Below are 144,179 nucleotides of genomic sequence, written 5' to 3' on the forward strand. Positions count from 1 at the left end.
CTACTCACTCAGTCACTCAGCTAGCTAGCTACTCACTCAGTCACTCACTCACTCACTCAGTCACTCACTCAGTCACTCATCAACTCACTGAGTCTCTGAATCACTGAGTGACTAAGTGAGTGACTAAGTGAGTGACTAAGTGAGTGAGTGAGTGGAGTCATAGTCAACCTCACCTGCATCACAATCACAGCTCCCTCGTGCAGCAGATGGAGATGAACAGGAACTTTGCCCTGGTCAGTCACTCACTCAGTCACTCAGTCACTCACTCAGTCACTCATTCAGTCAGTCACTCGCCCAGTCACTCACTCAGCTAGCTAGCTACTCACTCAGTCACTCAGCTAGCTAGCTACTCACTCAGTCACTCAGCTAGCTAGCTACTCACTCAGTCACTCAGCTAGCTAGCTACTCACTCAGTCACTCAGCTAGCTAGCTACTCACTCAGTCACTCAGCTAGCTAGCTACTCACTCAGTCACTCAGCTAGCTAGCTACTCACTCAGTCACTCAGCTAGCTAGCTACTCACTCAGTCACTCAGCTAGCTAGCTACTCACTCAGTCACTCAGCTAGCTAGCTACTCACTCAGTCACTCAGCTAGCTAGCTACTCACTCAGTCACTCACTCACTCACTCAGTCACTCACTCAGTCACTCATCAACTCACTGAGTCTCTGAATCACTGAGTGACTAAGTGAGTGACTAAGTGAATGACTAAGTGAGTGACTAAGTGAGTGACTAAGTGAGTGAGTGAGTGGAGTCATAGTCAACCTCACCTGCATCACAATCACAGCTCCCTCGTGCAGCAGATGGAGATGAACAGGAACTTTGCCCTGGTCAGTCACTCACTCAGTCACTCACTCAGTCACTCGCTCAGTCACTCATTCAGTCACTCACTCACTCACTCAGTCACTCACTCAGTCACTCAGTCACTCGCTCACTCACTCACTCAGTCACTCAGCCACTCATCAACTCACTGAGTCTCTGAATCACTAAGTGAGTGAGTGAGTGACTGAGTGACTAAGTGAGTGACTAAGTGAGTGACTAAGTGAGTGACTAAGTGAGTGAGTGAGTGGAGTCATAGTCAACCTCACCTGCATCACAATCACAGCTCCCTCGTGCAGCAGATGGAGATGAACAGGAACTTTGCCCTGGTCAGTCACTCACTCAGTCACTCACTCAGTCACTCGCTCAGTCACTCATTCAGTCAGTCACTCGCCCAGTCACTCACTCAGCTAGCTAGCTACTCACTCAGTCACTCAGCTAGCTAGCTACTCACTCAGTCACTCACTCACTCAGCTAGCTAGCTACTCACTCACTCACTCAGCTAGCTAGCTACTCACTCAGTCACTCAGCTAGCTAGCTACTCACTCAGTCACTCACTCAGCTAGCTAGCTACTCACTCAGTCACTCAGCTAGCTAGCTACTCACTCACTCGCTCGCTCAGTCACTGAGTCTCTGAATCACTGAGTGAGTGAGTGACTAAGTGAGTGACTAAGTGAGTGACTAAGTGACTAAGTGAGTGAGTGAGTGGAGTCATAGTCAACCTCACCTGCATCACAATCACAGCTCCCTCGTGCAGCAGATGGAGATGAACAGGAACTTTGCCCTGGTCAGTCACCCACTCAGTCACTCACTCAGTCACTCAGTCACTCACTCAGTCACTCACTCAGTCACTCACTCAGTCACTCATTCAGTCAGTCACTCAGCTAGCTAGCTACTCACTCAGTCACTCAGCTAGCTAGCTACTCACTCAGTCACTCAGCTAGCTAGCTACTCACTCAGTCACTCAGCTAGCTAGCTACTCACTCATTCACTCAGTCACTCAGTCACCCACTCACTCACTCAGCCACTCATCAACTCACTGAGTCTCTGAATCACTGAGTGAGTGAGTGACTAAGTGAGTGAGTGACTAAGTGACTGAGTGAGTGACTAAGTGAGTGACTAAGTGAGTGAGTGAGTGGAGTCACAGACAGCCTCACCTGCATCACAATCACAGCTCCCTCGTGCAGCAGATGGAGATGAACAGGAACTTTGCCCTGGTCAGTCACCCACTCAGTCACTCACTCAGTCACTCACTCAGTCACTCATTCAGTCAGTCACTCGCCCAGTCACTCACTCAGCTAGCTAGCTACTCACTCACTCACTCAGCTAGCTAGCTACTCACTCAGTCACTCACTCAGTCACTCACTCAGTCACTCACTCAGTCACTCACTCAGTCACTCAGCTAGCTAGCTACTCACTCATTCACTCACTCACTCAGCCACTCATCAACTCACTGAGTCTCTGAATCACTGAGTGATTGACTAAGTGACTAAGTGAGTGACTAAGTGAGTGAGTGACTAAGTGAGTGAGTAAGTGAGTGACTAAGTGAGTGACTAAGTGAGTGAGTGACTAAGTGAGTGACTGAGTGAGTGACTAAGTGAGTGACTAAGTGAGTGAGTGAGTGGAGTCACAGACAACCTCACCTGCATCACAATCACAGCTCCCTCGTGCAGCAGATGGAGATGAACAGGAACTTTGCCCTGGTCAGTCACTCACTCAGTCACTCAGTCACTCACTCAGTCACTCACTCACTCGCTCAGCCACTCATCAACTCACTGAGTCTCTGAATCACTGAGTGAGTGAGTGACTAAGTGAGTGAGTGAGTGACTAAGTGAGTGACTAAGTGACTAAGTGAGTGAGTGAGTGAGTGACTAAGTGACTAAGTGAGTGAGTGAGTGACTAAGTGAGTGACTAAGTGAGTGAGTGACTAAGTGAGTGACTAAGTGAGTGACTAAGTGAGTGACTAAGTGAGTGACTAAGTGAGTGACTAAGTGAGTGAGTGACTAAGTGAGTGACTAAATGAGTGACTAAGTGAGTGACTAAGTGAGTGACTAAGTGAGTGAGTGAGTGACTAAGTGAGTGACTAAGTGAGTGACTAAGTGAGTGACTAAGTGAGTGACTAAGTGAGTGACTAAGTGAGTGAGTGAGTGGAGTCATAGTCAACCTCACCTGCATCACAATCACAGCTCCCTCGTGCAGCAGATGGAGATGAACAGGAACTTTGCCCTGGTCAGTCACCCACTCAGTCACTCACTCAGTCACTCACTCAGTCACTCATTCAGTCACTCACTTAGCTAGCTAACTACTCACTCAGTCACTCAGCTAGCTAGCTACTCACTCAGTCACTCACTCACTCAGCTAGCTAGCTACTCACTCAGTCACTCACTCAGTCACTCACTCAGTCACTCACTCAGTCACTCACTCACTCAGTCACTCAGCTAGCTAGCTACTCACTCAGTCACTCAGCTAGCTAGCTAGCTACTCACTCAGTCACTCAGCTAGCTAGCTACTCACTCAGTCACTCACTCACTCAGTCACTCACTCAGCCACTCAGCTAGCTAGCTAGCTACTCACTCACTCACTCAGTCACCCACTCAGTCACTCACTCAGCCACTCATCAACTCACTGAGTCTCTGAATCACTAAGTGAGTGAGTGAGTGACTAAGTGAGTGAGTGACTAAGTGACTGAGTGAGTGACTAAGTGAGTGACTAAGTGACTAAGTGACTAAGTGAGTGAGTGACTGAGTGACTAAGTGAGTGACTAAGTGACTAAGTGAGTGACTAAGTGAGTGACTAAGTGAGTGAGTGACTAAGTGAGTGACTAAGTGAGTGAGTGACTAAGTGAGTGACTAAGTGAGTGACTAAGTGAGTGACTAAGTGAGTGACTAAGTGAGTGACTAAGTGAGTGAGTGAGTGAGTGACTAAGTGAGTGACTAAGTGAGTGACTAAGTGAGTGACTAAGTGAGTGACTAAGTGAGTGAGTGAGTGGAGTCATAGTCAACCTCACCTGCATCACAATCACAGCTCCCTCGTGCAGCAGATGGAGATGAACAGGAACTTTGCCCTGGTCAGTCACTCACTCAGTCACTCAGTCACTCAGTCACTCACTCACTCAGTCATTCAGCCAGCTAACTACTCACTCACTCATTCAGTCACTCACTCGCTCACTCAGCCACTCAGCTAGCTAGCTACTCACTCACTCAGCTAGCTAACTACTCACTCAGTCACTCACTCACTCACTCAGCCACTCATCAACTCACTGAGTCTCTGAATCACTGAGTGAGTGAGTGACTAAGTGACTGACTAAGTGAGTGACTAAGTGAGTGAGTGACTAAGTGAGTGAGTGAGTGACTAAGTGAGTGAGTTACTAAGTGACTAAGTGAGTGAGTGAGTGAGTGACTAAATGAGTGACTAAGTGAGTGACTAAGTGAGTGACTAAGTGAGTGAGTGAGTGACTAAGTGAGTGACTAAGTGAGTGACTAAGTGAGTGACTAAGTGAGTGACTAAGTGAGTGACTAAGTGAGTGAGTGAGTGGAGTCACAGTCAACCTCACCTGCATCACAATCACAGCTCCCTCGTGCAGCAGATGGAGATGAACAGGAACTTTGCCCTGGTCAGTCACCCACTCAGTCACTCACTCAGTCACTCACTCAGTCAGTCACTCACTCAGTCACTCACTCAGCTAGCTAGCTACTCACTCATTCACTCAGTCACTCAGTCACCCACTCACTCGCTCAGCCACTCATCAACTCACTGAGTCTCTGAATCACTGAGTGAGTGACTAAGTGAGTGAGTGACTAAGTGAGTGACTAAGTGAGTGAGTGAGTGAGTGAGTGACTAAGTGAGTGACTAAGTGAGTGACTAAGTGAGTGAGTGAGTGACTAAGTGAGTGACTAAGTGAGTGACTAAGTGAGTGACTAAGTGAGTGACTAAGTGAGTGAGTGAGTGGAGTCATAGTCAACCTCACCTGCATCACAATCACAGCTCCCTCGTGCAGCAGATGGAGATGAACAGGAACTTTGCCCTGGTCAGTCACTCACTCAGTCACTCAGTCACTCACTCAGTCACTCACTCAGTCACTCAGCTAGCTAGCTACTCACTCACTCACTCAGTCAGTCACTCACTCAGTCACTCACTCAGTCAGTCACTCACTCAGCTAGCTAGCTACTCACTCAGTCACTCAGCTAGCTAGCTACTCACTCAGTCACTCACTCACTCACTCAGTCACTCAGCTAGCTAGCTACTCACTCAGTCACTCAGTCACTCACTCAGTCACTCACTCACTCACTCAGCCACTCACTCAGCTAGCTAGCTACTCACTCAGTCACTCAGTCACTCACTCAGTCACTCACTCACTCACTCAGCCACTCATCAACTCACTGAGTCTCTGAATCACTAAGTGAGTGAGTGAGTGACTAAGTGAGTGAGTTACTAAGTGAGTGAGTGAGTGACTAAGTGAGTTACTAAGTGACTGAGTGACTAAGTGAGTGACTAAGTGAGTGACTAAGTGAGTGACTAAGTGACTAAGTGAGTGACTAAGTGAGTGACTAAGTGACTAAGTGAGTGACTAAGTGAGTGACTAAGTGAGTGACTAAGTGACTGACTAAGTGAGTGAGTGAGTGACTAAGTGAGTGACTAAGTGAGTGAGTGACTAAGTGAGTGACTAAGTGAGTGACTAAGTGAGTGAGTGAGTGGAGTCATAGTCAACCTCACCTGCATCACAATCACAGCTCCCTCGTGCAGCAGATGGAGATGAACAGGAACTTTGCCCTGGTCAGTCACTCACTCAGTCACTCACTCAGTCACTCACTCAGTCACTCACTCAGTCACTCAGCTAGCTAGCTACTCACTCATTCACTCGCTCACTCAGTCACTCACTCACTCACTCAGTCACTCAGTCACTCAGCTAGCTAGCTACTCACTCAGTCACTCACTCACTCACTCAGCCACTCATCAACTCACTGAGTCTCTGAATCACTGAGTGAGTGACTAAGTGAGTAAGTGACTAAGTGAGTGACTAAGTGAGTGACTAAGTGAGTGACTAAGTGAGTGAGTGAGTGGAGTCACAGACAGCCTCACCTGCATCACAATCACAGCTCCCTCGTGCAGCAGATGGAGATGAACAGGAACTTTGCCCTGGTCAGTCACTCACTCAGTCACTCACTCATTCAGTCACTCACTTAGCTAGCTAGCTACTCACTCATTCACTCAGTCACTCAGTCACTCACTTAGCTAGCTAGCTAGCTACTCACTCAGTCACTCAGCTAGCTAGCTACTCACTCAGTCACTCAGTCAGGTACTCACTTAGCTAGCTAGCTACTCACTCAGTCACTCAGCTAGCTAGCTACTCACTCAGTCACTCAGTCACTCACTCAGTCACTCACTCACTCACTCAGCCACTCATCAACTCACTGAGTCTCTGAATCACTGAGTGATTGACTAAGTGACTAAGTGAGTGACTAAGTGAGTGACTAAGTGAGTGACTAAGTGAGTGAGTGAGTGGAGTCATAGTCAACCTCACCTGCATCACAATCACAGCTCCCTCGTGCAGCAGATGGAGATGAACAGGAACTTTGCCCTGGTCAGTCACTCACTCAGTCACTCACTCAGTCACTCACTCAGCTAGCTAACTACTCACTCAGTCACTCAGTCACTCAGTCACCCACTCACTCACTCAGCCACTCATCAACTCACTGAGTCTCTGAATCACTAAGTGAGTGAGTGAGTGACTAAGTGAGTGACTAAGTGACTAAGTGAGTGAGTGACTAAGTGAGTGAGTGAGTGGAGTCACAGACAGCCTCACCTGCATCACAATCACAGCTCCCTCGTGCAGCAGATGGAGATGAACAGGAACTTTGCCCTGGTCAGTCACTCACTCAGTCACTCACTCAGTCACTCACTCACTCACTCACTCGCTCACTCAGCCACTCAGCTAGCTAGCTACTCACTCAGTCACTCAGTCACTCAGCTAGCTAGCTAGCTACTCACTCAGTCACTCACTCACTCAGTCACTCAGCTAGCTAGCTACTCACTCAGTCACTCAGCTAGCTAGCTAGCTACTCACTCAGTCACTCACTCACTCACTCAGTCACTCAGCTAGCTAGCTACTCACTCAGTCACTCAGCTAGCTAGCTACTCACTCAGTCACTCAGTCACTCAGCTAGCTAGCTAGCTACTCACTCAGTCACTCACTCACTCACTCAGTCACTCAGCTAGCTAGCTACTCACTCACTCATTCAGTCGCTCACTCAGTCACTCACTCACTCACTCAGCCACTCATCAACTCACTGAGTCTCTGAATCACTAAGTGAGTGAGTGAGTGACTAAGTGAGTGAGTTACTAAGTGAGTGAGTGAGTGACTAAGTGAGTGACTAAGTGAGTGACTAAGTGAGTGACTAAGTGAGTGAGTGACTAAGTGAGTGACTAAGTGAGTGACTAAGTGAGTGACTAAGTGAGTGACTAAGTGAGTGAGTGAGTGGAGTCATAGTCAACATCACCTGCATCACAATCACAGCTCCCTCGTGCAGCAGATGGAGATGAACAGGAACTTTGCCCTGGTCAGTCACTCACTCAGTCACTCACTCAGTCACTCACTCAGTCACTCACTCAGCTAGCTAGCTACTCACTCAGTCACTCAGCTAGCTAGCTAGCTACTCACTCAGTCACCCACTCACTCACTCAGCCACTCATCAACTCACTGAGTCTCTGAATCACTAAGTGAGTGAGTGAGTGACTAAGTGAGTGACTAAGTGACTAAGTGAGTGAGTGACTAAGTGAGTGAGTGAGTGGAGTCACAGACAGCCTCACCTGCATCACAATCACAGCTCCCTCGTGCAGCAGATGGAGATGAACAGGAACTTTGCCCTGGTCAGTCACTCACTCAGTCACTCACTCAGTCACTCACTCAGTCACTCACTCAGCTAGCTAGCTACTCACTCAGTCACTCAGTCACTCAGCTAGCTAGCTAGCTACTCACTCAGTCACCCACTCACTCACTCAGCCACTCATCAACTCACTGAGTCTCTGAATCACTAAGTGAGTGAGTGAGTGACTAAGTGAGTGACTAAGTGACTAAGTGAGTGAGTGACTAAGTGAGTGAGTGAGTGGAGTCACAGACAGCCTCACCTGCATCACAATCACAGCTCCCTCGTGCAGCAGATGGAGATGAACAGGAACTTTGCCCTGGTCAGTCACTCACTCAGTCACTCACTCAGTCACTCACTCAGTCACTCACTCGCTCACTCAGCCACTCAGCTAGCTAGCTACTCACTCAGTCACTCAGTCACTCAGCTAGCTAGCTAGCTACTCACTCAGTCACTCACTCACTCACTCAGCTAGCTAGCTACTCACTCAGTCACTCAGCTAGCTAGCTAGCTACTCACTCAGTCACTCACTCACTCACTCAGTCACTCAGCTAGCTAGCTACTCACTCAGTCACTCAGCTAGCTAGCTACTCACTCAGTCACTCAGTCACTCAGCTAGCTAGCTAGCTACTCACTCAGTCACTCACTCACTCACTCAGTCACTCAGCTAGCTAGCTACTCACTCACTCATTCAGTCGCTCACTCAGTCACTCACTCACTCACTCAGCCACTCATCAACTGAGTCTCTGAATCACTAAGTGAGTGAGTGAGTGACTAAGTGAGTGAGTTACTAAGTGAGTGAGTGAGTGACTAAGTGAGTGACTAAGTGAGTGACTAAGTGAGTGACTAAGTGACTAAGTGACTGAGTGAGTGACTAAGTGAGTGACTAAGTGAGTGACTAAGTGAGTGACTAAGTGACTGACTAAGTGAGTGAGTGAGTGACTAAGTGAGTGACTAAGTGAGTGAGTGACTAAGTGAGTGACTAAGTGAGTGACTAAGTGAGTGAGTGAGTGGAGTCATAGTCAACCTCACCTGCATCACAATCACAGCTCCCTCGTGCAGCAGATGGAGATGAACAGGAACTTTGCCCTGGTCAGTCACCCACTCAGTCACTCACTCAGTCACCCACTCAGTCACTCAGCTAGCTAGCTACTCACTCATTCACTCAGTCACTCAGTCACCCACTCACTCGCTCAGCCACTCATCAACTCACTGAGTCTCTGAATCACTGAGTGAGTGAGTGACTAAGTGAGTGAGTGAGTGACTAAGTGAGTAAGTGACTAAGTGACTAAGTGAGTGAGTGAGTGAGTGACTAAGTGAGTGACTAAGTGAGTGACTAAGTGAGTGACTAAGTGAGTGAGTTACTAAGTGACTAAGTGAGTGACTAAGTGAGTGAGTGACTAAGTGAGTGACTAAGTGAGTGACTAAGTGAGTGAGTGAGTGACTAAGTGAGTGACTAAGTGAGTGACTAAGTGAGTGAGTGAATGACTAAGTGAGTGAGTGACTAAGTGAGTGACTAAGTGAGTGACTAAGTGAGTGACTAAGTGAGTGAGTGAGTGACTAAGTGAGTGAGTGAGTGACTAAGTGACTGAGTGACTAAGTGAGTGAGTGACTAAGTGAGTGAGTGACTAAGTGAGTGACTAAGTGAGTGACTAAGTGAGTGACTAAGTGAGTGAGTGACTAAGTGAGTGACTAAGTGAGTGACTAAGTGAGTGACTAAGTGAGTGAGTGACTAAGTGAGTGACTAAGTGAGTGACTAAGTGAGTGACTAAGTGAGTGAGTGACTAAGTGAGTGACTAAGTGAGTGACTAAGTGAGTGACTAAGTGAGTGAGTGACTAAGTGAGTGACTAAGTGAGTGACTAAGTGAGTGACTAAGTGAGTGACTGAGTGACTAAGTGAGTGACTAAGTGAGTGACTAAGTGAGTGAGTGACTAAGTGAGTGGGTGACTAAGTGAGTGAGTGACTAAGTGAGTGACTGAGTGACTAAGTGAGTGACTAAGTGAGTGACTAAGTGAGTGACTAAGTGACTAAGTGGGTGACTAAGTGAGTGAGTGAGTGGAGTCACAGACAGCCTCACCTGCATCACAATCACAGCTCCCTCGTGCAGCAGATGGAGATGAACAGGAACTTTGCCCTGGTCAGTCACTCACTCAGTCACTCACTCAGTCACTCACTCACTCACTCACTCAGTCACTCAGCTAGCTAGCTACTCACTCAGTCACTCACCCACTCAGTCACTCGCCCAGTCACTCACTCACTCACTCAGCCACTCATCAACTCACTGAGTCTCTGAATCACTGAGTGAGTGACTAAGTGAGTGACTAAGTGACTAAGTGAGTGAGTGACTAAGTGAGTGAGTGAGTGAGTGACTGAGTGAGTGACTAAGTGAGTGACTAAGTGAGTGAGTGACTAAGTGAGTGACTGAGTGAGTGACTAAGTGAGTGACTAAGTGAGTGAGTGAGTGGAGTCACAGACAGCCTCACCTGCATCACAATCACAGCTCCCTCGTGCAGCAGATGGAGATGAACAGGAACTTTGCCCTGGTCAGTCACTCACTCACTCACTCAGTCACTCAGTCACTCAGCTAGCTAGCTACTCACTCAGTCACTCAGCTAGCTAGCTACTCACTCAGTCACTCAGCTAGCTAGCTACTCACTCAGTCACTCAGCTAGCTAGCTACTCACTCAGTCACTCACTCACTCAGCTAGCTAGCTACTCACTCAGTCACTCAGTCACTCACTCACTCACTCAGCCACTCATCAACTCACTGAGTCTCTGAATCACTAAGTGAGTGAGTGAGTGACTAAGTGAGTGACTAAGTGACTAAGTGAGTGAGTGACTAAGTGAGTGAGTGAGTGGAGTCATAGTCAACCTCACCTGCATCACAATCACAGCTCCCTCGTGCAGCAGATGGAGATGAACAGGAACTTTGCCCTGGTTAGTCACTCACTCAGTCACTCACTCAGTCACTCAGTCACCCAGTCACTCACTCAGCTAGCTAGCTACTCACTCAGTCACTCACTCACTCGCTCAGCCACTCATCAACTCACTGAGTCTCTGAATCACTGAGTGAGTGAGTGACTAAGTGAGTGAGTGAGTGACTAAGTGAGTGAGTGAGTGACTAAGTGAGTGACTAAGTGAGTGACTAAGTGAGTGACTAAGTGAGTGACTAAGTGAGTGACTAAGTGAGTGACTAAGTGAGTGAGTGACTAAGTGAGTGACTAAGTGAGTGAGTGACTAAGTGAATGACTAAGTGAGTGACTAAGTGAGTGAGTGAGTGACTAAGTGAGTGAGTGAGTGACTAAGTGAGTGAGTGACTAAGTGAGTGACTAAGTGAGTGAGTGAGTGACTAAGTGAGTGAGTGACTAAGTGAGTGACTAAGTGAGTGAGTGACTAAGTGAGTGACTAAGTGAGTGACTAAGTGAGTGACTAAGTGAGTGACTAAGTGAGTGAGTAAGTGAGTGACTAAGTGAGTGAGTGAGTGACTAAGTGAGTGAGTGAGTGACTAAGTGAGTGAGTGAGTGACTAAGTGAGTGAGTGACTAAGTGAGTGAGTGAGTGACTAAGTGAGTGACTAAGTGAGTGAGTGACTAAGTGACTAAGTGAGTGACTGAGTGACTAAGTGAGTGACTAAGTGAGTGACTAAGTGAGTGACTAAGTGAGTGAGTGAGTGACTAAGTGAGTGAGTGAGTGACTAAGTGAGTGACTAAGTGAGTGACTAAGTGAGTGACTAAGTGAGTGACTAAGTGAGTGACTAAGTGAGTGACTAAGTGAGTGAGAGAGAGAGTGAGAGAGTGAGTGAGTGACTAAGTGAGTGAGTGACTAAGTCAGTGAGTGAGTGACTAAGTGAGTGAGTGAGTGACTAAGTGAGTGAGTGAGTTACTAAGTGAGTGAGTGACTAAGTGAGTGAGTGACTGAGTGACTAAGTGAGTGACTAAGTGAGTGACTAAGTAAGTGAGTGAGTGAGTGAGTGAGTGGAGTCACAGTCGCTCACTCACCCACCCACTCACCCACCCACTCACTCACCCACCCACTCACCCACCCACTCATTCACTCACTCACTCACTCAGTCACTCATTGAGTCACTCACTCACTCACTCACTCAGTCACTCATTGAGTCACTCACTCACTCACTCAGTCACTCACTCACTCACCCACCCACTCCCCCACTCACCCACTCACTCACCCACCCACCCACCCACTCACTCACCCACCCACTCACCCACCCACTCACCCACCCACCCACTCACCCACCCACTCACCCACCCACCCACCCACCCTCTCACCCACTCACCCACCCACTCCCCCACTCACCCACTCACTCACTCACCCACCCACTCACTCACTCACTCACCCACCCACTCACCCACTCACCCACTCACTCACTCACCCACTCACTCACCCACCCACTCACCCACCCACTCACCCACCCACCCACCCACTCACCCACCCACTCACCCACCCACTCACCCACTCACCCACCCACTCACCCACCCACTCACCCACCCACTCACCTCCTCACCCCGCTCACCCCCAGGCCCATGATCTGTGCGTCACCGCTATGCCGTCTCCCCTCACCACTCTGAATCACTGACTGAGTGAGTGACTAAGTGAGTGAGTGAGTGAGTGGGTGAGTGAGTGGGTGAGTGAGTGAGTGTGTGTGTGTGTGGGTGGGTGAGTGTGTGAGTGAGTGGGTGAGTGAGTGAGTGAGTGTGTGAGTGAGTGAGTGAGTGAGTGGGTGAGTGAGTGGGTGAGTGAGTGAGTGTGTGTGTGTGTGGGTGGGTGAGTGTGTGAGTGAGTGGGTGAGTGAGTGAGTGAGTGTGTGAGTGAGTGAGTGTGTGTGTGAGTGAGTGAGTGGGTGAGTGGGTGAGTGAGTGGGTGAGTGGGTGAGTGAGTGAGTGAGTGTGTGAGTGGGTGAGTGAGTGAGTGAGTGACTGAGTGACTAAGTGAGTGACTAAGTGAGTGACTAAGTGAGTGAGTGAGTCGAGTCACAGTCACTCACCCACCCACCCACTCACCCACCCACCCACCCACTCACCCACCCACCCCGCTCACCCCCAGGCCCATGATCTCCCCGTGCGTCACCGCTATGCCGTCTCCCCTCACCACTCTGAATCACTGACTGAGTGAGTGACTAAGTGAGTGAGTGAGTGACTAAGTGACTAAGTGAGTGACTAAGTGAGTGAGTGAGTTACTAAGTGACTGAGTGACTAAGTGAGTGAGTGAGTGACTAAGTGAGTGAGTGAGTGACTAAGTGAGTGAGTGAGTGGAGTCACAGTCGCTCACTCACTCACTCACCCACTCACTCACCCACTCACTCACCCACTCACTCACTCACCCACTCACCCACCCACTCACCCACCCACTCATTCACTCACTCACTCACTCAGTCACTCAATCAGTCACTCACTCACTCACTCAGTCACTCGCTCCGTCACTCACCCACTCACTCATTCACTCACTCACTCACTCACCCACCCACCCACTCACCCACTCACCCACTCACCCACCCACCCACTCACCCACCCACCCACTCACCCACCCACCCACTCACCCACCCACCCACCCACTCACCCACCCACCCACTCACCCACCCACCCACTCACCCACCCACTCACCTCCTCACCCCGCTCACCCCCAGGCCCATGATCTCCCCGTGCGTCACCGCTATGCCGTCTCCCCTCACCACTCTGAATCACTGACTGAGTGAGTGACTAAGTGAGTGAGTGAGTGGGTGAGTGAGTGGGTGAGTGAGTGAGTGTGTGTGTGGGTGGGTGAGTGTGTGAGTGAGTGGGTGAGTGAGTGAGTGAGTGTGTGAGTGAGTGTGTGAGTGGGTGAGTGAGTGGGTGAGTGGGTGAGTGAGTGTGTGTGTGAGTGAGTGAGTGGGTGAGTGGGTGAGTGTGTGAGTGAGTGAGTGAGTGTGTGAGTGAGTGTGTGAGTGGGTGAGAGAGTGTGTGAGTGGGTGAGTGAGTGTGTGTGTGAGTGAGTGAGTGGGTGAGTGGGTGAGTGTGTGAGTGAGTGTGTGTGTGGGTGTGTGAGTGGGTGAGTGAGTGGGTGAGTGAGTGAGTGAGTGACTAAGTGAGTGAGTGAGTGGAGTCATAGTCACTCACCCACCCACCCACCCACTCACCCACCCACCCACCCACTCACCTCCTCACCCCGCTCACCCCCAGGCCCATGATCTCCCCGTGCGTCACCGCTATGCCGTCTCTCCTCACCACTCCGGCGTCTTCCCCGTCCATGAGCCGCTGTACCGTGCCTGGCACGCCGTCTGGGCTATAGAGGTCTCCAGCACCGAGGAATATCCTCACCTAAGGCCAGCCCGTGCCAGACGGGGGTTCACTCACCTGGGTGTCAAGGTGAGTGGTGCTCGCTCAGTCGCTCACTCAGTTAGTCAGTCAGTTAGTCAGTTAGTCAGTCGCTCAGTCAGTCAGTTAGTCAGTCAGTCAGTCAGTTAGTCACTCACTCAGTCACTCAGCTAGCTAACCACTCACTCACTCAGTCGCTCAGTCAGTCAGTCAGTCAGTCGCTCAGTCAGTCAGGTAGTCAGTCAGTCAGTCAGTCAGTCGCTCAGTCAGTCAGTCGCTCAGTCAGTCGCTCAGTCAGTCAGTCGCTCAGTCACTCAGTCACTCAGTCAGTCGCTCAGTCGCTTAGTCAGTTGCTCGCTCAGTCAGTCGCTCAGTCAGTCAGTTAGTCAGTTAGTCAGTCGCTCAGTCAGTCGCTCAGTCAGTCAGTTAGTCAGTCGGTCAGTCAGTCGCTCAGTCAGTCATTCAGTCGGTCAGTTATTCAGGCAGTCAGTTAGTCAGTCGCTCAGTCAGTCAGTCACTCAGTCAGTCAGTCAGTCACTCAGTCAGTCAGTCAGTTATTCAGTTAGTCGCTCAGTCGCTCAGTCAGTCAGTCAGTTAGTCAGTTAGTCAGTCAGTTATTCAGTCAGTCAGTTAGTCGGTCAGTCAGTCGCTCATTCAGTCAGTCAGTCAGTTAGTCAGTTAGTCAGTCAGTTATTCAGTCAGTCAGTTAGTCGGTCAGTCAGTCGCTCATTCAGTCAGTCAGTCAGTTAGTCAGTTAGTTAGTCGGTCAGTCAGTCACTCAGTCAGTCAGTCAGTCGCTCAGTCAGTCAGTCAGTCACTCAGTCAGTCAGTTAATCGCTCAGTCAGTCAGTCACTCAGTCAGTCGCTCAGTCAGTCGGTCAGTCGCTCAGTCAGTCAGTCACTCAGTCAGTCAGTCGCTCAGTCAGTCAGGTAGTCAGTCAGTCGCTCAGTCAGTCGCTCAGTCAGTCAGGTAGTCAGTCAGTCGCTCAGTCAGTCAGCCAGTCACTCAGTCAGTCGCTCAGTCAGTCGCTCAGTCGCTTAGTCAGTCAGTCACTCAGTCAGTCAGTCAGTTGCTCAGTCAGTCGCTCAGTCAGTCAGGTAGTCAGTCAGTCGCTCAGTCAGTCAGCCAGTCACTCAGTCAGTCAGTCGCTCAGTCAGTCGCTCAGTCGCTTAGTCAGTCAGTCACTCAGTCAGTCAATCAGTTGCTCAGTCAGTCAGTCGCTCAGTCAGTCAGTCACTCAGTCAGTCACTCAGTCAGTCACTCAGTCAGTCAGTCGCTCAGTCAGTCAGTCAGTCACTCACTCAGTCAGTCAGTCAGTCGCTCAGTCAGTCAGTCGCTCAGTCACTCAGTCAGTCACTCAGTCAGTCACTCAGTCATTCACTCAGTCGCTCAGTCAGTCACTCAGTCACTCAGTCAGTCAGTCACTCAGTCAGTCGCTCAGTCAGTCGCTCAGTCAGTCGCTCAGTCAGTCAGTCGCTCAGTCAGTCACTCAGTCAGTCGCTCAGTCAGTCACTCAGTCAGTCAGTCACTCAGTCAGTCAGTCACTCACTCAGCCACTCAGTCACTCAGTCACTCAGTCAGTCACTCACTCAGTCAGTCACTCACTCAGCCACTCAATCACTCACTCAGTCACTCACTCAGCCACTCAGTCACTCAGTCACTCAGTCAGTCACTCAGTCACTCACTCAGCCACTCAGTCACTCACTCAGTCACTCGCTCAGTCACTCAGTCACTCACTCAGTCAGTCACTCACTCAGTCAGTCACTCACTCAGTCACTCACTCAGTCACTCAGTCACTCACTCACTCAGTCACTCAGTCACTCACTCAGTCAGTCACTCACTCAGTCACTCACTCAGTCACTCACTCAGTCACTCACTCAGTCACTCAGTCACTCACTCAGTCAGTCACTCAGTCAGTCACTCACTCAGTCACTCACTCAGTCAGTCACTCACTCAGTCACTCACTCAGTCACTCAGTCACTCACTCAGTCACTCACTCACTCAGCCACTCACACTCTGTCTCTCTGTCTCTCTCTGTGTCTCTGTGTGTGTGTCTATGTGTGTGTGTCTATGTGTGTGTCTATGTGTGTGTCTATCTATGTGTGTGTCTATGTGTGTGTGTCTATGTGTGTGTCTGTGTGTGTCTATGTGTGTGTCTATGTGTGTGTGTCTATGTGTGTTTGTCTATGTGTGTGTGTCTATGTGTGTGTATGTGTGTCTATGTGTGTGTCTGTGTGTGTCTATGTGTGTGTGTGTGTGTCTATGTGTGTGTGTATGTGTGTGTGTGTATGTGTCTGTGTGTTTGTCTATGTGTGTGTGTCTCTCTGTGTCTGTGTGTCTGTCTATGTGTGTGTGTGTCTATGTGTGTGTGTGTCTATATGTGTCTACGTGTGTGTGTGTGTCTATGTGTGTGTCTCTGTGTGTGTGTCTATGTGTCTATGTGTGTGTGTCTATGTGTGTGTCTATGTGTGTGTGTCTATGTCTATGTGTGTCTATGTGTGTGTGTCTATGTGTGTCTGTGTGTGTCTATGTGTGTGTGTCTATGTGTGTCTCTATGTGTCTGTGTGTGTCTAAGTGTGTGTCTCTGTGTCTATGTGTGTGTCTCTGTGTCTATGTGTGTGTCTAAGTGTGTGTGTCTATGTGTGTGTGTCTAAGTGTGTGTGTCTAGTGTGTGTCTGTGTGTGTGTCTATGTGTGTGTGTGTGTCTATGTGTGTGTGTGTCTGTGTGTGTGTCTAAGTGTGTGTGTCTATGTGTGTGTGTCTATGTGTGTGTCTATGTGTGTGTCTGTGTGTGTGTCTATGTGTGTGTCTATGTGTCTATGTGTGTCTATGTGTGTGTGTCTATGTGTCTATGTGTGTCTGTGTGTGTGTGTGTCTATGTGTGTCTATGTGTGTGTCTATGTGTGTGTCTATGTGTGGGTGTCTATGTGTGTGTCTATGTGTGTGTGTGTCTATGTGTGTGTGTATGTGTGTGTGTCTATGTGTGTCTATGTGTGTGTCTATGTGTGTGTGTCTATGTGTTTGTCTCTGTGTGTGTGTCTATGTGTGTCTATGTGTGTGTGTCTATGTGTGTGTATATGTGTGTCTATGTGTGTGTGTCTATGTGTGTGTCTATGTGTGTGTGTCTATGTGTGTGTCTATGTGTGTGTGTGTCTATGTGTGTGTCTATGTGTGTGTGTCTATTTGTGTGTGTCTATGTGTGTGTCTATCTGTGTGTGTCTATGTGTGTGTCTATGTGTGTGTGTCTATGTGTGTGTGTCTATGTGTGTGTGTCTATGTGTGTCTATGTGTGTGTGTCTATGTGTGTGTGTCTATGTGTGTCTATGTGTGTCTATGTGTGTGTGTCTATGTGTGTGTGTCTGTCTATGTGTGTGTCTATGTGTGTGTGTGTCTATGTGTGTGTCTATGTGTGTGTGTCTATGTGTGTGTGTCTATGTGTGTGTCTATCTGTGTGTGTCTATGTGTGTGTCTATGTGTGTGTGTGTCTATGTGTGTGTCTATGTGTGTGTGTGTCTATGTGTGTGTGTCTATGTGTGTGTGTCTATGTTTTTGTGTCTATGTGTGTGTCTATCTGTGTGTGTCTATGTGTGTGTCTATGTGTGTGTGTGTGTGTCTATGTGTGTGTGTCTATGTGTGTGTGTCTATGTGTGTGTGTGTCTATGTGTGTGTGTCTATGTGTGTCTATGTGTGTGTGTGTCTATGTGTGTGTGTGTATGTGTGTGTGTCTATGTGTGTGTGTGTGTGTGTATGTGTGTGTATGTGTCTGTGTGTGTGTCTATGTGTGTGTCTATGTGTGTGTGTCTGTGTGTGTGTCTATGTGTGTGTGTCTAAGTAGGTGTTACCCAGACAGACATGTAGACTTTTCACCCACACTATCATCCACTCACACTCTCTGTCTCTCTGTCTCTCTATGTGTGTGTCTATGTGTGTGTGTCTATGTGTGTGTCTATCTATGTGTGTCTATGTGTGTGTGTCTATGTGTGTGTGTGTGTCTATGTGTGTGTGTCTAAGTGTGTGTGTCTATGTGTGTGTGTGTCTGTGTGTGTGTCTATGTGTGTGTGTCTCTCTGTGTGTGTGTGTCTGTGTGTGTGTCTCTCTGTGTGTGTCTATGTGTGTGTCTATGTGTGTGTGTCTATGTGTGTGTCTATGTGTGTGTCTAAGTGTGTGTGTCTATGTGTGTGTCTATGTGTGTGTGTCTAAGTGTGTGTGTCTATGTGTGTGTGTCTATGTGTCTATGTGTGTGTCCATGTGTGTGTCTGTGTGTGTCTATGTGTCTATGTGTGTGTCTATGTGTGTGTCTATGTGTGTGTGTCTATGTGTGTGTGTGTCTATGTGTGTGTGTCTAAGTGTGTGTGTCTATGTGTGTGTGTGTCTGTGTGTGTGTCTATGTGTGTGTGTCTCTCTGTGTGTGTGTGTCTGTGTGTGTGTCTCTCTGTGTGTGTCTATGTGTGTGTCTATGTGTGTGTCTATGTGTGTGTCTATGTGTGTGTCTAAGTGTGTGTGTCTATGTGTGTGTCTATGTGTGTGTGTCTAAGTGTGTGTGTCTATGTGTGTGTGTCTATGTGTCTATGTGTGTGTCCATGTGTGTGTCTATGTGTGTCTATGTGTGTGTCTATGTGTGTGTCTATGTGTGTGTGTCTATTTGTGTGTGTCTATGTGTGTGTCTATGTGTGTGTGTCTCTGTGTGTGTGTGTGTCTATGTGTGTGTGTCTAAGTGTGTGTGTCTATGTGTGTGTGTGTCTGTGTGTGTGTCTATGTGTGTGTGTCTCTCTGTGTGTGTGTGTCTGTGTGTGTGTCTCTCTGTGTGTGTCTATGTGTGTGTCTATGTGTGTGTGTCTATGTGTGTGTCTATGTGTGTGTCTAAGTGTGTGTGTCTATGTGTGTGTCTATGTGTGTGTGTCTAAGTGTGTGTGTCTATGTGTGTGTGTCTATGTGTCTATGTGTGTGTCCATGTGTGTGTCTATGTGTGTCTATGTGTCTATGTGTGTGTCTATGTGTGTGTCTATGTGTGTGTGTCTATGTGTGTGTGTCTATGTGTGTGTCTATGTGTGTGTGTCTCTGTGTGTGTGTCTCTGTGTGTGTGTCTAAGTGTGTGTCTATGTGTGTGTGTCTATCTATGTGTGTTTATGTGTGTGTGTCTAAGTAGGTGTTACCCAGACAGACATGTGAACTTTTCACCCACACTATCATCCACTCACACTCTCTGTCTCTCTGTCTCTCTGTCTCTCTGTGTGTGTGTGTGTCTATGTGTGTGTGTGTCTATGTCTATGTGTGTGTGTCTAAGTAGGTGTTACCCAGACAGACATGTGGACTTTTCACCCACACGATCATCCACTCACACTCTCTGTCTCTCTGTCTCTGTGTGTGTGTCTAAGTGTGTGTCTATGTGTGTGTGTCTATGTGTGTCTGTGTGTGTGTCTAAGTAGGTGTTACCCAGACAGACATGTGGACTTTTCACCCACACGATCCGCTACGCTGAATTCCCGGGCGGTGCGATGGAACTGGAACGTAGCATCCACGGAGGGGAACTCTTCACTACGATACTTCTAACTCCTGTTAGTAACCAGCACTAACTATCACTAACTAGCACTAACTATCACTAACTAGCACTAACTATCACTAACTAACACTATCACTAACTATCACTAACTCTTCACTACGATACTTCTAACTCCTGTTAGTAACCAGCACTAACTACCACTAACCAGCACTAACTAGCACTAACTAGCACTATCACTAACCAGCACTAACTAGCACTAACTAGCACTATCACTAACTAACACTAACTCTTCCCTACGATACTTCTAACTCCTGTTAGTAACTAGCACTAACCAGCACTAACTAGCACTAACTAGCACTAACTATCACTATCTAGCACTATCACTAACTATCACTAACTCTTCACTATGATACTTCTAACTCCTGTTAGTAACCAGCACTAACTAGCACTAACCAGCACTAACTCTTCACTACGATACTACTAACTCCTGTTAGTAACCAGCACTAACTAGCACTAACCAGCACTAACTAGCACTAACTAGCACTATCACTAACTATCACTATCACTAACTCTTCACTACGATACTACTAACTCCTGTTAGTAACTACCACTAACTAGCACTAACTATCACTAACTAGCACTATCACTAACTAGCACTAACTAGCACCAACTAGCACTGACTAGCACTGACTAGCACTATCACTAACTATCACTAACTCTTCACTACGATACTTCTAACTCCTGTTAGTAACCAGCACTAACTATCACTAACTAGCACTAGCTAGCACTATCACTAACACTATCACTAACTATCACTAACTCTTCACTACGATACTACTAACTCCTGTTAGTAACCAGCACTAACTAGCACTAACTAACACTATCACTAACTATCACTAACTCTTCACTACGATACTTCTAACTCCTGTTAGTAACCAGCACTAACTAGCACTAACTAGCACTAACTATCACTAACTATCACTATCACTAACTATCACTAACTCTTCACTATGATACTACTAACTCCTGTTAGTAACCAGCACTAACTAGCACTAACTAGCACTAACTCTTCACTACGATACTTCTAACTCCTGTTAGTAACCAGCACTAACTAGCACTAACTAGCACTAGCTAGCACTATCACTAACTATCACTAACTCTTCACTACGATACTTCTAACGCCTGTTAGTAACCAGCACTAACTAGCACTATCACTAACTAGCACTAACTATCACTAACTAGCACTATCACTAACTATCACTAACTCTTCACTACGATACTACTAACTCCTGTTAGTAACCAGCACTAACTAGCACTAACCAGCACTAACTAGCACTAACTAGCACTATCACTAACTATCACTAACTCTTCACTACGATACTTCTAACTCCTGTTAGTAACCAGCACTAACTACCACTAACTAGCACTAACCAGCACTAACTAGCACTATCACTAACTATCACTAACTCTTCACTACGATACTACTAACTCCTGTTAGTAACCAGCACTAACTAGCACTAACTAGCACTAACTATCACTATCACTAACTCTTCACTACGATACTTCTAACTCCTGTTAGTAACCAGCACTAACTAGCACTAACTATCACTAACTATCACTAACTCTTCACTACGATACTTCTAACTCCTGTTAGTAACCAGCACTAACTATCACTAACCAGCACTAACTAGCACTAACTAGCACTATCACTAACTATCACTAACTCTTCACTACGATACTTCTAACTCCTGTTAGTAACCAGCACTAACTAGCACTAACTAGCACTAACTAGCACTATCTAGCACTATCACTAACTATCACTAACTATTCACTATGATACTTCTAACTCCTGTTAGTAACCAGCACTAACTATCACTAACTAGCACTAACTAGCACTAACTAGCACTATCACTAACTATCACTAACTCTTCACTACGATACTACTAACTCCTGTTAGTAACCAGCACTAACTAGCACTAACCAGCACTAACTAGCACTAACTAGCACTATCACTAACTATCACTAACTATCACTAACTCTTCACTACGATACTTCTAACTCCTGTTAGTAACCAGCACTAACTATCACTAACTAGCACTAACTCTTCACTACGATACTTCTAACTCCTGTTAGTAACCAGCACTAACTACCACTAACCAGCACTAACTAGCACTAACTAGCACTATCACTAACTATCACTAACTCTTCACTACGATACTACTAACTCCTGTTAGTAACCAGCACTAACTAGCACTAACCAGCACTAACTAGCACTAACTAGCACTATCACTAACTATCACTAACTATCACTAACTCTTCACTACGATACTTCTAACTCCTGTTAGTAACCAGCACTAACTAGCACTAACTATCACTAACTATCACTAACTAGCACTATCACTAACTAGCACTAACTCTTCACTACGATACTTCTAACTCCTGTTAGTAACCAGCACTAACTAGCACTAACTATCACTATCACTAACTATCACTAACTCTTCACTACGATACTACTAACTCCTGTTAGTAACCAGCACTAACTATCACCAACTAACACTAACTATCACTAACTATCACTAACTAGCACTATCACTAACTATCACTAACTCTTCACTACGATACTACTAACTCCTGTTAGTAACCAGCACTAACTAGCACTAACTAGCACTAACTAGCACTATCACTAACTATCACTAACTATCACTAACTCTTCACTACGATACTACTAACTCCTGTTAGTAACCAGCACTAACTAGCACTAACTAGCACTATCTAGCACTAACTATCACTAACTATCACTAACTAACACTAACTCTTCACTACGATACTACTAACTCCTGTTAGTAACCAGCACTAACTATCACTAACTAACACTAACTATCACTAACTAACACTAACTAGCACTAACTACCACTATCACTAACTATCACTAACTCTTCACTACGATACTACTAACTCCTGTTAGTAACCAGCACTAACTAGCACTAACTAGCACTATCACTAACTATCACTAACTATCACTAACTCTTCACTACGATACTACTAACTCCTGTTAGTAACCAGCACTAACTAGCACTAACTATCACTAACTAGCACTATCACTAACTATCACTAACTCTTCACTACGATACTACTAACTCCTGTTAGTAACTAGCACTAACTAGCACTAACTAGCACTATCACTATCTCTTCACTACGATGCTACTAACTCCTGTTAGTAACTAGCACTAACTAGCACTAACTATCACTAACTAGCACTAACTAGCACTAACTAGCACTATCACTATCACTAACTATCACTAACTCTTCACTACGATACTACTAACTCCTGTTAGTAACCAGCACTAACTAGCACTAACTAGCACTAACTAGCACTATCACTAACTAGCACTATCACTAACTATCACTAATTATCACTAACTCTTCACTACGATACTACTAACTCCTGTTAGTAACCAGCACTAACTAGCACTAACTAGCACTATCACTAACTATCACTAACTCTTCACTACGATACTACTAACTCCTGTTAGTAACCAGCACTAACTAGCACTAACTAACACTATCACTAACTATCACTAACTAACACTAACTCTTCACTACGATACTACTAACTCCTGTTAGTAACCAGCACTAACTAGCACTAACTAGCACTAACTAGCACTAACTCTTCACTACGATACTACTAACTCCTGTTAGTAACCAGCACTAACTAGCACTAACTAGCACTATCTAGCACTAACTAGCACTAACTAGCACTATCACTAACTCTTCACTACGATACTACTAACTCCTGTTAGTAACCAGCACTAACTAACACTATCACTAACTATCACTAACTCTTCACTACGATACTACTAACTCCTGTTAGTAACTAGCACTAACTAACACTATCACTAACTAGCACTATCACTAACTATCACTAACTATCACTAACTCTTCACCACGATACTACTAACTCCTGTTAGTAACTAGCACTAACTATCACTAACTAGCACTAACTAGCACTATCACTAACTATCACTAACTCTTCACTACGATACTGCTAACTCCTGTTAGTAACTAGCACTAACTAACACTATCACTAACTAGCACAATCACTAACTATCACTACAATACTACTAACTCCTGTTAGTAACTAGCACTAAGTATCACTAACTAGCACTAACTAGCACTAACTAGCACTATCACTAACTAGCACTACGATACTACTAACTCCTGTTAGTAACTAGCACTAACTACCACTAACTAGCACTATCACTAACTAGCACTACGATACTACTAACTCCTGTTAGTAACTAGCACTAACTAGCACTAACTATCACTATCACTAACTATCACTAACTCTTCACTACAATACTACTAACTCCTGTTAGTAACTAGCTCTAACTAGCACTAACTAGCACTATCACTAACTATCACTACGATACTAGTAACTCCTGTTAGTAACTAGCACTAACTAGGGTGGGTGGGTGAGTGAGTGGGTGGGTGAGTGAGTGGGTGGGTGGCTGAGTGAGTGAGTGAGTGGCTGAGTGAGTGGCTGAGTGAGTGAGTGGGTGAGTGAGTGGGTGAGTGAGTGAGTGACTGAGTGAGTGAGTGGGTGGGTGAGTGACTGAGTGAGTGAGTGGCTGAGTGAGTGAGTGAGTGAATGGCTGAGTGAGTGAGTGGCTGAGTGAGTGAATGGCTGAGTGAGTGGGTGGCTGAGTGAGTGGCTGAGTGAGTGAATGGCTGAGTGAGTGAGTGGGTGAGTGGCTGAGTGAGTGGCTGAGTGAGTGACTGAGTGAGTGAGTGGCTGAGTGAGTGAATGGCTGAGTGAGTGGGTGGCTGAGTGAGTGGCTGAGTGAGTGAATGGCTGAGTGAGTGAGTGGGTGAGTGGCTGAGTGAGTGGCTGAGTGAGTGACTGAGTGAGTGAGTGGCTGAGTGAGTGAGTGAGTGGGTGAGTGAGTGACTGAGTGAGTGACTGAGTGAGTGAGCGGGTGGGTGAGTGACTGAGTGAGTGAGTGAGTGGCTGAGTGAGTGAGTGGGTGAGTGAGTGAGTGAATGGCTGAGTGAGTGAGTGGCTGAGTGAGTGAATGGCTGAGTGAGTGGGTGGCTGAGTGAGTGGCTGAGTGAGTGCATGGCTGAGTGAGTGAGTGGGTGGGTCAGTGGCTGAGTGAGTGAGTGAGTGGCTGAGTGAGTGAGTGGCTGAGTGAGTGAGTGGGTGAGTGAGTGAGTGAATGGCTGAGTGAGTGAGTGGCTGAGTGAGTGAATGGCTGAGTGAGTGGGTGGCTGAGTGAGTGGCTGAGTGAGTGCATGGCTGAGTGAGTGAGTGGGTGGGTCAGTGGCTGAGTGAGTGAGTGAGTGGCTGAGTGAGTGAGTAAGTGACTGAGTGAGTGAGTGGCTGAGTGAGTGACTGAGTGAGTGAGTGGCTGAGTGAGTAAGTGACTGAGTGAGTGAGTGGATGGGTGAGTGGCTGAGTGAGTGGCTGAGTGAGTGACTGAGTGAGTGAGTGGGTGAGTGAGTGGGTGGCTGAGTGAGTGGGTGGCTGAGTGAGTGGCTGAGTGAGTGAATGGCTGAGTGAGTGAGTGGGTGGGTGAGTGGCTGAGTGAGTGGCTGAGTGAGTGACTGAGTGAGTGAGTGGCTGAGTGAGTGAATGGCTGAGTGAGTGGGTGGCTGAGTGAGTGGCTGAGTGAGTGAATGGCTGAGTGAGTGAGTGGGTGAGTGGCTGAGTGAGTGGCTGAGTGAGTGACTGAGTGAGTGAGTGGCTGAGTGAGTGAGTGGGTGAGTGAGTGGGTGAGTGAGTGAGTGAGTGACTGAGTGAGTGAGCGGGTGGGTGAGTGACTGAGTGAGTGAGTGAGTGGCTGAGTGAGTGAGTGGGTGAGTGAGTGAGTGAATGGCTGAGTGAGTGAGTGGCTGAGTGAGTGACTGAGTGAGTGAGTGAATGGCTGAGTGAGTGGGTGGCTGAGTGAGTGGCTGAGTGAGTGCATGGCTGAGTGAGTGAGTGGGTCAGTGGCTGAGTGAGTGAGTGAGTGACTGAGTGAGTGAGTGACTGAGTGAGTGTGTGGCTGAGTGAGTGAATGGCTGAGTGAGTGAGTGGCTGAGTGAGTGGCTGAGTTAGTGACTGAGTGAGTGAGTGAATGGCTGAGTGAGTGAGTGGCTGAGTGAGTGGCTGAGTTAGTGACTGAGTGAGTGAGTGATTGGCTGAGTGAGTGAGTGGCTGAGTGAGTGACTGAGTGAGTGAGTGGCTGAGTGAGTGGGTGAGTAACCGACTGCCCCTCCCTCCTCACCACCACTACCCTCGCTCCTCACCACCACCACTCCTCACCACCACTCCTCACCACCACTCCTCACCACCACCACCACCACCACCAGGTGAACATCTTCATGACCCATCTGTCCAACTACGGGAACGACCGTCTGGGCCTGTACACCTTCGAAAGCCTGGTGTCTTTCCTGAGCTGCTACACCCACCTGGAGCTATCAACGCTCACTCCGCCGCTGATGGCACAAGCCTACTTCTCCCTGTACCCCGGGGACACTCACCCAGTGTGGCAGGTGACTCACTCACACACTCAGTCACTCAGTCAGTCACTCAGTCAGTCACTCAGTCAGTCACTCAGTCACTCAGTCAGTCAGCCAGTCACTCACTCAGTCACTCACTCAGTCAGTCACTCAGTCACTCACCCACTCACCCACTCACCCACTCACTCACACACTCAGTCAGTCACTCACCCACTCACTCACCCACTCACCCACTCACTCACACACTCAGTCAGTCACTCACCCACTCACTCACCCACTCACCCACTCACTCACTCCGCCGCTGATGGCACAAGCCTACTTCTCCCTGTACCCCGGGGACACTCACCCAGTGTGGCAGGTGACTCACTCACACACTCACCCACTCAGTCAGTCACTCAGCCAGTCACTCACTCACCCACTCACTCACCCACTCACTCACCCACCCACTCACTCACTCACTCACCCACCCACTCACTCACTCACTCACCCACTCACTCACCCACCCACCCACCAACTCACTCACCCACTCACCCACTCACCCACTCACTCACTCACTCACCCACTCACCCACTCAGTCAGTCACTCACTCACCCACTCACCCACTCACTCACCCACTCACTCACTCACACACTCACTCACTCACCCACTCACCCACTCACTCACCCACTCACTCACTCACACACTCACTCACTCAGTCACTCACTCACTCACTCACTCCGCCGCTGATGGCACAAGCCTACTTCTCCCTGTACCCCGGGGACACTCACCCAGTGTGGCAGGTGACTCACTCACTCACTCACCACTCACTCACCTACTCACCCACTCACTCACTCACTCAGTCACTCACTCAGTCAGTCACTCAGCCAGTCACTCACTCAGTCACTCACTCAGTCACTCACTCACCCACTCACTCACTCACTCAGTCAGTCACTCAGTCAGTCACTCAGCCAGTCACTCACTCACTCACTCACTCACCCACTCACTCACCCACTCACTCACTCAGCCACTCACCCACTCACTCACTCACTCACCCACTCACTCACTCACCCACTCACTCACCCACTCACTCACTCACTCACTCCGCCGCTGATGGCACAAGCCTACTTCTCCCTCTACCCCGGGGACACTCACCCAGTGTGGCAGGTGACTCACTCACACACTCAGTCACTCAGTCAGTCACTCAGTCACTCACTCAGTCAGTCACTCAGTCAGTCACCTACTCAGTCAGTCACTCAGTCAGTCACTCAGTCACTCAGCCACCCACTCACTCACTCACTCAGTCAGCCACTCAGTCACTCACTCAGTCAGTCACTCAGTCAGTCACTCAGTCACTCAGTCAGTCACTCAGTCACTCACTCACTCACTCAGTCACTCAGTCAGTCACTCAGTCAGTCACTCACTCACCCACTCACTCACTCACTCACCCACTCACTCAGTCACTCACTCACTCTCTCACTCACTCACTCAGTCAGTCAGTCACTCAGTCACTCAGTCAGTCACCCAGTCAGTCACTCACTCAGTCACCCACTCAGTCACCCACTCACCCACTCACTCACTCACTCACCTACTCACTCACTCACCCACTTACTCACCCACTCACTCACCTACTCAGTCAGTCAGTCAGTCACTCAGTCAGTCACCCACTCACTCAGCCACTCACTCACTCACTCACCCAGTGTGGCAGGTGACTCACTCACACACTCACTCACCCACTCAGTCACCCACTCACCCACCCACTCACTCAGCCACTCACTCACTCAGCCACTCACTCACTCAGTCACCCACTCACCCACTCACTCACTCAGTCAGTCACTTTGTGTATCTGTGTGTGTGTATCACTGTGTGTGTATCTCTGTGTGTGTATCTCTGTGTGTATCACTGTGTGTGTATCACTGTGTGTATCTCTGTGTGTGTATCTCTGTGTGTGTATCTCTGTGTGTGTATCACTGTGTGTGTATCTCTGTGTGTGTGTGTATCTCTGTGTGTGTATCACTGTGTGTGTATCACTGTGTGTGTATCACTGTGTGTGTGTATCACTGTGTGTGTATTTCTGTGTGTGTATCTCTCTCTGTGTGTGTGTATCTCTGTGTGTATCTCTTTGTGTTATCTCTGTGTGTGTATCACTCTGTGTGTATCTCTGTGTGTGTATCTCTGTGTGTGTATCACTGTGTGTGTATCACTGTGTGTGTATCACTGTGTGTATCTCTGTGTGTGTGTATCTCTGTGTGTATCTCTGTGTGTGTATCTCTGTGTGTGTATCACTGTGTGTGTGTATCACTGTGTGTGTATCACTGTGTGTGTCACTGTGTGTGTGTATCACTGTGTGTGTATCTCTGTGTGTCACTGTGTGTGTATCACTGTGTGTATCTCTGTGTGTGTATCTCTGTGTGTGTATCTCTGTGTGTGTATCTCTGTGTGTGTATCACTGTGTGTGTGTATCACTGTGTGTGTATCACTGTGTGTGTCACTGTGTGTGTGTATCTCTGTGTGTGTATCACTGTGTGTGTATCACTGTGTGTGTATCACTGTGTGTGTATCTCTGTGTGTGTATCTCTCTCTGTGTGTGTGTATCTCTGTGTGTATCTCTTTGTGTTATCTCTGTGTGTGTATCTCTGTGTTTGTGTATCTCTCTCTTTGTGTGTGTATCTCTGTGTGTGTATCTCTGTGTGTGTATCTCTGTGTGTGTATCACTGTGTGTGTATCACTCTGTGTGTATCTCTGTGTGTGTATCTCTGTGTGTGTATCTCTGTGTGTGTATCACTGTGTGTGTATCACTGTGTGTGTATCACTGTGTGTATCTCTGTGTGTGTATCTCTGTGTGTATCTCTGTGTGTGTATCTCTGTGTGTGTATCTCTGTGTGTGTATCTCTCTCTGTGTATCTCTGTGTGTGTATCTCTCTCTGTGTATCTCTGTGTGTGTATCTCTCTCTGTGTATCTCTGTGTGTGTATCTCTCTCTGTGTATCTCTGTGTGTGTATCTCTGTGTGTGTATCTCTGTGTGTATCACTGTGTGTATCTCTGTGTGTGTATCACTGTGTGTGTATCACTGTGTGTGTATCACTGTGTGTATCACTGTGTGTGTGTCACTGTGTGTGTATCTCTCTCTGTGTATCTCTGTGTGTGTGTCTCTGTGTGTATCTCTGTGTGTGTGTATCTCTGTGTGTGTGTATCTCTCTCACTGTGTGTGTATCTCTGTGTGTATCACTGTGTGTATCTCTGTGTGTGTATCTCTGTGTGTGTGTATCTCTGTGTGTGTGTATCACTGTGTGTATCACTGTGTGTGTCACTGTGTGTGTATCTCTCTCTGTGTATCTCTGTGTGTATATCTCTGTGTGTGTATCACTGTGTGTGTATCACTGTGTGTGTGTATCTCTCTCACTGTGTGTGTATCTCTGTGTGTATCTCTGTGTGTGTATCACTGTGTGTGTATCTCACTGTGTGTATCTCTGTGTGTGTATCACTGTGTGTATATCTCTGTGTGTGTATCACTGTGTGTGTATCACTGTGTGTGTGTATCTCTCTCACTGTGTGTGTATCACTGTGTGTATCTCTGTGTGTGTATCTCTGTGTGTATCTCTGTGTGTGTGTATCTCTGTGTGTGTATCTCTGTGTGTGTATCTCTCTCTGTGTATCTCTGTGTGTGTATCTCTCTCTGTGTGTATCTCTGTGTGTGTATCACTGTGTGTGTATCTCTGTGTGTGTGTATCTCTGTGTGTGTATCTCTGTGTGTGTATCTCTGTGTGTGTATCTCTGTGTGTATCTCTGTGTGTGTATCTCTGTGTGTGTATCTCTGTGTGTGTATCACTGTGTGTGTCACTGTGTGTGTATCTCTGTGTGTGTATCACTGTGTGTGTATCACTGTGTGTATCTCTGTGTGTGTATCACTGTGTGTGTATCTCTGTGTGTGTATCTCTGTGTGTGTATCTCTGTGTGTGTATCTCTGTGTGTGTATCTCTGTGTGTGTATCTCTGTGTGTGTATCTCTGTGTGTGTATCTCTCTCTGTGTGTGTGTATCTCTGTGTGTATCTCTTTGTGTTATCTCTGTGTGTGTATCTCTGTGTTTGTGTATCTCTCTCTTTGTGTGTGTATCTCTGTGTGTGTATCACTGTGTGTGTATCACTGTGTGTGTATCTCTGTGTGTGTATCACTGTGTGTATCTCTCTCACTGTGTGTGTATCTCTGTGTGTGTATCACTGTGTGTGTATCTCTGTGTGTATCTCACTGTGTGTATCACTGTGTGTGTATCACTGTGTGTGTGTATCTCTCTCACTGTGTGTGTATCTCTGTGTGTATCTCTGTGTGTGTATCTCTGTGTGTATCTCTGTGTGTGTATCACTGTGTGTGTATCACTGTGTGTGTGTATCTCTCTCACTGTGTGTGTATCTCTGTGTGTATCTCTGTGTGTGTATCTCTGTGTGTGTATCTCTCCGGCTAGAATCCTTGCCATGATAAACGTCACAAGGACATTTGGTCGAAGGAGAAGACTTGTGACAGACTGCCTAGTATCATCATCATTGGACCCCAGAAAACTGGTGAGTGGGTGGGTGGGTGAGTGAGTGAGTGGGTGGGTGAGTGGGTGAGTGGGTGAGTGAGTGAGTGGGTGGGTGGGTGGGTGGTTGAGTGGGTGAGTGGGTGGTTGAGTGAGTGAGTGAGTGGGTGAGTGGGTGGGTGGGTGAGTGGGTGGGTGGGTGGGTGAGTGAGTGGGTGAGTGAGTGGGTGGGTGGGTGAGTGGGTGAGTGGGTGGGTGGGTGAGTGGGTGGTTGAGTGGGTGAGTGGGTGGTTGAGTGAGTGAGTGGGTGGGTGAGTGGGTGAGTGAGTGGGTGAGTGAGTGGGTGAGTGGGTGAGTGAGTGGGTGGGTGGGTGGGTGAGTGAGTGGGTGGGTGAGTGGGTGAGTGAGTGGGTGGGTGGGTGGGTGGGTGGGTGAGTGAGTGGGTGGGTGAGTGGGTGGGTGGGTGAGTGGGTGGGTGGGTGAGTGGGTGGGTGGGTGGGTGGGTGAGTGGGTGGTTGAGTGGGTGAGTGGGTGGTTGAGTGAGTGAGTGGGTGGGTGAGTGGGTGAGTGAGTGGGTGGGTGAGTGAGTGGGTGAGTGAGTGGGTGAGTGGGTGAGTGAGTGGGTGAGTGGGTGGGTGAGTGGGTGAGTGAGTGGGTGGGTGGGTGAGTGGGTGAGTGGGTGGGTGAGTGGGTGAGTGAGTGGGTGAGTAGGTGAGTGAGTGAGTGAGTGGGTGAGTGAGTGAGTGAGTGGGTGAGTGAGTGGGTGAGTGGGTGGGTGGGTGAGTGGGTGGGTGAGTGAGTGAGTGGGTGGGTGAGTGAGTGGGTGGGTGAGTGAGTGGGTGGGTGGGTGGGTGAGTGAGTGAGTGGGTGAGTGAGTGAGTGGGTGGGTGAGTGAGTGAGTTAGTGGGTGAGTGAGTGAGTGAGTGGGTGAGTGAATGGTTGAGTGAGTGGGTGGGTGAGTGGGTGGGTGAGTGGGTGAGTGGGTGGGTGAGTGGGTGAGTGAGTGGGTGAGTGGGTGAGTGAGTGAGTGGGTGGGTGAGTGGGTGAGTGAGTGGGTGGGTGGGTGAGTGAGTGAGTGGGTGAGTGAGTGAGTGAGATGGTGAGTGGGTGAGTGAGTGAGTGAGTGGGTGAGTGAGTGAGTGGGTGAGTGAGTGGGTGGGTGGGTAAGTGGGTGGGTGAGTGAGTGAGTGAGTGGGTGAGTGGGTGAGTGAGTGAGTGGGTGAGTGAGTGAGTGGGTGAGTGAGTGAGTGGGTGAGTGAGTGAGTGAGTGGGTGGGTGAGTGGGTGGGTGAGTGGGTGAGTGAGTGGGTGAGTGGGTGGGTGAGTGGGTGGGTGAGTGAGTGGGTGAGTGAGTGGGTGAGGGAGTGGGTGAGTGGGTGAGTGAGTGAGTGGGTGGGTGGGTGAGTGGGTGGGTGGGTGAGTGGGTGGGTGGGTGAGTGGGTGGGTGAGTGGGTGAGTGGGTGGGTGAGTGGGTGAGTGGGTGGGTGTGTGGGTGGGTGAGTGAGTGGGTGAGTGGGTGAGTGAGTGGGTGGGTGGGTGAGTGAGTGAGTGGGTGAGTGAGTGAGTGGGTGGGTGAGTGGGTGGATGGGTGGGTGAGTGAGTGAGTTGGTGAGTGGGTGGGTGGGTGGATGGGTGGGTGAGTGAGTGGGTGAGTGAGTGAGTGGGTGAGTGAGTGGGTGAGTGAGTAGGTGGGTGAGTGGGTGAGTGAGTGGGTGAGTGAGTGAGTGGGTGGGTGGGTGGGTGAGTGAGTGGGTGAGTGGGTGAGTGGGTGAGTGGGTGAGTGAGTGAGTGGGTGGGTGAGTTGGTGAGTGGGTGGGTAAGTGAGTGGGTGGGTGAGTGAGTGGGTGAGTGGGTGAGTGAGTGGATGGGTGAGTGAGTGGGTGGGTGAGTGGGTGGGTGAGTGGGTGGGTGAGTGAGTGAGCGAGTGGATGGGTGAGTGGGTGGGTGAGTGGGTGGGTGAGTGGGTGGGTGAGTGGGTGAGGGAGTGGGTGAGTGGGTGAGTGAGTGAGTGGGTGGGTGGGTGAGTGGGTGGGTGGGTGAGTGGGTGGGTGGGTGAGTGGGTGGGTGAGTGGGTGAGTGGGTGGGTGAGTGGGTGAGTGGGTGGGTGTGTGGGTGGGTGAGTGAGTGGGTGAGTGAGTGGGTGGGTGGGTGAGTGAGTGAGTGGGTGAGTGAGTGAGTGGGTGGGTGAGTGGGTGGATGGGTGGGTGAGTGAGTGAGTTGGTGAGTGGGTGGGTGGATGGATGGGTGGGTGAGTGAGTGGGTGAGTGAGTGAGTGGGTGAGTGAGTGGGTGAGTGAGTAGGTGGGTGAGTGGGTGAGTGAGTGGGTGAGTGAGTGGGTGGGTGGGTGAGTGAGTGGGTGAGTGGGTGAGTGGGTGAGTGAGTGGGTGGGTGAGTTGGTGAGTGGGTGGGTAAGTGAGTGGGTGGGTGAGTGAGTGGGTGAGTGGGTGAGTGAGTGGATGGGTGAGTGAGTGGGTGGGTGAGTGGGTGGGTGAGTGGGTGGGTGAGTGAGTGAGCGAGTGGATGGGTGAGTGGGTGGGTGAGTGGGTGGGTGAGTGGGTGGGTGAGTGAGTGGGTACCTGAGTGAGTACCTGAGTGAGTACCTGAGTACCTGAGTGAGTACCTGAGTGAGTACCTGAGTACCTGAGTGAGTTCCTGAGTGAGTACCTGAGTGAGTACCTGGGTACCTGAGTGAGTACCTGAGTGAGTACCTGAGTACCTGAGTGAGTACCTGAGTATCTGAGTGAGTACCTAAGTGAGTACCTGACTGAGTACCTGAGTGAGTACCTGAGTACCTGAGTGAGTATCTGAGTGAGTACCTGAGTGAGTATCTGAGTACCTGAGTGAGTACCTGAGTACCTGAGTGAGTACCTGAGTACCTGAGTGAGTACCTGAGTGAGTACCTGAGTACCTGAGTGAGTACCTGAGTGAGTACCTGAGTACCTGAGTGAGTACCTGCATGCATGTCCAGGTACCAGAGCTCTGAGTACTTGAGTGATTAGCTGAATGGGTAGCTGAATGAGTACCTGAGTATCTGAGTGAGTACCTGAGTGGGTACCTGAGTGAGTACCTGAGTGAGTAACTGAGTATCTGAGTACCTGAGTATCTGAGTGAGTACCTGAGTGAGTACCTGGATGAGTACCTGAGTACCTGAGTGAGTACCTGAGTGAGTACCTGAGTGAGTACCTGAGTACCTGAGTGAGTACCTGAGTACCTGAATGAGTACCTGAGTGAGTATCTGAGTGAGTACTTGAGTGACTAGCTGAGTACCTGAGTGAGTACCTGAGTGAGTACCTGAGTACCTGAATGAGTACCTGAGTATCTGAGTGAGTACCTGAGTGAGTATCTGAGTGAGTACCTGAGTACCTGAGTGAGTATCTGAGTGAGTACCTGAGTACCTGAGTGAGTATCTGAGTGAGTACCTTAGTGAGTACCTGAGTGAGTACCTGAGTATCTGAGTGAGTACCTGAGTGAGTACTCACCTGAGTGAGTACCTGAGGGAGTACTCACCTGAGTGAGTACCTGAGTGAGTACCTGAGTACCTGAGTGAGTACCTGAGTGAGTACCTGAGTACCTGAGTGAGTACCTGAGTGAATACCTGAGTATCTGAGTGAGTACCTGAGTGAGTACCTGAGTGAGTACCTGAATACCTGAGTAGGTACTTGAGTGAGTACCTGAGTGAGTACCCGAGTATCTGAGTGAGTACCTGAGTACCTACCTAGCTAGCTGAGTGAGTGAGTGACTGAGTGAGTAGCTAGCTAGCTGAGTGAGTGAGTACCTGAGTGAGTACCTGAGTACCTGAGTGAGTACCTGAGTGGGTATCTGAGTGAGTAGCTAGCTAGCTGAGTGAGTACCTGAGTAACTGAGTGAGTACTCTGCGTGCATGTGCAGGTACCACAGCTCTGAGTACCTGAGTGAGTACCTGAGTGAGTACCTGAGTGGGTACCTGAGTGAGTACCTGAGTGAGTACCTCAGTGAGTACCTGAGTATCTGAATGAGTACCTGAGTGAGTACCTGAGTATCTGACTGAGTACCTTAGGGAGTACCTGAGTGGGTATCTGAGTGAGTACCTGAGTGAGTACCTGAGTGAGTATCTGAGTGAGTACCTGAGTACCTGAGTGAGTACCTGAGTGAGTACCTGAATACCTGAGTGAGTACCTGAGTGAGTACCTGAGTGAGTACCTGAGTACCTGAGTGAGTATCTGAGTGAGTACCTGAGTGAGTACCTGAATACCTGAGTGAGTACCTGAGTGAGTACCTGAGTACCTAGCTAGCTAGCTGAGTGAGTGAGTGACTGAGTGATTAGCTAGCTAGCTGAGTGAGTGAGTGAGTACCTGAGTATCTGAGTGAGTACCTGAGTATCTGAGTGAGTACCTGAGTGGGTATCTGAGTGAGTACCTGAGTGAGTACCTCAGTGAGTACCTCAGTGAGTACCTGAGTACCTAAGTGAGTATCTGAGTGAGTACCTGAGTGAGTACCTGAGTACCTGAGTGAGTACCTGAGTGAGTACCTGAGTGAGTACTCTGTGGTACCATGTGCAGGTACCACAGCTCTGCACACATTCCTGAAGCTGCACCCCAACGTGGTGACATCCTACCCCAGCCCCTCATCGTATGAGGAAGTTCAATTCTTCAGTTCCACCTCCAACTACCTGCGGGGCATAGACTGGTACTCACCTACTCACCTACCTACTCACCTACTCACCTACCTACTCACTCACCTACTCACCTACTCACCTACTCACTCACCTACTCACCTACTCACCTACTCACTCACCTACTCACTCACTCACCTACTCACTCACCTACTCCTACCCCAGCCCCTCATCGTATGAGGAAGTTCAATTCTTCAGCTCCACCTCCAACTACCTGCGGGGCATAGACTGGTACTCACTCACCTACTCACCTACTCACCTACTCACTCACCTACTCACTCACCTACTCACTCACCTACTCACTCACCTACTCACTCACCTACTCCTACCCCAGCCCCTCATCATATGAGGAAGTTCAATTCTTCAGTTCCACCTCCAACTACCTGCGGGGCATAGACTGGTACTCACTCACCTACTCACCTACTCACCTACTCACCTACTCACCTACTCACTCACCTACTCACTCACCTACTCACTCACCTACTCACTCACTCACCTACTCACTCACCTACTCCTACCCCAGCCCCTCATCGTATGAGGAAGTTCAATTCTTCAGTTCCACCTCCAACTACCTGCGGGGCATAGACTGGTACTCACTCACCTACTCACCTACTCACCTACTCACTCACCTACTCACTCACCTACTCACTCACCTACTCACCCACCTACTCACTCACCTACTCACTCACCTACTCACTCACCTACTCACTCACCTACTCACTCACCTTCTCACTCACCCACCTACTCACCCACCTACTCACCTACTCACTCACCTACTCACCTACTCACTCACCTACTCACTCACCTACCCACCTACTCCTACCCCAGCCCCTCATCATATGAGGAAGTTCAATTCTTCAGTTCCACCTCCAACTACCTGCGGGGCATAGACTGGTACTCACTCACCTACTCACCTACCTACTCACCTACTCACTCACTCACCTACTCACTCACCTACTCACTCACCTACCCACCTACTCACCCACCTACTCACTCACCTACTCACACACCTACTCACTCACCTACTCACCTACCTACTCACTCACTCACCTACCCACCTACTCCTACCCCAGCCCCTCATCGTATGAGGAAGTTCAATTCTTCAGTTCCACCTCCAACTACCTGCGGGGCATAGACTGGTACTCACCTACTCACCTACCTACTCACCTACTCACCCACCTACTCACTCACCTACTCACTCACCTACTCACTCACTCACCTACTCACCTACTCACTCACCTACTCACTCACCTACTCACTCACTCACTCACCTACCTACTCACTCACTCACCTACTCACCTACTCCTACCCCAGCCCCTCATCATATGAGGAAGTTCAATTCTTCAGTTCCACCTCCAACTACCTGCGGGGCATAGACTGGTACTCACCTACTCACCTACCTACTCACCTACTCACCTACCTACTCACTCACCTACTCACCTACTCACCTACTCACTCACCTACTCACTCACCTACTCACCTACTCACTCACTCACTCACCTACTCACTCACCTACTCACTCACCTACTCACTCACCTACTCACTCACCTACTCACTCACCTACTCACCTACTCAGTCACCTACTCACTCACCTACTCACTCACCTACTCACTCACCTACTCACTCACCTACTCACCTACCTACTCACCTACTCACCTACTCACTCACCTACTCACTCACCTACTCACCTACTCACTCACCTACTCACTCACCTACTCACCTACTCAGTCACTCACTCACCTACTCACTCACCTACTCACTCACCTACTCACCTACTCACTCACCTACTCACTCACTCACCCACCTACTCACCCACCTACTCACTCACCTACTCACACACCTACTCACTCACCTACTCACCCACCTACTCACCTACTCACACACCTACTCACTCACCTACTCACCCACCTACTCACCTACTCACCTACCTACTCACTCACCTACTCACTCACCTACTCATTCACCTACTCACTCACTCACTCACCACTCACTCACCTACTCACTCACTCACTCACCTACTCACCTACTCACTCACTCACCTACTCACTCACCCACTCACTCACCTACTCACCTACTCACCTACCTACTCACTCACCTACTCACTCACTTACTTACTCACTCACCTACTCACCTACTCACTCACCTACTCACTCACCTACTCACTCACCTACTCACTCACCTAGTCACTCACCTACTCACTCACCTACTCACTCACCTACTCACTCACCTACCCACTCACCTACTCACTCACTTACTTACTCACCTACTCACCTACTCACCTACTCACTCACCCACTCACTCACCTACTCACTCACCTACTCACTCACCTACTCACCTACTCACTCACCTACTCACTCACCTACTCACTCACCTACTCACCTACTCACCTACTCACTCACCTACTCACCTACCCACCTACTCACTCACCTACTCACTCACCTACTCACTCACCTACTCACCTACCCACCTACTCACTCACCTACTCACTCACCTACTCACCTACCTACTCACCTACTCACTCACCTTCTCACTCACTCACCTACTCACCTACCTACTCACCTACCTACTCACTCACCTACTCACTCACTTACTTACTCACTCACCTACTCACCTACTCACTCACCTACTCACCTACCTACTCACTCACCTACTCACTCACCTAGTCACCTACTCACTCACCTACTCACCTACTCACTCACCTACTCACTCACCCACCTACTCACCTACTCACTCACCTACTCACTCACCTACTCACCTACCTACTCACCTACTCACTCACCTTCTCACTCACTCACCTACTCACCTACCTACTCACCTACCTACTCACTCACCTACTCACTCACTTACTTACTCACTCACCTACTCACCTACTCACTCACCTACTCACCTACCTACTCACTCACCTACTCACTCACCTAGTCACCTACTCACTCACCTACTCACCTACTCACTCACCTACTCACTCACCCACCTACTCACCTACTCACTCACCTACTCACTCACCTACTCACCTACTCACTCACCTACTCACTCACCTACTCACCTACTCAGTCACTCACTCACCTACTCACTCACCTACTCACCTACTCACTCACCTACTCACTCACCTACTCACCTACTCAGTCACTCACTCACCTACTCACTCACCTACTCACCTACTCACTCACCTACTCACTCACCTACTCACCTACCTACTCACTCACCTACTCACCTACTCACCTACTCACTCACCTACTCACTCACCTACTCACTCACCTACCTACTCACCTACTCACCTACTCACTCACCTACTCACCTACTCCTACCCCAGCCCCTCATCGTATGAGGAAGTTCAATTCTTCAGCTCCACCTCCAACTACCTGCGGGGCATAGACTGGTACTCACCTACTCACCTACCTACTCACCTACTCACTCACCTACTCACTCACCTACTCACCTACCTACTCACCTACTCACTCACCTACTCACTCACTCACCTACTCACTCACCTACTCACCTACCTACTCACCTACTCACTCACCTACTCACTCACTCACATCACCTACTCACCTACTCACCTACCTACTCACTCACCCACCTACTCACCTACTCACTCACCTACTCACTCACCTACTCACCTACTCACTCACCCACCTACTCACCTACTCACTCACTCACCTACTCACCCACCTACTCACTCACCTACTCACCCCTCACCTACTCACCTACTCACTCACTACACACTCACCTACTCACTCACCTCTCACCTACTCACCTACTCACTCACCTACCACTCACTCACTCACCACCTACTCACCTACTCACTCACCTACTCACACCACCACTCACTCACCACCTCACTCACTCACCTACTCACTACTCACTCTCCTACTCACTCACCTTCTCTCACTCACCTACTCACCTCACTCACCTACTCACTCACCTACTCACCTACTCACTCACCTACTCACTCACTCACCTACTCCCACCCTCACACCACTCACTCACTCACCTACTCACTCACTCACTACCTCACTCACCTACTCACTCACTCACCTACTCACTACTCACTCACTCACCTACTCACCAACCTACTCACTCACCTACTCACTCACCTACTCACCTACTCAGTCACTCACTCACCTACTCACTCACCTACTCACTCACCTACTCACCTACTCACCACCTACACCTCACTCACCTACTCACTCACCTACTCACTCACCTACTCACTCACCTACTCACTCACTCACCTACTCACTCACCTACTCACTCACATACTCACTCACCTACGCACTCACACCTACTCACTCACCTACTCACCTACCCACCTACTCACTCACCTACTCACTCACTCACTCACCTACTCACTCACCTACTCACCTACCTACTCACTCACCTACTCACTCACCTACTCACTCACCTACTCACTCACCTACTCACTCACCTACTCACTCACTCACCTACTCACTCACCTACTCACTCACCTACTCACTCACCTACTCACTCACCTATCACTCACCTACTCACCTACCCACCTACTCACTCACCTACTCACTCAACTACTCACTCACTCACCTACTCACTCACCTACTCACCTACCTACTCACCTACTCACTCACCTACTCACCCTACTCACTCACCACTCACTCACCTACTCACTCACCTACTCACTCACTCACCTACTCACTCACCTACTCACCTACTCACTCACCTACTCACCTACCCACCTACTCACTCACTACCTACTCACTCACCTACTCACCTACACACTCACCTACTCACCTACTCACTCACCTACCTACTCACTCACCTACTCACTCACCTACTCACCTACCCACCTACTCACTCACCTACTCACCACTCACTCACCTACTCACTCACCTACTCACCACCCACCTACTCACTCACGTACTCACTCACCTACTCACTCACTCACCTACTCACTCACCTACTCACCTACTCACTCACCTACTCACCTACCTACTCACCTACTCACTCACCTACTCACTCACTCACCTACTCACTCACCTACTCACTCACCTACTCACTCACCTACTCACCTACTCACTCACCTACTCACCTACTCACTCACCTACTCACTCACCTACTCACTCACCTACTCACTCACCTACTCACTCACCTACCCACTCACCTACTCACTCACCTACTCACTCACCTACTCACTCACCTACTCACCTACTCACTCACCTACTCACCTACTCACTCACCTACTCACCTACTCACTCACTCACCTACTCACCTACTCACTCACCCACCTACTCACTCACCTACTCACCTACTCACTCACGTACTCACCTACTCACTCACTCACCTACTCACTCACCTACTCACTCACCTACTCACTCACTCACCTACTCACTCACCTACTCACCTACTCACTCACCTACTCACCTACCTACTCACCTACTCACTCACCTACTCACTCACTCACCTACTCACTCACCTACTCACTCACCTACTCACTCACCTACTCACCTACTCACTCACCTACTCACCTACTCACTCACCTACTCACTCACCTACTCACTCACCTACTCACTCACCTACTCACTCACCTACCCCACTCACCTACTCACTCACCTACTCACTCACCTACTCACTCACCTACTCACCTACTCACTCACCTACTCACCTACTCACTCACCTACTCACCTACTCACTCACTCACCTACTCACCTACTCACTCACCCACCTACTCACTCACCTACTCACCTACCTCACTCAACGTACTCACCTACTCACTCACTCACTCACCTACTCACTCACCCTCACGTACTCACCTACTCACTCACTCACTCACCTACTCACTCACCTACTCACTCACGTACTCACCTACTCACTCACTCACCTACTCACTCACCCTCACCCACTCACTCACCTACTCACTCACCTACTCACTCACCTACCTACTCACCTACTCACTCACCTACTCACTCACCTACTCACTCACTTACCCACTCACTCACCTACTCACTCACCTACTCACCTACTCACTCACCTACTCACCTACTCACTCACCTACTCACTCACCTCACTCACTCACCTACCCACTCACCTACTCACTCACCTACTCACCTACTCACTCACCTACTCACCTACTCACTCACCTACTCACCTACTCACTCACCTACTCACCTACTCACTCACTCACCTACTCACCTACTCACTCACCCACCTACTCACTCACCTACTCACCTACTCACCTACTCACTCACACTCACCTACTCACTCACTCACCTACTCACTCACCTACTCACTCACGTACTCACCTACTCACTCACTCACCTACTCACTCACCTACTCACTCACCTACTCACTCACCTACTCACTCACCTACTCACTCACCTACCTACTCACCTACTCACTCACCTACTCACTCACCTACTCACTCACCTACTCACTCACTCACCCACTCACTCACCTACTCACCACCTACCACTCACCTACTCACCTACTCACTACCTACTCACTCACCTACTCACCTACTCACTCACCTACTCACCTACTCACTCACCTACTCACCTACTCACTCACTCACCTACTCACCTACTCACTCACCCACCTACTCACTCACCTACTCACCTACTCACTCAACTCACCTACTCACTCACTCACCTACTCACTCACCTACTCACTCACGTACTCACCTACTCACTCACTCACCTACTCACTCACCTACTCACTCACCTACTCACTCACCTACCTACTCACCTACTCACTCACCTACTCACTCACCTACTCACTCACCTACTCACTCACTCTCCCACTCACTCCATCTACTCACTCACCTACTCACTCACCTACTCACCTACTCACTCACCTACTCACTCACCTACTCACCTACTCACTCACCTACTCACTCACCTACTCACTCACCTACTCACTCACTCACTCACCTACTCACCTACTCACTCACTCACCTACTCACTCACCTACTCACTCACCCTCACTCACCCTCACCTACTCACTCACCTACTCAGTCACCTACTCACCTACTCACTCACCTACTCACCTACTCACTCACCTACTCACCTACTCACTCACTCACCTACTCACCTACTCACTCACCCACCTACTCACTCACCTACTCACCTACTCACTCACGTACTCACCTACTCACTCACTCACCTACTCACTCACGTACTCACCTACTCACTCACTCACCTCACTCACCTACTCACTCACCTACTCACTCACCTACTCACTCACCTACTCACTACCTACTCACCTACTCACTCACCTACTCACTCACCTACTCACTCACCTACTCACTCACTCACCCACTCACTCACCTACTCACTCACCTACTCACTCACCTACTCACCTACTCACTCACCTACTCACTCACCTACTCACTCACCTACTCACTCACCTACTCACCTACTCACTCACCTACTCACTCACCTACTCACCTACTCACTCACCCACCTACTCACTCACCTACTCACCTACTCACCTACTCACTCACGTACTCACCTACTCACTCACTCACCTACTCACTCACCTACTCACTCACGTACTCACCTACTCACTCACTCACTCACCTACTCACTCACCTACTCACTCACCTACTCACTCACCTACTCACTCACTCACCTACTCACTCACCTACTCACCTACTCACTCACCTACTCACTCACCTACTCACTCACCTACTCACCTACCCACCTACTCACTCACCTACTCACTCACCTACTCACTCACCTACTCACTCACCTACTCACTCACTCACCTACTCACCTACCTACTCACCTACTCACTCACCTACTCACTCACCAACTCACTCACCAACTTACTCACTCACTCACCAACTCCTCACCAAGTCACTCACCAGCTCACCAACTCACTCACCAAATCACTCACCTACTCACTCACCTACTCACTCACCTACTCACTCACCCACTCACCTACTCACTCACCTACTCACTCACCTACTCACTCACCTACTCACTCACCTACTCACCTACCTACTCACCTACTCACCTACTCACTCACCTACTCACTCACCTACTCACTCACCTACTCACTCACCTACTCACCTACTCACCTACTCACTCACCTACTCACTCACCTACTCACCTACTCACTCACCTACTCACTCACCTACTCACCTACCCACCTACTCACTCACCTACTCACTCACCTACTCACTCACTCACTCACCTACTCACCTACTCACCCCTACTCACTCACCTACTCACCTACTCACTCACCTACTCACCTACTCACTCACTCACCTACTCACTCACCTACTCACCTACTCACTCACCTACTCACCTACCTACTCACCTACTCACTCACCTACTCACCTACTCACTCACCTACTCACTCACCTACTCACTCACCTACTCACTCACTCACCTTCTCACTCACCTACTCACTCACCTACTCACCCACCTACTCACCTACTCACCCACCTACTCACCTACTCACTCACCTACTCACTCACCTACTCACTCACCTACTCACTCACTCACCTACTCACCCACCTACTCACCCACCTACTCACTCACCTACTCACTCACCTACTCACTCACCTACTCACTCACTCACTCACCTACTCACTCACCTACTCACCTACTCACTCACCTACTCACTCACCTACTCACCTACTCACTCACCTACTCACTTACCTACTCACCTACTCACTCACCTACTCACCTACTCACTCACCTACTCACTCACCTACTCACTCACCTACTCACCTACTCACTCACTCACTTACCTACTCACTCACTCACTCAGTCACTCACCTACCTACTCACCTACCTACTCACCTACTCACTCACCTACTCACTCACCTACTCACCTACTCAGTCACTCACTCACCTACTCAGTCACCTACTCACCTACTCAGTCACTCACTCACCTACTCACTCACCTACTCACTCACCTACTCACTCACCTACTCACCTACTCACCTACTCACTCACCTACTCACCTACTCACTCACCTACTCACTCACCTACTCACCTACTCACTCACCTACTCACTCACCTACTCACCTACTCACTCACTCACCTACTCACTCACTCACTCAGTCACTCACCTACCTACTCACCTACCTACTCACCTACTCACTCACCTACTCACTCACCTACTCACCTACTCAGTCACTCACTCACCTACTCAGTCACCTACTCACCTACTCAGTCACTCACTCACCTACTCACTCACCTACTCACTCACCTACTCACTCACCAACTCACCTGCTCACTCACCTACTCACCTACTCACTCACCTACTCACTCACCTACTCACTCACCTACTCACTCACTCACTCACCCACCTACTCACTCACCTACTCACTCACCTACTCACTCACCTACTCACCTACTCACTCACCTACTCACTCACCTACTCACTCACCTACTCACCTACCCACTCACTCACCTACTCACCTACCCACTCACTCACCTACTCACTCACCTACTCACTGAGTGAGTAGGTGAGTGAGTAACTGAATAGGTGAGTGAGTGAGTGACTGAGTGAGTAGGTGAGTGAGTGGGTGAGTGAGTAGGTGAGTGAGTGAGCGATCGAGTGAGTGAGCGAGCGAACGATCCGATAGGTGAGTGGCTGACTCACCACCCCTCCTCCTCACCACCACCCCTCACCCCAGGTACACTCACTCACCCACTCACTCACTCACTCACCTACTCACTCACCTACTCACCTACTCACTCACTCACCCACTCACTCACTCACTCACCTAACTCACTCACCCACTCACTCACCCACTCACCCACTCACTCACTCACTCACCTACTCACTCACCCACTCACTTCCCTCACCTACTCACTCACCTACTCACCTACCCACCTACTCACTCACCTACTCACCTACTCACTCACCTACTCACTCACTCACCTACTCACTCACCTACTCACTCACCTACTCACTCACCTACTCACCTACTCACTCACCTACCTACTCACCTACTCACTCACCTACTCACTCACCTACTCACCTACCTACTCACCTACTCACTCACCTACTCACTCACCTACTCACTCACCTACTCACCTACTCACTCACCTACTCACTCACCTACTCACCTACTCACTCACCTACTCACTCACCTACTCACTCACCTACTCACCTACTCACTCACCTACTCACTCACCTACTCACTCACCTACCCACCTACTCACTCACCTACTCACTCACCTACTCACTCACCTACCCACTCACCTACTCACTCACCTACTCACTCACCTACTCACCTACTCACTCACCTACTCACTCACCTACTCACTCACCTACTCACTTACTCACTCACCTACTCACTCACCTACTCACTCACCTACTCACCTACTCACTCACTCACTCACCTACTCACTCACCTACTCACTCACCTACTCACCTACTCACTCACCTACTCACTCACCTACTCACTCACCTACTCACTCACTCACCTACCCACTCACCTACTCACCTACTCACCTACCCACTCAGCTACTCACTCACCTACTCACTCACTCACCTACTCACTCACTCACCTGCTCACTCACCTACTCACCTACCTACTCACCTACTCACTCACCTACTCACTCACCTACTCACCTACTCACTCACCTACTCACTCACCTACTCACTCACCTACTCACCTACTCACTCACCTACTCACTCACCTACCCACTCACCTACTCACTCACCTACTCACTCACCTACTCACCTACTCACTCACTCACTCACCTACTCACTCACCTACTCACTCACCTACTCACTCACCTACTCACCTACTCACTCTCCTACTCACTCACCTACTCACTCACCTACTCACTCACCTACTCACTCACTCACCTACCCACTCACCTACTCACCTACTCACCTACCCACTCAGCTACTCACTCACCTACTCACTCACTCACCTACTCACTCACTCACCTGCTCACTCACCTACTCACCTACCTACTCACCTACTCACTCACCTACTCACTCACCTACTCACTCACCTACTCACTCACCTACTCACTCACCTACTCACTCACCCACTCACTCACCTACTCACTCACTCACCTACTCACCTACCTACTCACCTACTCATCTACTCACTCACCTACTCACTCACCTACTCACCTACTCACCTACTCACTCACCTACTCACCTACTCACTCACCTACTCACTCACCTACTCACTCACCTACTCACCTACTCACCTACTCACTCACCTACTCACCTACCCACCTACTCACTCACCTACTCACTCACCTACTCACTCACCTACTCACCTACCCACCTACTCACTCACCTACTCACTCACCTACTCACCTACCTACTCACCTACTCACTCACCTACTCACTCACCTACCTACTCACTCACCTACTCACCTACTCACTCACCTACTCACTCACCTACCTACTCACCTACTCATTCACCTACTCACTCACCTACTCACTCACCTACTCACCTACCCACCTACTCACTCACCTACTCACTCACCTACTCACCCACCTACTCACCTACTCACCTACTCACTCACCTACTCACTCACCTACTCACTCACTCACCTACTCACTCACCTACTCACCTACTCACCTACTCACCCACTCACTCACCTACTCACTCACTCACTCACCTACTCACTCACCTACTCACCTACTCACTCACCTACTCACCTACCTACTCACTCATCTACTCACTCACCTACTCACTCACCTACTCACCTACTCACTCACCTACTCACTCACCTACTCACTCACCTACTCACCTACTCACTCACCTACTCACCCACCTACTCACTCACCTACCTACTCACCTACCCACCTACTCACTCACCTACTCACTCACTCACTCACCTACTCACTCACCTACTCACCTACTCACTCACCTACTCACTCACCTACTCACCTACTCACTCACCTACTCACTCACCTACCTACTCACCTACTCACTCAACTACTCACTCACCTACTCACTCACCTACTCACCTACTCACTCACCTACTCACTCACCTACTCACTCACCTACTCACCTACTCACTCACCTACTCACTCACTCACTCACCTACTCACTCACCTACTCACTCACCTACTCACTCACCTACCTACTCACCTACTCACTCACCTACTCACTCACCTACTCACTCACCTACTCACCTACTCACTCACCTACTCACTCACTCACCTACTCACTCACCTACTCACTCACCTACTCACTCACCTACTCACTCACCTACTCACCTACTCACTCACCTACTCACTCACTCACCTACTCACTCACCTACTCACTCACCTACTCACTCACCTACTCGCCTACTCACCCACCTACTCACTCACTCACTCACCTACTCACTTACCTACTCACTCACCCACTCACTCACCTACTCACTCACTCACCTACTCACCTACCTACTCACCTACTCACTCACTCAGTCAGGTACTCACTCAGCTAGCTAGCTAATCACTCAGTCACTCACTCACTTACTCACTCAGTCACTCAGCTAGCTAGATACTCACTCACCTACTCACTCACCTACTCACTCACCCACTCACTCACTCACTCACCTACTCACTCACCTACTCACTCACCTACTCACCTACTCACTCACCTACTCACCTACTCACTCACCTACTCACCTACTCACTCACTCACCTACTCACCTACTCACTCACCCACCTACTCACTCACCTACTCACTACTCACCTACTCACTCACGTACTCACCTACTCACTCACTCACCTACTCACTCACGTACTCACCTACTCACTCACTCACCTCACTCACCTACTCACTCACCTACTCACTCACCTACTCACTCACCTACTCACTCACCTACCTACTCACCTACTCACTCACCTACTCACTCACCTACTCACTCACCTACTCACTCACTCACCCACTCACTCACCTACTCACTCACCTACTCACTCACCTACTCACCTACTCACTCACCTACTCACTCACCTACTCACTCACCTACTCACTCACCTACTCACCTACTCACTCACCTACTCACTCACCTACTCACCTACTCACTCACCCACCTACTCACTCACCTACTCACCTACTCACCTACTCACTCACGTACTCACCTACTCACTCACTCACCTACTCACTCACCTACTCACTCATGTACTCACCTACTCACTCACTCACTCACCTACTCACTCACCTACTCACTCACCTACTCACTCACCTACTCACTCACTCACCTACTCACTCACCTACTCACCTACTCACTCACCTACTCACTCACCTACTCACTCACCTACTCACCTACCCACCTACTCACTCACCTACTCACTCACCTACTCACTCACCTACTCACTCACCTACTCACTCACTCACCTACTCACCTACCTACTCACCTACTCACTCACCTACTCACTCACCAACTCACTCACCAACTTACTCCAACTCACTCACCAACTCACTCACCAGCTCACCAACTCACTCACCAAATCACTCACCTACTCACTCACCTACTCACTCACCTACTCACTCACCCACTCACCTACTCACTCACCTACTCACTCACCTACTCACTCACCTACTCACTCACCTACTCACCTACCTACTCACCTACTCACCTACTCACTCACCTACTCACCACCTACTCACTCACCTACTCACTCACCTACTCACCTACTCACCTACTCACTCACCTACTCACTCACCTACTCACCTACTCACTCACCTACTCACTCACCTACTCACCTACCCACCTACTCACTCACCTACTCACTCACCTACTCACTCACTCACTCACCTACTCACTCACCTACTCACCTACCTACTCACTCACCTACTCACCTACTCACTCACCTACTCACTCACCTACTCACTCACTCACCTACTCACTCACCTACTCACCTACTCACTCACCTACTCACCTACTCACTCACCTACTCACCTACCTACTCACCTACTCACTCACCTACTCACCTACTCACTCACCTACTCACTCACCTACTCACTCACCTACTCACTCACTCACCTACTCACTCACCTACTCACTCACCTACTCACCCACCTACTCACCTACTCACCCACCTACTCACCTACTCACTCACCTACTCACTCACCTACTCACTCACTCACCTACTCACCCACCTACTCACCCACCTACTCACTCACCTACTCACTCACCTACTCACTCACCTACTCACTCACTCACTCACCTACTCACTCACCTACTCACCTACTCACTCACCTACTCACTCACCTACTCACCTACTCACTCACCTACTCACTTACCTACTCACCTACTCACTCACCTACTCACCTACTCACTCACCTACTCACTCACCTACTCACTCACCTACTCACCTACTCACTCACTCACTTACCTACTCACTCACTCACTCAGTCACTCACCTACCTACTCACCTACCTACTCACCTACTCACTCACCTACTCACTCACCTACTCACCTACTCAGTCACTCACTCACCTACTCAGTCACCTACTCACCTACTCAGTCACTCACTCACCTACTCACTCACCTACTCACTCACCTACTCACTCACCTACTCACCTACTCACCTACTCACTCACCTACTCACCTACTCACTCACCTACTCACTCACCTACTCACCTACTCACTCACCTACTCACTCACCTACTCACCTACTCACTCACTCACCTACTCACTCACTCACTCAGTCACTCACCTACCTACTCACCTACCTACTCACCTACTCACTCACCTACTCACTCACCTACTCACCTACTCAGTCACTCACTCACCTACTCAGTCACCTACTCACCTACTCAGTCACTCACTCACCTACTCACTCACCTACTCACTCACCTACTCACTCACCAACTCACCTGCTCACTCACCTACTCACCTACTCACTCACCTACTCACTCACCTACTCACTCACCTACTCACTCACTCCCTCACCCACCTACTCACTCACCTACTCACTCACCTACTCACTCACCTACTCACCTACTCACTCACCTACTCACTCACCTACTCACTCACCTACTCACCTACCCACTCACTCACCTACTCACCTACCCACTCACTCACCTACTCACTCACCTACTCACTGAGTGAGTAGGTGAGTGAGTAACTGAATAGGTGAGTGAGTGAGTGACTGAGTGAGTAGGTGAGTGAGTGGGTGAGTGAGTAGGTGAGTGAGTGAGCGATCGATTGAGTGAGCGAGCGAACGATCCGATAGGTGAGTGGCTGACTCACCACCCCTCCTCCTCACCACCACCCCTCACCCCAGGTACACTCACTCACCCACTCACTCACTCACTCACCTACTCACTCACCTACTCACCTACTCACTCACTCACCCACTCACTCACTCACTCACCTACTCACTCACCCACTCACTCACCCACTCACCCACTCACTCACTCACTCACCTACTCACTCACCCACTCACTCCCTCACCTACTCACTCACCTACTCACCTACCCACCTACTCACTCACCTACTCACCTACTCACTCACCTACTCACTCACTCACCTACTCACTCACCTACTCACTCACCTACTCACTCACCTACTCACCTACTCACTCACCTACCTACTCACCTACTCACTCACCTACTCACTCACCTACTCACCTACCTACTCACCTACTCACTCACCTACTCACTCACCTACTCACTCACCTACTCACCTACTCACTCACCTACTCACTCACCTACTCACCTACTCACTCACCTACTCACTCACCTACTCACTCACCTACTCACCTACTCACTCACCTACTCACTCACCTACTCACTCACCTACCCACCTACTCACTCACCTACTCACTCACCTACTCACTCACCTACCCACTCACCTACTCACTCACCTACTCACCTACTCACTCACCTACTCACTCACCTACTCACTCACCTACTCACTTACTCACTCACCTACTCACTCACCTACTCACTCACCTACTCACCTACTCACTCACTCACTCACCTACTCACTCACCTACTCACTCACCTACTCACCTACTCACTCACCTACTCACTCACCTACTCACTCACCTACTCACTCACTCACCTACCCACTCACCTACTCACCTACTCACCTACCCACTCAGCTACTCACTCACCTACTCACTCACTCACCTACTCACTCACTCACCTGCTCACTCACCTACTCACCTACCTACTCACCTACTCACTCACCTACTCACTCACCTACTCACCTACTCACTCACCTACTCACTCACCTACTCACTCACCTACTCACCTACTCACTCACCTACTCACTCACCTACCCACTCACCTACTCACTCACCTACTCACTCACCTACTCACCTACTCACTCACTGACTCACCTACTCACTCACCTACTCACTCACCTACTCACTCACCTACTCACCTACTCACTCTCCTACTCACTCACCTACTCACTCACCTACTCACTCACCTACTCACTCACTCACCTACCCCACTCACCTACTCACCTACTCACCTACCCACTCAGCTACTCACTCACCTACTCACTCACTCACCTACTCACTCACTCACCTGCTCACTCACCTACTCACCTACCTACTCACCTACTCACTCACCTACTCACTCACCTACTCACCTACTCACTCACCTACTCACTCACCTACTCACTCACCTACTCACTCACCCACTCACTCACCTACTCACTCACTCACCTACTCACGTACCTACTCACCTACTCATCTACTCACTCACCTACTCACTCACCTACTCACCTACTCACCTACTCACTCACCTACTCACCTACTCACTCACCTACTCACTCACCTACTCACTCACCTACTCACCTACTCACCTACTCACTCACCTACTCACCTACCCACCTACTCACTCACCTACTCACTCACCTACTCACTCACCTACTCACCTACCCACCTACTCACTCACCTACTCACTCACCTACTCACCTACCTACTCACCTACTCACTCACCTACTCACTCACCTACCTACTCACTCACCTACTCACCTACTCACTCACCTACTCACTCACCTACCTACTCACCTACTCATTCACCTACTCACTCACCTACTCACTCACCTACTCACCTACCCACCTACTCACTCACCTACTCACTCACCTACTCACCCACCTACTCACCTACTCACCTACTCACTCACCTACTCACTCACTCACCTACTCACTCACCTACTCACCTACTCACCTACTCACCCACTCACTCATCTACTCACTCACTCACTCACCTACTCACTCACCTACTCACCTACTCACTCACCTACTCACCTACCTACTCACTCATCTACTCACTCACCTACTCACTACTCACCTACTCACTCACCTACTCACCTACTCACTCACCTACTCACTCACCTACTCACTCACCTACTCACCTACTCACTCACCTACTCACCCACCTACTCACTCACCTACCTACTCACCTACCCACCTACTCACTCACCTACTCACTCACTCACTCACCTACTCACTCACCTACTCACCTACTCACTCACCTACTCACTCACCTACTCACCTACTCACTCACCTACTCACTCACCTACCTACTCACCTACTCACTCACCTACTCACTCACCTACTCACTCACCTACTCACCTACTCACTCACCTACTCACTCACCTACTCACTCACCTACTCACCTACTCACTCACCTACTCACTCACTCACTCACCTACTCACTCACCTACTCACTCACCTACTCACTCACCTACCTACTCACCTACTCACTCACCTACTCACTCACCTACTCACTCACCTACTCACCTACTCACTCACCTACTCACTCACTCACCTACTCACTCACCTACTCACTCACCTACTCACTCACCTACTCACTCACCTACTCACCTACTCACTCACCTACTCACTCACTCACCTACTCACTCACCTACTCACTCACCTACTCGCCTACTCACCCACCTACTCACTCACTCACTCACTCACTCACCTACTCACTTACCTACTCACTCACCCACTCACTCACCTACTCACTCACTCACCTACTCACCTACCTACTCACCTACTCACTCACCTACTCACTCACTCACCCACCTACTCACTCACCTACTCACCTACTCACTCACCTACTCACTCACTCACTCACCCACCTACTCACCCACCTACTCACCCACCTACTCACCTACTCACTCACCTACTCACTCACCTACTCACCTACTCACTCACCTACTCACTCACCTACTCACCCACCTACTCACCCACCTACTCACTCACCTACTCACCTACTCACTCACTCACCTACTCACTCACCTACTCACGTCACCTACTCACTCACCCACTCACTCACCTACTCACTCACCTACTCACTCACCTACGTCACCTACTCACCTACCCACTCACTCACCACTCACTCACTCACTCACCCACTCACTCACCTACTCACTCACCTACTCACTCACTCACCTACTCAACCTACTCACCTACTCACCTACTCACCCACTCACTCACCTACTCACTCACTCACTCACCTACTCACTCACCTACTCACCTACTCACCCACCTACTCACCCACCTACTCACCCACCTACTCACCCACTCACTCACCTACTCACGTCACTCACTCACCTACTCACCCACTCACTCACCTACTCACTCACTCACCTACTCACTCACCTACTCACTCACCTACTCACCTACTCACTCACCTACTCACTCACCTACTCACCTACTCACTCACCTACTCACTCACCTACTCACTCACCTACTCACCTACTCACTCACCTACTCACTCACCTACTCACCTACTCACTCACCTACTCACTCACCTACTCACTCACCTACTCACCTACTCACTCACCTACTCACTCACTCACCTACTCACTCACCTACTCACTCACCTACTCACTCACCTACTCACTCACCTACCTACTCACCTACTCACTCACCTACTCACTCACCTACTCACTCACCTACTCACCTACTCACTCACCTACACACTCACTCACCTACTCACTCACCTACTCACTCACCTACTCACTCACCTACTCGCCTACTCACCCACCTACTCACTCACTCACTCACCTACTCACTCACCTACTCACTCACCCACTCACTCACCTACTCACTCACTCACCTACTCACCTACCTACTCACCTACTCACTCACCTACTCACTCACTCACCCACCTACTCACCTACTCACCTACTCACTCACCTACTCACTCACTCACTCACCCACCTACTCACCCACCTACTCACCCACCTACTCACCTACTCACTCACCTACTCACTCACCTACTCACCTACTCACTCACCTACTCACTCACCTACTCACCCACCTACTCACCCACCTACTCACTCACCTACTCACCTACCCACTCACTCACCTACTCACTCACCTACTCACTCACCCACTCACTCACCTACTCACTCACCTACTCACTCACCTACTCACCTACTCACCTACCCACTCACTCACCACTCACTCACTCACCCACTCACTCACCTACTCACTCACCTACTCACTCACTCACTCACTCACCTACTCATTCACCTACTCACCTACTCACCTACTCACCCACTCACCTACTCAATCACTCACTACTCACCTACTCACTCACCTACTCACCTACTCACTCACCTACTCACCCACCTACTCACCCACCTACTCACCCACCTACTCACCCACTCACTCACCTACTCACTCAGTCACTCACCTACTCACCCCCTCACTCACCTACTCACTCACTCACCTACTCACTCACCTACTCACCTACTCACTCACTCACGCTACTCACCTACTCAGTCACTCACTCACCTACTCACTCACCTACTCACTCACCTACTCACCTACTCACTCACCTACTCACTCACCTACTCACCTACTCAGTCACTCACCTACTCACTCACCTACTCACTCACCTACTCGCCTACTCACCCACCTACTCACTCACTCACTCACCTACTCACTCACCTACTCACTCACCCACTCACTCACCTACTCACTCACTCACCTACTCACCTACCTACTCACCTACTCACTCACCTACTCACTCACTCACCCACCTACTCACCTACTCACCTACTCACTCACCTACTCACTCACTCACTCACCCACCTACTCACCCACCTACTCACCCACCTACTCACCTACTCACTCACCTACTCACTCACCTACTCACCTACTCACTCACCTACTCACTCACCTACTCACCCACCTACTCACCCACCTACTCACTCACCTACTCACCTACCCACTCACTCACCTACTCACTCACCTACTCACTCACCCACTCACTCACCTACTCACTCACCTACTCACTCACCTACTCACCTACTCACCTACCCACTCACTCACCACTCACTCACTCACCACTCACTCACCTACTCACTCACCTACTCACTCACTCACTCACCTACTCATTCACCTACTCACCTACTCACCTACTCACCCACTCACCTACTCAATCACTCACTCACCTACTCACTCACCTACTCACCTACTCACTCACCTACTCACCCACCTACTCACCCACCTACTCACCCACCTACTCACCCACTCACTCACCTACTCACTCAGTCACTCACCTACTCACCCCCTCACTCACCTACTCACTCACTCACCTACTCACTCACCTACTCACCTACTCACTCACTCACCTACTCACCTACTCAGTCACTCACTCACCTACTCACTCACCTACTCACTCACCTACTCACCTACTCACTCACCTACTCACTCACCTACTCACCTACTCAGTCACTCACCTACTCACTCACCTACTCACTCACCTACTCACCTACTCACTCACCTACCCACTCTCCTAACCTACTCACTCACCTACTCACTCACCTACTCACTCACCTACTCACTCACCTACTCACCTACTCACTCACCTACTCACCTACTCACTCACCTACTCACTCACCTACTCACCTACTCAGTCAACTCACTCACCTACTCACTCACCTACTCACTCACTACTCACTCACCTACTCACTCACCTACTCACTCACCTACTCACTCACCTACTCACCTACTCACTCACCCACTCACTCACCTACTCACCTACTCACTCACCTACTCACTCACCTACTCACCTACTCACTCACCTACTCACTCACCTACTCACCTACCCACCTACACACTCACCTACTCACTCACCTACTCACTCACCTACTCACCTACTCACTCACTCACTCACCTACTCACTCACTCACCCACTCACTCACCTACTCACTCACCTACTCACTCACCTAACCACTCACCTACTCACTCACCTACTCACTCACTCACCTACTCACCTACTCACTCACCTACTCACCTACTCACCTACTCACTCACTCACCTACTCACTCACCTACCCACTCACCTACTCACTCACCTACTCACTCACCTACTCACTCAATCACTCACTCACTCACCTACTCACTCACCTACTCACTCACCTACTCACCTACTCACTCACCTACTCACTCACCTACTCACTCACTCACCTACTCACCTACTCACTCACCTACTCACTCACCTACTCACTCACCTACTCACCTACTCACTCACCTACTCACCTACTCACTCACCTACTCACTCACTCACTCACCTACTCACCTACTCACTCACCTACTCACTCACCTACTCACTCACCTACCTACTCACCTACTCACTCACCTACTCACCTACTCACGTCACTCACTCACCTACTCACCTACTCACTCACCTACTCACTCACCTACTCACTCACCTACTCACCTACTCACTCACCTACCCCTACCACTCACCTACCACCACCTACCACCTACCTACCACTACCTATCACTCACCTACTCTCACTCACCTACCCACTCAGCTACTCTCACCTACCACCACTCTCACTCACCTACTCTCACTACCTACTCACTCACTCACCTACCCACTCACCTACTCACTCACCTACTCACTCACCTTCTCACTCACTCACCTACTCACTCACCTACCACTCACCTACTCACCTACTCACTCACCTACCACTCCTACCACTACCTACTCACCTACTCACTCACTCACCTACTCACTCACCTACTCATCACCTACTCACTCACCTACTCACTCACCTACTCACTCACCTACTCACCTACTCACCACTACTCACTCACCTACTCACTCACCTACTCACTCACCTACCTACCTACTCACTCACCTACTCACCTACCTACTCACTCACCTACTCACTCAACTACTCACTCACCTACTCACTCACCTACTCACCTACTCACTCACCTACTCACTCACCTACTCACTCACCTACTCACCCACTCACTCACCTACTCACCTACTCACCTACTCACTCACCTACTCACCTACTCACTCACCTACTCACTCTCTCACTCACCTACTCACTCACCTACTCACTCACCTACTCACTCACCTACTCACCTACCCACCTACTCACTCACCTACTCACCTACCTACTCACCTACCTACTCACTCACCTACTCACTCAACTACTCACTCACCTACTCACTCACCTCACCTACTCACTCACCTACTCACTCACTCAATCACTCACCTACTCACTCACCTACCTACTCACCTACTCACTCACCTACTCACCTACTCACTCACTCTACATCACTCACTCACCTACCTACCTACTCACTCACTCACCTACCCACTCACCTACTCACCTCACTCACTCACTCACCTACCCACTCACCTACTCACCTACTCACCACTCACTCACCTACTCACCTACTCACTCACCTACTCACTTTCTCACTCACCCTCACCTACTCACTCACCTACTCACTCACTCACCTACTCACCACTACTCACTCACTCACACCACCTACTCACTCACCTACTACACTCACCTCACTCACCTACCCACTCACCTACTCACTCACCTACTCACCTACCCACTCACCTACTCACTCACCTACTCACTCACCTACTCACTCACCTACCCACTCACCCACCCATTCACTCACCTACTCACTCACCTACTCACTCACCTACTCACCTACTCACTCACCTACTCACTCACCTACTCACCTACCCACTCACCTACTCACTCACCTACTCACCCACTCACTCACCTACTCACCTACCTACTCACCTACTCACCTACCCACTCACCTACTCACTCACCTACTCACTAACCTACTCACCTACTCACTCACTTACTCACCTACTCACCTACCCACTCACCTACTCACCTACTCACCCACGCACTCACCTACTCACCTACCTACTCACCTACCCACTCACCTACTCACTCACCCACTCACCTACTCACTCACCTACTCACCAACTCACTCACCTACTCACTCACCTACTCACTCACCTATTCACTCACCTACTCACTCACCTACTCACCTACTCACTCACCTACTCACTCATTTACCACTCACTCACTCACTCACCTACTCACCTACTCACCTACTCACTCACCCACTCACCTACTCACTCACCCACTCACCTACTCACTCACCTACTCACCTACTCACTCACCTACTCACCTACTCACTCACCTACTCACCCACTCACTCACCTACCCACTCACCTATTCACTCACCTACTCACTCACCTACTCACCTACTCACTCACCTACTCACTCATTTACCACTCACTCACTCACCTACTCACCTACTCACCTACTCACTCACCCACTCACCTACTCACTCACCCACTCACCTACTCACTCACCTACTCACCTACTCACTCACCTACTCACCTACTCACTCACCTACTCACCCACTCACTCACCTACTCACTCACCTACTCACCTACTCACTCACTCACTCACCCACTCACTCAGTCACCCACTCACTGAGTGAGTGGGTGACTGAGTAGGTGAGTGAGTGAGCGAGTGAGCGAGCGAACGATCCGATAGGTGAGTGGCTGACTCACCACCCCTGCTCACCACCACCCCTCACCCCAGGTACACTCACTCACCCACTCACTCACCCACCCACTCACCCACTCACTCACTCACTCACCCACTCACTCACTCACTCACCTACTCACTCACCCACCCACTCACCCACTCACTCACTCACTCACCCACTCACTCACTCACCCACTCACGCACTCACCCACTCACTCACTCACCCACTCACTCACTCACTCACCCACCCACTCACCCACTCACTCACTCACTCACCCACTCACTCACTCACCCACTCACGCACTCACCCACTCACTCACTCACCCACTCACTCACTCACTCACTCACCCACTCACTCACTCACTCACCCACTCACTCACTCACTCACCTACTCACTCACCTACTCATTCACCCACTCACTGAGTGAGTGGGTGAATGAGTAGGTGAGTGAGTGAGTGAGCGAGCGAGTGAGTGAGCGAGCGATCGATCCGATAGGTGAGTGGCTGACTCACCACCCCTGCTCACCACCCCTCCTCCTCACCACCACCCCTCACCCCAGGTACACTCACTCACCCACTCACTCACTCACTCACCCACTCACTCACTCACCCACTCACTCACTCACTCACCCACTCACTCACTCACCCACTCACTCACCCACTCACTCACTCACCCACTCACTCATCCACTCACTGAGTGAGCGGGTGAGTGAGTCGGTGACTGAGTAGGTGAGTGAGTGAGTGAGCGAGCGAACGATCCGATAGGTGAGTGGCTGACTCACCACTTCTGCTCACCACCACCCCTCACCACTCCCCCTCCTCACCCCAGGTACACTCACTCACCCACTCACTCACTCACCCACTCACCCACTCACTCACTCACTCACCCACTCACCCACTCACTCACTCACCTACTCACCTACTCACTCACTCACCCACTCACTCACTCACTCACCGACTCACCCACTCACTCACTCACTCACCCACTCACTCACCCACCCACCCACTCACTCACTCACTCACCTACTCACTCACTCACCCACTCACTCACCCACCCACCCACTCACTCACTCACCCACCCACCCACTCACTCACTCACTCACCTACTCACTCACTCACCTACTCACCTACTCACTCACCCACTCACTCAGTCACCCACTCACTGAGTGAGTGGGTGAATGAGTAGGTGAGTGAGTGAGCGAGCGAACGATCCGATAGGTGAGTGGCTGACTCACCACCCCTGCTCACCACCCCTCCTCCTCACCACCACCCCTCACCCCAGGTACACTCACTCACCCACTCACTCACTCACTCACCCACTCACTCACTCACTCACCCACTCACTCACCCACCCACTCACTCACTCACTCACCCACTCACTCACTCACCCACTCACCCACTCACCCACTCACTCACTCACCCACTCACTCACTCACTCACCCACTCACTCACTCACTCACCTACTCACTCACTCACTCACCTACTCACTCACTCACTCACCTGCTCACTCACTCACTCACTCACCCACTCACTCACTCACCTACTCACTCACTCACCCACTCACTCACCCACTCACCCACTCACTCACCCACTCACTCACTCATTCACCCACTCACTGAGTGAGTAGGTGAGTGAGTGAGTGAGCTAGCGAGTGAGTGAGCGAGCGATCGATCCGATAGGTGAGTGGCTGACTCACCACCCCTGCTCACCACCCCTCCTCCTCACCACCACCCCTCACCCCAGGTACACTCACTCACCCACTCACTCACCTACTCACCCACTCACTCACTCACTCACCCACTCACTCACTCACTCACCCACTCACTCACTCACCCACTCACTCACCCACTCACTGAGTGAGCGGGTGAGTGAGTGGGTGACTGAGTAGGTGAGTGAGTGAGCGAGCGAGTGAGCGAGCGAACGAACGATCCGATAGGTGAGTGGCTGACTCACCACCCCTGCTCACCACCCCTCTTCCTCACCACCACCCCTCACCCCAGGTACACTCACTCACCCACTCACTCACTCACCCACTCACCCACTCACTCACCCACCCACTCACTCACTCACTCACCTACTCACTCACTCACTCACCTACTCACCTACTCACTCACCTACTCACCTACTCACTCACCCACTCACCCACTCACTCACTCACTCACCCACTCACTCACTCACCCACTCACCCACTCACTCACCCACCCACTCACTCACTCACCTACTCACTCACTCACTCACCTACTCACCTACTCACTCACCTACTCACCTACTCACTCACCCACTCACCCACTCACTCACTCACTCACCCACTCACTCACTCACCCACTCACCCACTCACTCACCCACCCACCCACTCACTCACTCACTCACTCGCCTACTCACCTGCTCACTCACTCACTCACCCACCCACTCACTCACTCACTCACCTACTCACTCACCCACTCACTCACTCACCCACTCACTGAGTGAGTAGGTGAGTGAGCGAGTGAGCGAGCGAGTGAGTGAGCGAGCAAACGATCCGATAGGTGAGTGGCTGACTCACCACCCCTGCTCACCACCACCCCTCACCACTCCCCCTCCTCACCCCAGGTACACTCACTCACCCACTCACTCACTCACCCACTCACCCACTCACTCACTCACTCACTCACCCACTCACTCACTCACTCACCTACTCACTCACTCACTCACCTACTCACCTACTCACTCACCTACTCACCTACTCACTCACTCACCCACTCACCCACTCACTCACTCACTCACCCACTCACTCACTCACTCACCTACTCACTCACCCACTCACTCACTCACCCACTCACCCACTCACTCACTCACTCACCTACTCACTCACTCACTCACCTACTCACTCACCCACTCACCCACTCACCCACTCACTCACTCACTCACCCACTCACTCACTCACTCACCCACTCACTCACTCACTCACCTACTCACTGAGTGAGTGAGTGACTGAGTAGGTGAGTGAGTGAGTGAGCGAGCGAGTGAGTGAGCGAGCGAACGATCCGATAGGTGAGTGGCTGACTCACCACCCCTGCTCACCACCACCCCTCACCACTCCCCCTCCTCACCCCAGGTACATGGATTTCTACCCCTCTCCGTCTAACGTATCGTCTAGCGATTTCCTCACCGACAAAAGTGCCAACTACTTTGACTCCGAGCTGAGCCCACGGAGACTCCACGCACTGATTCCACTCGCCCGTCTCATCACGCTCCTTACACCACCAGGGCTACGGGCATACTCCTGGTACCAGGTACTCACTCACTCACTCAGTCAGGTACTCACTCAGTCACTCAGTCAGTCAGTCAGGTACTCAGCTAGCTAGCTACTCACTCAGTCACTCAGCTAGCTAGCTAGCTACTCACTCAGTCACTCACTCACTCACTCAGCTAGCTAGCTTCTCACTCAGTCACTCAGTCACTCACTCAGCTAGCTAGCTACTCACTCAGTCACTCAGTCACTCAGCTAGCTAGCTACTCACTCAGTCACTCACTCACTCAGCTAGCTAGCTACTCACTCAGTCACTCACTCACTCAGCTAGCTAGCTACTCACTCAGTCACTCACTCACTCAGCTAGCTAGCTACTCACTCAGTCACTCACTCACTCAGCTAGCTAGCTACTCACTCAGTCACTCACTCAGCTAGCTAGCTACTCACTCAGTCACTCAGTCACTCACTCAGTCACTCAGTCACTCACTCAGCTAGCTAGCTACTCACTCAGTCACTCAGTCACTCACTCAGTCACTCACTCACTCAGCTAGCTAGCTACTCACTCAGTCACTCACTCAGCTAGCTAGCTACTCACTGAGTCACTCACTCACTCACTCAGTCACTCAGTCACTCACTCAGTCACTCACTCACTCAGCTAGCTAGCTACTCACTCAGTCACTCAGTCACTCAGCTAGCTAGCTACTCACTCAGTCACTCACTCACTCAGCTAGCTAGCTACTCACTCAGTCACTCACTCACTCAGCTAGCTAGCTACTCACTCAGTCACTCACTCACTCAGCTAGCTAGCTACTCACTCAGTCACTCACTCACTCAGCTAGCTAGCTACTCACTCAGTCACTCACTCAGCTAGCTAGCTACTCACTCAGTCACTCAGTCACTCACTCAGTCACTCAGTCACTCACTCAGCTAGCTAGCTACTCACTCAGTCACTCAGTCACTCACTCAGTCACTCACTCACTCAGCTAGCTAGCTACTCACTCAGTCACTCACTCAGCTAGCTAGCTACTCACTGAGTCACTCACTCACTCACTCAGTCACTCAGTCACTCACTCAGTCACTCACTCACTCAGCTAGCTAGCTACTCACTCAGTCACTCACTCAGCTAGCTAGCTACTCACTCAGTCACTCACTCAGCTAGCTAGCTACTCACTGAGTCACTCAACTAGCTAGCTAGCTACTCACTCACTCACTCAGCTAGCTAGCTAGCTACTCACTCACTCACTCAGCTAGCTAGCTACTCACTCACTCACTCAGCTAGCTAGCTACTCACTCAGTCACTCACTCAGCTAGCTAGCTACTCACTCAGTCACTCACTCAGCTAGCTAGCTACTCACTGAGTCACTCACTCACTCACGGAGACTCCACGCACTGATTCCACTCGCCCGTCTCATCACGCTCCTTACCCCGCCGGGGCTACGGGCCTACTCCTGGTACCAGGTACTCACTCAGCTAGCTAGCTACTCACTCAGGTACTCACTCAGTCACTCAGTCAGTCAGTCAGGTACTCAGCTAGCTAGCTACTCACTCAGTCACTCAGCTAGCTAGCTACTCACTCAGTGACTCACTCAGTCACTCAGCTAGCTAGCTAGCTACTCACTCAGTCACTCACTCACTCAGCTAGCTAGCTACTCACTCAGTCACTCACCTAGCTAGCTACTCACTCAGTCACTCACTGAGTCACTCACTCAGTCACAGACTCCACTCACTGATTCCACTCGCCCGTCTCATCACGCTCCTTACACCACCAGGGCTACGGGCATACTCCTGGTACCAGGTACTCACTCAGTCAGGTACTCACTCACTCAGTCACTCACTCAGGTACTCACTCAGTCAGTCAGGTACTCAGCTAGCTAGCTACTCACTCAGTGACTCAGCTAGCTAGCTACTCACTCAGGTACTCACTCACTCAGTCACTCAGCTAGCTAGCTACTCACTCAGTCACTCACTCACTCAGTCACTCAGCTAGCTAGCTACTCACTCAGTGACTCACTCACTCAGCTAGCTAGCTACTCACTCAGTGACTCACTCACTCAGCTAGCTAGCTACTCACTCAGTCACTCAGCTAGCTAGCTACTCACTCAGTCACTCAGCTAGCTAGCTACTCACTCAGTCACTCAGCTAGCTAGCTACTCACTCAGTCACTCACTCACTCACAGACTCCACGCACTGATTCCACTCGCCCGTCTCATCACGCTCCTTACCCCGCCGGGGCTACGGGCATACTCCTGGTACCAGGTACTCACTCAGCCAGGTACTCACTCACTCAGTCACTCAGCCAGGTATTCACTCACTCAGTCAGGTACTCAGCTAGCTAGCTACTCACTCAGTGACTCACTCACTCAGCTAGCTAGCTACTCACTCAGTCACTCACTCACTCACTCAGCTAGCTACTCACTCAGTCACTCAGTCACTCACTCAGTCAGGTACTCACTCAGTCACTCAGTCAGTCAGTCAGGTACTCAGCTAGCTAGCTACTCACTCAGTCACTCAGCTAGCTAGCTAGCTACTCACTCAGTCACTCACTCACTCACTCAGCTAGCTAGCTACTCACTCAGTCACTCAGTCACTCACTCAGCTAGCTAGCTACTCACTCAGTCACTCACTCACTCAGCTAGCTAGCTACTCACTCAGTCACTCAGCTAGCTAGCTACTCACTCAGTCACTCAACTAGCTAGCTAGCTACTCACTCAGTCACTCAGTCACTCAGCTAGCTAGCTACTCACTCAGTCACTCACTCACTCAGCTAGCTAGCTACTCACTCAGTCACTCAGCTAGCTAGCTAGTCACTCAGTCACTCAGTCACTCAGCTAGCTAGCTACTCACTCAGTCACTCAGTCACTCACTCAGTCACCCACTCACTGCTTCCACTCGCCCGTCTCATCATGCTCCTTACACCGCCGGGGCTACTCCTGGTACCAGGTACTCACTCAGTCAGGTACTCACTCAGTCAGTCAGGTACTCAGCTAGCTAGCTACTCACTCAGTCACTCAGCTAGCTAGCTACTCACTCAGTCACTCAGCTAGCTAGCTACTCACTCAGTCACTCACTCACTCACTCAGTCACTCAGCTAGCTAGCTACTCACTCAGTCACTCACTCAGCTAGCTAGCTACTCACTCAGTCACTCACTCACTCAGCTAGCTAGCTACTCACTCAGTCACTCACTCACTCAGCTAGCTAGCTACTCACTCAGTCACAGACTCCACTCACTGATTCCACTCGCCCGTCTCATCACGCTCCTTACCCCGCCGGGGCTACGGGCCTACTCCTGGTACCAGGTACTCACTCACTCAGTCAGGTACTCACTCAGGTACTCACTCAGTCAGTCACTCAGTCAGGTACTCACTCAGCTAGCTAGCTACTCACTCAGTCACTCAGCTAGCTAGCTACTCACTCAGTCACTCACTCACTCAGCTAGCTAGCTACTCACTCAGTCACTCAGTCACTCACTCAGTCAGTCACTCAGCCAGGTACTCACTCACTCAGTCAGGTACTCAGCTAGCTAGCTACTCACTCAGTCACTCAGTCACTCAGTCAGTCACTCAGTCACGCACTCACTCACTCAGCTAGCTAGCTACTCACTCAGTCACTCAGTCAGTCAGGTACTCAGCTAGCTAGCTACTCACTCAGTCACTCAGCTAGCTAGCTAGCTACTCACTCAGTCACTCACTCACTCAGCTAGCTAGCTAGCTACTCACTCAGTGACTCAGTCAGTCACTCACTTAGTCACTCAGCTAGCTAGCTACTCACTCAGTCACTCAGTCACTCAGCTAGCTAGCTAGCTACTCACTCAGTCACTCAGCTAGCTAGCTACTCACTCAGTCACTCACTCACTCACTCAGTCAGTCAGTCAGGTACTCAGCTAGCTAGCTACTCACTCAGTCACTCAGCTAGCTAGCTAGCTACTCACTCAGTCACAGACTCCACTCACTGATTCCACTCGCCCGTCTCATCACGCTCCTTACCCCGCCGGGGCTACGGGCATACTCCTGGTACCAGGTACTCACTCAGTCAGGTACTCACTCAGGTACTCACTCACTCAGTCAGGTACTCACTCACTCACTCAGTCAGGTACTCAGCTAGCTAGCTACTCACTCAGTCAGGTACTCACTCACTCAGTCAGGTACTCACTCAGGTACTCACTCAGTCAGTCAGTCACTCAGCTAGCTAGCTACTCACTCAGTCACTCAGTCACTCAGCTAGCTAGCTACTCACTCAGTCACTCACTCACTCACTCAGTCATTCAGTCACTCAGCTAGCTAGCTACTCACTCACTCAGTCAATCACTCAGTCACTCACTCACTCACACACTCACTCACTCAGTCAGTCACTCACTCAGTCACTCAGTCACTCACTCAGTCACTCAGCTAGCTAGCTAGCTACTCACTCAGTCACTCAGCTAGCTAGCTACTCACTCAGTCACTCAGTCACTCACTCACTCACTCAGTCACTCACTCACTCAGTCACTCACTCAGTCACTCACTCACTCAGTCACTCACTCAGTCACTCACTCACTCAGTCACTCACTCAGTCACTCAGCTAGCTAGCTAGCTACTCACTCAGTCACTCAGCTAGCTAGCTACTCACTCACTCACTCAGTCAGGTACTCACTCAGTCACTCACTCACTCAGTCACTCCACTCACTCACTCAGTCACTCACTCACTCAGTCACTCACTCAGCTAGCTAGCTACTCACTCAGTCACTCACTCACTCAGTCACTCACTCAGTCACTCAGCTAGCTAGCTAGCTACTCACTCAGTCACTCACTCACTCACTCAGTCACTCACTCAGCTAGCTAGCTACTCACTCACTCACTCAGTCACTCACTCAGTCACTCAGCTAGCTAGCTACTCACTCAGTGACTCACTCACTCACTCAGTCACTCACTCACTCACTCAGTCACTCACTCAGTCACTCAGCTAGCTAGCTAGCTACTCACTCAGTCACTCAGCTAGCTAGCTACTCACTCAGTCACTCAGCTAGCTAGCTACTCACTCAGTCACTCAGTCACTCACTCAGCTAGCTAGCTACTCACTCAGTCACTCAGTCACTCACTCAGCTAGCTAGCTACTCACTCAGTCACACACTCAGTCAGTCAGGTACTCACTCAGGTACTCACTCACTCAGCTAGCTAGCTAGCTACTCACTCAGTCACACACTCAGTCAGTCAGGTGCTCACTCAGTCACTGACTCAAGTACTCACTCAGTCACTGACTCAGGTACTCACTCAGTCACTGACTCAGGTACTCACTCAGTCAGGTACTCACTCAGTCACTCAGTCACTCACTCACTCAGATACTTACTCACTCACTCAGATACTTACTCACTCACTCAGATACTTACTCACTCACTCAGTCAGGTACTCACTCAGCTAGCTAGCTAATCACTCAGTCACTCACTCACTTACTCACTCAGTCACTCAGCTAGCTAGATACTCACTCAGTCACTCACTCACTTACTCACTCAGTCACTCAGCTAGATAGATACTCACTCAGTCAGTCACTCACTCACTCACTCAGTCACTCAGCTAGCTAGCTAATCACTCAGTCACTCACTCAGTCACTCACTCACTCACTCAGTCACTCAGCTAGCTAGATACTCACTCAGTCACTCACTCACTTACTCACTCAGTCACTCAGCTAGCTAGATACTCACTCAGTCACTCACTCACTCACTCAGTCACTCAGCTAGCTAGATACTCACTCAGTCACTCACTCACTTACTCACTCAGTCACTCAGCTAGCTAGATACTCACTCAGTCAGTCACTCACTCACTCACTCAGTCACTCAGCTAGCTAGATACTCACTCAGTCACTCACTCAGTCACTCACTCACTCACTCAGTCACTCACTCAGCTAGCTAGCTACTCACTCAGTCACTCACTCACTCAGTCACTCACTCAGTCACTCAGCTAGCTAGCTAGCTACTCACTCAGTCACTCACTCACTCACTCAGTCACTCACTCAGCTAGCTAGCTACTCACTCACTCACTCAGTCACTCACTCAGTCACTCAGCTAGCTAGCTACTCACTCAGTGACTCACTCACTCACTCAGTCACTCACTCACTCACTCAGTCACTCACTCAGTCACTCAGCTAGCTAGCTAGCTACTCACTCAGTCACTCAGCTAGCTAGCTACTCACTCAGTCACTCAGCTAGCTAGCTACTCACTCAGTCACTCAGTCACTCACTCAGCTAGCTAGCTACTCACTCAGTCACTCAGTCACTCACTCAGCTAGCTAGCTACTCACTCAGTCACACACTCAGTCAGTCAGGTACTCACTCAGGTACTCACTCACTCAGCTAGCTAGCTAGCTACTCACTCAGTCACACACTCAGTCAGTCAGGTGCTCACTCAGTCACTGACTCAAGTACTCACTCAGTCACTGACTCAGGTACTCACTCAGTCACTGACTCAGGTACTCACTCAGTCAGGTACTCACTCAGTCACTCAGTCACTCACTCACTCAGATACTTACTCACTCACTCAGATACTTACTCACTCACTCAGATACTTACTCACTCACTCAGTCAGGTACTCACTCAGCTAGCTAGCTAATCACTCAGTCACTCACTCACTTACTCACTCAGTCACTCAGCTAGCTAGATACTCACTCAGTCACTCACTCACTTACTCACTCAGTCACTCAGCTAGATAGATACTCACTCAGTCAGTCACTCACTCACTCACTCAGTCACTCAGCTAGCTAGCTAATCACTCAGTCACTCACTCAGTCACTCACTCACTCACTCAGTCACTCAGCTAGCTAGATACTCACTCAGTCACTCACTCACTTACTCACTCAGTCACTCAGCTAGCTAGATACTCACTCAGTCACTCACTCACTCACTCAGTCACTCAGCTAGCTAGATACTCACTCAGTCACTCACTCACTTACTCACTCAGTCACTCAGCTAGCTAGATACTCACTCAGTCAGTCACTCACTCACTCACTCAGTCACTCAGCTAGCTAGATACTCACTCAGTCACTCACTCAGTCACTCACTCACTCACTCAGTCACTCAGCTAGCTAGATACTCACTCAGTCAGTCACTCACTTACTCACTCAGTCACTCAGCTAGATAGATACTCACTCAGTCACTCACTCACTTACTCACTCAGTCACTCAGCTAGCTAGATACTCACTCAGTCACTCAGCTAGCTAGCTAATCACTCAGTCACTCACTCAGTCACTCACTCACTCACTCACTCAGTCACTCAGCTAGCTAGATACTCACTCAGTCAGTCACTCACTTACTCACTCAGTCACTCAGCTAGCTAGCTACTCACTCAGTCACTCACTCACTCACTCAGTCACTCAGCTAGCTAGCTACTCACTCAGTCACTCACTCAGTCACTCAGTCACTCACTCACTTACTCACTCAGTCACTCAGCTAGCTAGATACTCACTCACTCACCCACCGACTCACCCACTCACCCACTCACTCACCCACTCACTCACTCACCCACCGACTCACCCACTCACCCACTCACTCACCCACTCACTCACCCACTCACTCACTCACTCACCCACCCACTCACACACTCACCCACCCACTCACCCACCCACCCACTCACTCACCCACTCACTCACCCACTCACTCACTCACTCACCCACCCACTCACACACTCACCCACCCACCCACCCACCCACCCACTCACCTCTCCCCCTCTCCCTCCCCACAGCATCAGAAGGCTCATAACGACCCAGCCGCTTTGAACCACTCCTTCTACGAGATCATCACAGCCACATCACCACCACCACCACCATCACCACCACCACCACCATCACCACCACCACCACCACCAGCTGAGGTGGTGGTGTTGCGTAATCGCTGTTTGTATCCGGGGCTCTATGCTCGGCACTTGGAAGCCTGGCTGAAGTACTTCCCTGCGGGCCAGGTGAGGAGCAAACTCACCAACTTACTACTCACCAACTCACTACTCACCAACTCACTACTCACCAACTTACTCACCAACTCACTCACCAACTCACTACTCACCAACTCACTACTCACCAACTCACTCACCAACTCACTCACTCACTCACCAACTCACTCACCAACTTACTACTCACCAACTCACTCACCAACTCACCAACTCACTCACCAACTCACTCACCAACTTACTACTCACCAACTCACTCACCAACTCACTCACTCACTCACCCACTCACCAACTCACTCACCAACTCACCCACTCACTCACCCACTCACTCACTCACTCACCAACTCACCAACTCACTCACCAACTCACTCACCAACTCACTCACCAACTCACTCACCAACTCACTCACTCAACCACTCACCAGCTCACTCACCAACTCACTCACCAACTCACCAACTCACTCACCAACTCACCAACTCACTCACCAACTTACTCACCCACCCACTCACTCACGAGCTCACTCACCAACTCACTCACCAACTCACCAACTCACTCACCCACTCACTCACCAGCTTACTCACTCACCCACCCACTCACTCACCAACTCACTCACCAACACACTCACCCACTCACTCACCAGCTTACTCACCAACTCACTCACCAACTCACCCACTCACTCACCAGCTCACTCACCAACTCACTCACCAACTCACCAACTCACTCACCAACTTACTACTCACCAACTCACTCACCAACTCACTCACCAACTTACTACTCACCAACTCACTCACCAGCTCACTCACCCACTCACTCACTCACTCACCCACTCACTCTCTCTCTCTCTCTCACCCACTCACTCACCCACCCACTCACTCACCAACTCACTCACCAACTCACTCACCAGCTCACCAACTCACTCACCAGCTCACCAACTCACTCACCCACTCACTACTCACCAACTCACTCACCAACTCACTCACCAGCTCACTCACCAACTCACTCACCAACTCACTCACCAGCTCACTCACCAAGTCACTCACCAACTCACTCACCAAGTCACTCACCAACTCACCAACTCACTCACCAACTCACTCACCAACTCACTCACCAAGTCACTCACCAACTCACTCACCAGCTCACTTACCAACTCACTCACCAACTCACCAACTCACTCACCAACTTACTCACCAACTCACTCACCAACTCACCAACTCACTCACCAACTTACTACTCACCAACTCACTCACCAACTCACTCACCAACTCACTCACCAACTCACCAACTCACTCACCAACTTACTACTCACCAACTCACTCACCAGCTCACTCACCAACTTACTACTCACTCACTCACTCACCCACTCACTCTCTCTCTCTCTCACCCACTCACTCACCCACCCACTCACTCACCCACTCACTCACTCACTCACCAGCTCACTCACCAGCTCACTCACCAACTCACTCACCAGCTCACCAACTCACTCACCAACTCACTCACCAACTCACTCACCAACTCACTCACCAACTCACTCACCAGCTCACTCACCAACTCACTCACCAGCTCACTCACCAACTTACTACTCACCAACTTACTCACCAGCTCACTCACCAGCTCACCAACTCACTCACCCACTCACTACTCACCAACTCACTCACCAACTCACTCACCAGCTCACTCACCAACTCACTCACCCACTCACTCACCCACTCACTCACCAACTCACTCACCAGCTCACCAACTCACTCACCAACTTACTACTCACCAACTCACTCACCAGCTCACCAACTCACTCACCAACTCACTCACCAGCTCACCAACTCACTCACCAACTTACTACTCACCAACTCACTCACCAGCTCACCAACTCACTCACCAACTCACTCACCAGCTCACCAACTCACTCACCAACTCACTCACCAGCTCACCAACTCACTCACCAGCTCACCAACTCACTCACCCACTCACTACTCACCAACTCACTCACCAACTCACTCACCAGCTCACTCACCAACTCACTCACCCACTCACTCACCCACTCACTCACCAACTCACTCACCAGCTCACCAACTCACTCACCAACTCACTCACCAGCTCACCAACTCACTCACCAACTTACTACTCACCAACTCACTCACCAGCTCACCAACTCAATCACCAACTCACTCACCAACTCACTCACCAACTCACTCACTCAACCACTCACCAACTCACTCACCAACTCACTCACCAACTCACTCACCAACTCACTCACCAACTTACTACTCACCAACTCACTCACCAACTCACTCACCAACTCACTCACTCACCTACTCACTCACCAACTCACTCACCAGCTCACTCACCAGCTCACCAACTCACTCACCCACTCACCAACTCACTCACCAACTCACCAACTCACTCACCTACTCACTCACCAACTCACCAACTCACTCACCAACTCACTCACCAACTCACCAACTCACTCACCAACTCACTCACCAACTCACTCACCAACTCACTCACCAGCTCACTCACCAACTCACTCACCAACTCACTCACCAGCTCACCAACTTACTCACTCACCAACTCACTCACCAGCTCACCAACTCACTCACCAACTCACTCACCAACTCACCAACTTACTCACCAGCTCACTCACCAACTTACCACTCACCAACTCACTCACCAACTCATTCACCAACTCACTCACCAACTCACCAGCTCACTCACCAACTCACTCACCAACTCACTCACCAACTCACTCACCAACTCACTCACCAACTCACTCACCAACTCACCCACTCACTCACCAACTCACTCACCAACTCACCCACTCACTCACCAACTCACTCACCAACTCACCCACTCACTCACCAGCTCACTCACCAACTTACCACTCACCAACTCACTCACCAACTCACTCACCAACTCACCAACTCACTCACCAACTTACTACTCACCAACTTACTCACCAACTCACTCACCAACTCACTCACCAACTCACTCACCAGCTCACTCACCAACTCACTCACCAACTCACTCACCAACTCACCAACTCACTCACCAACTCACTCACCAGCTCACTCACCAACTCACTCACCAACTCACCCACTCACTCACCAACTCACTCACCAACTCACTCACCAGCTCACTCACCAACTTACTCACCCACTCACTCACCAACTCACTCACCAACTCACTCACCAGCTCACCAACTCACTCACCAGCTCACCAGCTCACTCACCAGCTTACCAACTCACTCACCAGCTTACCAACTCACTCACCAACTCACTCACCAGCTCACTCACCAACTCACTCACCAACTCACTCACCAGCTCACTCACTCACCAACTCACTCACCAACTTACTACTCACTCACCAACTCACTCACCAACTCACTAACCAGCTCACTCACCAACTCACTCACCAACTCACTCACCAGCTCACTCACTCACCAACTCACTCACCAACTCACCCACTCACTCACCAACTCACTCACCAACGCACTAACCAGCTCACCAACTCACTCACCAACTCACCCACTCACTCACCAACTCACTCACCAACTCACTAACCAGCTCACCAACTCACTCACCAACTTACTCACTCACCAACTCACTCACCAACTCACTCACTCACCAACTCACTCACCAACTTACTACTCACCAACTCACTCACCAACTCACTCACCCACTCACTCACCAACTCACTCACCAACTCACTCACCAACTCACTCACCAACTCACTCACCAACTCACTCACCAACTCACTCACCAACTCACTCACCAACTTACTACTCACCAACTCACTCACCAACTCACTCACCCACTCACTCACCAACTCACTCACCAACTCACTCACCAACTCACTCACCAACTCACTCACCAACTCACTCACCAACTCACTCACCAACTCACTCACCAACTCACTCACCAACTTACTACTCACCAACTCACTCACCAACTCACTCACCCACTCACTCACCAACTCACTCACCAACTCACTCACCAACTCACTCACCAACTCACTCACCAACTCACCAACTCACTCACCAACTCACTCACCCACTCACCCACTCACTCACCAACTCACCAGCTCACTCACCAGCTCACTCACCAACTTACCACTCACCAACTCACTCACCAACTCACCAACTTACTCACTCACCAACTCACTCACCAACTCACTCACCAGCTCACCAACTCACTCACCAACTCACTCACCAACTCACCAGCTCACTCACCAGCTCACTCACCAACTTACCACTCACCAACTCACTCACCAACTCACTCACCAACTCACTCACCCACTCACTCACCCACTCACTCACCCACTCACTCACCCACTCACCCACTCACTCACTGACCCACTCACTCACCCACTCACTCACCCACTCACTCACCCACTCACCCACCCACCCACTCACCCACTCACTCACTCACTCACCCACTCACTCACTCACCCACCCACCCACCCACTCACTCACTCACTCACCCACTCACCCACTCACTCACTCACCCACTCACCCACCCACCCACTCACTCACTCACTCACCCACTCACTCACTCACCCACCCACCCACCCACTCACTCACTCACCCACTCACCCACTCACTCACTCACCCACTCACTCACTCACCCACCCACCCACCCACTCACTCACCCACCCACCCACCCACTCACTCACCCACTCACCCACTCACTCACCCACTCACTCACTCACTCACCCACTCACTCACTCACCCACCCACCCACCCACTCACTCACTCACTCACCCACTCACCCACTCACTCACTCACCCACTCACCCACCCACCCACTCACTCACTCACTCACCCACTCACTCACTCACCCACCCACCCACCCACTCACTCACTCACCCACTCACCCACTCACTCACTCACCCACTCACTCACTCACCCACCCACCCACCCACTCACTCACCCACCCACCCACTCACTCACTCACCCACTCACCCACCCACTCACCCTCTCACTCACCCACTCACTCACTCACTCACCCACTCACCCACCCTCTCACCCACCTACTCACTCACCCACTCACTCACCCACTCACTCACCCACTCACTCACCCACTCACCCACCCACTCACTCACCCACTCACTCACCCACCCACCCACTCACCCACTCACTCACCCACTCACCCACCCACCCACTCACTCACCCACTCACCCACTCACTCACCCACTCACTCACTCACTCACCCACTCACTCACTCACTCACCCACCCACCCACCCACTCACTCACTCACTCACCCACTCACCCACTCACTCACTCACCCACTCACCCACCCACCCACCCACTCACTCACTCACTCACCCACTCACTCACTCACCCACCCACCCACCCACTCACTCACTCACCCACTCACCCACTCACTCACTCACCCACTCACTCACTCACCCACTCACCCACCCACCCACTCACTCACTCACTCACCCACTCACCCACTCACTCACTCACCCACTCACTCACTCACCCACCCACCCACCCACCCACCCACTCACTCACCCACCCACCCACTCACTCACTCACCCACTCACCCACTCACTCATCCACTCACTCACTCACTCACTCACTCACCCACTCACACACTCACTCACCCACCCACTCACTCACCCACTCACTCACTCACTCACCCACTCACTCACCCACTCACCCACTCACTCACTCACTCACCCACTCACCCACTCACTCACCCACCCACTCACCCACTCACTCACCCACTCACTCACTCACCCACTCACTCACTCACTCACTCACCCACTCACCCACTCACTCACCCACGCACCCACTCACTCACTCACCCACTCACCCACTCACTCACCCACCCACTCACCCACTCACTCATCCACTCACTCACTCACTCACCCACCCACCCACTCACTCACTCACTCACCCACTCACACACTCACTCACCCACCCACTCACTCACTCACCCACTCACTCACTCACTCACCCACTCACTCACCCACTCACCCACTCACTCACTCACTCACCCACTCACCCACTCACTCACCCACCCACTCACCCACTCACTCACCCACTCACCCACTCACTCACCCACGCACCCACTCACTCACTCACCCACTCACCCACTCACTCACCCACCCACTCACCCACTCACTCATCCACTCACTCACTCACCCACTCACCCACCCACTCACCCACTCACTCACCCACCCACTCACTCACCCACTCACTCACCCACTCACTCACCCACTCACTCACCCTCTCACTCACCCACTCACTCACTCACCCACTCACCCACTCACTCACTCACCCACTCACTCACCCACTCACTCACCCACTCACTCACCCTCTCACTCACCCACTCACTCACTCACCCACTCACCCACTCACTCACTCTGTGTCTCAGCTGTTGATCTTAGACGGGATGGAGCTGCGTCGAGATCCCGTCTCTCTGATGTCCACGCTGCAGAAGTTCCTCGGCTTAACTCCCATCCTGGATTACAGCACCTTACTCAAGTGAGCTACTCACTCACTCAGCTACTCACTCAGCTACTCACTCAGCTACTCACTCAGCTACTCACTCAGCTACTCACTCACTCAGCTACTCACTCAGCTACTCACTCACTCAGCTACTCACTCAGCTACTCACTCACTCACCCACTCACTCATCCACTCACTCACTCAGCCACTCCCTCAGCCACTCACTCACTCAGCTACTCACTCAGCTACTCACTCAGCTACTCACTCACTCATTTGGCTACTCACTCACTCAGCTACTCACTCAGCTACTCACTCAGCTACTCACTCAGCTACTCACTCAGCTACCCACTCACTCAGCTACTCACTCAGTCACTCACTCACTCAGCTACCCACTCAACTACTCACTTACCCACTCAACTACTCACTCAGCTACCCACTCACTCAGCTACTCACTCAGCCACTCACTCAGCCACTCACTCAGCTACCCACTCACTCAGCTACCCACTCACTCAGCTACTCACTCAGTCACTCAGCTACTCAATCACTCAGCTACTCACTCACTCAGCTACGCACTCAACTACTCACTCAGCTACTCACTCAGCTACTCACTCAGCTACTCACTCAGCTACCCACTCACTCAGCTACTCACTCAGCTACTCACTCAGCCACTCACTCAGCTACTCACTCAGCTACTCACTCAGCTACTCACTCAGCTACTCACTCAGTCACTCAGTCACTCACTCAGCTACTCACTCACTCAGCTACTCACTCACTCAGCTACTCACTCACTCACTCAGCTACTCACTCACTCAGCTACTCACTCAGCCACTCACTCAGCTACTCACTCACTCAGCTACTCACTCACTCAACCACTCACTCAGTCATTCACTCATTCATTCAGCTTCTCAATCACTCAGCTACTCACTCACTCAGCTACTCACTCAGCTAACCACTCACTCAGCTACCCACTCAGCCACTCACTCAGCTACTCACTCACTCAGCTACTCACTCAACTACTCATTCAGTCAGCTACTCACTCAGCTACTCACTCACTCAGCTACTCACTCAGTCATTCACTCATTCATTCAGCTACTCAATCACTCAGCTACTCACTCACTCAGCTACTCACTCACTCAGCTACTCACTCAGCTACCCACTCACTCAGCTACCCACTCAGCCACTTACTCAGCTACTCACTCACTCAGCTACTCACTCACTCAGCTACTCACTCAGCTACTCACTCAGCTACTCACTCAACCACTCACTCACTCAGCTACTCACTCAGCTACTCACTCACTCAGCTACTCACTCAGCTACTCACTCAGCTACTCACTCAGCTACTCACTCAGTCACTCAGTCACTCACTCAGCTACTCACTCAGTCACTCACTCAGCTACTCACTCAGCTACCCACTCACTCAGCTACTCACTCACTCAGCTACTCACTCAGCCACTCACTCAGCTACTCACTCACTCACTCAACCACTCACTCAGTCACTCACTCACTCAGCTACTCAATCACTCATTCAACTACTCAATCACTCAGCTACTCACTCACTCAGCTACTCACTCACTCAGCTACTCACTCACTCAGCCACTCACTCAGTCACTCACTCATTCAGCTACTCACTCAGCTACCCACTCAGCTACTCACTCAGCTACTCACTCACTCAGCTACTTACTCAGCTACTCACTCAGCTACTCACTCACTCAGCTACTCACTCACTCAGCTACCCACTCACTCAGCTACTCACTCAGCTACTCACTCAGCTACTCACTCAGCTACCCACTCACTCAGCTACCCACTCACTCAGCTACTCATTCACTCAGCTACTCACTCAGTCACTCAGTCACTCACTCAGCTACTCACTCATCTACTCACTCAGCTACTCACTCAGCTACTCACTCACTCAGCTACTCACTCAGCTACTCACTCAGCTACCCACTCACTCAGCTACTCACTCAGTCACTCAGTCACTCACTCAGCTACTCACTCAGCTACTCACTCAGCTACTCACTCACTCAGCTACTCACTCAGCTACTCACTCAGATACTCACTCAGCTACCCACTCACTCAGCTACTCACTCAGTCACTCAGTCTCTCACTCAGCTACTCACTCAGCTACTCACTCAGCTACCCACTCACTCAGCTACTCACTCAGCTACTCACTCAGCTACTAACTCAGCTACCCACTCAGCTACCCACTCAGCTACTCACTCACTCAACCACTCACTCAGTCACTCACTCATTCAGCTACTCAATCACTCAGCTACTCACTCACTCAGCTACTCACTCACTCAGCTACTCACTCATCTACCCACTCACTCAGCTACTCACTCAGCTACTCACTCACTCAACCACTCACTCAGTCACTCACTCACTCATTCAGCTACTCAATCACTCAGCTACTCACTCAGCTACTCACTCAGCTACTCACTCAGCTACTCACTCAGCTACTCACTCAGCTACTCACTCACTCAACTACTCACTCACTCAGCTACTCACTCACTCAACTACTCACTCAGCTACTCACTCACTCAGCCACTCATTCACTCAGCTACTCACTCAGCTACTCAATCAGTCAGCTACTCATTCACTCAGCTACTCACTCAGCTACTCACTCAGTCAGCTACTCACTCAGCCACTCACTCACTCAGCTATTCACTCACTCAGCTACTCACTCAGCTACTCACTCAGTCAGCTACTCACTCAACTACTCACTCACTCAGCTACTCACTCAGCTACTCACTCACTCAGCTACTCACTCAGCTACTCACTCACTCAGCTACTCACTCAGCTACTCACTCACTCAGCTACTCACTCAACTACTCACTCAGTCAGCTACTCAGCTACTCACTCACTCAGCTACTCACTCAACTACTCACTCACTCAGCTACTCACTCAACTACTCACTCACTCACTCAGCTACTCACTCACCTGCTCACTCAGCTACTCACTCACTCAGCTACTCACTCAGCTACTCACTCACTCAGCTACTCACTCAGCTACTCACTCACTCAGCTACTCACTCAACTACTCATTCAGTCAGCTACTCACTCAGCTACTCACTCACTCAGCTACTCACTCAGCTACTCACTCACTCAGCTACTCACTCAACTACTCATTCAGTCAGCTACTCACTCAGCTACTCACTCACTCAGCTACTCACTCAGTCATTCACTCATTCATTCAGCTACTCAATCACTCAGCTACTCACTCACTCAGCTACTCACTCACTCAGCTACTCACTCAGCTACCCACTCACTCAGCTACCCACTCAGCCACTCACTCAGCTACTCACTCACTCAGCTACTCACTCACTCAGCTACTCACTCAGCTACTCACTCAGCTACTCACTCAACCACTCACTCACTCAGCTACTCACTCAGCTACTCACTCACTCAGCTACTCACTCAGCTACTCACTCAGCTACTCACTCAGCTACTCACTCAGTCACTCAGTCACTCACTCAGCTACTCACTCAGTCACTCAGTCACTCACTCAGCTACTCACTCAGCTACCCACTCACTCAGCTACTCACTCACTCAGCTACTCACTCAGCCACTCACTCAGCTACTCACTCACTCACTCAACCACTCACTCAGTCACTCAGCTACTCAATCACTCATTCAACTACTCAATCACTCAGCTACTCACTCACTCAGCTACTCACCCACTCAGCTACTCACTCACTCAGCTACTCACTCACTCAGCCACTCACTCAGTCACTCACTCATTCAGCTACTCACTCACTCAGCTACCCACTCAGCTACTCACTCAGCTACTCACTCACTCAGCTACTTACTCAGCTACTCACTCAGCTACTCACTCACTCAGCTACTCACTCAGCTACTCACTCAGCTACCCACTCACTCAGCTACTCACTCAGCTACTCACTCAGCTACCCACTCACTCAGCTACCCACTCACTCAGCTACTCATTCACTCAGCTACTCACTCAGTCACTCACTCAGCTACTCACTCAGCTACTCACTCAGCTACTCACTCAGCTACTCACTCACTCAGCTACTCACTCAGCTACTCACTCAGCTACCCACTCACTCATCTACTCACTCAGTCACTCAGTCACTCACTCAGCTACTCACTCAGCTACTCACTCAGCTACCCACTCACTCAGCTACTCACTCAGCTACTCACTCAGATACTCACTCAGCTACCCACTCACTCAGCTACTCACTCAGTCACTCAGTCTCTCACTCAGCTACTCACTCAGCTACTCATTCAGCTACTCACTCAGCTACCCACTCACTCAGCTACTCACTCAGCTACTCACTCAGCTACTAACTCAGCTACCCACTCAGCTACCCACTCAGCTACTCACTCACTCAACCACTCACTCACTCAGCTACTCAATCACTCAGCTACTCACTCACTCAGCTACTCACTCACTCAGCTACTCACTCATCTACCCACTCACTCAGCTACTCACTCAGCTACTCACTCACTCAACCACTCACTCAACCACTCACTCAGTCACTCACTCACTCATTCAGCTACTCAATCACTCAGCTACTCACTCAGCTACTCACTCAGCTACTCACTCAGCTACTCACTCACTCAACTACTCACTCACTCAGCTACTTACTCACTCAACTACTCACTCAGCTACTCACTCACTCAGCCACTCACTCACTCAGCTACTCATTCAGCTACTCAATCAGTCAGCTACTCACTCACTCAGCTGCTCACTCAGCTACTCACTCAGTCAGCTACTCACTCAGCTACTCAATCAGTCAGCTACTCACTCAACTACTCACTCAGTCAGCTACTCACTCAGCTACTCACTCACTCAGCTACTCACTCAACTACTCACTCACTCAGCTACTCACTCAACTACTCACTCACTCACTCAGCTACTCACTCACTCAGCTGCTCACTCACTCACTCAGCTACTCACTCACTCAGCTACTCACTCAGCTACTCACTCACTCAGCTACTCACTCAGCTACTCACTCACTCAGCTACTCACTCAACTACTCATTCAGTCAGCTACTCACTCAGCTACTCACTCACTCAGCTACTCACTCAGCTACTCACTCACTCAGCTACTCACTCACTCAGCTACTCACTCAGCTACTCACTCACTCAGCTACTCACTCACTCAGCTACTCACTCACTCACTCAGCTACTCACTCACTCAGCTACTCACTCAGCTACTCACTCACTCAGCTACTCACTCACTCAGCTACTCACTCACTCAGCTACTCACTCACTCACTCAGCTACTCACTCACTCAGCTACTCACTCAGCTACTCACTCACTCAGCTACTCACTCAGCTACTCACTCACTCAGCTACTCACTCAACTACTCATTCAGTCAGCTACTCACTCAGCTACTCACTCACTCAGCTACTCACTCAGCTACTCACTCACTCAGCTACTCACTCACTCAGCTACTCACTCAGCTACTCACTCACTCAGCTACTCACTCACTCAGCTACTCACTCACTCACTCAGCTACTCACTCAGTCACTCAGCTACTCACTCACTCAGCTACTCACTCAGCTACTCACTCACTCAGCTACTCACTCACTCACTCAGCTACTCACTCACTCAGCTACTCACTCACTCACTCAGCTACTCACTCACTCAGCTACTCACTCAGCCACTCACTCAGCTACTCACTCACTCACTCAACCACTCACTCAGTCACTCAGCTACTCAATCACTCATTCAACTACTCAATCACTCAGCTACTCACTCACTCAGCTACTCACCCACTCAGCTACTCACTCACTCAGCTACTCACTCACTCAGCCACTCACTCAGTCACTCACTCATTCAGCTACTCACTCACTCAGCTACCCACTCAGCTACTCACTCAGCTACTCACTCACTCAGCTACTTACTCAGCTACTCACTCAGCTACTCACTCACTCAGCTACTCACTCACTCAGCTACTCACTCAGCTACCCACTCACTCAGCTACTCACTCAGCTACTCACTCAGCTACCCACTCACTCAGCTACCCACTCACTCAGCTACTCATTCACTCAGCTACTCACTCAGTCACTCACTCAGCTACTCACTCAGCTACTCACTCAGCTACTCACTCAGCTACTCACTCACTCAGCTACTCACTCAGCTACTCACTCAGCTACCCACTCACTCAGCTACTCACTCAGTCACTCAGTCACTCACTCAGCTACTCACTCAGCTACTCACTCAGCTACCCACTCACTCAGCTACTCACTCAGCTACTCACTCAGATACTCACTCAGCTACCCACTCACTCAGCTACTCACTCAGTCACTCAGTCTCTCACTCAGCTACTCACTCAGCTACTCATTCAGCTACTCACTCAGCTACCCACTCACTCAGCTACTCACTCAGCTACTCACTCAGCTACTAACTCAGCTACCCACTCAGCTACCCACTCAGCTACTCACTCACTCAACCACTCACTCACTCAGCTACTCAATCACTCAGCTACTCACTCACTCAGCTACTCACTCACTCAGCTACTCACTCATCTACCCACTCACTCAGCTACTCACTCAGCTACTCACTCACTCAACCACTCACTCAGTCACTCACTCACTCATTCAGCTACTCAATCACTCAGCTACTCACTCAGCTACTCACTCAGCTACTCACTCAGCTACTCACTCACTCAGCTACTCACTCACTCAACTACTCACTCAGCTACTCACTCACTCAACCACTCACTCAGTCACTCACTCACTCATTCAGCTACTCAATCACTCAGCTACTCACTCAGCTACTCACTCACTCAACTACTCACTCAGCTACTCACTCACTCAGCTACTCACTCACTCAACTACTCACTCAGCTACTCACTCACTCAGCCACTCACTCACTCAGCTACTCATTCAGCTACTCAATCAGTCAGCTACTCACTCACTCAGCTGCTCACTCAGCTACTCACTCAGTCAGCTACTCACTCAGCTACTCAATCAGTCAGCTACTCACTCAACTACTCACTCAGTCAGCTACTCACTCAGCTACTCACTCACTCAGCTACTCACTCAACTACTCACTCACTCAGCTACTCACTCAACTACTCACTCACTCACTCAGCTACTCACTCACTCAGCTGCTCACTCACTCACTCAGCTACTCACTCACTCAGCTACTCACTCAGCTACTCACTCACTCAGCTACTCACTCAGCTACTCACTCACTCAGCTACTCACTCAACTACTCATTCAGTCAGCTACTCACTCAGCTACTCACTCACTCAGCTACTCACTCAGCTACTCACTCACTCAGCTACTCACTCACTCAGCTACTCACTCAGCTACTCACTCACTCAGCTACTCACTCACTCAGCTACTCACTCACTCACTCAGCTACTCACTCACTCAGCTACTCACTCAGCTACTCACTCACTCAGCTACTCACTCACTCAGCTACTCACTCACTCAGCTACTCACTCACTCACTCAGCTACTCACTCACTCAGCTACTCACTCAGCTACTCACTCACTCAGCTACTCACTCAGCTACTCACTCACTCAGCTACTCACTCACTCAACTACTCACTCACTCAGCTACTTACTCACTCAACTACTCACTCAGCTACTCACTCACTCAGCTACTCACTCAGCTACTCACTCACTCAGCTACTCACTCACTCAGCTACTCACTCAGCTACTCACTCACTCAGCTACTCACTCACTCAGCTACTCACTCACTCACTCAGCTACTCACTCAGTCACTCAGCTACTCACTCACTCAGCTACTCACTCAGCTACTCACTCACTCAGCTACTCACTCACTCACTCAGCTACTCACTCACTCAGCTACTCACTCACTCACTCAGCTACTCACTCACTCAGCTACTCACTCAGCCACTCACTCAGCTACTCACTCACTCACTCAACCACTCACTCAGTCACTCAGCTACTCAATCACTCATTCAACTACTCAATCACTCAGCTACTCACTCACTCAGCTACTCACCCACTCAGCTACTCACTCACTCAGCTACTCACTCACTCAGCCACTCACTCAGTCACTCACTCATTCAGCTACTCACTCACTCAGCTACCCACTCAGCTACTCACTCAGCTACTCACTCACTCAGCTACTTACTCAGCTACTCACTCAGCTACTCACTCACTCAGCTACTCACTCACTCAGCTACTCACTCAGCTACCCACTCACTCAGCTACTCACTCAGCTACTCACTCAGCTACCCACTCACTCAGCTACCCACTCACTCAGCTACTCATTCACTCAGCTACTCACTCAGTCACTCACTCAGCTACTCACTCAGCTACTCACTCAGCTACTCACTCAGCTACTCACTCACTCAGCTACTCACTCAGCTACTCACTCAGCTACCCACTCACTCAGCTACTCACTCAGTCACTCAGTCACTCACTCAGCTACTCACTCAGCTACTCACTCAGCTACCCACTCACTCAGCTACTCACTCAGCTACTCACTCAGATACTCACTCAGCTACCCACTCACTCAGCTACTCACTCAGTCACTCAGTCTCTCACTCAGCTACTCACTCAGCTACTCATTCAGCTACTCACTCAGCTACCCACTCACTCAGCTACTAACTCAGCTACCCACTCAGCTACCCACTCAGCTACTCACTCACTCAACCACTCACTCACTCAGCTACTCAATCACTCAGCTACTCACTCACTCAGCTACTCACTCACTCAGCTACTCACTCATCTACCCACTCACTCAGCTACTCACTCAGCTACTCACTCACTCAACCACTCACTCAGTCACTCACTCACTCATTCAGCTACTCAATCACTCAGCTACTCACTCAGCTACTCACTCAGCTACTCACTCAGCTACTCACTCACTCAGCTACTCACTCACTCAACTACTCACTCACTCAGCTACTTACTCACTCAACTACTCACTCAGCTACTCACTCACTCAGCCACTCACTCACTCAGCTACTCACTCAGCTACTCAATCAGTCAGCTACTCACTCACTCAGCTGCTCACTCAGCTACTCACTCAGTCAGCTACTCACTCAGCTACTCAATCAGTCAGCTACTCACTCAACTACTCACTCAGTCAGCTACTCACTCAGCTACTCACTCACTCAGCTACTCACTCAGCTACTCACTCAACTACTCACTCACTCAGCTACTCACTCACTCAGCTGCTCACTCACTCACTCAGCTACTCACTCACTCAGCTACTCACTCAGCTACTCACTCACTCAGCTACTCACTCAGCTACTCACTCACTCAGCTACTCACTCAACTACTCATTCAGTCAGCTACTCACTCAGCTACTCACTCACTCAGCTACTCACTCAGCTACTCACTCACTCAGCTACTCACTCACTCAGCTACTCACTCAGCTACTCACTCACTCAGCTACTCACTCACTCAGCTACTCACTCACTCACTCAGCTACTCACTCACTCAGCTACTCACTCAGCTACTCACTCACTCAGCTACTCACTCACTCAGCTACTCACTCACTCAGCTACTCACTCACTCACTCAGCTACTCACTCACTCAGCTACTCACTCAGCTACTCACTCACTCAGCTACTCACTCAGCTACTCACTCACTCAGCTACTCACTCACTCAACTACTCACTCACTCAGCTACTTACTCACTCAACTACTCACTCAGCTACTCACTCACTCAGCTACTCACTCAGCTACTCACTCACTCAGCTACTCACTCACTCAGCTACTCACTCAGCTACTCACTCACTCAGCTACTCACTCACTCAGCTACTCACTCACTCACTCAGCTACTCACTCAGTCACTCAGCTACTCACTCACTCAGCTACTCACTCAGCTACTCACTCACTCAGCTACTCACTCACTCACTCAGCTACTCACTCACTCAGCTACTCACTCACTCACTCAGCTACTCACTCACTCAGCTACTCCCTCAGCTACTCACTCAGCTACTCACTCACTCAGCTACTCACTCAGCTACTTACTCACTCAGCTACTCACTCACTCAGCTACTCACTCACTCAGCTACTCACTCACTCTGCTACTCACTCAGCTACTCACTCAACCACTCACTCAGTCACTCACTCATTCAGCTACTCAATCACTCAGCTACTCACTCACTCAGCTACTCACTCACTCAGCTACTCACTCAACCACTCACTCAGTCACTCACTCATTTTGCTACTCAATCACTCAACCACTCACTCAGTCACTCACCCACTCATTCAGCTACTCAATCACTCAGCTACTCACTCACTCAGCTACTCACTCAGCTACTCACTCAGCTACTCACTCAGCTACTCACTCAGCTACTCACTCACTCAGCTACTCACTCACTCAACTACTCACTCAGCTACTCACTCACTCAGCTACTCACTCACTCAACCACTCACTCAGCTACTCACTCACTCAACTACTCACTCAGCTACTCTCTCAGCCACTCACTCAGACGTCCTATTTGGACGTCGATGCGACGTTCGGGTGCGAAGTCGGTTTGGTCGTGTGGTGGTGCCGTTTGGACCTAGATACGACGTTCGGTCGCGATGTCGGTTTGGTCGTGCGGTGGTGCCGTTTGGACCTAGATACGACGTCGAGAAGGGCTTCCGGTTCGTCCTATTTGGACGTCGATACGACGTTCGGGTGTGAAGTCGGTTTGGTCGTGCGGTGGTGCCGTTTGGACCTAGATACGAAGTTGAAAAGGGCTTCTGGTTCGTCCTAATTGGACGTCGATGCGACGTTCGGTCTCAATGTCGGTTTGGTCGTGTGGAGGTGCCGTTTGGACGTGGATACGACGTTCGGTCTCAATGTCGGTTTGGTCGTGCGGTGGTGCCGTTTGGACCTAGATACGACGTTGAGAAGGGCTTCTGGTGCTTCCTATTTGGACGTCGATACGACGTTCGGTTGCGAAGTCGGTTTGGTCGTGCGGTGGTGCCGTTTGGACCTAGATACGACTTTCGGTCGCGATGTCAGTTTGGTCGTGCGGTGGTGCCGTTTGGACCTAGATACGACTTTCGGTCTCAATGTCGGTTTGGTCGTGCGGTGGTGCCGTTTGGACCTAGATACGACGTCGAGAAGGGCATCTGGTGCGTCCTATTTGGACGTCGGTGCGACGTTCGGTTGCGAAGTCGGTTTGGTCGTGCGGTGGTGCCGTTTGGACCTAGATACGACGTTGAGATGGGCTTCTGGTGCGTCCTATTTGGACGTTGATACAACGTTCGGTCTCAATGTCGGTTTGGTCGTGTGGTGGTGCCGTTTGGACCTAGATACCACGTTGAGAAGGGCTTCTGGTGCTTCCTATTTGGACGTCGATACGACGTTCGGTTGCGAAGTCGGTTTGGTCGTGCGGTGGTGCCGTTTGGACCTAGATACGACTTTCGGTCGCGATGTCAGTTTGGTCGTGCGGTGGTGCCGTTTGGACCTAGATACGACTTTCGGTCTCAATGTCGGTTTGGTCGTGCGGTGGTGCCGTTTGGACCTAGATACGACGTCGAGAAGGGCATCTGGTGCGTCCTATTTGGACGTCGGTGCGACGTTCGGTTGCGAAGTCGGTTTGGTCGTGCGGTGGTGCCGTTTGGACCTAGATACGACGTTGAGAAGGGCTTCTGGTGCGTCCTCCTGCCGGAGAGTGGACGATCTCGCTGCCTTGGCAAGAGCAAAGGACGCAGCTACCCAGACATGGAGCCTAGGGTGGGAACTCTCCCTTTTAACTCTCACTTTTAACTCTCTCTTTTAACTCTCACTTTTAACTCTCACTTTTAACTCTCACTTTTAACTCTCACTTTTAACTCTCTCTTTTAACTCTCACTTTTAACTCTCACTTTTAACTCTCCACTTTTAACTCTCACTTTTAACTCTCACTTTTAACTCTCTCTTTTAACTCTCACTTTTAACTCTCTCTTTTAACTCTCACTTTTAACTCTCACTTTTAACTCTCACTTTTAACTCTCACTTTTAACTCTCACTTTTAACTCTCACTTTTAACTCTCACTTTTAACTCTCACTTTTAACTCTCTCTTTTAACTCTCTCTTTTAACTCTCCCTTTTAACTCTCACTTTTAACTCTCACTTTTAACTCTCTCTTTTAACTCTCCCTTTTAACTCTCCACTTTTAACTCTCTCTTTTAACTCTCACTTTTAACTCTCACTTTTAACTCTCCACTTTTAACTCTCACTTTTAACTCTCACTTTTAACTTTCTCTTTTAACTCTCACTTTTAACTCTCACTTTTAACTCTCACTTTTAACTCTCACTTTTAACTCTCACTTTTAACTCTCTCTTTTAACTCTCTCTTTTAACTCTCCACTTTTAACTCTCACTTTTAACTCTCACTTTTAACTCTCACTTTTAACTCTCACTTTTAACTCTCACTTTTAACTCTCACTTTTAACTCTCACTTTTAACTCTCACTTTTAACTCTCACTTTTAACTCTCACTTTTAACTCTCTCTTTTAACTCTCACTTTTAACTCTCACTTTTAACTCTCACTTTTAACTCTCACTTTTAACTCTCACTTTTAACTCTCCCATTTAACTCTCACTTTTAACTCTCACTTTTAACTCTCTCCCTTTTAACTCTCACTTTTAACTCTCACTTTTAACTCTCACTTTTAACTCTCACTTTTAACTCTCACTTTTAACTCTCACTTTTAACTCTCACTTTTAACTCTCACTTTTAACTCTCTCTTTTAACTCTCACTTTTAACTCTCACTTTTAACTCTCACTTTTAACTCTCACTTTTAACTCTCACTTTTAACTCTCACTTTTAACTCTCACTTTTAACTCTCTCCCATTTAACTCTCACTTTTAACTCTCACTTTTAACTCTCACTTTTAACTCTCACTTTTAACTCTCACTTTTAACTCTCACTTTTAACTCTCACTTTTAACTCTCCACTTTTAACTCTCTCTTTTAACTCTCACTTTTAACTCTCACTTTTAACTCTCACTTTTAACTCTCTCTTTTAACTCTCACTTTTAACTCTCACTTTTAACTCTCACTTTTAACTCTCACTTTTAACTCTCACTTTTAACTCTCACTTTTAACTCTCTCTTTTAACTCTCACTTTTAACTCTCACTTTTAACTCTCACTTTTAACTCTCACTTTTAACTCTCACTTTTAACTCTCACTTTTAACTCTCACTTTTAACTCTCACTTTTAACTCTCTCCCTTTTAACTCTCACTTTTAACTCTCACTTTTAAATCTCACTTTTAACTCTCACTTTTAACTCTCACTTTTAACTCTCTCTTTTAACTCTCACTTTTAACTCTCACTTTTAACTCTCACTTTTAACTCTCACTTTTAACTCTCACTTTTAACTCTCACTTTTAACTCTCACTTTTAACTCTCACTTTTAACTCTCACTTTTAACTCTCTCTTTTAACTCTCACTTTTAACTCTCACTTTTAACTCTCACTTTTAACTCTCACTTTTAACTCTCACTTTTAACTCTCACTTTTAACTCTCACTTTTAACTCTCCCTTTTAACTCTCACTTTTAACTCTCACTTTTAACTCTCACTTTTAACTCTCACTTTTAACTCTCACTTTTAACTCTCACTTTTAACTCTCACTTTTAACTCTCACTTTTAACTCTCACTTTTAACTCTCACTTTTAACTCTCACTTTTAACTCTCACTTTTAACTCTCACTTTTAACTCTCACTTTTAACTCTCACTTTTAACTCTCACTTTTAACTCTCACTTTTAACTCTCACTTTTAACTCTCACTTTTAACTCTCACTTTTAACTCTCACTTTTAACTCTCACTTTTAACTCTCTCTTTTAACTCTCACTTTTAACTCTCTCTTTTAACTCTCACTTTTAACTCTCACTTTTAACTCTCACTTTTAAATCTCACTTTTAACTCTCACTTTTAACTCTCACTTTTAACTCTCACTTTTAACTCTCACTTTTAACTCTCACTTTTAACTCTCACTTTTAGCTCTCACTTTTAACTCTCACTTTTAACTCTCACTTTTAACTCTCCCTTTTAACTCTCCCTTTTAACTCTCTCTTTTAACTCTCACTTTTAACTCTCACTTTTAACTCTCACTTTTAACTCTCACTTTTAACTCTCACTTTTAACTCTCACTTTTAACTCTCTCTTTTAACTCTCACTTTTAACTCTCACTTTTAACTCTCTCTTTTAACTCTCCACTTTTAACTCTCACTTTTAACTCTCACTTTTAACTCTCTCTTTTAACTCTCCACTTTTAACTCTCTCTTTTAACTCTCACTTTTAACTCTCACTTTTAACTCTCACTTTTAACTCTCACTTTTAACTCTCACTTTTAACTCTCACTTTTAACTCTCACTTTTAACTCTCACTTTTAACTCTCACTTTTAACTCTCACTTTTAACTCTCACTTTTAACTCTCTCTTTTAACTCTCCCTTTTAACTCTCACTTTTAACTCTCTCTTTTAACTCTCACTTTTAACTCTCACTTTTAACTCTCACTTTTAACTCTCACTTTTAACTCTCTCACTTTTAACTCTCTCTTTTAACTCTCTCTTTTAACTCTCACTTTTAACTCTCACTTTTAACTCTCACTTTTAACTCTCACTTTTAACTCTCTCACTTTTAACTCTCACTTTTAACTCTCTCTTTTAACTCTCACTTTTAACTCTCTCTTTTAACTCTCACTTTTAACTCTCACTTTTAACTCTCACTTTTAACTCTCACTTTTAACTCTCACTTTTAACTCTCACTTTTAACTCTCACTTTTAACTCTCCACTTTTAACTCTCACTTTTAACTCTCACTTTTAACTCTCTTTTAACTCTCACTTTTAACTCTCACTTTTAACTCTCTCTTTTAACTCTCACTTTTAACTCTCACTTTTAACTCTCTCTTTTAACTCTCTCTTTTAACTCTCTCACTTTTAACTCTCACTTTTAACTCTCACTTTTAACTCTCTCTTTTAACTCTCACTTTTAACTCTCACTTTTAACTCTCACTTTTAACTCTCACTTTTAACTCTCACTTTTAACTCTCTCTTTTAACTCTCTCTTTTAACTCTCTCTTTTAACTCTCACTTTTAACTCTCACTTTTAACTCTCACTTTTAACTCTCTCTTTTAACTCTCCCTTTTAACTCTCACTTTTAACTCTCACTTTTAACTCTCACTTTTAACTCTCTCTTTTAACTCTCACTTTTAACTCTCACTTTTAACTCTCACTTTTAACTCTCTCTTTTAACTCTCACTTTTAACTCTCACTTTTAACTCTCACTTTTAACTCTCACTTTTAACTCTCACTTTTAACTCTCACTTTTAACTCGCACTTTTAACTCTCACTTTTAACTCTCCCTTTTAACTCTCACTTTTAACTCTCTCTTTTAACTCTCACTTTTAACTCTCACTTTTAACTCTCACTTTTAACTCTCACTTTTAACTCTCTCTTTTAACTCTCACTTTTAACTCTCACTTTTAACTCTCACTTTTAACTCTCACTTTTAACTCTCTCTTTTAACTCTCACTTTTAACTCTCTCTTTTAACTCTCACTTTTAACTCTCACTTTTAACTCTCTCTTTTAACTCTCACTTTTAACTCTCACTTTTAACTCTCACTTTTAACTCTCTCTTTTAACTCTCACTTTTAACTCTCTCTTTTAACTCTCTCTTTTAACTCTCACTTTTAACTCTCTCTTTTAACTCTCTCTTTTAACTCTCACTTTTAACTCTCACTTTTAACTCTCACTTTTAACTCTCACTTTTAACTCTCACTTTTAACTCTCACTTTTAACTCTCACTTTTAACTCTCACTTTTAACTCTCCACTTTTAACTCTCACTTTTAACTCTCACTTTTAACTCTCACTTTTAACTCTCACTTTTAACTCTCACTTTTAACTCTCCACTTTTAACTCTCTCTTTTAACTCTCACTTTTAACTCTCTCTTTTAACTCTCTCTTTTAACTCTCACTTTTAACTCTCACTTTTAACTCTCACTTTTAACTCTCACTTTTAACTCTCACTTTTAACTCTCACTTTTAACTCTCACTTTTAACTCTCACTTTTAACTCTCACTTTTAACTCTCACTTTTAACTCTCACTTTTAACTCTCACTTTTAACTCTCACTTTTAACTCTCTCTTTTAACTCTCACTTTTAACTCTCCACTTTTAACTCTCCACTTTTAACTCTCACTTTTAACTCTCACTTTTAACTCTCTCCCTTTTAACTCTCACTTTTAACTCTCACTTTTAACTCTCACTTTTAACTCTCACTTTTAACTCTCACTTTTAACTCTCACTTTTAACTCTCCACTTTTAACTCTCACTTTTAACTCTCACTTTTAACTCTCACTTTTAACTCTCACTTTTAACTCTCACTTTTAACTCTCACTTTTAACTCTCTCTTTTAACTCTCACTTTTAACTCTCACTTTTAACTCTCACTTTTAACTCTCCCTTTTAACTCTCTCTTTTAACTCTCTCTTTTAACTCTCACTTTTAACTCTCACTTTTAACTCTCACTTTTAACTCTCTCTTTTAACTCTCTCTTTTAACTCTCACTTTTAACTCTCACTTTTAACTCTCACTTTTAACTCTCTCTTTTAACTCTCACTTTTAACTCTCTCTTTTAACTCTCACTTTTAACTCTCACTTTTAACTCTCCCTTTTAACTCTCTCTTTTAACTCTCACTTTTAACTCTCACTTTTAACTCTCACTTTTAACTCTCTCTTTTAACTCTCACTTTTAACTCTCTCTTTTAACTCTCACTTTTAACTCTCACTTTTAACTCTCCCTTTTAACTCTCTCTTTTAACTCTGTCTCTCTGTCTCTGTGTGTGTGTCTGTGTCTGTGTGTGTGTCTGTGTGTGACTGTGTGTGTGTGTCTGTGTGTGTGTCTGTGTGTCTGTGTCTGTGTGTGTGTCACTGTGTGTGTGTCTGTGTGTGTCACTGTGTGTCACTGTGTGTGTGTGTCACTGTGTGTGTGTTTCTGTGTGTGTGTGTGTCTGTGTGTGTCACTGTGTGTCACTGTGTGTGTGTGTGACTGTGTGTGTGTCTGTGTGTGTGACTGTGTGTGTGTGTCTGTGTGTGTGACTGTATGTGTGTGTGTGTCTGTGTGTGTCTGTGACTGTGTGTGTGTGTGTGTCTGTGACTGTGTGTGTGACTGTGTGACTGTGTGTGTCTGTGACTGTGTGTGTCTGTGACTGTGTGTGTGACTGTGTGACTGTGTGTGTCACTGTGTGTGTCACTGTGTGTGTCACTGTGTGTCACTGTGTGTGTCACTGTGTGTGTGTGTATCTGTGTGTCACTGTGTGTGTGTGTCACTGTGTGTGTGTGTCACTGTGTGTGTGTGTGTGTCACTGTGTGTGTGTGTCACTGTGTGTGTGTGTCACTGTGTCTGTGTGTGTATCACTGTGTGTCACTGTGTGTGTCACTGTGTGTGTATCACTGTGTGTATCACTGTGTGTGTATCACTGTGTGTGTATCACTGTGTGTGTGTCACTGTGTGTGTATCACTGTGTGTGTGTATCACTGTGTGTGTGTATCACTGTGTGTGTATCACTGTGTGTGTATCACTGTGTGTGTATCACTGTGTGTATCACTGTGTGTGTGTCTCTGTGTGTGTGTATCACTGTGTGTGTATCACTGTGTGTATCACTGTGTGTGTATCTCTGTGTGTGTATCACTGTGTGTATCACTGTGTGTGTATCACTGTGTGTGTATCACTGTGTGTGTATCACTGTGTGTGTGTATCACTGTGTGTGTATCACTGTGTGTGTATCACTGTGTGTGTATCACTGTGTGTGTATCACTGTGTGTGTATCACTGTGTGTGTGTCACTGTGTGTATCACTGTGTGTGTCACTGTGTGTGTCACTGTGTGTGTGTCACTGTGTGTGTGTCACTGTGTGTGTGTCACTGTGTGTGTGTCACTGTGTGTGTATCTCTGTGTGTCACTGTATGTGTCACTGTGTGTGTCACTGTGTGTGTGTGTATCACTGTGTGTGTGTCACTGTGTGTGTCACTGTGTGTGTATCACTGTGTGTGTGTGTCAATGTGTGTGTATCACTGTGTGTGTGTCACTGTGTGTGTGTGTCAATGTGTGTGTATCACTGTGTGTGTATCACTGTGTGTATCACTGTGTGTGTGTATCACTGTCTGTGTGTATCACTGTGTGTGTATCACTATGTGTGTATCTCTGTGTGTGTATCACTGTGTGTGTATTTCTGTGTGTGTATCACTGTGTGTGTATCACTGTGTGTCACTGTGTGTGTATATCTCTGTGTGTCTGTGTGTATCTCTGTGTGTGTATCTCTGTGTGTATCTCTGTGTGTGTATCTCACTGTGTGTATCTCTGTGTGTATCACTGTGTGTGTGTATCTCTCTGTGTGTATCTCTGTGTGTGTATCACTGTATCTGTGTATCACTGTGTGTGTATCTCTGTGTGTCACTGTATGTGTCACTGTGTGTGTCACTGTGTGTGTGTGTATCACTGTGTGTGTGTCACTGTGTGTGTCACTGTGTGTGTGTCACTGTGTGTCTCTCTGTGTGTGTGTGTATCACTGTATCTGTGTATCACTGTGTGTCACTGTGTATCACTGTGTGTGTGTCACTGTGTGTGTCACTGTGTGTGTGTCACTGTGTGTCTCTCTGTGTGTGTGTGTATCACTGTATCTGTGTATCACTGTGTATCTCTCTGTGTGTGTGTCAACAGGCTCGTCGCTATCTGGAGCGTTACTATGCACAGTCCAACGCTCACCTCCTCACGCTCCTCACCAGCTTGGGGCAAAAGCCTCCTCACTGGCTCACCGAATCGCTCACCACTCACTCGTAACACTCACCACTCACTCACCACTCACTCACCACTCACTCGTAACACTCACTCACCACTCACTCACCACTCACTCACTCACCCACTCACTCACCCACCCACTCAGTCACTCACTCACCCACCCACTCACTCACCCACCCACTCACTCACCCACTCACTCACTCACTCACCCACCCACTCTCTCACCCACTTACTCACTCACCCACCCACTCACTCACCCACTCACTCACTCACCCACTCACTCACCCACCCACTCAGTCACTCACTCACCCACCCACTCACTCACCCACCCACTCACTCACCCACTCACTCACTCACCCACCCACTCTCTCACCCACTTACTCACTCACCCACCCACTCAGTCACTCACTCACCCACCCACTCACCCACCCACTCACCCACCCACTCACTCACCCACTCACTCACCCACTCACCCACCTACCCACCCACTCACTCACCACTCACTCACTCACCCACCCATCCACTCACCCACCCACCCACTCACTCACTCACCACCCACTCACCCACCCACCCACCTACCCACCTACCCACTCACCCACCTACCCACTCACCCACCCACCCACCCACTCACTCACCACTCACCACCCACTCACCCACCCACTCACTCACTTACCCACCCACTCACCCACTCACTCACCCACCCACCCACCCACTCACCCACTCACTCACTCACCCACCCACCCACTCACTTACCACCCACCCACTAATAATAATAATAACTACAGGTTCACAATGGTCGCGTCTCTCTGTGTAGACTAAGGCTGTCTAAACGTTCGCTGTTTTTTTGTAAATTATAGAATAAACTCGTTTTTGTACAAACCTTTGGAACTACACGGAGACGTCTCCATTTTTTTTGCACTTTAACCCCACCAACCCCCTATTCAACATGGCCACCCACCAACACCCTACCCAACATGGCCACCAACCCCCTATTCAACATGGCCACCCACCAACACCCTACCCAACATGGCCACCCACCACCTACCCAACATGGCCACCCACCCCCTACCCAACATGGCTACCCACCAACACCCTACACAACAAGGCCACCCACCACCTACCCAACATGGCCACCCACCCACCCCCTACCCAACATGGCCACCCACCCCCTACCCAACATAGCCACCCACCCCCTACCTAACATGGCCACCCACCACCTACCCAACATGGCCACCCACCAACACCCTACCCACCCCCAACCCAACATCGCCACCCTCCCACCCCCTACCCAACATAGCCACCTACCCCCTACCCAACATGGTCACCCACCCCCTACCCAACATGGCCAACCACCCCCTACCCAACATGGCCACCCACCAACCCTCCTACCCAACATGGCCACCCACCAACACCCTACCCACCCCCTTACCCAACATAGCCACCCACCCCTTACCCAACATGGCCACCCACCCCCTACCCAACATGGCCACCCACCCTCTACCCAACATGGCCACCCACCCTCTACCCAACATGGCCATCCACCCACCCCGTACCCAACATGGCCACCCACCCTCTATCCAACATGGCCATCCACTTACCCCCTACCCAACATGGCCATCCACCCACCCCCTACCCAACATGGCCACCCACCAACCCCCTACCCAACATGGCTTCCCACCAACCCCTACCCAACATGGCCACCCACCCACCCCCTACCCAACATGGCCACCCACCAACCCCCTACCCAACATGGCAATTCACCTACCCCCTACCCAACATGGCTTCCCACCAACCCCCTACCCAACATGGCAATTCACCTACCCCCTACCCAACATGGCCACCCACCCCCTACCCAACATGGCTACCCACCAACCCCTTACCGAACATGGCCACCAACCCCCTTACCCAACATGGCCACCCACCAACCCCCTTACCCAACATGGCCACCCACCCCCTACCCAACATGGCCACCCACCCACCCCCTACCCAACATGGCCACCCACCACCTACCCAACATGGCCACCCACCAACACCCTACCCAACATGGCCACCCACCCCCTACCCAATATGGCCACCCACCACCTACCCAACATGGCCAACCATCCCCTACCCAATATGGCCACCCACCCCCTACCCAACATGGCCACACACCCCTTACCCAACATGGCCACCCACCCACCCCCTACCCAACATGGCCACCCACCACCTACCCAACATGGCCACCCACCAACACCCTACCCAACATGGCCACCCACCAACACCCTACCCAACATGGCCACCATCCCTACCCAACATGGCCACCCATCCCCTACCCAACATGGCCACACACCCCATACCCAACATGGCCACCCACCCCCTACCCAACATGGCCACCCACCCCCTACCCAACATGGCCACCCACCCCTTACCCAACATGGCCACCCACCCCCTACTCAACATGGCCACCAACCCAGCCCCTACCCAACATGGCCACCCACCCCCTAACCAACATGGCCACCCACCACCTACCCAACATGGCCACCCACCAACACCCTACCCACCCCCAACCCAACATGGCCACCCACCCACCCCCTACCCAACATGGCCACCCACCCTCTACCCAACATGGCCACCCACCCTCTACCCAACATGGCCATCCACCCACCCCCTACCCAACATGGCCACCCACCAATCCCTTACCCAACATGGCCACCCACCCCCTACCCAACATGGCCACCCACCACCTACCCAACATGGCCACCCACCAACACCCTACCCAACATGGCCACCCACCAACACCCTACCCAACATGGACACCCATCCCTACCCAACATGGCCACCCATCCCCTACCCAACATGGCCACCCACCAACACCCTACCCAACATGGCCACACACCCCATACCCAACATGGCCACCCACCCCCTACCCAACATGGCCACCCACCCCCTACCCAACATGGCCACCCACCCCTTACCCAACATGGCCACCCACCCCCTACTCAACATGGCCACCAACCCAGCCCCTACCCAACATGGCCACCCACCCCCTAACCAACATGGCCACCCACCACCTACCCAACATGGCCACCCACCAACACCCTATCCACCCCCAACCCAACATGGCCACCCACCCACCCCCTACCCAACATGGCCACCCACCCTCTACCCAACATGGCCACCCACCCTCTACCCAACATGGCCATCCACCCACCCCCTACCCAACATGGCCACCCACCAATCCTTAACCCAACATGGCCACCCACCCCCTACCCAACATGGCCACCCACCACCTACCCAACATGGCCACCCACCAAAACCCTACCCACCCCCAACCCAACATGGCCACCCACCCACCCCCTACCCAACATGGCCACCCACCCTCTACCCAACATGGCCATCCAACCACCCTCTACCCAACATGGCCACCCACCAATCTCCTACCCAACATGGCTACCCACCAACCCCTTACCGAACATGGCCACCAACCCACCACCTACCCAACATGGCCACCCACAAACCCCCTTACCCAACATGGTCACCGACCAACACCCTATGCAACATGGCCACCCACCAACCCCCTACCCAACATGGGCACTTACCCAACATGGCCACCCACAAACCTCCTACCCAACATGGCCGCCCAGCTACCAACATGGCCGCTCACCTACCCAACATGGCCTCATAATTTCCAAACATTGCTGCCCCACTCTACCCAACATGGCCGTCGGCAATACTACACCCTTACCCAACATGGCCGCGCCCCTACCCACAATGGCCGCCGCAGTCAAATTCAATAGCAACTCTCAAATCTGATCTGACATCGCCACTCGTGACGTCATACCGTATGAAAATTTGTCAAGAGCTTCAGAGATCATCGGAATTCCTTCAGGGGGTAGATATTTTAAAAGTAAAGCCTAAAAATAAATAAGTGATCTTTCTAATAACGGATGGTTAAGATTTTAACGTCTTCCGGATTATTGGGAAAAAAATATATTGAGTGGATGAGTGGGTTGGATGAGTGAGGGGGTGAGTCAGGGGGTGAGTGGGTGGGTGAGTGAGTGGGTGAGTGAGTGAGTGGGTGAGTGAGTGAGAGTGGGTGAGTGGGTGGTTGAGTGAGTGGGTGGGTGAGTGGGTGAATGAGTGAGTAAGTGGGTAGGTGAGTGAGTGGGTGAGTGAGTGAGTGGGTGGGTGAGTGAGAGTGGGTGAGTGAGTGGGTGAGTGGGTGGGTGAGTGAGTGGGTGAATGAGTGAGTGGGTAGGTGAGTGAGTGGGTGAGCGAGTGGGTGGGTGAGTGAGTGGGTGAGTGGGTAGGTGGGTGAGTGAGTGGGTGGGTGAGTGGGTGGGTGGGTGAGTGATTGAGTGGGTGGTTGAGTGAATGGGTGGGTGAGTGGGTGGGTGAGTGAGTGAGTGGGTGAGTGAGTGGTTGAGTGATTGAGTGGGTGGGTGAGTGGTTGAGTGAGTGGGTGAATGAGTGAGTGAGTGGGTAGGTGAGTGAGTGGGTGAGTGAGTGGGTGAGCGAGTGGGTGAGTGAGTGGGTGGGTGAGTGAGTGGGTGGGTGAGTGAGTGTAGAGAATTGTGCCTGGCACAAGCGTCGTGGTGACGTCACCGCCACTTAGTGGCGAATGGCGGTTGTTGTTGTAGGGAATTCCAACAAGACCTACATCTCTGCTTTATTGACCTGGTCAAGGCCTATGATACCATCAGTAGGCCTGGGCTCTGGGTTGTTCTTCGTGCTTTTGGAGTCCCTGACCCTCTGCTCACGATCATTAAGGACCTTCATGATGGTGAGCGGGCCTGGGTAAAACTACGTGGCCGGGAGTCAGAGCCATTCCTTGTTCACCTTGGGGTGCGACAGGGATGTCCTCTGGCTCCCACATTATTTAACATCTATTTTGACCACGTAGTTCGTGAAGCCTTCAATAGCTGTGCCAGGGGAATCTCCATCTGGTACAGATACAATGGGAGGCTGATTGATGCCCGGGTGCGGTCAAGGGATGGCTCCCTATTGCTCAACCACGTTATGTATGCCGATGATTTTGTAATAGCTGCTCAGTCAGAGGAGGAGTTGGAGACGCTGCTGCTGAACCTGGAGCTTACCACCAAGAGGTGGGGCCTTACCATCAGCCCCACCAAAACTAAGCACCTGCCTGGGTATTTTGTACCATCGGACACTCCACCCCCACAACTCCCAATCGGTGATGGGGCAGTTGTGGAGAGAGTGGAGAGTTTCCCATACATGGGCAGTGTGCTCATGGCCGGCTCCAGTTTAACAGCAGAGGTCTCCTTCCGATTCAGTCGAGCGACAATATCTTTTCATCGGTTGTGTAACGCTGTGTGGAAGCTACCTGGTCTGTCGCTCCGCACGAAGCTTCAGGTCTTCTCGGCCACGGTCATTCCCTCCCTTCTCTACGCTTGCGAAACGTGGACCCCCCTAATGGAACATCTTCGCCGGTTAGAAACATTTAGGCTGGCCTGCCTACGATCCATCCTGGGTTTAACCAGGCTGGATTGTGTGAGGATCTCACAAATCCATGAAAGATCTGGGCAAGGTCCCATCGGTGAGCTCCTCCGGCAGGCAAGGCTGCGATGGCTGGGTCATGTAGCCCGCATGCCCAGCCACCGCATGCCGAAACAGCTTTTGTTCGGCCGGATCGAGGGGGCTAAACGGGCGCGGCATGGGCTAGAGAAGAGATGGAGTGACGTGGTACAGGAGGACGTGGAGCTGAGTGGACTTGCCGATGACTGGTACCAGCGGTGTCAAGATCGGCCTCTGTGGAGGAGGCTCGTGAAGGATGCTACTGGGCAGTTGGAGGCAGTCGCCCTCCAACAACAACGGAGGGCGGAGGAGCGACGCTCACAACAGCGAGCGGAGCGCCGGGTGGCTAAAGCACAGCAGGTTGGCACAGTAGGGGGCACAGGTGGTGCATCAGCCAGTCATCTCAGTCAGTCGACCCGTGGCACCTGCTGGGTCTGCCCCGTGACCTCCTGCCAGCGGGCGTTCGACACTTCACGTGGCCTCAGGGTGCACATAGCCTGGCACAAGCGTCGTGGTGACGTCACCGCCACTTAGTGGCGAATGGCGGTTGTTGTTGTGGGTGATTGAGTGGGTGAGTGACTGAGTGACTGAGTGACTGACTGAGTGACTGAGTGACTGACTGAGTGACTGAGTGACTGACTGACTGAGTGACTGAGTGACTGACTGAGTGACTGACTGACTGAGTGACTGAGTGACTGACTGACTGAGTGACTGAGTGACTGACTGAGTGACTGACTGACTGAGTGACTGAGTGACTGACTGAGTGACTGACTGAGTGACTGAGTGACTGACTGAGTGACTGAGTGACTGACTGAGTGACTGAGTGACTGACTGACTGAGTGACTGAGTGACTGACTGAGTGACTGAGTGACTGAGTAACTGACTGAGTAACTGACTGAGTGACTGACTGACTGAGTGACTGACTGAGTGACTGAGTGACTGACTGAGTGACTGAGAGACTGACTGACTGACTGAGTGACTGAGTGACTGACTGAGTGACTGACTTACTGAGTGACTGACTGACTGAGTGACTGACTGAGTGACTGACTGAGTGACTGAGAGACTGACTGACTGACTGAGTGACTGAGTGACTGACTGAGTGACTGAGTGACTGACTGAGTGACTGAGTGAGTGACTGACTGAGTGACTGAGTGAGTGACTGAGTGACTGACTGAGTGACTGAGTGACTGACTGAGTGACTGAGTGAGTGACTGACTGAGTGACTGAGTGAGTGACTGAGTGACTGAGCAACGTTGTTCTGTGGTTTCTGTTCAATCCTCGCTTACCCAACTTTCTCGGTGTGCCAATGACGAAATTCTAGAGACAAAGCTTCCCCAGGTAGCCTCTAGCGGGGGGCTGCAGGGGCAAGAGCCCAACTCACTCACTCACCCACTCACTCACTCACTCACCCACTCACTCACTCACCCACTCACTTACTCACTCACCCACTCACTCACTCACTCACCCACTCACTCACCCACTCACTCACTCACTCACCCACTCACTCACCCACTCACTCACTCACCCACTCACCCACTCACTCACTCACCCACTCACTCACCCACTCACTCACCCACTCACCCACTCACTCACCCACTCACTCACTCACCCACTCACCCACTCACTCACCCACTCACCCACTCACTCACCCACTCACTCACTCACCCACTCACTCACTCACTCAACCACTCACTCACCCACTCACCCACTCACTAACCCACTCACCCACTCACTCACTCACTCACCCACTCACTCACCCACTCACTCACTCACTCACCCACTCACTCACTCACCCACTCACTCACTCACCCACTCACTCACTCACCCACTCACTCACTCACCCTCTCACTCACCCACTCACTCAATCACTCACTCACTCACCCACCCACTCTCTCACTCACCCACTCACTCACTCACTCACCCACTCACCCACTCACTCACTCACCCACTCACCCACTCACTCACCCACTCACCCACTCACTCACCCACTCACTCACTCACCCACTCACACACTCACTCAACCACTCACTCACCCACTCACCCACTCACTAACCCACTCACCCACTCACTCACTCACTCACCCACCCACTCTCTCACTCACCCACTCACTCACTCACTCACCCACTCACTCACTCAACCACTCACTCACCCACTCACTCACTCACCCACTCACCCACTCACTCACACACTCACTCACCCAATCACCCACTCACTCACCCACTCACCCACTCACTCACCCACCCAATCACCCACTCACTCACTCACTCACCCACTCACTCACTCACCCACTCACCCACTCACTCACTCATCCACTCACTCACTCACTCACACACTCACTCACCCACTCACTCACCCACTCACCCACTCACCCACTAACCCACTCACTCACACACTCACTCACCCACTCACTCACTCACCCACTCACCCACTCACCCACTCACTCACTCACTCACCCACTCACTCACACACTCACTCACCCACTCACTCACTCACCCACTCACCCACTCACTCACACACTCACTCACTCACCCACTCACCCACTCACTCACCCTCTCACTCACCCACTCACTCAATCACTCACTCACTCACCCACCCACTCTCTCACTCACCCACTCACTCACTCACTCACCCACTCACTCACTCAACCACTCACTCACCCACTCACTCACTCACCCACTCACCCACTCACTCACACACTCACTCACCCAATCACCCACTCACTCACCCACTCACCCACTCACTCACCCACCCACCCACTCACCCACTCACTAACCCACTCACTCACTCACCCACCCACCCACTCACCCACCCACCCACCCACTCACTCACTCACCCACTCACTCACTCACTCACCCACTCACCTACTCACTCACTCACTTACTCACCCACTCACTCACCCACCCACTCAATCACCAACCCACTCACTCACCCACTCACTCACTCACCCACCCACCCACCTACTCACTCACCCACTCACTCACCCACTTACTCACTCACCCAGTCACTCACTCACCCACTCACTCACTCACCCACTCACCCACTCACTCACTCATCCACTCACTCACTCACTCACCCACTCACTCACCCACTCACCCACTCACTCACACACTCACTCACCCACTCACCCACTCACTCACCCACTCACCCACTCACTCACCCTCTCACTCACCCACTCACTCAATCACCCACCCACTCTCTCACTCACCCACTCACTCACTCACCCACTCACTCACTCAACCACTCACTCACCCACTCACTCACTCACTCACCCACTCACTCACCCACTCACCCACTCACTCACCCACTCACTCACTCACCCACTCACTCACTCACTCAACCACTCACTCACCCACTCACCCACTCACTAACCCACTCACCCACTCACTCACTCACCCACTCACTCACCCACCCACTCACTCACTCACCCACCCACTCACCCACTCGCTCACTCACCCACTCACTCACCCACTCACTCACTCACCCACTCACCCACTCACTCACTCACTCACCCACTCACTCACTCACCCACTCACTCACCCACCCACTCACTCACTCACCCACCCACTCACCCACTCGCTCACTCACCCACTCACTCACCCACTCACTCACTCACCCACTCACCCACTCACTCACTCACTCACCCACTCACTCACTCACTCACCCACTCACTCACTCACCCACTCACTCACTCACACACCCACTCACTCACTCACTCACCCACTCACTCACCCACTCACCCACTCACTCACCCACTCACTCACTCACCCACTCACTCACCCACTCACTCACTCACCCACTCACCCACTCACTCACTCACTCACCCATTCACTCACTCACTCACCCACTCACTCACCCACACACTCACTCACCCACTCACTCACTCACTCACCCACTCACTCACTCACTCACCCACTCACTCACCCACACACTCACTCACCTACTCACTCACTCACCCACTCACTCACTCACCCACTCACACACTCACCCACTCACTCACTCACCCACTCACTCACTCACCCATTCACTCACCCACTCACTCACTCACCTACTCTCTCACTCACCCACTCACTCACCCACTCACTCACTCACCCACCCACTCACTCACTGACCCACTCACTCACCCACTCACCCAGTTCCGCTAATCGACAGGAAGGTGATTTGTGGTTTTCAGGATCATATCGTAGTTTCCAGACGCTCGTGAAGAACTCAACTCACTCAGAGACTCACTCAGAGACTCACTCAGAGACTCACTCACTTAGAGACGCACTCAGAGACTCACTCACTCAGAGACTCACTCAGAGACTCACTCACTCAGAGACTCACTCAGAGACTCACTCACTCAGAGACGCACTCAGAGACTCACTCACTCAGAGACTCACTCAGAGACTCACTCACTCAGAGACTCACTCAGAGACTCACTCACTCAGAGACTCACTCAGAGACTCACTCAGAGACTCACTCAGTCAGAGACTCACTCAGAGACTCACTCACTCAGAGACTCACTCAGAGACTCACTCACTCAGAGACTCACTCAGAGACTCACTCACTCAGAGACGCACTCAGAGACTCACTCACTCAGAGACTCACTCAGAGACTCACTCACTCAGAGACTCACTCACTCAGAGACTCACTCAGAGACTCACTCAGAGACTCACTCAGTCAGAGACTCACTCAGAGACTCACTCACTCAGAGACTCACTCAGAGACTCACTTCTATATACTGCATCCACGAAGGTGAGTCTGTGTGTGAGTCTCTGTGGGTCTCTCTGTGAGTCTGTGGGTATTTCTGTGAGTCTCTGTCTGAGTCTCTGTGAGTCTGTGAGTCTCTGTGAGTCTGTGTGTAGCTCTGTGAGTCTCTGTGTGTTTCTGTGGGTGTCTGAGTGTCTCTGTGGGTCTCTGTGTGTTTCTGTGAGTCTCTGTGTGTCTCTGTGAGTCTCTGTGGGTCTCTGTGAGTTTCTGTGATTCTGTGTGGGTCTCTGTGAGTCTCTGTGGGTCTCTGTGGGTCTCTGTGAGTTTCTGTGAGTCTTTGTGTGTCTCTGTGTGTGTATGTGAGTCTCTGTGTGTTTCTGTCTGTCTCTGTGTGTCTTTGTGAGTCTGTGAGTCTCTGTGAGTCTCTGTGTGTCTCTGTGGGTCTCTGTGAGTCTCTGTGAGTCTGTGAGTCTCTGTGGGTCTCTGTGAGTCTCTGTGAGTATGTCGGGGTCTCTGTGAGGCTCTGTGAGTTTCTGTGGGTCTCTGTGAGTCTCTGTGGGTCTCTGTGAGTTTCTGTGATTCTGTGTGTGTCTCTGTGAGTCTCTGTGTGTCTTTGTGAGTCTCTATGGGTCTCTGTGAGTCTCTGTGGGTCTCTGAGAGTCTCTGTGAGTCTCTGTGAGTCTCTGTGTGTCTGTGTGGGTGTCTGTGAGTCTCTTTGGGTCTCTGTGAGTCTCTGTGGGTCTCTGTGAGTCTCTGTGGGTGGCTTTGAGCCTCTGTGGGTCTCTGTGAGTCTCTGTGAGTCTCTGTGTGTCTCTGTGAGTCTCTGTGTATCTGTGTGTGTCTCTGTGTGTCTCTGTGAGTCTCTGTGTGTCTCTGTGGGTCTCTGTGTGTCTCTGTGTGTCTCTCTGAGTCTCTGTGTGTCTCTCTAAGTCTCTGTGAGTTTCTGTGGGTCTCTGTGAGTCTCTGTGTGTCTCTGTGAGTCTCTGTGTGTCTCTGTGGGTCTCTGTGAGTCTCTGTCGGTCTCTGCGAGTTTCTTTGATTGTGTGTGGGTCTCTGTGAGTCTCTGTGGGTCTCTGTGAGTCTCTGTGGGTCTCTGTGAGTCTCTGTGGGTCTCTGTGTGTCTCTGTGGGTCTCTGTGTGTCTCTGTGGGTCTCTGTGTGTCTCTGTGGGTCTCTGTGAGTCTCTGTGAGTCTCTGTGTGTATCTGTGAGTCTCTGTGAGTCTCTGTGTATCTGTGTGTGTCTCTGTGTGTCTCTGTGAGTCTCTGTGTGTCTCTGTGTGTCTCTCTGAGTCTCTGTGTGTCTCTCTAAGTCTCTGTGAGTTTCTGTGGGTCTCTGTGAGTCTCTGTGTGTCTCTGTGAGTCTCTGTGTGTCTCTGTGAGTCTCTGTGTGTCTCTGTGAGTCTCTGTGTGTCTCTGTGAGTCTCTGTGGGTCTCTGTCAGTCTCTGTGAGTCTCTGTGTATCTCTGTGTGTCTCTGTATGTCTCTGTGTGTGTCTGTGAGTCTTTGTGTGTCTCTGTGAGTCTCTGTGAGTCTCTGTGGGTCTCTGTGTGTCTCTGTGAGTATGTGGGTGTCTGTGAGTTTCTGTGGGTCTGTGAGTCTCTGTGAGTCTCTGAGAGTCTCTGTGAGTCTCTGTGGGTCTCTGTCAGTCTCTGTGAGTCTCTGTGTATCTCTGTGTGTCTCTGTATGTCTCTGTGTGTGTCTGTGAGTCTTTGTGTGTCTCTGTGAGTCTCTGTGAGTCTCTGTGGGTCTCTGTGTGTCTCTGTGAGTATGTGGGTGTCTGTGAGTTTCTGTGGGTCTGTGAGTCTCTGTGAGTCTCTGAGAGTCTCTGTGAGTCTCTGTCGGTCTCTGCGAGTTTCTCTGATTATGTGTGAGTCTCTGTGGGTGTCTGTGAGTCTCTGTGTGTCTCTGTGTGTCTCTGTGGGTCTCTGTGTGTCTCTGTGGGTCTCTGTGAGTCTCTGTGGGTCTCTGTGAGTCTCTGTGTCTCTGTGTGTCTCTGTGGGTCTCTGTGTGTCTCTGTGTGTCTCTGTGGGTCTCTGTGAGTCTATGTGGGTCTCTGTGAGTCTCTGTGGGTCTCTGTGAGTTTATGTAAGTCTCTGTGAGTCTCTGTGTGTCTCTGTGAGTCTCTGTGTGTCTCTGTGAATCTGTGTGTCTCTGTAAGGCTCTGTGAGTTTCTGTGGGTGTCTGTGAGTCTCTGTGTGTCTCTGTGAGTCTCTGTGAGTCTCTGTGTGTCTCTGTGGGTCTCTGTGTGTCTCTGTGTGTCTCTGTGAGTCTCTGTGTGTCTCTGTGGGTCTCTGTGTGTCTCTGTGTGTCTCTGTGAGTCTCTGTGTGTCTCTGTAAGTCTCTGTGAGTTTCTGTGGATCTCTGTGAGTCTCTGTGGGTCTCTGTGAGTCTCTGTGTGCCTCTGTGAGTCTCTGTGAGTCTCTGTGTGTCTCTGTGAGTCTCTGTGAGTCTCTGTGTGTCTCTGTGAGTCTCTGTGTGTCTCTGTGGGTATCTGTGTGTCTCTGTGAGTCTCTGTGTGTCTCTGTAAGTCTCTGTGAGTTTCTGTGGGTCTCTGTGAGTCTCTGTGGGTCTCTGTGAGTCTCTGTGTGTCTCTGTGAGTCTCTGTGTGTCTCTGTGAGTCTCTGAGAGTCTCTGTGAGTCTCTGTGTGTCTCTGAGAGTCTCTGTGTGTCTCTGTGAGTCTCTGTGAGTCTCTCTGTGGCTGTGTGTGTCTCTGTGTGTCTCTGTGTGTGTCTGTGAGTCTCTGTGGGTCTGTGCGTCTCTGTGAGTCTCTGTGAGTCTCGGAGAGTCTCTGTGAGTGTCTGTGAGTCTGTGGGTCTCTGTGTGTCTCTGTGTGTCTCTGTGAGTCTCTGTGAGTCTCTGTGTGTCTCTTTGAGTCATTGTCGGTCTCTGCGAGTTTCTCTGATTGTGTGTGAGTCTCTGTGGGTCTCTGTGAGTCTCTGTGTGTCTCTGTGTGTCTCTGTGGGTCTCTGTGAGTCTCTGTGAGTCTCTGTGTGTCTCTATGGGTCTCTGTGTGTCTCTGTGGGTCTCTGTGAGTCTCTGTGGGTCTCTGTGAGTCTCTGTGTGTCTCTGTGAGTCTCTGTGGGTCTCTGTGAATCTCTGTGTGTCTCTGTGAGTCTCTGTGTGTCTCTGTGAGTCTCTGTGGGTCTCTGTCAGTCTCTGTGAGTCTCTGTGTATCTCTGTGTGTCTCTGTATGTCTCTGTGTGTGTCTGTGAGTCTCTGTGTGTCTCTGTGAGTCTCTGTGAGTCTCTGTGGGTCTCTGTGTGTCTCTGTGAGTATGTGGGTGTCTGTGAGTTTCTGTGGGTCTGTGAGTCTCTGTGAGTCTCTGAGAGTCTATGTGAGTCTCTGTCGGTCTCTGCGAGTTTCTCTGATTATGTGTGAGTCTCTGTGGGTCTCTGTGAGTCTCTGTGTGTCTCTGTGTGTCTCTGTGGGTCTCTGTGTGTCTCTGTGGGTCTCTGTGAGTCTCTGTGGGTCTCTGTGAGTCTCTGTGTCTCTGTGTGTCTCTGTGGGTCTTTGTGTGTCTCTGTGTGTCTCTGTGGGTCTCTGTGGGTCTCTGTGAGTCTCTGTGTCTCTGTGTGTCTCTGTGGGTCTTTGTGAGTCTCTGTGAGTCTCTGTGTGTCTCTGTGAGTCTCTGTGAGTCTCTGTGTGTCTCTGTGAGTCTCTGTGTGTCTCTGTGGGTATCTGTGTGTCTCTGTGAGTCTCTGTGTGTCTCTGTAAGTCTCTGTGAGTTTCTGTGGGTCTCTGTGAGTCTCTGTGGGTCTCTGTGAGTCTCTGTGTGTCTCTGTGAGTCTCTGTGTGTCTCTGTGAGTCTCTGAGAGTCTCTGTGAGTCTCTGTGTGTCTCTGAGAGTCTCTGTGTGTCTCTGTGAGTCTCTGTGAGTCTTTCTGTGGCTGTGTGTGTCTCTGTGTGTCTCTGTGTGTGTCTGTGAGTCTCTGTGGGTCTGTGCGTCTCTGTGAGTCTCTGTGAGTCTCGGAGAGTCTCTGTGAGTGTCTGTGAGTCTGTGGGTCTCTGTGTGTCTCTGTGTGTCTCTGTGAGTCTCTGTGAGTCTCTGTGTGTCTCTTTGAGTCATTGTCGGTCTCTGCGAGTTTCTCTGATTGTGTGTGAGTCTCTGTCGGTCTCTGTGAGTCTCTGTGTGTCTCTGTGTGTCTCTGTGGGTCTCTGTGAGTCTCTGTGAGTCTCTGTGTGTCTCTATGGGTCTCTGTGTGTCTCTGTGGGTCTCTGTGAGTCTCTGTGGGTCTCTGTGAGTCTCTGTGTGTCTCTGTGAGTCTCTGTGGGTCTCTGTGAATCTCTGTGTGTCTCTGTGAGTCTCTGTGTGTCTCTGTGAGTCTCTGTGGGTCTCTGTCAGTCTCTGTGAGTCTCTGTGTATCTCTGTGTGTCTCTGTATGTCTCTGTGTGTGTCTGTGAGTCTCTGTGTGTCTCTGTGAGTCTCTGTGAGTCTCTGTGGGTCTCTGTGTGTCTCTGTGAGTATGTGGGTGTCTGTGAGTTTCTGTGGGTCTGTGAGTCTCTGTGAGTCTCTGAGAGTCTATGTGAGTCTCTGTCGGTCTCTGCGAGTTTCTCTGATTATGTGTGAGTCTCTGTGGGTCTCTGTGAGTCTCTGTGTGTCTCTGTGTGTCTCTGTGGGTCTCTGTGTGTCTCTGTGGGTCTCTGTGAGTCTCTGTGGGTCTCTGTGAGTCTCTGTGTCTCTGTGTGTCTCTGTGGGTCTTTGTGTGTCTCTGTGTGTCTCTGTGGGTCTCTGTGAGTCTATGTGGGTCTCTGTGAGTCTCTGTGGGTCTCTGTGAGTTTATGTGAGTCTCTGTGAGTCTCTGTGTGTCTCTGTGAGTCTCTGTGTGTCTCTGTGAATCTGTGTGTCTCTGTAAGTCTCTGTGAGTTTCTGTGGGTCTCTGTGAGTCTCTGTGTGTCTCTGTGAGTCTCTGTGAGTCTCTGTGTGTCTCTGTAAGTCTCTGTGAGTCTCTGTGTGTCTCTGTGGGTCTCTGTGTGTCTCTGTGTGTCTCTGTGAGTCTCTGTGTGTCTCTGTGGGTCTCTGTGTGTCTCTGTGTGTCTCTGTGAGTCTCTGTGTGTCTCTGTAAGTCTCTGTGAGTTTCTGTGGATCTCTGTGAGTCTCTGTGGGTCTCTGTGAGTCTCTGTGTGTCTCTGTGAGTCTCTGTGAGTCTCTGTGTGTCTCTGTGAGTCTCTGTGAGTCTCTGTGTGTCTTTGTGAGTCTCTGTGTGTCTCTGTGGGTATCTGTGTGTCTCTGTGTGTCTCTGTGGGTCTCTGTGTGTCTCTGTAAGTCTCTGTGAGTTTCTGTGGGTCTCTGTGAGTCTCTGTGGGTCTCTGTGAGTCTCTGTGTGTCTCTGTGAGTCTCTGTGTGTCTCTGTGAGTCTCTGAGAGTCTCTGTGTGTCTCTGTGAGTCTCTGTGAGTCTCTCTGTGGCTGTGTGTGTCTCTGTGTGTCTCTGTGTGTGTCTGTGAGTCTCTGTGGGTCTGTGCGTCTCTGTGAGTCTCTCTGAGTCTCGGAGAGTCTCTGTGAGTGTCTGTGAGTCTGTGGGTCTCTGTGTGTCTCTGTGTGTCTCTGTGAGTCTCTGTGAGTCTCTGTGTGTCTCTTTGAGTCTCTGTCGGTTTCTGCGAGTTTCTCTGATTGTGTGTGAGTCTCTGTGGGTCTCTGTGAGTCTCTGTGTGTCTCTGTGTGTCTCTGTGGGTCTCTGTGAGTCTCTGTGAGTCTCTGTGTGTCGCTATGGGTCTCTGTGTGTCTCTGTGGGTCTCTGTGAGTCTCTGTGGGTCTCTGTGAGTCTCTGTGAATCTCTGTATGTGAGTCTCTGTGAGTCTCTGTCGGTCTCTGCGAGTTTCTTTGATTGTGTGTGGGTCTCTGTGAGTCTCTGTGGGTCTCTGTGAGTCTCTGTGTGTCTCTGTGGGTCTCTGTGTGTCTCTGTGGGTCTCTGTGAGACCCTGTGGGTGTCTGTGAGTCTCTGTGTGTCTCTGTGTGTCTCTGTGGGTCTCTGTGTGTCTCTGTGGGTCTCTGTGAGTCTCTGCGGGTTTCTGTGAGTCTCTGTGGGTCACTTTGAGTCTCTGTGTGCCTCTGTGTGTCTCTGTGAGTCTCTGTGTGTCTCTGTGTGTCTCTGTAAGTCTCTGTGGGTCTCTGTGGGTCTCTGAGGGTCTGTGTGTGTCTCTGTGTGTCTCTGTGGGTCTCTGTGCGAGTCTCTGTGAGTCTCTGTGAGTCTCTGTGAGTTTATGTGAGTCTCCGTGAGTCTCTGTGGGTCTCTGTGAGTCTCTGTGTGTCTCTGTGAGTCTCTGTGAGTCTCTGTGTGTCTCTTTGTGTCTCTGTGAGTCTCTGTGTGTCTCTGTGTGTCTCTGTGAGTCTCTGTGTGTCTCTGTAAGTCTCTGTGAGTTTCTGTGGGTCTCTGTGAGTCTCTGTGGGTCTCTGTGAGTCTCTGTGTGTCTCTGTTGGTCTCTGTGTGTCTCTGTGTGTCTCTGTGTGTGTCTGTGAGTCTCTGTGTGTCTCTGTGAGTCTCTGTGTGTCTCTGTGTATCTCTGTGTGTCTCTGTGTGTCTCTGTGTGTGTCTGTGAGTCTCTGTGTCTCTGTGAGTCTCTGTGAGTCTCTGTGGGTCTCTGTGTGTCTCTGTGAATATGTGGGTGTCTGTGAGTCTCTGTGGGTCTTTGTGAGTCTCTGTGAGTGTCTGTGAGTCTGTGGGTCTCTGTGTGTCTCTGTGTGTCTCTGTGAGTCTCTGTGAGTCTCTGTGTGTCTCTTTGAGTGTCTGTCGGTCTCTGCGAGTTTCTTTGATTGTGTGTGAGTCTCTGTGGGTCTCTGTGAGTCTCTGTGAGTCTCTGTGTGTCTCTATGGGTCTTTGTGTGTCTCTGTGGGTCTCTGTGAGTCTCTGTGGGTCTCTGTGGGTCTCTGTGTGTCTCTGTGAGTCTCTGTGGGTCTCTGTGAGTCTCTGTGAGTCTCTGTGGGTCTCTGTGAGTCTCTGTGAGTCTCTGTGAATCTCTGTATGTGAGTCTCTGTGAGTCTCTGTGTGTCTCTGTGAGTCTCTGTGGGTCTCTGTCAGTCTCTGTGAGTCTCTGTGTATCTCTGTGTGTCTCTGTATGTCTCTGTGTGTGTCTGTGAGTCTTTGTGTGTCTCTGTGAGTCTCTGTGAGTCTCTGTGGGTCTCTGTGTGTCTCTGTGAGTATGTGGGTGTCTGTGAGTTTCTGTGGGTCTGTGAGTCTCTGTGAGTCTCTGAGAGTCTCTGTGAGTCTCTGTCGGTCTCTGCGAGTTTCTCTGATTATGTGTGAGTCTCTGTGGGTGTCTGTGAGTCTCTGTGTGTCTCTGTGTGTCTCTGTGGGTCTCTGTGTGTCTCTGTGGGTCTCTGTGAGTCTCTGTGGGTCTCTGTGAGTCTCTGTGTCTCTGTGTGTCTCTGTGGGTCTCTGTGTGTCTCTGTGTGTCTCTGTGGGTCTCTGTGAGTCTATGTGGGTCTCTGTGAGTCTCTGTGGGTCTCTGTGAGTTTATGTAAGTCTCTGTGAGTCTCTGTGTGTCTCTGTGAGTCTCTGTGTGTCTCTGTGAATCTGTGTGTCTCTGTAAGTCTCTGTGAGTTTCTGTGGGTCTCTGTGAGTCTCTGTGTGTCTCTGTGAGTCTCTGTGAGTCTCTGTGTGTCTCTGTAAGTCTCTGTGAGTCTCTGTGTGTCTCTGTGGGTCTCTGTGTGTCTCTGTGTGTCTCTGTGAGTCTCTGTGTGTCTCTGTGGGTCTCTGTGTGTCTCTGTGTGTCTCTGTGAGTCTCTGTGTGTCTCTGTAAGTCTCTGTGAGTTTCTGTGGATCTCTGTGAGTCTCTGTGGGTCTCTGTGAGTCTCTGTGTGCCTCTGTGAGTCTGTGTGAGTCTCTGTGTGTCTCTGTGAGTCTCTGTGAGTCTCTGTGTGTCTCTGTGAGTCTCTGTGTGTCTCTGTGGGTATCTGTGTGTCTCTGTGAGTCTCTGTGTGTCTCTGTAAGTCTCTGTGAGTTTCTGTGGGTCTCTGTGAGTCTCTGTGGGTCTCTGTGAGTCTCTGTGTGTCTCTGTGAGTCTCTGTGTGTCTCTGTGAGTCTCTGAGAGTCTCTGTGTGTCTCTGTGAGTCTCTGTGAGTCTCTCTGTGGCTGTGTGTGTCTCTGTGTGTCTCTGTGTGTGTCTGTGAGTCTCTGTGGGTCTGTGCGTCTCTGTGAGTCTCTGTGAGTCTCGGAGAGTCTCTGTGAGTGTCTGTGAGTCTGTGGGTCTCTGTGTGTCTCTGTGTGTCTCTGTGAGTCTCTGTGAGTCTCTGTGTGTCTCTTTGAGTCTCTGTCGGTTTCTGCGAGTTTCTCTGATTGTGTGTGAGTCTCTGTGGGTCTCTGTGAGTCTCTGTGTGTCTCTGTGTGTCTCTGTGGGTCTCTGTGAGTCTCTGTGAGTCTCTGTGTGTCTCTATGGGTCTCTGTGTGTCTCTGTTGGTCTCTGTGAGTCTCTGTGGGTCTCTGTGAGTCTCTGTGAATCTCTGTATGTGAGTCTCTGTGAGTCTGGGTCGGTCTCTGCGAGTTTCTTTGATTGTGTGTGGGTCTCTGTGAGTCTCTGTGGGTCTCTGTGAGTCTCTGTGTGTCTCTGTGGGTCTCTGTGTGTCTCTGTGGGTCTCTGTGAGACCCTGTGGGTGTCTGTGAGTCTCTGTGTGTCTCTGTGAGTCTCTGTGAGTCTCTGTGTGTCTCTGTGAGTCTCTGTGAGTCTCTGTGGGTCTCTGTGTGTCTCTGTGAGTATGTGGGTGTCTGTGAGTTTCTGTGGGTCTGTGAGTCTCTGTGAGTCTCTGAGAGTCTCTGTGAGTCTCTGTCGGTCTCCGCGAGTTTCTCTGATTATGTGTGAGTCTCTGTGGGTGTCTGTGAGTCTCTGTGTGTCTCTGTGTGTCTCTGTGGGTCTCTGTGTGTCTCTGTGGGTCTCTGTGAGTCTCTGTGGGTCGCTGTGAGTCTCTGTGTCTCTGTGTGTCTCTGTGGGTCTCTGTGTGTCTCTGTGTGTCTCTGTGGGTCTCTGTGAGTCTATGTGGGTCTCTGTGAGTCTCTGTGGGTCTCTGTGAGTTTATGTAAGTCTCTGTGAGTCTCTGTGTGTCTCTGTGAGTCTCTGTGTGTCTCTGTGAATCTGTGTGTCTCTGTAAGTCTCTGTGAGTTTCTGTGGGTCTCTGTGAGTCTCTGTGTGTCTCTGTGAGTCTCTGTGAGTCTCTGTGTGTCTCTGTAAGTCTCTGTGAGTCTCTGTGTGTCTCTGTGGGTCTCTGTGTGTCTCTGTGTGTCTCTGTGAGTCTCTGTGTGTCTCTGTGGGTCTCTGTGTGTCTCTGTGTGTCTCTGTGAGTCTCTGTGTGTCTCTGTAAGTCTCTGTGAGTTTCTGTGGATCTCTGTGAGTCTCTGTGGGTCTCTGTGAGTCTCTGTGTGCCTCTGTGAGTCTCTGTGAGTCTCTGTGTGTCTCTGTGAGTCTCTGTGAGTCTCTGTGTGTCTCTGTGAGTCTCTGTGTGTCTCTGTGGGTATCTGTGTGTCTCTGTGAGTCTCTGTGTGTCTCTGTAAGTCTCTGTGAGTTTCTGTGGGTCTCTGTGAGTCTCTGTGGGTCTCTGTGAGTCTCTGTGTGTCTCTGTGAGTCTCTGTGTGTCTCTGTGAGTCTCTGAGAGTCTCTGTGTGTCTCTGTGAGTCTCTGTGAGTCTCTCTGTGGCTGTGTGTGTCTCTGTGTGTCTCTGTGTGTGTCTGTGAGTCTCTGTGGGTCTGTGCGTCTCTGTGAGTCTCTGTGAGTCTCGGAGAGTCTCTGTGAGTGTCTGTGAGTCTGTGGGTCTCTGTGTGTCTCTGTGTGTCTCTGTGAGTCTCTGTGAGTCTCTGTGTGTCTCTTTGAGTCATTGTCGGTCTCTGCGAGTTTCTCTGATTGTGTGTGAGTCTCTGTGGGTCTCTGTGAGTCTCTGTGTGTCTCTGTGTGTCTCTGTGGGTCTCTGTGAGTCTCTGTGATTCTCTGTGTGTCTCTATGGGTCTCTGTGTGTCTCTGTGGGTCTCTGTGAGACTCTGTGGGTCTCTGTGAGTCTCTGTGTGTCTCTGTGAGTCTCTGTGGGTCTCTGTGAGTCTCTGTGTGTCTCTGTGAGTCTCTGTGTGTCTCTGTGAGTCTCTGTGGGTCTCTGTCAGTCTCTGTGAGTCTCTGTGTATCTCTGTGTGTCTCTGTATGTCTCTGTGTGTGTCTGTGAGTCTCTGTGTGTCTCTGTGAGTCTCTGTGAGTCTCTGTGGGTCTCTGTGTGTCTTTGTGAGTATGTGGGTGTCTGTGAGTTTCTGTGGGTCTGTGAGGCTCTGTGAGTCTCTGAGAGTCTATGTGAGTCTCTGTCGGTCTCTGCGAGTTTCTCTGATTATGTGTGAGTCTCTGTGGGTCTCTGTGAGTCTCTGTGTGTCTCTGTGGGTCTCTGTGTGTCTCTGTGGGTCTCTGTGAGTCTCTGTGGGTCTCTGTGAGTCTCTGTGTCTCTGTGTGTCTCTGTGGGTCTTTGTGTGTCTCTGTGTGTCTCTGTGGGTCTCTGTGAGTCTATGTGGGTCTCTGTGAGTCTCTGCGGGTCTCTGTGAGTTTATGTGAGTCTCTGTGAGTCTCTGTGTGTCTCTGTGAGTCTCTGTGTGTCTCTGTGAATCTGTGTGTCTCTGTAAGTCTCTGTGAGTTTCTGTGGGTCTCTGTGAGTCTCTGTGTGTCTCTGTGAGTCTCTGTGAGTCTCTGTGTGTCTCTGTAAGTCTCTGTGAGTCTCTGTGTGTCTCTGTGGGTCTCTGTTTGTCTCCGTGTGTCTCTGTGTGTCTCTGTGAGTCTCTGTGTGTCTCTGTGGGTCTCTGTGTGTCTCTGTGTGTCTCTGTGAGTCTCTGTGTGTCTCTGTAAGTCTCTGTGAGTTTCTGTGGATCTCTGTGAGTCTCTGTGGGTCTCTGTGAGTCTCTGTGTGTCTCTGTGAGTCTCTGTGAGTCTCTGTGTGTCTCTGTGAGTCTCTGTGAGTCTCTGTGTGTCTTTGTGAGTCTCTGTGTGTCTCTGTGGGTATCTGTGTGTCTCTGTGTGTCTCTGTGAGTCTCTGTGTGTCTCTGTAAGCCTCTGTGAGTTTCTGTGGGTCTCTGTGAGTCTCTGTGGGTCTCTGTGAGTCTCTGTGTGTCTCTGTGAGTCTCTGTGTGTCTCTGTGAGTCTCTGAGAGTCTCTGTGTGTCTCTGTGACTCTCTGTGAGTCTCTCTGTGGCTGTGTGTGTCTCTGTGTGTCTCTGTGTGTGTCTGTGAGTCTCTGTGGGTCTGTGCGTCTCTGTGAGTCTCTGTGAGTCTCGGAGAGTCTCTGTGAGTGTCTGTGAGTCTGTGGGTCTCTGTGTGTCTCTGTGTGTCTCTGTGAGTCTCTGTGAGTCTCTGTGTGTCTCTTTGAGCCTCTGTCGGTTTCTGCGAGTTTCTCTGATTGTGTGTGAGTCTCTGTGGGTCTCTGTGAGTCTCTGTGTGTCTCTGTGTGTCTCTGTGGGTCTCTGTGAGTCTCTGTGAGTCTCTGTGTGTCTCTATGGGTCTCTGTGTGTCTCTGTGGGTCTCTGTGAGTCTCTGTGGGTCTCTGTGAGTCTCTGTGAATCTCTGTATGTGAGTCTCTGTGAGTCTCTGTCGGTCTCTGCGAGTTTCTTTGATTGTGTGTGGGTCTCTGTGAGTCTATGTGGGTCTCTGTGAGTCTCTGTGGGTCTCTGTGAGTTTATGTAAGTCTCTGTGTGTCTCTTTGAGTCATTGTCGGTCTCTGCGAGTTTCTCTGATTGTGTGTGAGTCTCTGTGGGTCTCTGTGAGTCTCTGTGTGTCTCTGTGTGTCTCTGTGGGTCTCTGTGAGTCTCTGTGAGTCTCTGTGTGTCTCTATGGGTCTCTGTGTGTCTCTGTGGGTCTCTGTGAGACTCTGTGGGTCTCTGTGAGTCTCTGTGTGTCTCTGTGAGTCTCTGTGGGTCTCTGTGAGTCTCTGTGTGTCTCTGTGAGTCTCTGTGTGTCTCTGTGAGTCTCTGTGGGTCTCTGTCAGTCTCTGTGAGTCTCTGTGTATCTCTGTGTGTCTCTGTATGTCTCTGTGTGTGTCTGTGAGTCTCTGTGTGTCTCTGTGAGTCTCTGTGAGTCTCTGTGGGTCTCTGTGTGTCTTTGTGAGTATGTGGGTGTCTGTGAGTTTCTGTGGGTCTGTGAGGCTCTGTGAGTCTCTGAGAGTCTATGTGAGTCTCTGTCGGTCTCTGCGAGTTTCTCTGATTATGTGTGAGTCTCTGTGGGTCTCTGTGAGTCTCTGTGTGTCTCTGTGGGTCTCTGTGTGTCTCTGTGGGTCTCTGTGAGTCTCTGTGGGTCTCTGTGAGTCTCTGTGTCTCTGTGTGTCTCTGTGGGTCTTTGTGTGTCTCTGTGTGTCTCTGTGGGTCTCTGTGAGTCTATGTGGGTCTCTGTGAGTCTCTGCGGGTCTCTGTGAGTTTATGTGAGTCTCTGTGAGTCTCTGTGTGTCTCTGTGAGTCTCTGTGTGTCTCTGTGAATCTGTGTGTCTCTGTAAGTCTCTGTGAGTTTCTGTGGGTCTCTGTGAGTCTCTGTGTGTCTCTGTGAGTCTCTGTGAGTCTCTGTGTGTCTCTGTAAGTCTCTGTGAGTCTCTGTGTGTCTCTGTGGGTCTCTGTTTGTCTCCGTGTGTCTCTGTGTGTCTCTGTGAGTCTCTGTGTGTCTCTGTGGGTCTCTGTGTGTCTCTGTGTGTCTCTGTGAGTCTCTGTGTGTCTCTGTAAGTCTCTGTGAGTTTCTGTGGATCTCTGTGAGTCTCTGTGGGTCTCTGTGAGTCTCTGTGTGTCTCTGTGAGTCTCTGTGAGTCTCTGTGTGTCTCTGTGAGTCTCTGTGAGTCTCTGTGTGTCTTTGTGAGTCTCTGTGTGTCTCTGTGGGTATCTGTGTGTCTCTGTGTGTCTCTGTGAGTCTCTGTGTGTCTCTGTAAGTCTCTGTGAGTTTCTGTGGGTCTCTGTGAGTCTCTGTGGGTCTCTGTGAGTCTCTGTGTGTCTCTGTGAGTCTCTGTGTGTCTCTGTGAGTCTCTGAGAGTCTCTGTGTGTCTCTGTGACTCTCTGTGAGTCTCTCTGTGGCTGTGTGTGTCTCTGTGTGTCTCTGTGTGTGTCTGTGAGTCTCTGTGGGTCTGTGCGTCTCTGTGAGTCTCTGTGAGTCTCGGAGAGTCTCTGTGAGTGTCTGTGAGTCTGTGGGTCTCTGTGTGTCTCTGTGTGTCTCTGTGAGTCTCTGTGAGTCTCTGTGTGTCTCTTTGAGCCTCTGTCGGTTTCTGCGAGTTTCTCTGATTGTGTGTGAGTCTCTGTGGGTCTCTGTGAGTCTCTGTGTGTCTCTGTGTGTCTCTGTGGGTCTCTGTGAGTCTCTGTGAGTCTCTGTGTGTCTCTATGGGTCTCTGTGTGTCTCTGTGGGTCTCTGTGAGTCTCTGTGGGTCTCTGTGAGTCTCTGTGAATCTCTGTATGTGAGTCTCTGTGAGTCTCTGTCGGTCTCTGCGAGTTTCTTTGATTGTGTGTGGGTCTCTGTGAGTCTATGTGGGTCTCTGTGAGTCTCTGTGGGTCTCTGTGAGTTTATGTAAGTCTCTGTGAGTCTCTGTGTGTCTCTGTGAGTCTCTGTGTGTCTCTGTGAATCTGTGTGTCTCTGTAAGTCTCTGTGAGTTTCTGTGGGTCTCTGTGAGTCTCTGTGTGTCTCTGTGAGTCTCTGTGAGTCTCTGTGTGTCTCTGTAAGTCTCTGTGAGTCTCTGTGTGTCTCTGTGGGTCTCTGTGTGTCTCTGTGTGTCTCTGTGAGTCTCTGTGTGTCTCTGTGGTTCTCTGTGTGTCTCTGTGTGTCTCTGTCAGTCTCTGTGTGTCTCTGTAAGTCTCTGTGAGTTTCTGTGGATCTCTGTGAGTCTCTGTGGGTCTCTGTGAGTCTCTGTGTGCCTCTGTGAGTCTCTGTGAGTCTCTGTGTGTCTCTGTGAGTCTCTGTGAGTCTCTGTGTGTCTCTGTGTGTCTCTGTGGGTATCTGTGTGTCTCTGTGAGTCTCTGTGTGTCTCTGTAAGTCTCTGTGAGTTTCTGTGGGTCTCTGTGAGTCTCTGTGGGTCTCTGTGAGTCTCTGTGTGTCTCTGTGAGTCTCTGTGTGTCTCTGTGAGTCTCTGAGAGTCTCTGTGTGTCTCTGTGAGTCTCTGTGAGTCTCTCTGTGGCTGTGTGTGTCTCTGTGTGTCTCTGTGTGTGTCTGTGAGTCTCTGTGGGTCTGTGCGTCTCTGTGAGTCTCTGTGAGTCTCGGAGAGTCTCTGTGAGTGTCTGTGAGTCTGTGGGTCTCTGTGTGTCTCTGTGTGTCTCTGTGAGTCTCTGTGAGTCTCTGTGTGTCTCTTTGAGTCATTGTCGGTCTCTGCGAGTTTCTCTGATTGTGTGTGAGTCTCTGTGGGTCTCTGTGAGTCTCTGTGTGTCTCTGTGTGTCTCTGTGGGTCTCTGTGAGTCTCTGTGAGTCTCTGTGTGTCTCTATGGGTCTCTGTGTGTCTCTGTGGGTCTCTGTGAGACTCTGTGGGTCTCTGTGAGTCTCTGTGTGTCTCTGTGAGTCTCTGTGGGTCTCTGTGAGTCTCTGTGTGTCTCTGTGAGTCTCTGTGTGTCTCTGTGAGTCTCTGTGGGTCTCTGTCAGTCTCTGTGAGTCTCTGTGTATCTCTGTATGTCTCTGTGTGTGTCTGTGAGTCTCTGTGTGTCTCTGTGAGTCTCTGAGAGTCTATGTGAGTCTCTGTCGGTCTCTGCGAGTTTCTCTGATTATGTGTGAGTCTCTGTGGGTCTCTGTGAGTCTCTGTGTGTCTCTGTGGGTCTCTGTGTGTCTCTGTGGGTCTCTGTGAGTCTCTGTGGGTCTCTGTGAGTCTCTGTGTCTCTGTGTGTCTCTGTGGGTCTTTGTGTGTCTCTGTGTGTCTCTGTGGGTCTCTGTGAGTCTATGTGGGTCTCTGTGAGTCTCTGCGGGTCTCTGTGAGTTTATGTGAGTCTCTGTGAGTCTCTGTGTGTCTCTGTGAGTCTCTGTGTGTCTCTGTGAATCTGTGTGTCTCTGTAAGTCTCTGTGAGTTTCTGTGGGTCTCTGTGAGTCTCTGTGTGTCTCTGTGAGTCTCTGTGAGTCTCTGTGTGTCTCTGTAAGTCTCTGTGAGTCTCTGTGTGTCTCTGTGGGTCTCTGTTTGTCTCTGTGTGTCTCTGTGTGTCTCTGTGAGTCTCTGTGTGTCTCTGTGGGTCTCTGTGTGTCTCTGTGTGTCTCTGTGAGTCTCTGTGTGTCTCTGTAAGTCTCTGTGAGTTTCTGTGGATCTCTGTGAGTCTCTGTGGGTCTCTGTGAGTCTCTGTGTGTCTCTGTGAGTCTCTGTGAGTCTCTGTGTGTCTCTGTGAGTCTCTGTGAGTCTCTGTGTGTCTTTGTGAGTCTCTGTGTGTCTCTGTGGGTATCTGTGTGTCTCTGTGTGTCTCTGTGAGTCTCTGTGTGTCTCTGTAAGTCTCTGTGAGTTTCTGTGGGTCTCTGTGAGTCTCTGTGGGTCTCTGTGAGTCTCTGTGTGTCTCTGTGAGTCTCTGTGTGTCTCTGTGAGTCTCTGAGAGTCTCTGTGTGTCTCTGTGACTCTCTGTGAGTCTCTCTGTGGCTGTGTGTGTCTCTGTGTGTCTCTGTGTGTGTCTGTGAGTCTCTGTGGGTCTGTGCGTCTCTGTGAGTCTCTGTGAGTCTCGGAGAGTCTCTGTGAGTGTCTGTGAGTCTGTGGGTCTCTGTGTGTCTCTGTGTGTCTCTGTGAGTCTCTGTGAGTCTCTGTGTGTCTCTTTGAGCCTCTGTCGGTTTCTGCGAGTTTCTCTGATTGTGTGTGAGTCTCTGTGGGTCTCTGTGAGTCTCTGTGTGTCTCTGTGTGTCTCTGTGGGTCTCTGTGAGTCTCTGTGAGTCTCTGTGTGTCTCTATGGGTCTCTGTGTGTCTCTGTGGGTCTCTGTGAGTCTCTGTGAGTCTCTGTGGATCTCTGTGAGTCTCTGTGGGTCTCTGTGAGTCTCTGTGTGTCTCTGTGAGTCTCTGTGAGTCTCTGCGTGTCTCTGTGAGTCTCTGTGAGTCTCTGTGTGTCTTTGTGAGTCTCTGTGTGTCTCTGTGGGTATCTGTGTGTCTCTGTGTGTCTCTGTGAGTCTCTGTGTGTCTCTGTAAGTCTCTGTGAGTTTCTGTGGGTCTCTGTGAGTCTCTGTGGGTCTCTGTGAGTCTCTGTGTGTCTCTGTGAGTCTCTGTGTGTCTCTGTGAGTCTCTGAGAGTCTCTGTGTGTCTCTGTGACTCTCTGTGAGTCTCTCTGTGGCTGTGTGTGTCTCTGTGTGTCTCTGTGTGTGTCTGTGAGTCTCTGTGGGTCTGTGCGTCTCTGTGAGTCTCTGTGAGTCTCGGAGAGTCTCTGTGAGTGTCTGTGAGTCTGTGGGTCTCTGTGTGTCTCTGTGTGTCTCTGTGAGTCTCTGTGAGTCTCTGTGTGTCTCTTTGAGCCTCTGTCGGTTTCTGCGAGTTTCTCTGATTGTGTGTGAGTCTCTGTGGGTCTCTGTGAGTCTCTGTGTGTCTCTGTGTGTCTCTGTGGGTCTCTGTGAGTCTCTGTGAGTCTCTGTGTGTCTCTATGGGTCTCTGTGTGTCTCTGTGGGTCTCTGTGAGTCTCTGTGGGTCTCTGTGAGTCTCTGTGAATCTCTGTATGTGAGTCTCTGTGAGTCTCTGTCGGTCTCTGCGAGTTTCTTTGATTGTGTGTGGGTCTCTGTGAGGCTCTGTGGGTCTCTGTGAGTCTCTGTGTGTCTCTGTGGGTCTCTGTGTGTCTCTGTGGGTCTCTGTGAGACCCTGTGCGTGTCTGTGAGTCTCTGTGTGTCTCTGTGTGTCTCTGTGGGTCTCTGTGTGTCTCTGTGGGTCTCTGTGAGTCTCTGCGGGTTTCTGTGAGTCTCTGTGGGTCACTTTGAGTCTCTGTGTGTCTCTGTGTGTCTCTGTGAGTCTCTGTGTGTCTCTGTGTGTCTCTGTAAGTCTCTGTGGGTCTCTGTGGGTCTCTGAGGGTCTGTGTGTGTCTCTGTGTGTCTCTGTGGGTCTCTGTGCGAGTCTCTGTGAGTCTCTGTGAGTCTCTGTGAGTTTATGTGAGTCTCCGTGAGTCTCTGTGGGTCTCTGTGAGTCTCTGTGTGTCTCTGTGAGTCTCTGTGAGTCTCTGTGTGTCTCTGTGAGTCTCTGTGAGTCTCTGTGTGTCTCTTTGTGTCTCTGTGAGTCTCTGTGAGTCTCTGTGTGTCTCTGTGTGTCTCTGTGGGTCTCTGTGAGTCTCTGTGAGTCTCTGTGTGTCTCTATGGGTCTCTGTGTGTCTCTGTGGGTCTCTGTGAGTCTCTGTGGGTCTCTGTGAGTCTCTGTGAATCTCTCTATGTGAGTCTCTGTGAGTCTCTGTCGGTCTCTGCGAGTTTCTTTGATTGTGTGTGGGTCTCTGTGAGTCTATGTGGGTCTCTGTGAGTCTCTGTGGGTCTCTGTGAGTTTATGTAAGTCTCTGTGAGTCTCTGTGTGTCTCTGTGAGTCTCTGTGTGTCTCTGTGAATCTGTGTGTCTCTGTAAGTCTCTGTGAGTTTCTGTGGGTCTCTGTGAGTCTCTGTGTGTCTCTGTGAGTCTCTGTGAGTCTCTGTGTGTCTCTGTAAGTCTCTGTGAGTCTCTGTGTGTCTCTGTGGGTCTCTGTGTGTCTCTGTGTGTCTCTGTGAGTCTCTGTGTGTCTCTGTGGGTCTCTGTGTGTCTCTGTGTGTCTCTGTGAGTCTCTGTGTGTCTCTGTAAGTCTCTGTGAGTTTCTGTGGATCTCTGTGAGTCTCTGTGGGTCTCTGTGAGTCTCTGTGTGCCTCTGTGAGTCTCTGTGAGTCTCTGTGTGTCTCTGTGAGTCTCTGTGAGTCTCTGTGTGTCTCTGTGAGTCTCTGTGTGTCTCTGTGGGTATCTGTGTGTCTCTGTGAGTCTCTGTGTGTCTCTGTAAGTCTCTGTGAGTTTCTGTGGGTCTCTGTGAGTCTCTGTGGGTCTCTGTGAGTCTCTGTGTGTCTCTGTGAGTCTCTGTGTGTCTCTGTGAGTCTCTGAGAGTCTCTGTGTGTCTCTGTGAGTCTCTGTGAGTCTCTCTGTGGCTGTGTGTGTCTCTGTGTGTCTCTGTGTGTGTCTGTGAGTCTCTGTGGGTCTGTGCGTCTCTGTGAGTCTCTGTGAGTCTCGGAGAGTCTCTGTGAGTGTCTGTGAGTCTGTGGGTCTCTGTGTGTCTCTGTGTGTCTCTGTGAGTCTCTGTGAGTCTCTGTGTGTCTCTTTGAGTCATTGTCGGTCTCTGCGAGTTTCTCTGATTGTGTGTGAGTCTCTGTGGGTCTCTGTGAGTCTCTGTGTGTCTCTGTGTGTCTCTGTGGGTCTCTGTGATTCTCTGTGAGTCTCTGTGTGTCTCTATGGGTCTCTGTGTGTCTCTGTGGGTCTCTGTGAGACTCTGTGGGTCTCTGTGAGTCTCTGTGTGTCTCTGTGAGTCTCTGTGGGTCTCTGTGAGTCTCTGTGTGTCTCTGTGAGTCTCTGTGTGTCTCTGTGAGTCTCTGTGGGTCTCTGTCAGTCTCTGTGAGTCTCTGTGTATCTCTGTGTGTCTCTGTATGTCTCTGTGTGTGTCTGTGAGTCTCTGTGTGTCTCTGTGAGTCTCTGTGAGTCTCTGTGGGTCTCTGTGTGTCTTTGTGAGTATGTGGGTGTCTGTGAGTTTCTGTGGGTCTGTGAGTCTCTGTGAGTCTCTGAGAGTCTATGTGAGTCTCTGTCGGTCTCTGCGAGTTTCTCTGATTATGTGTGAGTCTCTGTGGGTCTCTGTGAGTCTCTGTGTGTCTCTGTGGGTCTCTGTGTCTGTCTCTGTGGGTCTCTGTGAGTCTCTGTGGGTCTCTGTGAGTCTCTGTGTCTCTGTGTGTCTCTGTGGGTCTTTGTGTGTCTCTGTGTGTCTCTGTGGGTCTCTGTGAGTCTATGTGGGTCTCTGTGAGTCTCTGCGGGTCTCTGTGAGTTTATGTGAGTCTCTGTGAGTCTCTGTGTGTCTCTGTGAGTCTCTGTGTGTCTCTGTGAATCTGTGTGTCTCTGTAAGTCTCTGTGAGTTTCTGTGGGTCTCTGTGAGTCTCTGTGTGTCTCTGTGAGTCTCTGTGAGTCTCTGTGTGTCTCTGTAAGTCTCTGTGAGTCTCTGTGTGTCTCTGTGGGTCTCTGTTTGTCTCTGTGTGTCTCTGTGTGTCTCTGTGAGTCTCTGTGTGTCTCTGTGGGTCTCTGTGTGTCTCTGTGTGTCTCTGTGAGTCTCTGTGTGTCTCTGTAAGTCTCTGTGAGTTTCTGTGGATCTCTGTGAGTCTCTGTGGGTCTCTGTGAGTCTCTGTGTGTCTCTGTGAGTCTCTGTGAGTCTCTGTGTGTCTCTGTGAGTCTCTGTGAGTCTCTGTGTGTCTTTGTGAGTCTCTGTGTGTCTCTGTGGGTATCTGTGTGTCTCTGTGTGTCTCTGTGAGTCTCTGTGTGTCTCTGTAAGTCTCTGTGAGTTTCTGTGGGTCTCTGTGAGTCTCTGTGGGTCTCTGTGAGTCTCTGTGTGTCTCTGTGAGTCTCTGTGTGTCTCTGTGAGTCTCTGAGAGTCTCTGTGTGTCTCTGTGACTCTCTGTGAGTCTCTCTGTGGCTGTGTGTGTCTCTGTGTGTCTCTGTGTGTGTCTGTGAGTCTCTGTGGGTCTGTGCGTCTCTGTGAGTCTCTGTGAGTCTCGGAGAGTCTCTGTGAGTGTCTGTGAGTCTGTGGGTCTCTGTGTGTCTCTGTGTGTCTCTGTGAGTCTCTGTGAGTCTCTGTGTGTCTCTTTGAGCCTCTGTCGGTTTCTGCGAGTTTCTCTGATTGTGTGTGAGTCTCTGTGGGTCTCTGTGAGTCTCTGTGTGTCTCTGTGTGTCTCTGTGGGTCTCTGTGAGTCTCTGTGTGTCTCTATGGGTCTCTGTGTGTCTCTGTGGGTCTCTGTGAGTCTCTGTGGGTCTCTGTGAGTCTCTGTGAATCTCTGTATGTGAGTCTCTGTGAGTCTCTGTCGGTCTCTGCGAGTTTCTTTGATTGTGTGTGGGTCTCTGTGAGGCTCTGTGGGTCTCTTTGAGTCTCTGTGTGTCTCTGTGGGTCTCTGTGTGTCTCTGTGGGTCTCTGTGAGACCCTGTGGGTGTCTGTGAGTCTCTGTGTGTCTCTGTGTGTCTCTGTGGGTCTCTGTGTGTCTCTGTGGGTCTCTGTGAGTCTCTGCGGGTTTCTGTGAGTCTCTGTGGGTCACTTTGAGTCTCTGTGTGTCTCTGTGTGTCTCTGTGAGTCTCTGTGTGTCTCTGTGTGTCTCTGTAAGTCTCTGTGGGTCTCTGTGGGTCTCTGAGGGTCTGTGTGTGTCTCTGTGTGTCTCTGTGGGTCTCTGTGCGAGTCTCTGTGAGTCTCTGTGAGTCTCTGTGAGTTTATGTGAGTCTCCGTGAGTCTCTGTGGGTCTCTGTGAGTCTCTGTGTGTCTCTGTGAGTCTCTGTGAGTCTCTGTGTGTCTCTGTGAGTCTCTGTGAGTCTCTGTGTGTCTCTTTGTGTCTCTGTGAGTCTCTGTGTGTCTCTGTGTGTCTCTGTGAGTCTCTGTGTGTCTCTGTAAGTCTCTGTGAGTTTCTGTGGGTCTCTGTGAGTCTCTGTGGGTCTCTGTGAGTCTCTGTGTGTCTCTGTGGGTCTCTGTGTGTCTCTGTGTGTGTCTGTGAGTCTCTGTGTGTCTCTGTAAGTCTCTGTGTGTCTCTGTGTATCTCTGTGTGTCTCTGTGTGTCTCTGTGTGTGTCTGTGAGTCTCTGTGTCTCTGTGAGTCTCTGTGAGTCTCTGTGGGTCTCTGTGTGTCTCTGTGAATATGTGGGTGTCTGTGAGTCTCTGTGGGTCTTTGTGAGTCTCTGTGAGTGTCTGTGAGTCTGTGGGTCTCTGTGTGTCTCTGTGTGTCTCTGTGAGTCTCTGTGAGTCTCTGTGTGTCTCTTTGAGTCTCTGTCGGTCTCTGCGAGTTTCTTTGATTGTGTGTGAGTCTCTGTGGGTCTCTGTGAGTCTCTGTGAGTCTCTGTGTGTCTCTATGGGTCTTTGTGTGTCTCTGTGGGTCTCTGTGAGTCTCTGTGGGTCTCTGTGGGTCTCTGTGTGTCTCTGTGAGTCTCTGTGGGTCTCTGTGAGTCTCTGTGAGTCTCTGTATGTGAGTCTCTGTGAGTCTCTGTCGGTCTCTGCGAGTTTCTTTGATTGTGTTTGGGTCTCTGTGAGTCTCTGTGGGTCTCTGTGAGTCTCTGCGGGTTTCTGTGAGTCTCTGTGGGTCACTTTGAGTCTCTGTGTGTCTCTGTGTGTCTCTGTGAGTCTCTGTGTGTCTCTGTGTGTCTCTGTAAGTCTCTGTGGGTCTCTGTGGGTCTCTGAGGGTCTGTGTGTGTCTCTGTGTGTCTCTGTGGGTTTCTGTGCGAGTCTCTGTGAGTCTCTGTGAGTCTCTGTGAGTTTATGTGAGTCTCCGTGAGTCTCTGTGGGTCTCTGTGAGTCTCTGTGTGTCTCTGTGAGTCTCTGTGAGTCTCTGTGTGTCTCTGTGAGTCTCTGTGAGTCTCTGTGTGTCTCTTTGTGTCTCTGTGAGTCTCTGTGTGTCTCTGTGTGTCTCTGTGAGTCTCTGTGTGTCTCTGTAAGTCTCTGTGAGTTTCTGTGGGTCTCTGTGAGTCTCTGTGGGTCTCTGTGAGTCTCTGTGTGTCTCTGTGGGTCTCTGTGTGTCTCTGTGTGTGTCTGTGAGTCTCTGTGTGTCTCTGTGAGTCTCTGTGTGTCTCTGTGTATCTCTGTGTGTCTCTGTGTGTCTCTGTGTGTGTCTGTGAGTCTCTGTGTCTCTGTGAGTCTCTGTGAGTCTCTGTGGGTCTCTGTGTGTCTCTGTGAATATGTGGGTGTCTGTGAGTCTCTGTGGGTCTTTGTGAGTCTCTGTGAGTGTCTGTGAGTCTGTGGGTCTCTGTGTGTCTCTGTGTGTCTCTGTGAGTCTCTGTGAGTCTCTGTGTGTCTCTTTGAGTCTCTGTCGGTCTCTGCGAGTTTCTTTGATTGTGTGTGAGTCTCTGTGGGTCTCTGTGAGTCTCTGTGAGTCTCTGTGTGTCTCTATGGGTCTTTGTGTGTCTCTGTGGGTCTCTGTGAGTCTCTGTGGGTCTCTGTGGGTCTCTGTGTGTCTCTGTGAGTCTCTGTGGGTCTCTGTGAGTCTCTGTGAGTCTCTGTATGTGAGTCTCTGTGAGTCTCTGTCGGTCTCTGCGAGTTTCTTTGATTGTGTTTGGGTCTCTGTGAGTCTCTGTGGGTCTCTGTGAGTCTCTGTGTGTCTCTGTGTGTCTCTGTGTGTCTCTGTGAGTCCCTGTGGGTGTCTGTGATTCTCTGTTTGTCTCTGTGTGTCTCTGTGTGTCTCTGTGTGTCTCTGTGGGTCTCTGTGAGTCTCTGCGGGTTTCTGTGAGTCTCTGTGGGTCACTTTGAGTCTATGTGTGTCTCTGTGTGTCTCTGTGAGTCTCTGTGTGTCTCTGTGTGTCTCTGTAAGTCTCTGTGGGTCTCTGTGGGTCTCTGAGGGTCCCTGTGTGTCTCTGTGAGTCTCTGTGAGTCTCTGTGAGTTTATGTGAGTCTCCGTGAGTCTCTGTGGGTCTCTGTGAGTCTCTGTGTGTCTCTGTGAGTCTCTGTGAGTCTCTGTGTGTCTCTGTGAGTCTCTGTGAGTCTCTGTGTGTCTCTTTGTGTCTCTGTGAGTCTCTGTGTGTCTCTGTGTGTCTCTGTGAGTCTCTGTGTGTCTCTGTAAGTCTCTGTGAGTTTCTGTGGGTCTCTGTGAGTCTCTGTGGGTCTCTGTGAGTCTCTGTGTGTCTCTGTGGGTCTCTGTGTGTCTCTGTGTGTCTCTGTGTGTGTCTGTGAGTCTCTGTGTGTCTCTGTGAGTCTCTGTGTGTCTCTGTGTATCTCTGTGTGTCTCTGTGTGTCTCTGTGTGTGTCTGTGAGTCTCTGTGTCTCTGTGAGTCTCTGTGAGTCTCTGTGGGTCTCTGTGTGTCTCTGTGAATATGTGGGTGTCTGTGAGTCTCTGTGGGTCTTTGTGAGTCTCTGTGAGTGTCTGTGAGTCTGTGGGTCTCTGTGTGTCTCTGTGTGTCTCTGTGAGTCTCTGTGAGTCTCTGTGTGTCTCTTTGAGTCTCTGTCGGTCTCAGCGAGTTTCTTTGATTGTGTGTGAGTCTCTGTGGGTCTCTGTGAGTCTCTGTGAGTCTCTGTGTGTCTCTATGGGTCTTTGTGTGTCTCTGTGGGTCTCTGTGAGTCTCTGTGGGTCTCTGTGGGTCTCTGTGTGTCTCTGTGAGTCTCTTTGGGTCTCTGTGAGTCTCTGTGAGTCTCTGTATGTGAGTCTCTGTGAGTCTCTGTCGGTCTCTGCGAGTTTCTTTGATTGTGTTTGGGTCTCTGTGAGTCTCTGTGGGTCTCTGTGAGTCTCTGTGTGTCTCTGTGGGTTTCTGTGTGTCTCTGTGGGTCTCTGTGAGTCCCTGTGGGTGTCTGTGAGTCTCTGTTTGTCTCTGTGTGTCTCTGTGGGTCTCTGTGTGTCTCTGTGGGTCTCTGTGAGTCTCTGCGGGTTTCTGTGAGTCTCTGTGGGTCACTTTGAGTCTCTGTGTGTCTCTGTGTGTCTCTGTGAGTCTCTGTGTGTCTCTGTGTGTCTCTGTAAGTCTCTGTGGGTCTCTGTGGGTCTCTGAGGGTCCCTGTGTGTCTCTGTGTGTCTCTGTGGGTCTCTGTGCGAGTCTCTGTGAGTCTCTGTGAGTCTCTGTGAGTTTATGTGAGTCTCCGTGAGTCTCTGTGTGTCTCTGTAAGTCTCTGTGAGTTTCTGTGGGTCTCTGTGAGTCTCTGTGGGTCTCTGTGAGTCTCTGTGTGTCTCTGTGGGTCTCTGTGTATCTCTGTGTGTCTCTGTGTGTGTCTGTGAGTCTCTGTGTGTCTCTGTGAGTCTCTGTGTGTCTCTGTGTATCTCTGTGTGTCTCTGTGTGTCTCTGTGTGTGTCTGTGAGTCTCTGTGTCTCTGTGAGTCTCTGTGAGTCTCTGTGGGTCTCTGTGTGTCTCCGTGAATATGTGGGTGTCTGTGAGTCTCTGTGGGTCTTTGTGAGTCTCTGTGAGTCTCTGAGAGTCTCTGTGAGTGTCTGTGAGTCTCTGTGGGTCTCTGTGAGTCTCTGTGAGTCTCTGTGTGTGAGTCTCTGTGAGTCTCTGTCTTTCTCTGCGAGTTTCTGTGTGTCTCTGTGAGTTTATGTGAGTCTCCGTGAGTCTCTGTGGGTCTCTGTGGGTCTCTGTGAGTCTCTGTGTGTCTCTGTGAGTTTATGTGAGTCTCTGTGAGTCTCTGTGTGTCTCTGTGAGTTTATGTGAGTCTCTGTGAGTCTCTGTGTGTCTCTGTGGGTCTCTGTGTATCTCTGTGTGTCTCTGTGTGTCTCTGTGAGTCTCTGTGTGTCTCTGTGTGTCTCTGTGTGTGTCTGTGAGTCTCTGTGTGTCTCTGTGAGTCTCTGTGTGTCTCTGTGTATCTCTGTGTGTCTCTGTGTGTCTCTGTGTGTGTCTGTGAGTCTCTGTGTCTCTGAGAGTCTCTGTGAGTGTCTGTGAGTCTCTGTGGGTCTCTGTGAGTCTCTGTGAGTCTCTGTGTGTGAGTCTCTGTGAGTCTCTGTCTTTCTCTGCGAGTTTCTGTGTGTCTCTGTGAGTTTATGTGAGTCTCCGTGAGTCTCTGTGGGTCTCTGTGGGTCTCTGTGAGTCTCTGTGTGTCTCTGTGAGTTTATGTGAGTCTCTGTGAGTCTCTGTGTGTCTCTGTGAGTTTATGTGAGTCTCTGTGAGTCTCTGTGTGTCTCTGTGGGTCTCTGTGTATCTCTGTGTGTCTCTGTGTGTCTCTGTGAGTCTCTGTGTGTCTCTGTGTGTCTCTGTGTGTCTCTGTGTGTCTCTATGTGTCTCTGTGGGTCTCTGTGTGTCTCTGTGAGTCTCTGTTTGTCTCTGTGAGTCTCTGTGTGTCTCTGTAAGTCTCTGTGAGTTTCTGTGGGTCTCTGTGAGTCTCTGTGGGTCTCTGTGAGTTTCTGTGGGTCTGTGTGGGTCTCTGTGAGTCTCTGTGGGTCTCTATGAGTCTCTGCGGGTCTCTATGAGTCTCTGTGTGTCTCTGTGAGTCTCTGTGATTCTGTGCGTCTGTGTGGGTCTCTGTGTGTCTCTGCATCTCTCTGTGTGTATCTGTGAGTCTCTGTAAGTCTCTGTGAGTCTCAGTTGGTCTCTGTGAGTATCTGTGGGTCTCTATTTGTCTCTCTGTGTCTCTGTGAGTCTCTGTGAGAATCTGTGAGTATCTGTGTCTCTGTAAGCCTCTGTTTGTCTCTGTGAGTTTCTGTGGGTCTCTGTGTGTCTCTGTGAGTCTCTGTGAGTCTGTGAATGTCTGTGATTCTGTGAGTCTCTGTGAGTCTATGGGTCTCTGTATGAGTCTGTGGGTCTATGTGTGGTGAGTGTTTTGAGTCTATTGGTCTCTGTGCGAGTCTATGTGTTTCATTGTGGTATGTGTGGTGAGTCTATGGGTCTCTGTTTGAGTCTGTGGGTCTATATGTGGTGAGTCTGTGGGTCTCTGTGTGGTGAGTGTGGTGAGTCTATGGGTCTCTGTTTGAGTCTATGAGTCTCTGTGTAGTATGTGTGGTGAGTCTGTGGGTCTCTGTGTGCGTCTGTGGGTCTCTATGTGAGTTTGTGGGTCTCTGTGTGAGTCTGTGGGTCTCTGTGTGAGTCTGTCGGTCTCTGTGTGAGTCTATGTGTCTCTGTGTGAGTCTGTGTATCTCTGTGTGAGTCTGTGTGTCTCTGTGTGAGTCTGTGGGTCTCTGTGTAGTGGTGAGTTAATGGGTCTCTGTGTAGTGGTGGTGAGTCTATGGGTCTCTAAGTAGTGGTGAGTCTATGGGTCTCTGTGTAGTGGTGAGTCTATGGGTCTCTGTGTAGTGGTGATTCTATGGGTCTCTGAGTACTCGTGGTGAGTCTATGGGTCTCTGTGTAGTGGTGAGTCTATGGGTCTCTGTGTAGTGGTGGTGAGTCTATGGGTCTCTGTGTGGTATTGGTGAGTCTATGGGTCTCTGTGTGGTGGTGAGTCTGTGGGTCTCTCTGTAGTGGTGGTGAGTCTATGGGTCTCTGTGTGGTAGTGGTGAGTCTATGGGTCTCTGTGTAGTGGTGAGTCTATGGGTCTCTGTGTAGTGGTGAGTCTATGGGTCTCTGTGTAGTGGTGGTGAGTCTATGGGTCTCTGTGTGGTGGTGAGTCTATGGGTCTCTGTGTAGTGGTGAGTCTAAGGGTCTCTGTGTAGTGGTGGTGAGTCTATGGGTCTCTGTGTAGTGGTGGTGAGTCTATGGGTCTCTGTATAGTAGTGAGTCTATGGGTCTCTGTGTAGTGGTGAGTCTATGGGTCTCTGTGTAGTGGTGAGTCTATGGGTCTCTGTGTAGTGGTGAGTCTATGGGTCTCTGTGTAGTGGTGAGTCTATGTGTAGTGGTGGTGAGTCTATGGGTCTCTATGTAGTGGTGAGTCTATGGGTTTTTGTGTAGTGGTGAGTCTATGGGTCTCTGTGTAGTGGTGAGTCTATGGGTCTCTGTGTAGTGGTGAGTCTATGGGTCTCTGTGTAGTAGTGGTGAGTCTATGGGTCTCTGTGTGGTGGTGAGTCTATGGGTCTCTGTGTAGTGGTGAGTCTATGGGTCTTTGTGTAGTGGTGAGTCTATGGGTCTCTGTGTAGTGGTGAGTCTATGGGTCTCTGTGTAGTGGTGAGTCTATGTGTCTCTGTGTAGTGGTGGTGAGCCTATGGGTCTCTGTGTAGTGGTGAGTCTATGGGTCTCTGTGTAGTGGTGAGTCTATGGGTCTCTGTGTAGTGGTGAGTCTATGGGTCTCTGTGTAGTGGTGAGTCTATGGGTATCTGTGTAGTAGTGGTGAGTCTATGGGTCTCTGTGTAGTGGTGAGTCTATGGGTCTCTGTGTAGTGGTGCGTCTATGGGTCTCTGTGTAGTGGTGAGTCTATGAGTCTCTGTGTAGTGGTGAGTCTATGAGTCTCTGTGTAGTGGAGAGTCTATGGGTCTCTGTGTAGTGGTGAGTCTATGGGTCTCTGTGTAGTGGTGAGTCTATGTGTCTCTGTGTAGTGGTGAGTCTATGGGTCTCTGTGTAGTGGTGAGTCTATGAGAGACCATACTGGGTCCAGGTCTGTAAACGTGGAGTGGGATCTGTATTTCAGATGACGTCATATCGCTGCATGCTGGCTCTGATCACCACGGTTATGATCGTGACAATCACCACCACAGACGGTGAGCGATCACTCACCCACTCACTCACTCACCCACTCACTCACTCACCCACTCACCCACTCACCCACTCACTCACCCACTCACTCACTCACCCACACACTCACTCACCCACTCACTCACCCACTCACTCACCCACTCACCCACTCACCCACTCACTCACCCACTCACTCACTCACTCACCCACTCACTCACTCACTCACCCACACACTCACTCACCCACTCACTCACCCACTCACTCACCCACTCACCCACTCACCCACTCACTCACTCACTCACCCACTCACTCACTCACCCACTCACTCACCCACTCACTCACTCACCCACTCACTCACTCACTCACCCACCCACTCACTCACTCACTCACCCACCCACTCACTCACCCACTCACTCACTCACTCACCCACCCACTCACTCACCCACTCACTCACCCACTCACCCACCCACTCACTCACCCACTCACTCACTCACCCACTCACCCACTCACTCACCCACTCACTCACCCACTCACCCACTCACCCACTCACTCACTCACTCACCCACTCACCCACTCACTCACCCACACACTCACCCACTCACTCACTCACTCACCCACCCACTCACTCACCCACTCACCCACTCACCCACTCACTCACCCACTCACTCACTCACTCACCCACTCACTCACTCACCCACTCACTCACTCACTCACTCACCCACCCACTCACTCACTCACTCACCCACACACTCACTCACCCTCACTCACCCACTCACTCACCCACTCACTCACTCACCCACCCACTCACTCACCCACTCACTCTCTCACTCACCCACCCACTCACTCACCCACTCACTCACTCACTCACCCACCCACTCACTCACCCACTCACTCACTCACTCACCCACCCACTCACTCACCCACTCACTCACTCACTCACCCACCCACTCACTCACCCACTCACTCACTCACCCACTCACCCACTCACTCACCCACTCACTCACCCACTCACCCACTCACCCACCCACTCACTCACCCACTCACCCACTCACCCACTCACTCACCCACTCACTCACTCACTCACCCACCCACTCACCACCACCACAACTAAAAACTCACCCACTCACCTCACTCACCACCTCCTCACCCACTCACCCACTCACCCACCACTCACTCACTCACCCACTCACCCACTCACTCACCCACTCACTCACCCACTCACCCACTCACCCACTCACTCACCCACTCACTCACTCACCCACTCACCCACTCACTCACCCACTCACTCACCCACTCACCCACTCACTCACTCACCCACCCACTCACTCACTCACCCACCCACTCACCCACTCACCCACTCACTCACTCACCCACTCACCCACTCACTCACCCACTCACTCACCCACTCACCCACTCACTCACTCACCCACCCACTCACCCACTCACCCACTCACTCAATCACCCACTCACTCACTCACTCACTCACCCACTCACTCACCCACTCACTCACTCACTCACCCACCCACTCACCCACTCACCCACTCACTCACTCACCCACTCACTCACCCACTCACTCACTCACCCACTCACTCACCCACCCACTCACCCACTCACCCACCCACTCACTCACTCACTCACCCAGCCACTCACTCACTCACTCACCCACTCATTCACCCACTAACTCACCCACTCACTCACCCACTCACCCACCCAATCACTCACCCACTCACCCACCCACACACTCACTCACTCACCCACCCACCCACACACTCACTCACCCACACACTCACTCACTCACCCACCCACCCACTCACTCACCCACTCACTCACCCACTAACTCACTCACTCACCCACTCACTCACTCACTCACCCACTCACTCACCCACCCACTCACCCACCCACTGACCCACTCACCCACTCACCCACTCACCCACTCACTCACTCACCCACACACTCACTCACCCACTCACCCACTCACTCACCCACTCACTCACCCACTAACTCACTCACTCACCCACTCACCCACCCACTCACCCACTCACTCACTCACTCACCCACTCACCCACTCACCAACTCACTCACTCACCCACACACTCACTCACCCACTCACCCACTCACTCACCTACTAACTCACTCACTCACCCACCCACTCACTCACCCACTCATTCACCCACCCACTCACTCACTCAACCACTCACTCACCCACCCACTCACTCACTCACTCACCCACTCACTCACTCACTCACCCACCCACTCACCCACCCACACACTGACTCACCCACTCACCCACTCACTCACCCACCCACTCACTCACTCACTCACCCACCCACTCACCCACCCACTCACTCACTCACTCACCCAGCCACCCACTCACCCACCCACTCATTCACTCACTCACCCACTCATTCACCCACTCACTCACCCACTCACTCACCCACTCACCCACCCAATCACTGACCCACTCACCCACACACTCACTCACTCACCCACCCACCCACCCACTCACTCACCCACACACTCACTCACTCACCCACCCACCCACTCACTCACCCACTCACTCACCCACTCACTCACTCACCCACCCACTCACTCACTCACCCACCCACTCACCCCCCACACACTCACTCACCCACTCATTCACCACCCACTCACTCACTCACTCACCCACCCACTCACCCACCCACTCACTCACTCACTCACCCAGCCACCCACTCACCCACCCACTCATTCACTCAGTCACCCACTCATTCACCCACTCACTCACCCACTCACTCACCCACTCACCCACCCAATCACTCACCCACTCACCCACCCACACACTCACTCACTCACCCACCCACCCACCCACTCACTCACCCACACACTCACTCACTCACTCACCCACCCACTCACTCACCCACTCACTCACCCACTAACTCACTCACTCACCCACCTACTCACTCCCCACTCATTCACCCACCCACTCATTCACTCAACCACTCACTCACCCACCCACTCACTCACTCACCCACCCACTCACTCACTCACTCACCCACCCACTCACCCCCCACACACTCACTCACCCACTCACTCACCACCCACTCACTCACTCACTCACCCACCCACTCACCCACCCATTCACTCACTCACTCACTCACCCACCCACTCACCCACCCACTCATTCATTCACTCATTCACTCAACCACTCATTCACCCACTCACTCACCCACTCACCCACCCAATCACTCACCCACTCACCGACCCACACACTCACTCACTGACTCACCCACCCACCCACTCACTCACCCACCCACTCACCCACCCAATCACTCACTCACTCACCCACCCACTCACCCACCCACTCATTCACTCACTCACCCACTCATTCACCCACTCACTCACCCACCCACTCACCCACTCACTCACCCACTCACTCACCCACCCACCCACTCACTCACCCACTCATTCACTCACTCACTCAACCACTCACTCACCCAATCACTCACTCACTCACCCACCCATTCACTCACTCACTCATTCACTCACTCACCCACTCATTCACCCACCCACCCACTCATTCACCCACCCACACAATCACTCACTCACCCACTCATTCACTAACCCACTCACTCACTCACCCACTCACTCACCCACTCACCCACCCACTCACTCATTCATTCACTCACCCACTCATTCACTCACCGACTCACTCACTCACCCACCAACTCACTCACCCACTCACTCACTCACCCACCCACTCACTCACTCACTCACCCACTCATTCACTCACCCACTCACTCACTCACACACCCACTCACTCACCCTCTCACTCACCCACCCACTCAATCACTCATTCACTCACCCACTCATTCACTCACCGACTCACTCACTCACCCACCAACTCACTCACCCACTCACTCACCCACCAAATCACCCACTCACTCACCCACTCACTCACTCACTCACCCACCCACCCACTCACCCACTCACTCATTCACCCACTCATTCACTCACCCACTCACTCACTCACCCACCCACTCACTCACCCACTCACTCACACATTCACCCACCCACTCACTCACTCATTCACTCACCCACTCATTCACTCACCGACTCACTCACTCAGCCACCAACTCACTCACCCACTCACTCACCCACCCACTCACCCACTCACTCTCCCACTCACTCACTCACCCACCCACCCACCCACTCACCCACTCACTCATTCACCCACTCATTCACTCACCCACTCACTCACTCACCCACCCACTCACCCACCCACTCACTCATTCACCCACCCACTCACTCACGCACCCATATCTCAAAATCTCACTCACTCACCCACCCACTCACCCACTCATTCACCCACTCACTCCCTCACTCACCCACCCACTAACCCACCCACTCACTCACTCGCTCACCCTCCCACTCACTCACCCACTCACTCACTCACTCACCCGCTCACCCACCCACTCACTCACCCACCCACTCACTCATTCACCCACTCACTCAATCACTCACCCACTCACTCACTCACCCACTCGCTCACTCACTCTCTATGTATCTCTATGTATCTCTATGGGTCTCTATGTATCTCTATGAGTCTCTATGTGTCTCTATGTATCTCTATGTATCTCTATGTATCTCCATGTATCTCTATGAGTCTCTATGTATCTCTTTGAGTCTCTATTTATCTCTATGAGTCTCTATGTATCTCTATGTATCTCTATGAGTCTCTATGTATCTCTATGTATCTCTATGTATCTCTATGTATCTCTATGAGTCTCTATGAGTCTCTATGTATCTCTACGAGTCTCTATGATTCTCTATGTATCTCTATGTATCTCTATGTATCTCTATGAGTCTCTATGTATCTCTATGTATCTCTATGTATCTCTATGAGTCTCTATGTATCTCTATGAGTCTCTATGTATCTCTATGTATCTCTATGTATCTCTATGTATGTCTATGAGTCTCCATGTATCTCTATGAGTCCTCATGGGTCGCTATTAACGAGCTCGCCTCGCCCCCATTGTGACGTCACGCAGCCTCCCCTCTGCGTGACGTCACAGCCAGGCGCGTGACGTCACGGGCACAGCCACGCCCCCTGGAATATCCACGTGGCAATGGCGATGATGGTGATGGTGGTGACTATGAAGATGGCGATGAACATGGTGGTGGTGGTGACTATGAAGATGGTGGCGATGGTGGTGGTGGTGGTGATGGTGACCATGAAGATGGAGATGATGGTGGTGGTGGTGGTGACTATGAAGATGGTGGCGATGGTGGTGGTGGTGGTGGTGATGGTGATGTAGACCATGATGGTGGTGATGGTGGTGATGATGGTGGTGATAGTGGTAATGATGGTGATGGTGGTGATGGTGGTGATGATGGTGATGATGGTGGTAATGATGGTGATGATGGTGATGATGGTGGTGATTATGGTGATGATGGTGGTGATGGTGGTGATGGTGGTGATGGTGGTGATGGTGGTGATGATGGTGGTGATTATGGTGATGATGGTGATGATGGTGGTGATGGTGGTGATGATGGTGATGATGGTGGTGATTATGGTGATGATGGTGGTGATGGTGGTGATGGTGGTGATGATGGTGGTGATTATGGTGATGATGGTGGTGATGGTGGTGATGGTGGTGATGCTGGTGATGATGGTGGTGATTATGGTGATGATGGTGGTGATGGTGGTAATGGTGGTGATGATGGTGGTGATGATGGTGGTGATGATGGTGGTGATGATGGTGGTGATGATGGTGGTGATGGTGATGGTGGTGATGGTGGTGATGGTGGTGATGATGATGGTGGTGATGGTGGTGATGGTGGTGATGATGGTGATGATGGTGGTAATGATGGTGATGATGGTGATGATGGTGGTGATTATGGTGATGATGGTGGTGATGGTGGTGATGGTGGTGATGGTGGTGATGATGGTGGTGATTATGGTGATGGTGATGATGATGGTGGTGATGGTGGTGATGGTGATGGTGGTGATCCTGGTGATGATGGTGGTGATGGTGGTGATGATGGTGGTGATGGTGGTGATGGTGATGATGGTGATGGTGATGATGGTGGTGATGGTGGTGATGATGGTGGTGATGATGGTGGTGATGATCGTGGTGATGATGGTGGTGATGATGGTGGTGATGGTGATAATGGTGATGGTGGTGATGGTGGTGATGGTGGTGATGATGGTGGTGATTATGGTGATGATGGTGATGGTGGTGATGGTGGTGACGATGTAGACAATGATGATGGTGGTGGTGATAGTGATGGTGATGATGGTGGTGATGGTGATGATGGTGGTGGTGGTGATGGTGGTGATGGTGATGGTGGTGATGGTGATGATGGTGGTGATGGTGGTGATGGTGATGATGGTGGTGATGGTGATGGTGGCGATGATGGTGATGATGGTGGTGATGATGGTGATGGTGGTGATGGTGATAATGGTGATGATGGTGATGAGGGTGATGATGATGGTGGTGATGGTGGTGATGATGGTGATGATGGTGATGGTGATGATGGTGATTATGGTGATGGTGGTGATGGTGGTAGTGATGGTGGTGATGGTGGTGATGGTGGTGACGATGGTGATGATGGTGATTATGGTGATGGTGGTGATGGTGGTGATGGTGGTGATGATGATGATGGTAATGATGGTGATGATGGTGATGGTGATGATGGTGATGATGATGATGGTGGTGATGGTGGATGATGGTGATGATGATGGTGGTGATGGTGGTGATGGTGGTGATGATGGTGGTGATTATGGTGATGATGGTGATCCTGGTGATGATGATGGTGATGATGATGGTGACGATGTAGACAATGCATGATGGTGATGGTGGTGATGGTGGTGATGGTGATGATGGTGGTGGTGATGGTGATGATGGTGATGGTGGTGATGATAGTGATGGTGGTGATGGTGATGATGGTGGTGGTGACGGTGGTGATGGTGATGATGGTGGTGATGGTGATGGTGGTGATGATGGTGATGATGGTGTTGATGGTGATGTCTATTAGCTCAGATCCATGATAGTCAATTTAGAATAATGGATTTTATGAATTATAGCGTCAAAGTTACTCACTCACTCAGTCCACTCAGTCACTCACTCAGTCACTCACTCAGTCACTCACTCAGTCACTCACTCAGTCACTCACTCAGTCACTCAGTCACTCACTCAGTCACTCACTCACTCACTCAGTCACTTACTCACTCACTCACCCACTCAGTCACTCACTCACTCACTCACCCACTCACTCACTCAGTAACTCAGTCACTCACTCACTCAGTCACTCACTCACCCACTCACTCAGTCACTTACTCACTCAGTCACCCACTCACTCACTCAGTCACTCAGTCACTCACTCAGTCACTCACTCACACATTCAATGACTCAGCCACTCACTCACCCACTCACTCACTCAGTCACTCATTCACTTACCCACTCACTCACTCAGTCAGTCACTCACTCAATCACTCACTCACTCACTCAGTCACTCACTCAGTCACTCATTAACTCACTCAGTCACTCACTCACTCAGTCACTCACTCACTCAGTCACTCACTCACTGACTCACCCAGTCACCCACCCACTCACGCACCCACTCACCCACTCACCCACCCACTCACTCACCCACTCACTTACCCACTCACTCACTCACCCACTCACTCACCCGTCCACCCACCATTAAGATAGTCTATATAATCACAATGCTTTAAACAGATATAATGTATCGTGTTGAACTTATTGATGGAGTTAGATTGATAGTTTATTGGCTTAAGTTTGTATAATTAATATAAAAAATGAATAGTTGATTGAAATAAACACATTCAGTATGGTGGTGTTTCCGTACTGTGAGAGTGAGTGGGTGAGTGAGTGAGATAGTTGGTGAGTGGGTGAGTGAGTGGGTGGGTGAGCGAGTGAGTGAGTGGGTGAGTGAGTGAGTTGGTGAGTGAGTGGGTGGGTGGGTGAGTGAGTGGGTGAGTGGGTGGGTGAGTGGGTGGGTGGGTGGGTGAGTGAGTTGGTGAGTGGGGGAGTGAGTAGGTGGGTGGGTGAGTGGGTGGGTGAGTGAGTGAGTGAGTGGGTGAGTGCGTGGGTGGGTGGGTGAGTGGGTGGGTGGGTGGGTGTGTGAGTTGGTGAGTGGGTGCGTGAGTGAGTGAGTGGGTGAGTGAGTGGGTGGGAGAGTTGGTGAGTGGGTGAGTGGGTGGGTGAGTGGGTGGGTGAGTGAGTGAGTGGGTGAGTGAGTGATTGGGTGAGTGACTGGGTGGGTGGGTGAGTGAGTGAGTGAGTGGGTGAGTGGGTGGGTGAGTGGGTGGGTGGGTGGGTTAGTGAGTTGGTGAGTGGGGGAGTGAGTGGGTGGGTAGGTGAGTGAGTGGGTGAGTGAGTGAGTGGGTGGGTGAGTGAGTGAGTGGGTGGGTGAGTTAGTAAGTGGGTTAGTGGGTGGGTGGATGGATGAGTGGGTGAGTGGGTGAGTGAGTGAACACCCACCCACTCTACCACTCACCCACTCACTCACCTACTCACCCACCCACTCAAACCCATATGGGGTTAAACACGAGAGGCTATATTCGTTCTGTCTACAATGTGGGGGTTAAATTTGGAGGTGACGTCACGTAGTGTCTGAAACTTTAAACCACGCACAGATTTAGACTCACACACAGACTCACACTGCCCAATATACACCATAGACTCACCACCACCACCACTACACAGAGACCCATAGACTCACCACCACCACTACACAGAGACCCATAGACTCACCACTACACAGAGACCCATAGACTCACCACCACCACCACTACACAGAGACCCATAGACACACCCCTACACAGAGACCCATAGCCTCACCACCACCACCACTACACAGAGACCCATAGACTCACCACCACCACCACTACACAGAGACCCATAGACTCACCACCACCACCACCACTACACAGAGACCCATAGACTCACCACCACCACCACCACTACACAGAGACCCATAGACTCACCACCACCACCACCACTACACAAAGACCCATAGACTCACCACCACCACCACTACACAGAGACCCATAGACTCACCACCACCACTACACAGAGACCCATAGACTCACCACCACCACCACCACTACACAGAGACCCATAGACTCACCACTACACAGATACCCATAGACTCACCACCACCACCACTACACAGAGACCCATAGACTCACCACTACACAGAGACCCATAGACTCACCACCACCACCACTACACAGAGACCCATAGACTCACCACCACCACCACTACACAGAGACCCATAGACTCACCACCACCACCACCACTACACAGAGACCCATAGACTCACCACTACACAGAGACCCATAGACTCACCACCACCACCACCACTACACAGAGACCCATAGACTCACCACCACCACCACCACTACACAGAGACCCATAGACACACCACCACCACCACCACTACACAGAGACCCATAGTCTCACCATTACACAGAGACCCATAGACTCACCACCACTACACAGAGACCCATAGACTCACCACCACCACCACTACACAGAGACCCATAGACTCACCACCACCACCACTACACAGATACCCATAGACTCACCACTACACAGAGACCCATAGACTCACCACTACACAGAGACCCATAGACTCACCACCACACAGAGACCCATAGACTCACCACCACTACACAGAGACCCATAGACTCACCACTACACAGAGACCCATAGACTCACCACTACTACACAGAGTCCCATAGACTCACCACTACACAGAGACCCATAGACTCACCACCACTACGCAGAGACCCATAGACTCACCACTACACAGAGACCCATGGACTCACCACTACACAGAGACCCATAGACTCACCACCACTACGCAGAGACCCATAGACTCACCACTACACAGAGACCCACAGACTCACCACCACTACACAGAGACCCATAGACTCACCACCACTACACAGAGACCCATAGACTCACCACTACTACACAGAGACCCATAGACTCACCACCACCACCACCACTACACAGAGACCCATAGACTCACCACTACACAGATACCCATAGACTCACCACCACCACCACTACACAGAGACCCATAGACTCACCACTACACAGAGACCCATAGACTCACCACCACCACCACTACACAGAGACCCATAGACTCACCACTACACAGAGACCCATAGACTCACCACTACACAGAGACCCATAGACTCACCACCACCACCACTACACAGAGACCCATAGACTCACCACCACTACACAGAGACCCATAGACTCACCACCACCACCACTACACAGAGACCCATAGACTCACCACCACCACCACCACTACACAGAGACCCATAGACTCACCACCACCACCACCACTACACAGAGACCCATAGACTCACCACCACCACCACCACTACACAGAGACCCATAGACACACCACCACCACCACCACTACACAGAGACCCATAGACTCACCACCACCACTACACAGAGACCCATAGATTCACCACCACTACACAGAGACCCATAGACTCACCACTACTACACAGAGACCCATAGACTCACCACCACCACCACCACTACACAGAGACCCATAGACTCACCACTACACAGATACCCATAGACTCACCACCACCACCACTACACAGAGACCCATAGACTCACCACTACACAGAGACCCATAGACTCACCACCACCACCACTACACAGAGACCCATAGACTCACCCCTACACAGAGACCCATAGACTAACCACCACTACACAGAGACCCATAGACTCACCACCACCACCACTACACAGAGACCCATAGACTCACCACCACTACACAGAGACCCATAGACTCACCACCACCACCACTACACAGAGACCCATAGACTCACCACCACCACCACCACTACACAGAGACCCATAGACTCACCACTACACAGAGACCCATAGACCCACCACCACCACCACCACTACACAGAGACCCATAGACTCACCACCACCACCACTACACAGAGACCCATAGACACACCACCCCCACCACCACTACACAGAGACCCATAGACTCACCACCACTACACAGAGACCCATAGACTCACCACTACTACACAGAGACCCATAGACTCACCACCACCACCACCACTACACAGAGACCCATAGACTCACCACTACACAGATACCCATAGACTCACCACCACCACCACTACACAGAGACCCATAGACTCACCACTACACAGAGACCCATAGACTCACCACCACCACCACTACACAGAGACCCATAGACTCACCACTACACAGAGACCCATAGACTAACCACCACTACACAGAGACCCATAGACTCACCACCACCACCACTACACAGAGACCCATAGACTCACCACCACTACACAGAGACCCATAGACTCACCACCACCACCACTACACAGAGACCCATAGGCTCACCACCACCACCACCACTACACAGAGACCCATAGACTCACCACTACACAGAGACCCATAGACCCACCACCACCACCACCACTACACAGAGACCCATAGACTCACCACCACCACCACCACTACACAGAGACCCATAGACACACCACCACCACCACCACTACACAGAGACCCATAGACTCACCACCACCACTACACAGAGACCCATAGACTCACCACCACTATACAGAGACCCATAGATTCACCACCACCACCACTACACAGAGACCCATAGACTCACCACCACCACCACTACACAGAGACCCATAGACTCACCACTACACAGAGACCCATAGACTCACTACTACACAGAGACCCATAGACTCACCACCACCACCACTACACAGAGACCC

General features: G+C 50.3%; 1 protein-coding gene across 5 annotated transcripts; it reads left to right on the top strand.

Annotated features, from left to right (window-relative positions):
• The first annotated feature begins 5,271 nt into the window (after positions 1-5,271).
• Positions 5,272-96,011, top strand: LOC116937933 (bifunctional heparan sulfate N-deacetylase/N-sulfotransferase 2-like). 5 transcript variants are annotated; one of them, XM_076063824.1, is made up of 11 exons: positions 10,452-10,617; positions 13,853-14,038; positions 19,415-19,543; positions 25,840-26,022; positions 30,425-30,521; positions 35,016-35,142; positions 61,947-62,124; positions 69,789-70,004; positions 76,367-76,476; positions 87,966-88,071; positions 95,046-96,011. In XM_076063824.1, exons 1-11 carry the CDS (start codon positions 10,591-10,593, stop codon positions 95,163-95,165), a joined length of 1,479 nt encoding a protein of 492 aa, XP_075919939.1. In that variant the 5' UTR covers positions 10,452-10,590; the 3' UTR covers positions 95,166-96,011. The 5 variants fall into 5 exon arrangements, with proteins under 5 accessions (XP_075919940.1, XP_075919938.1, XP_075919937.1 ...); XM_076063822.1 differs by lacking the exons at positions 87,966-88,071; positions 95,046-96,011 and adding an exon at positions 87,228-87,959 and having other exon boundaries at positions 5,277-10,617; XM_076063825.1 differs by lacking the exons at positions 13,853-14,038; positions 87,966-88,071; positions 95,046-96,011 and adding an exon at positions 87,228-87,959 and having other exon boundaries at positions 5,272-10,617.
• The last annotated feature ends 48,168 nt before the right edge of the window (positions 96,012-144,179 follow it).

Source organism: Petromyzon marinus, unplaced genomic scaffold, assembly GCF_048934315.1.
Source record: "Petromyzon marinus isolate PM22_M1 ecotype Great Lakes invasive population unplaced genomic scaffold, UKy_Petmar_22M1.pri1.0 PM_Scaffold_199, whole genome shotgun sequence".
Lineage (NCBI taxonomy): Eukaryota > Metazoa > Chordata > Hyperoartia > Petromyzontiformes > Petromyzontidae > Petromyzon > Petromyzon marinus.

Coding starts and splice junctions, on each gene's coding strand:
- LOC116937933 (XM_076063822.1), top strand. CDS start 10,591: ATGGAGATGAACAGGAACTTTGCCCTG. Junction 10,618..13,852: donor TGAACAGGAACTTTGCCCTG/GTTAGTCACTCA, acceptor GCTCACCCCCAG/GCCCATGATCTCCCCGTGCG. Junction 30,522..35,015: donor CATTGGACCCCAGAAAACTG/GTGAGTGGGTGG, acceptor TACCATGTGCAG/GTACCACAGCTCTGCACACA.